Genomic DNA, 141,271 nt, shown 5'->3' with positions numbered 1-141,271 from the left:
CATGTGGTTTTTGAGACTTCTTGCAGTTTGCAGCTTGATTTGACTTTTGAGCCTGGGAACCTTTTTAGACGTTAAGGTGAGCTGGGAGTCTCAAATGGGGTTTTTCGGACTCCCCGCAGTCAGTAAGCACGTTTCCAGGCTCTAGGCCTGCCAATTCAGTGTTTGCAAGCGTTTTTGAAATACTTCCACATAGTGACTCTGGCCTACATTAACAAGTTTTTCACCTTTTCGCCGCACAGGAGTCTTCACTGAGAGATTTGACTGTCATGGCTCCGTGCAGTTTGCAGGCCTCGGGTGCAAAAATCAACACACTCACACAAGCTTGATGTGACTTTTGAGCCTGGGAACCTTGAGCCGTTAAGGTGAGCTGGGAGTCTCATGCGGTTTTTCAGACTCCCCGTGGTCAGTAAGCAAGTTTCCAGGCTCTAGGGCTGCCAATACAGCTTTTGCCAGCGTTTATGAAATCCTGCCACCAGCTGTGACTCTGGCCTCCATGAAAAAGCTTCATTTCACCTTTTCGACGCCCAGGAGTCTTCACTGTGAGATTTGGAATCTCATTTTTGGTTTTTTAGTTGCTGCAGTTTGCAGGCCCCGAGAGCAAAAATGGACCATGACCCCTCAAAAAGCTAGTTTTTTTTTTTTTTTTTTTTTTTACTTTTGAACCTGGGAGCCTTGCTGGACGTGACGGTTGGCTTAGGAGTCTCATGTGGTTTTTGAGACTTCTTGCAGTTTGCAGCTTGATTTGACTTTTGAGCCTGGGAACCTTTTTAGACGTTAAGGTGAGCTGGGAGTCTCAAATGGTTTTTCGGACTCCCCGCAGTCAGTAAGCACGTTTCCAGGCTCTAGGCCTGCCAATTCAGTGTTTGCAAGCGTTTTTGAAATACTTCCACATAGTGACTCTGGCCTACATTAACAAGTATTTCACCTTTTCGCCGCACAGGAGTCTTCACTGAGAGATTTGACTGTCATGGCTCCGTGCAGTTTGCAGGCCTCGGGTGCAAAAATCAACACACTCACACAAGCTTGATGTGACTTTTGAGCCTGGGAACCTTAAGCCGTTAAGGTGAGCTTGGGAGTCTCATGCGGTTTTTCAGACTCCCCGTGGTCAGTAAGCAAGTTTCCAGGCTCTAGGGCTGCCAATACAGCTTTTGCCAGCGTTTATGAAATCCTGCCACCAGCTGTGACTCTGGCCTCCATGAAAAACCTTCATTTCACCTTTTCGACGCCCAGGAGTCTTCACTGTGAGATTTGGAATCTCATTTTTGGTTTTTTAGTTGCTGCAGTTTGCAGGCCCCGAGAGCAAAAATGGACCATGACCCCTCAAAAAGCTAGTTTTTTTTTTTTGTTTTTTTTTTTTACTTTTGAACCTGGGAGCCTTGCTGGACGTGACGGTGGGCTTAGGAGTCTCATGTGGTTTTTGAGACTTCTTGCAGTTTGCAGCTTGATTTGACTTTTGAGCCTGGGAACCTTTTTAGACGTTAAGGTGAGCTGGGAGTCTCAAATGGGGTTTTTCGGACTCCCCGCAGTGTAAGCACGTTTCCAGGCTCTAGGCCTGCCAATTCAGTGTTTGCAAGCGTTTTTGAAATACTTCCACATAGTGACTCTGGCCTACATTAACAAGTATTTCACCTTTTCGCCGCACAGGAGTCTTCACTGAGAGATTTGACTGTCATGGCTCCGTGCAGTTTGCAGGCCTCGGGTGCAAAAATCAACACACTCACACAAGCTTGATGTGACTTTTGAGCCTGGGAACCTTTTGAGCCGTTAAGGTGAGCTTGGGAGTCTCATGCGGTTTTTCAGACTCCCCGTGGTCAGTAAGCAAGTTTCCAGGCTCTAGGGCTGCCAATACAGCTTTTGCCAGCGTTTATGAAATCCTGCCACCAGCTGTGACTCTGGCCTCCATGAAAAAGCTTCATTTCACCTTTTCGACGACCAGGAGTCTTCACTGTGAGATTTGGAATCTCATTTTTGGTTTTTTAGTTGCTGCAGTTTGCAGGCCCCGAGACCAAAAATGGACCATGACCCGTCAAAAAGCTAGTTTTTTTTTTTTTTTTTTTTTTTACTTTTGAACCTGGGAGCCTTGCTGGACGTGACGGTTGGCTTAGGAGTCTCATGTGGTTTTTGAGACTTCTTGCAGTTTGCAGCTTGATTTGACTTTTGAGCCTGGGAACCTTTTTAGACGTTAAGGTGAGCTGGGAGTCTCAAATGGTTTTTCGGACTCCCCGCAGTCAGTAAGCACGTTTCCAGGCTCTAGGCCTGCCAATTCAGTGTTTGCAAGCGTTTTTGAAATACTTCCACATAGTGACTCTGGCCTACATTAACAAGTATTTCACCTTTTCGCCGCACAGGAGTCTTCACTGAGAGATTTGACTGTCATGGCTCCGTGCAGTTTGCAGGCCTCGGGTGCAAAAATCAACACACTCACACAAGCTTGATGTGACTTTTGAGCCTGGGAACCTTAAGCCGTTAAGGTGAGCTTGGGAGTCTCATGCGGTTTTTCAGACTCCCCGTGGTCAGTAAGCAAGTTTCCAGGCTCTAGGGCTGCCAATACAGCTTTTGCCAGCGTTTATGAAATCCTGCCACCAGCTGTGACTCTGGCCTCCATGAAAAAGCTTCATTTCACCTTTTCGACGCCCAGGAGTCTTCACTGTGAGATTTGGAATCTCATTTTGGGTTTTTTAGTTGCTGCAGTTTGCAGGCCCCGAGAGCAAAAATGGACCATGACCCCTCAAAAAGCTCGGTTTTTTTTTTTTTTTTTTTTTTTTTTGACTTTTGAACCTGGGAGCCTTGCTGGACGTGACGGTGGGCTTAGGAGTCTCATGTGGTTTTTGAGACTTCTTGCAGTTTGCAGCTTGATTTGACTTTTGAGCCTGGGAACCTTTTTAGACGTTAAGGTGAGCTGGGAGTCTCAAATGGGGTTTTTCGGACTCCCCGCAGTCAGTAAGCACGTTTCCAGGCTCTAGGCCTGCCAATTCAGTGTTTGCAAGCGTTTTTGAAATACTTCCACATAGTGACTCTGGCCTACATTAACAAGTTTTTCACCTTTTCGCCGCACAGGAGTCTTCACTGAGAGATTTGACTGTCATGGCTCCGTGCAGTTTGCAGGCCTCGGGTGCAAAAATCAACACACTCACACAAGCTTGATGTGACTTTTGAGCCTGGGAACCTTGAGCCGTTAAGGTGAGCTTGGGAGTCTCATGCGGTTTTTCAGACTCCCCGTGGTCAGTAAGCAAGTTTCCAGGCTCTAGGGCTGCCAATACAGCTTTTGCCAGCGTTTATGAAATCCTGCCACCAGCTGTGACTCTGGCCTCCATGAAAAACCTTCATTTCACCTTTTCGACGCCCAGGAGTCTTCACTGTGAGATTTGGAATCTCATTTTTGGTTTTTTAGTTGCTGCAGTTTGCAGGCCCCGAGAGCAAAAATGGACCATGGCCCCTCAAAAAGCTAGTTTTTTTTTTTTTTTTTTTTTTTTTACTTTTGAACCTGGGAGCCTTGCTGGACGTGACGGTGGGCTTAGGAGTCTCATGTGGTTTTTGAGACTTCTTGCAGTTTGCAGCTTGATTTGACTTTTGAGCCTGGGAACCTTTTTAGACGTTAAGGTGAGCTGGGAGTCTCAAATGGGGTTTTTCGGACTCCCCGCAGTCAGTAAGCACGTTTCCAGGCTCTAGGCCTGCCAATTCAGTGTTTGCAAGCGTTTTTGAAATACTTCCACATAGTGACTCTGGCCTACATTAACAAGTATTTCACCTTTTCGCCGCACAGGAGTCTTCACTGAGAGATTTGACTGTCATGGCTCCGTGCAGTTTGCAGGCCTCGGGTGCAAAAATCAACACACTCACACAAGCTTGATGTGACTTTTGAGCCTGTGAACCTTTTGAGCCGTTAAGGTGAGCTTGGGAGTCTCATGCGGTTTTTCAGACTCCCCGTGGTCAGTAAGCAAGTTTCCAGGCTCTAGGGCTGCCAATACAGCTTTTGCCAGCGTTTATGAAATCCTGCCACCAGCTGTGACTCTGGCCTCCATGAAAAAGCTTCATTTCACCTTTTCGACGCCCAGGAGTCTTCACTGTGAGATTTGGAATCTCATTTTGGGTTTTTTAGTTGCTGCAGTTTGCAGGCCCCGAGAGCAAAAATGGACCATGACCCCTCAAAAAGCTCGGTTTTTTTTTTTTTTTTTTTTTTTTGACTTTTGAACCTGGGAGCCTTGCTGGACGTGACGGTGGGCTTAGGAGTCTCATGTGGTTTTTGAGACTTCTTGCAGTTTGCAGCTTGATTTGACTTTTGAGCCTGGGAACCTTTTTAGACGTTAAGGTGAGCTGGGAGTCTCAAATGGTTTTTCCGACTCCCCGCAGTCAGTAAGCACGTTTCCAGGCTCTAGGCCTGCCAATTCAGTGTTTGCAAGCGTTTTTGAAATACTTCCACATAGTGACTCTGGCCTACATAACAAGTATTTCACCTTTTCGCCGCACAGGAGTCTTTACTGAGAGATTTGACAGTCATGGCTCCGTGCAGTTTGCAGGCCTCGGGTGCAAAAATCAACACACTCACACAAGCTTGATGTGACTTTTGAGCCTGGGAACCTTTTGAGCCGTTAAGGTGAGCTTGGGAGTCTCTTGCGGTTTTTCAGACTCCCCGTGGTCAGTAAGCAAGTTTCCAGGCTCTAGGGCTGCCAATACAGCTTTTGCCAGCGTTTATGAAATCCTGCCACCAGCTGTGACTCTGGCCTCCATGAAAAAGCTTCATTTCACCTTTTCGACGCCCAGGAGTCTTCACTGTGAGATTTGGAATCTCATTTTTGGTTTTTTAGTTGCTGCAGTTTGCAGGCCCCGAGAGCAAAAATGGACCATGGCCCTCAAAAAGCTCGTTTTTTTTTTTTTTTTTTTTTTTTTACTTTTGAACCTGGGAGCCTTGCTGGACGTGACGGTGGGCTTAGGAGTCTCATGTGGTTTTTGAGACTTCTTGCAGTTTGCAGCTTGATTTGATTTTTGAGCCTGGGAACCTTTTAGACGTTAAGGTGAGCTGGGAGTCTCAAATGGGGTATTTCGGACTCCCCGCAGTCAGTAAGCACGTTTCCAGGCTCTAGGCCTGCCAATTCAGTGTTTGCAAGCGTTTTTGAAATACTTCCACATAGTGACTCTGGCGTACATTAACAAGTTTTTCACCTTTTCGCCGCACGGGAGTCTTCACTGAGAGATTTGACTGTCATGGCTCCGTGCAGTTTGCAGGCCTCGGGTGCAAAAATCAACACACTCACACAAGCTTGATGTGACTTTTGAGCCTGGGAACCTTGAGCCGTTAAGGTGAGCTTGGGAGTCTCATGCGGTTTTTCAGACTCCCCGTGGTCAGTAAGCAAGTTTCCAGGCTCTAGGGCTGCCAATACAGCTTTTGCCAGCGTTTATGAAATCCTGCCACCAGCTGTGACTCTGGCCTCCATGAAAAACCTTCATTTCACCTTTTCGACGCCCAGGAGTCTTCACTGTGAGATTTGGAATCTCATTTTTGGTTTTTTAGTTGCTGCAGTTTGCAGGCCCCGAGAGCAAAAATGGACCATGACCCCTCAAAAAGCTAGTTTTTTTTTTTTGTTTTTTTTTTTTACTTTTGAACCTGGGAGCCTTGCTGGACGTGACGGTGGGCTTAGGAGTCTCATGTGGTTTTTGAGACTTCTTGCAGTTTGCAGCTTGATTTGACTTTTGAGCCTGGGAACCTTTTTAGACGTTAAGGTGAGCTGGGAGTCTCAAATGGGGTTTTTCGGACTCCCCGCAGTCGGTAAGCACGTTTCCAGGCTCTAGGCCTGCCAATTCAGTGTTTGCAAGCGTTTTTGAAATACTTCCACATAGTGACTCTGGCCTACATTAACAAGTATTTCACCTTTTCGCCGCACAGGAGTCTTCACTGAGAGATTTGACTGTCATGGTGTCGTACTTTAATATTCGGGACCACGTAGGGAACAGGGCCCTACCCCTGTCTATCTTGGTATTAGCAAACCGCAAATGGTAAATGCGGCATGTACGAGTGCTTTACTTATCGTTCTAGCTATGAATGCACTGTGTACACGTTATTCTGCTGCACTACGCGGGTTCCATTTTGGAAGCAGTGGCCATCTTGTCATTGCCCTCACATAGGCTATAATGGAGCAAATACGGGCCTCACAGTACATGGGCTTCTTCTCTGACTTCTCTGTGACCTGGGCAGCTGGCTCTGCTGCCCCGGGTCAAACTGGTCTCACGAGCTCCCTTTCCTCTCTCCACCTGTGATTAGCATCAGGGCTTGACCCGTCATAAAACCCTTTCATTCTACACAAGCCCCTGGCTAATCTCTTTCGCACCTGGCTGTTCCTGCTTTATGACTTGGTTCCCAAAACAGGAGATGCTCATGTTTATTGGGGGGATCTGTTTACATGTAATGTGGGATCTGAACCTTGTTGTGTAAATCATTGTGGGCTGGCCGAACTGGAATGTGGGATGGTCATCATGACTCTGCCTTTTCTTTGTAATGTACACTTGCATATTGCCGTATCATAAAACCTAGGAATGTATGCTTGAGGCAGGAAAAAGGGTATTTAAGATGAAGTCCGTTCCTATGATTGGCAGCAGTCTCCTGAGAACATACACGCTGTTGTACTTCTAGGATACCTGTCATTGGTCTGCAGCCAATAAACGATTCCTTGACTTCACCCAGAAGACTCTGTGTTTCTGTAGGTCCGGAACAGGGTGAACCCAGAAGTCATAGGGTGTGTGCCCCTGCACCGCTGGGTCTAGAATACCCAGTACTTCAGTTTGGCGCCCAACTCGGGACGATTTCAGCGGTACCAGTCCAAGCCAGAGGTTCGTGAGGAGCTTCGTGTGGAAATTCCGGAGGAAGGCCGCCACTTCATCGACCCCTGCATGTCGACGTGGTCCGAAAGTCTTTTCTGCGAGGTTCTCCGCGTCCCGACGGCTACGAAGGACTGCTGCCCTGATTAATCGACCTGTTTTGGACCCTTGACGAGTTTGAGAGAGCGAAACAATCGAGAGAGTCTTCTGGTGACGTCATCGATCAGCAATATTCAGTTAAGTATAAGTGGAGCGTCTCCCATTTGTTTTGGTATCCCTCGGGATCGTTTGATCTGATTTGGTAATTGGTGATTTGGTGTTTGCAAACCCCAAAGCCAGAGGACTCGTGTATTCACGAGAATATCGTAATCGATAATCCTTTGACGTTTGGATCTAGACTAGTGAGCGAAGATGCCTGGTTCTAGAATATTTGGTAGAATATTTTGTTTGGGTTGTGGAAGAGATTTCCAGCTGGAAGAATCATGCCCGGTTCCTCCGGTTGGAACTCCAACTTATGAGCTCTATGTAAAACATGGCGTAGGCCCCATTGCATATAACGAAGTATGGATCCACTACACCAGAAAAGACGGTGTTTTAAAATGGCCCCAAAATGGTAGTTTTGATACCGATATTTTAGATAATTTGGAAATTAAATTGTTTAAGAAGAAAGCCCGGCCGGCGATGTTTGACTCTTTCCGCTTATGGCGAAAGGAAGCCAAACAGAAGGAAATTAAGCTAGCGAAAAAGAATAAGAGGGAGAGAGGTATGTCAGTAATGCAAGCAGCTGTACAATTTAAAGACAATGAGGAGGAGCAGATGAGCGAGCAATTACACAGGCAGCGCAAGTTAGGGATTGACAAATGTTACCCAGCTTTGCCACATTCTAAGCAGGATGAGTCAGAAGAAAAGGAGAAAGATCCCCTGATGTCACATTTGTTGAGTTCGCCACCCCCGTATGCTCAAACTGCCACGGCGCCTCCCCAGCTTGTAAATATGCCACCTCCAGTGCATATACTGCAAGCCTTGCCGCAACCGCCAGTTGCTTTGCAACCAGTTCCTATTCCTGTAGCGCAGTCCTCTCAAGCGCCTCCGGTAGTGCTTCCAACTGCCCCCGCACTTCCTGCGACTTTGTTTAATCCAGCAGCTGCCTCCCCTAACACTCTTCCTTGCACCACTCCAGTACCCGTTTCTACATCCTCTTTTCTTCCCTCTGTTTTTCCCCCTGTTTCCGCTTCAACTTCCCCTTCAGCGCGACAGCGTTTAGCTAATGTGGTTACTACATTAATGTCGCCTCTCTTTGAGTCGTCTGGTGCGACTCCTGGTTTACGGCGTAAGCAATTGCGTAGTCAATTGCCTAACCCTGATGAGAAAAAGGTAATAGACAGCATGGCGCGTAGATGGATTGTTTTCCCTTCATTATATGATGTGGAATCAGTTGTCAGCGTTTTCCATCAATGGGATGCCCCAAAACAGAGATATGTGTTTGAGAAAATGTGCGAAATTCTCTGTGAAGAATTGGAGGATAGTGGTAAAAATCCGAGCCCGCAGGAACTGTGTAGAGTGAGGTTTGATTTTGGAACTGGTATAATCGTGGACCGCGAAGTAGATAAAGCAGTTGCAGTTGTATTGTCACTTAGGAATGACGATTGCCAACAGTCATTGTTTGAACAAGAGGTCCTTGTGGGGAAAAAGGCAAAAGCGCGACAATACCCTATGAGAGAAGTTCCCCCGGTATGGAAGGAAGCAGTCGCAGCTGCCGGTGGTAACCCCGCTGTGCCAGCGCATTTCCAACGTGTTTGGGTACATGTTCCATGGAAGCGCTCTGAGGTGTTAGCGCTTAAGCAGACATTACCCGATCCCCGTAAAAACCCAGCAGGTTATTATAAAGAGTTGTCACAAACAGCAGGATCATGCGTTATGAATTTGGCAGACATAGACATGTTGTTTGGTAATGTTGTTCCACAGCCTCTATGGGGATCAATACGTAATGCAGATCACGATGCAGAACTAGGGGATACATGGGCTAACATTATTGCTGCTGATACTAGACAAACTGGTGGCGCGAAACCTGAGCCTTTAGTAGCTGAACTGCCTGGTAGAATCATCACATATATGAAGACACTAATGCCTGCGATGCGCGTAAATTGGGACAAGTTATCTGCATGCAAGCAGAAGAAAGATGAGACAGTGTCAGACTTCTTTACTAGGTTTGAAGAAACGTTTATTGACCACAGTGGGCAGGATATGAGTACTGAGGGTGGCCAACGGTTATTTGTGGATAAGTTTGTGCAGAATTTACTTCCTGACCTGTGTAAGAAGTTGAAAGATTCAGAAAGTTCTTGGGCTGTTTCTTCTTCAGCGCAAATACTGGCTACTGCACAGTATTATGAAAATAGAGATAAAGACGAGAAAGATAGAACGGAGAAGAAAACAAAGGAATTAAAAACAAAGGTCCTTTTACAGCAGGCCTATCCACCACGTGGAGGTCAGAATAATTATAGGCAACCCCAAGGTGTTTATCACCAACCCCAACAATTTCAGAACAATCAGCAAATGAATGGGTATTATCAACCACGTGTCCCTGTGGGTCCCAACCAATGTTCATACTGCAAAGAGGAAGGTCATTATAAATATAGTTGCCCTAAATTAATGCAACGGAACGGTAATGTGTATGGCGCTAGAGGTAGGGGTGGTCAGCAAGCTCCTAGAGGCAGAGGGCGTGGAAGTGTTCCCCAGAACGCGCGTCCTCTTCCGCCCCAAAGCGCCATTAATAGCTTTGATCAGCAAGCTAATGCGACTAGTAATACGGCCCAGTATTATAATAATGATTATTATGCAGAGGACGGTGATGCAGAGAATAATGATTACTAGGACAGCCATAGACAGAGAGAGGGAGTTGTTTCAGTGCCAGTGGATCAGAGTGGACCGTATGTTGAGGTGACTACAGCAAATGTAACGGAGCCTTTTCTGCTAGACACTGGTGCTGCAAAGAGTTCAATCATGCATTCAAAACTCCCTGGCGCACCTTTGTCTGGCGATATAAATGTTTCAGTAGGTTTTTCTGGCGCCCCGGTTAGGAACCCGATTTCTAGTCCCATGTCACTTTCTGTTGGGCCTTGCGAGCTGAAAGCACCCCTGATTCTGACAACAGGTTGTGGTGAGAATTTGCTGGGATTAGATTTGTTGAAAAGATTGCACGCTACACTGTATTGTTCTCCTTCAGGAGTACAACTTACATTAGGCAAGCAAGTGATTTCCCCAATGTACTTGTCTAAAAATACAATGCCGCCTGAATTGTCATCCCTTCCGGATGCCCTTTGGGCTACTGGTCCCAATGATGTGGGCCTCTTGGAAATACCACCCTATGTGGTGACTTTAAAGGCTAATGTCAGACTGCCACGTATTCCCCAGTACAAGATCTCTAATGAAGGCCAGAAAGCATTGTTAGACATTGTCGGCGACTTGATTAATAAGGGTGTAATTGAAGAGACAAGAGGCAACGTTTGCAATAGTCCGATTTTACCTGTCTTAAAACGAACGGAACCTTCACAGCCACCTGTTTACAGATTTGTGATTGATCTTAGAGAGGTTAATAAGATTGTTGTGCCTCAGTTTCCGGTTGTCCCTGATATAACTGCCTTGTTAACGATGATTCCAGCCTCTGCTGCATGGTTTTCAGTGATTGATTTAAAAAATGCTTTCTTTAGTATCCCAATTGCAGAAGAGAGCAGAGACATTTTTGGTTTTAGTCTGGGAGGCCGAAGCTTCCGCTTCAAACGCGCTCCCCAAGGCTACTGCGAGAGTCCATCCATATACAGTCAAGCTTTGAAAGCGCAGCTTGATGCACTTGTTTTACCTAGTAGCGCTATCCTGATTCAGTACGTGGACGATCTACTAATCGCCGCGGATACTGAGAAGATCTGTAAAGAAGCCACATTGTCATTGTTGCGCCATTTATCCGCTTTTCATCACAAAGTGTCTCTCTCTAAGATGCAATATTGTCGACAAGAAGTGACCTATTTAGGTCATCTCTTATCGAAGGAGGGAAGGAGACTGACCCCAGAAAGAATTCAAGCCATTGCACAGTTGAGTGTGCCAAAAACACAGAGAGAAGTGCGTGCTTTCTTGGGCATTACTTCATACTGTAGGCATTGGATTCCTAGTTTTTCTTTATTGGCAAAACCCTTAGTAGCCTTAACATGCAAAGACACACCGAATCCTATCCCATGGTCTGAAGAGTGCCAGAAAAGTTTTGTGGAATTGCGCGATGCATTGTGTTCAGCTCCTGTGTTGGGCACTCCTGACTATAGCAAGCCTTTTACATTGTATGTTCACGAGAAAGATGGATGTGCGTTGTCAGTGTTAACACAGCCTTTTGGCGATAGACCGCGCCCATGCGCGTATTTTTCATCCACCTTGGACCCTGTAGCGAGGGCATTGCCAAGCTGTCTGAGAGCGACAGCTGCTGCAGCAATGTCTATCCGACAATCTGCTGGTCTGGTAATGGACAACACATTGATCGTTATGGTCCCACACGCTGTAGACACATTATTAAATAGGACCAAGACACAACACTTGACTAGTGCGCGATTATCAGGGTATGAACTCACACTGTTAGCGAATCACATACACATAAAAAGATGCAATACGCTGAATCCAGCCACATTATTGCCGATTCCAGCAGACTCAGATGAGATTGAGCAACATGACTGTCTGTTCAGGACAGAAGAAGAGACGAAAGGGAGAGTAGATCTCAAAGATACTCCCCTGACTGAGTGTGATGGTACTTTATGGGTAGATGGGTCATGTTTTAAACTCCCTAATGGTGACACGACTGCTGCATATGCTATCACGACTTTACACACGGTCGTGGAAACTGCACGAGTGCCACATAATTCGGCCCAAGCAGCAGAATTAATTGCCCTCACGAGAGCATGCGTGTTGTCTGAAGGAATGAGAGTTAATATATACACAGATAGCCAGTACGCCTTTGGCGTGGCTCATAATTTTGGGCGTTTGTGGAAAGAGCGTGGGTTCCTGACGTCGCATGGAGCTAAAATTCAGAATGGCAAGTTGGTGAATGATCTCCTTGAGTCACTGACCCTACCGTTGCAAGTTGCGATCATGAAATGCAGTGCGCATAGGAAAGTTACAGATGATGTTGGACGTGGGAATGCGTTTGCTGATGAGACCGCGAGAGAAACAGCACAGAATGTGAAGACTAGAATGTATGTTGCAGGCCCCGCAAGATGGGTTAATGATGTTGGAATGTGTGAGAACACAATAGAGAGTGTGAAGTCGCTTCAGGCTGAAGCCACAGAGGAAGAGTTAAGCAAGTGGAGAGAGAGTATGGGTAAGTTGGATGAGAATGGTTGTTGGATTGATCTGACAGAACATAAGCGATGGTTGTTGCCTGATGCATATGTGCTTCCAGTGGTTACTATGGCACATGGAATGGCACATATCAGTACGAAAGGTATCTGTAAGTTGTTGGCTCCAGCATGGCAGAATGCTGGGATTCCCAAGTGTGCAGAGAATGTGGTCAAGAATTGCATAGTATGCTTGAAGTACAACCCTGGTAGAGGAACCCCAACTCCGGCCGGTCATTTTGCACCCCCATCATGTCCATTCGAAGTTTTGCAGCTGGACTTTATTCACATGGAAAGATGCAACAACCTGAAATATGTACTGGTGGTTGTTTGTGCTTTCTCAAAATGGATAGAGGCTTATCCTCTGAAAGATAACACTGCCCTATCCACAGCCAAAGCCCTTGTGAAAGAGTTTTTCCCTAGGTTTGGAATGCCGAGAATGGTGTGGTGTGATAATGGTAGTGAGTTTGTGGGTAAAGTGATGAAGAATGTATGTGAAGGGCTAGGGATAAAGCAGAAGTTCCACGCTGCAAATCACCCCCAATCAGCTGGACTAGTTGAACGCTACAATGGAGCCTTAAAGCTCAAGCTGGCCAAAATCCAGGCGAGCACTGGTCTTAAATGGCCTGACGCTCTGCCTCTAGCACTCTTGTCCACCAGAATGACGATACACTCACGGGTGGGCCTTAGTCCCTATGAAGTAGTCTTTGGCCGCCCGGCCAACGTATGGGGTGTGCCAAGGCCTACGAAGTTCAGTGAGATTGAGCATCCAGTACTGCTCGATTACCTGTATGATTTGACTGTTAAACTGCGTGTTTTGCACCAACAGGTACATGATACTCTTCCCCAAGCTTCTGAACCTCCTGGACACCCTATCAACCCTGGTTCGTGGGTCCTGGTCCGAAATTTCCAGCGTAAGGGCAACGACGAACCTCGCTGGATCGGCCCCCATCTTGTTCTTCTTTCGACAAGATCAGCAGTGCGAGTGAAGGGGAAGAAGCACTGGATTCATGGTACTCACTGCAAGGTAGTTCCCTTGCCTCTGCCATATGACCAGTGGGTCAAGGAGGGTATCGCCGACACTGAGACAGACACTGTACCTCGTTTTGTACCATTCAGTGACGCACGCCTAAAAGACACAGCTTCAGTCCAAGAGAGTGACAATATTCTGCAGGAAGCTGTGCCGCCATCGAATCGACTGGACACCACTGAGCCTGAACTTTTGTTTCAAGACCAAACAGCACCTGGCCATCTCCGCTATAACTTGAGACCTAGGCCCATGGACAAATAAAGATTTCCTCATTATTTCCCTTTTGACATTTTTTGCTCTCCCATCTGAAGGACTTTCTTGATTTTTGTTTTTCGAACCACCATCCGGGTTCTGCCGCAGGGTCGCGGTGCCAAGACTTTGGGGTACAGGCCGAAGACGCTAGGTCAACGGTTCTGGTTGGTCTAGGGCGTTTCCCTGGACTGACAGGCGTACTCCTTAGCAGAAGAAACTCATCCACCGCGAGCGGCCCGAGTAGAGGATGGAGTTTTTTAAGATGGAGAGACCGGTTGAGGAAATGAACTCTCAAACCAGGATGTGTAGAATTGTGAAAAGTAAATGTTTTGTCTTTTTGTGCCTTTTTACACTGTGTAGTATTATGATGTTTATTGTAGGATTTGTGTTTTTCTCCACTCAAAAGCCCATTGCACCCACTGAACAGCCTATACCTCTTTCTACTGCCTCCTCTCACTCTTTTCACCCTTTGCCTGAACACGAACAGACCCGACGATCAGAGTTCGTGAATAACTCGTTTATCCAGCTCTTGCACCAGCACCAACTGGTAATGAATACGACCAATTGCTGGGTCTGTGGGTTAATGCCCCATACCACTAACAAAGGTATTCCCTACCTGGTGCTACCGTACAGTTATAATGGATCGTCATGGGCATTCCAGACCATGTTTCTCTACGCCCTAGAGACATACTCCCCTCGCCAACCGCGTTCCATCAGACCTGGTACAAATAATAAAGCCTTAGTGAAAGGAATTGCCGATATGAGTAGGGATATTGATGCATACTCATCCATTCCCAAAGAAGAGCTGAGACCTTATGTAGGATGGAACGCGACGGGGTATAGTATTAGTCTGGGTGAAAGACAGCGAAAAATCTCATCTCCAATCTGGGTCGTACCCCACATGGGTCGGTTCTGCTTACAGGGTAATGGTCAGAACCCTAGAGCTCAACTGGGAAGAAGTGACTGTACTGAAACGTACACGTTCCCGTCACAGTTTTCCCCTGCGTTTTTAACTGCCGAGGGTACATATTTCATCTGTAATGACCGAGCATATACATGGTTGCCCCCTGATTTCTCGGGCACATGTTATATTGCGAACTTGCTACCGCCTACATTTACTGCCGCCTCCGACTATCACAAGACCAGAGTTGTGAGAGGTGTGATTAGTAAGGAGGACACTGCCGGTCAGGAAGCGGGAGACTTCTTCTTGGGTTTCCTGCCGTTTTGGGGACCTATGGTCAATAGTAGGAACCTGAGACAGCTGACTCGTGTGGTTGAATCCACCGTTAATGTAACGGCTGGTGCCCTTGGTAATTTGACAGCTGAGCTCCAAGCGGATCGCCTTATGACTTTGCAGAACCGCATGGTTCTAGACGTTATTCTTGCAGACCGCGGTGGGGTATGCAGGGTTATCCAATCCAGTTGCTGCATTTTCATACCAGATAATGCTCCAACAGTGTATCAAGCCATCTCCAAACTCCATAAAATATCTGAATCCATTCACGTGGATAAGGGAGATTGGTCACTGATGGGGTGGTTCTGGGAACTGATATCTGCCTGGGGTTGGAAAGTTCTGATGGTCATTGGAATGATCTTAGCCATTCTTTTCCTGTTCTGTCTGTGTATACAGTGTGCTCCTGCGATATGTGGCCTCTGTGCTACCTTATGTGTAAGGAAACCTGTATCGAGGGACGAGCTAAGTAATAGGATGATGCTACAGCAACATCTCCATGACTTCGTGAACATTGACCTAGACTCGGATTAAGATGAGTATAGTGATTGCCTATGTAAGGGCAAAAGGAGGGTCTGTCGTACTTTAATATTCGGGACCACGTAGGGAACAGGGCCCTACCCCTGTCTATCTTGGTATTAGCAAACCGCAAATGGTAAATGCGGCATGTACGAGTGCTTTACTTATCGTTCTAGCTATGAATGCACTGTGTACACGTTATTCTGCTGCACTACGCGGGTTCCATTTTGGAAGCAGTGGCCATCTTGTCATTGCCCTCACATAGGCTATAATGGAGCAAATACGGGCCTCACAGTACATGGGCTTCTTCTCTGACTTCTCTGTGACCTGGGCAGCTGGCTCTTCTGCCCCGGGTCAAACTGGTCTCACGAGCTCCCTTTCCTCTCTCCACCTGTGATTAGCATCAGGGCTTGACCCGTCATAAAACCCTTTCATTCTACACAAGCCCCTGGCTAATCTCTTTCGCACCTGGCTGTTCCTGCTTTATGACTTGGTTCCCAAAACAGGAGATGCTCATGTTTATTGGGGGGATCTGTTTACATGTAATGTGGGATCTGAACCTTGTTGTGTAAATCATTGTGGGCTGGCCGAACTGGAATGTGGGATGGTCATCATGACTCTGCCTTTTCTTTGTAATGTACACTTGCATATTGCCGTATCATAAAACCTAGGAATGTATGCTTGAGGCAGGAAAAAGGGTATTTAAGATGAAGTCCGTTCCTATGATTGGCAGCAGTCTCCTGAGAACATACACGCTGTTGTACTTCTAGGATACCTGTCATTGGTCTGCAGCCAATAAACGATTCCTTGACTTCACCCAGAAGACTCTGTGTTTCTGTAGGTCCGGAACAGGGTGAACCCAGAAGTCATAGGGTGTGTGCCCCTGCACCGCTGGGTCTAGAATACCCAGTACTTCAATGGCTCCGTGCAGTTTGCAGGCCTCGGGTGCAAAAATCAACACACTCACACAAGCTTGATGTGACTTTTGAGCCTGGGAACCTTGAGCCGTTAAGGTGAGCTTGGGAGTCTCATGCGGTTTTTCAGACTCCCCGTGGTCAGTAAGCAAGTTTCCAGGCTCTAGGGCTGCCAATACAGCTTTTGCCAGCGTTTATGAAATCCTGCCACCAGCTGTGACTCTGGCCTCCATGAAAAAGCTTCATTTCACCTTTTCGACGCCCAGGAGTCTTCACTGTGAGATTTGGAATCTCATTTTTGGTTTTTTAGTTGCTGCAGTTTGCAGGCCCCGAGAGCAAAAATGGACCATGACCCCTCAAAAAGCTAGTTTTTTTTTTTTTTTTTTTTTTGACTTTTGAACCTGGGAGCCTTGCTGGACGTGACGGTGGGCTTAGGAGTCTCATGTGGTTTTTGAGACTTCTTGCAGTTTGCAGCTTGATTTGACTTTTGAGCCTGGGAACCTTTTTAGACGTTAAGGTGAGCTGGGAGTCTCAAATGGTTTTTCGGACTCCCCGCAGTCAGTAAGCACGTTTCCAGGCTCTAGGCCTGCCAATTCAGTGTTTGCAAGCGTTTTTGAAATACTTCCACATAGTGACTCTGGCCTACATTAACAAGTATTTCACCTTTTCGCCGCACAGGAGTCTTCACTGAGAGATTTGACTGTCATGGCTCCGTGCAGTTTGCAAGCCTCGGGTGCAAAAATCAACACACTCACACAAGCTTGATGTGACTTTTGAGCCTGGGAACCTTAAGCCGTTAAGGTGAGCTTGGGAGTCTCATGCGGTTTTTCAGACTCCCCGTGGTCAGTAAGCAAGTTTCCAGGCTCTAGGGCTGCCAATACAGCTTTTGCCAGCGTTTATGAAATCCTGCCACCAGCTGTGACTCTGGCCTCCATGAAAAAGCTTCATTTCACCTTTTCGACGCCCAGGAGTCTTCACTGTGAGATTTGGAATCTCATTTTTGGTTTTTTAGTTGCTGCAGTTTGCAGGCCCCGAGAGCAAAAATGGACCATGGCCCCTCAAAAAGCTCGTTTTTTTTTTTTTTTTTTTTTTTTTACTTTTGAACCTGGGAGCCTTGCTGGACGTGACGGTGGGCTTAGGAGTCTCATGTGGTTTTTGAGACTTCTTGCAGTTTGCACCTTGATTTGACTTTTGAGCCTGGGAACCTTTTTAGACGTTAAGGTGAGCTGGGAGTCTCAAATGGGGTTTTTCGGACTCCCCGCAGTCAGTAAGCACGTTTCCAGGCTCTAGGCCTGCCAATTCAGTGTTTGCAAGCGTTTTTGTAATACTTCCACATAGTGACTCTGGCCTACATTAACAAGTTTTTCATCTTTTCGCCGCACAGGAGTCTTCACTGAGAGATTTGACTGTCATGGCTCCGTGCAGTTTGCAGGCCTCGGGTGCAAAAATCAACACACTCACACAAGCTTGATGTGACTTTTGAGCCTGGGAACCTTGAGCCGTTAAGGTGAGCTTGGGAGTCTCATGCGGTTTTTCAGACTCCCCGTGGTCAGTAAGCAAGTTTCCAGGCTCTAGGGCTGCCAATACAGCTTTTGCCAGCGTTTATGAAATCCTGCCACCAGCTGTCACTCTGGCCTCCATGAAAAACCTTCATTTCACCTTTTCGACGCCCAGGAGTCTTCACTGTGAGATTTGGCATCTCATTTTTGGTTTTTTAGTTGCTGCAGTTTGCAGGCCCCGAGAGCAAAAATGGACCATGACCCCTCAAAAAGCTAGTTTTTTTTTTTTGTTTTTTTTTTTTACTTTTGAACCTGGGAGCCTTGCTGGACGTGACGGTGGGCTTAGGAGTCTCATGTGGTTTTTGAGACTTCTTGCAGTTTGCAGCTTGATTTGACTTTTGAGCCTGGGAACCTTTTTAGACGTTAAGGTGAGCTGGGAGTCTCAAATGGGGTTTTTCGGACTCCCCGCAGTCAGTAAGCACGTTTCCAGGCTCTAGGCCTGCCAATTCAGTGTTTGCAAGCGTTTTTGAAATACTTCCACATAGTGACTCTGGCCTACATTAACAAGTATTTCACCTTTTCGCCGCACAGGAGTCTTCACTGAGAGATTTGACTGTCATGGCTCCGTGCAGTTTGCAGGCCTCGGGTGCAAAAATCAACACACTCACACAAGCTTGATGTGACTTTTGAGCCTGGGAACCTTGAGCCGTTAAGGTGAGCTTGGGAGTCTCATGCGGTTTTTCAGACTCCCCGTGGTCAGTAAGCAAGTTTCCAGGCTCTAGGGCTGCCAATACAGCTTTTGCCAGCGTTTATGAAATCCTGCCACCAGCTGTGACTCTGGCCTCCATGAAAAAGCTTCATTTCACCTTTTCGACGCCCAGGAGTCTTCACTGTGAGATTTGGTATCTCATTTTTGGTTTTTTAGTTGCTGCAGTTTGCAGGCCCCGAGAGCAAAAATGGACCATGGCCCCTCAAAAAGCTCGTTTTTTTTTTTTTTTTTTTTTTTTTTTACTTTTGAACCTGGGAGCCTTGCTGGACGTGACGGTGGGCTTAGGAGTCTCATGTGGTTTTTGAGACTTCTTGCAGTTTGCAGCTTGATTTGACTTTTGAGCCTGGGAACCTTTTTAGACGTTAAGGTGAGCTGGGAGTCTCAAATGGGGTTTTTCGGACTCCCCGCAGTCAGTAAGCACGTTTCCAGGCTCTAGGCCTGCCAATTCAGTGTTTGCAAGCGTTTTTGAAATACTTCCACATAGTGACTCTGGCCTACATTAACAAGTTTTTCACCTTTTCGCCGCACAGGAGTCTTCACTGAGAGATTTGACTGTCATGGCTCCGTGCAGTTTGCAGGCCTCGGGTGCAAAAATCAACACACTCACACAAGCTTGATGTGACTTTTGAGCCTGGGAACCTTGAGCCGTTAAGGTGAGCTTGGGAGTCTCATGCGGTTTTTCAGACTCCCCGTGGTCAGTAAGCAAGTTTCCAGGCTCTAGGGCTGCCAATACAGCTTTTGCCAGCGTTTATGAAATCCTGCCACCAGCTGTGACTCTGGCCTCCATGAAAAACCTTCATTTCACCTTTTCGACGCCCAGGAGTCTTCACTGTGAGATTTGGAATCACATTTTGGGTTTTTTAGTTGCTGCAGTTTGCAGGCCCCGAGAGCAAAAATGGACCATGACCCCTCAAAAAGCTAGTTTTTTTTTTTTTTTTTTTTTTTGACTTTTGAACCTGGGAGCCTTGCTGGACGTGACGGTGGGCTTAGGAGTCTCATGTGGTTTTTGAGACTTCTTGCAGTTTGCAGCTTGATTTGACTTTTGAGCCTGGGAACCTTTTTAGACGTTAAGGTGAGCTGGGAGTCTCAAATGGTTTTTCGGACTCCCCGCAGTCAGTAAGCACGTTTCCAGGCTCTAGGACTGCCAATTCAGTGTTTGCAAGCGTTTTTGAAATACTTCCACATAGTGACTCTGGCCTACATTAACAAGTATTTCACCTTTTCGCCGCACAGGAGTCTTCACTGAGAGATTTGACTGTCATGGCTCCGTGCAGTTTGCAGGCCTCGGGTGCAAAAATCAACACACTCACACAAGCTTGATGTGACTTTTGAGCCTGGGAACCTTTTGAGCCGTTAAGGTGAGCTTGGGAGTCTCATGCGGTTTTTCAGACTCCCCGTGGTCAGTAAGCAAGTTTCCAGGCTCTAGGGCTGCCAATACAGCTTTTGCCAGCGTTTATGAAATCCTGCCACCAGCTGTGACTCTGGCCTCCATGAAAAAGCTTCATTTCACCTTTTCGACGCCCAGGAGTCTTCACTGTGAGATTTGGAATCTCATTTTGGGTTTTTTAGTTGCTGCAGTTTGCAGGCCCCGAGAGCAAAAATGGACCATGACCCCTCAAAAAGCTCGTTTTTTTTTTTTTTTTTTTTTTTTTGACTTTTGAACCTGGGAGCCTTGCTGGACGTGACGGTGGGCTTAGGAGTCTCATGTGGTTTTTGAGACTTCTTGCAGTTTGCAGCTTGATTTGACTTTTGAGCCTGGGAACCTTTTTAGACGTTAAGGTGAGCTGGGAGTCTCAAATGGGGTTTTTCGGACTCCCCGCAGTCAGTAAGCACGTTTCCAGGCTCTAGGCCTGCCAATTCAGTGTTTGCAAGCGTTTTTGAAATACTTCCACATAGTGACTCTGGCCTACATTAACAAGTATTTCACCTTTTCGCCGCACAGGAGTCTTCACTGAGAGATTTGACTGTCATGGCTCCGTGCAGTTTGCAGGCCTCGGGTGCAAAAATCAACACACTCACACAAGCTTGATGTGACTTTTGAGCCTGGGAACCTTGAGCCGTTAAGGTGAGCTTGGGAGTCTCATGCGGTTTTTCAGACTCCCCGTGGTCAGTAAGCAAGTTTCCAGGCTCTAGGGCTGCCAATACAGCTTTTGCCAGCGTTTATGAAATCCTGCCACCAGCTGTGACTCTGGCCTCCATGAAAAACCTTCATTTCACCTTTTCGACGCCCAGGAGTCTTCACTGTGAGATTTGGAATCTCATTTTTGGTTTTTTAGTTGCTGCAGTTTGCAGGCCCCGAGAGCAAAAATGGACCATGACCCCTCAAAAAGCTAGTTTTTTTTTTTTTTTTTTTTTTTTTACTTTTGAACCTGGGAGCCTTGCTGGACGTGACGGTGGGCTTAGGAGTCTCATGTGGTTTTTGAGACTTCTTGCAGTTTGCAGCTTGATTTGACTTTTGAGCCTGGGAACCTTTTTAGACGTTAAGGTGAGCTGGGAGTCTCAAATGGGGTTTTTCGGACTCCCCGCAGTCAGTAAGCACGTTTCCAGGCTCTAGGCCTGCCAATTCAGTGTTTGCAAGCGTTTTTGAAATACTTCCACATAGTGACTCTGGCCTACATTAACAAGTATTTCACCTTTTCGCCGCACAGGAGTCTTCACTGAGAGATTTGACTGTCATGGCTCCGTGCAGTTTGCAGGCCTCGGGTGCAAAAATCAACACACTCACACAAGCTTGATGTGACTTTTGAGCCTGGGAACCTTGAGCCGTTAAGGTGAGCTTGGGAGTCTCATGCGGTTTTTCAGACTCCCCGTGGTCAGTAAGCAAGTTTCCAGGCTCTAGGGCTGCCAATACAGCTTTTGCCAGCGTTTATGAAATCCTGCCACCAGCTGTGACTCTGGCCTCCATGAAAAAGCTTCATTTCACCTTTTCGACGCCCAGGAGTCTTCACTGTGAGATTTGGAATCTCATTTTTGTTGGTTTTTTAGTTGCTGCAGTTTGCAGGCCCCGAGAGCAAAAATGGACCATGGCCCCTCAAAAAGCTCGTTTTTTTTTTTTTTGTTTTTTTTTTTTTACTTTTGAACCTGGGAGCCTTGCTGGACGTGACGGTGGGCTTAGGAGTCTCATGTGGTTTTTGAGACTTCTTGCAGTTTGCAGCTTGATTTGACTTTTGAGCCTGGGAACCTTTTTAGACGTTAAGGTGAGCTGGGAGTCTCAAATGGGGTTTTTCGGACTCCCCGCAGTCAGTAAGCACGTTTCCAGGCTCTAGGCCTGCCAATTCAGTGTTTGCAAGCGTTTTTGAAATACTTCCACATAGTGACTCTGGCCTACGTTAACAAGTATTTCACCTTTTCGCCGCACAGGAGTCTTCACTGAGAGATTTGACTGTCATGGCTCCGTGCAGTTTGCAGGCCTCGGGTGCAAAAATCAACACACTCACACAAGCTTGATGTGACTTTTGAGCCTGGGAACCTTGAGCCGTTAAGGTGAGCTTGGGAGTCTCATGCGGTTTTTCAGACTCCCCGTGGTCAGTAAGCAAGTTTCCAGGCTCTAGGGCTGCCAATACAGCTTTTGCCAGCGTTTATGAAATCCTGCCACCAGCTGTGACTCTGGCCTCCATGAAAAAGCTTCATTTCACCTTTTCGACGCCCAGGAGTCTTCACTGTGAGATTTGGAATCTCATTTTTGGTTTTTTAGTTGCTGCAGTTTGCAGGCCCCGAGAGCAAAAATGGACCATGACCCCTCAAAAAGCTAGTTTTTTTTTTTTTTGTTTTTTTTTTGACTTTTGAACCTGGGAGCCTTGCTGGACGTGACGGTGGGCTTAGGAGTCTCATGTGGTTTTTGAGACTTCTTGCAGTTTGCAGCTTGATTTGACTTTTGAGCCTGGGAACCTTTTTAGACGTTAAGGTGAGCTGGGAGTCTCAAATGGTTTTTCGGACTCCCCGCAGTCAGTAAGCACGTTTCCAGGCTCTAGGCCTGCCAATTCAGTGTTTGCAAGCGTTTTTGAAATACTTCCACATAGTGACTCTGGCCTACATTAACAAGTATTTCACCTTTTCGCCGCACAGGAGTCTTCACTGAGAGATTTGACTGTCATGGCTCCGTGCAGTTTGCAGGCCTCGGGTGCAAAAATCAACACACTCACACAAGCTTGATGTGACTTTTGAGCCTAGGAACCTTGAGCCGTTAAGGTGAGCTTGGGAGTCTCATGCGGTTTTTCAGACTCCCCGTGGTCAGTAAGCAAGTTTCCAGGCTCTAGGGCTGCCAATACAGCTTTTGCCAGCGTTTATGAAATCCTGCCACCAGCTGTGACTCTGGCCTCCATGAAAAAGCTTCATTTCACCTTTTCGACGCCCAGGAGTCTTCACTGTGAGATTTGGAATCTCATTTTTGGTTTTTTAGTTGCTGCAGTTTGCAGGCCCCGAGAGCAAAAATGGACCATGACCCCTCAAAAAGCTCGTTTTTTTTTTTTTTTTTTTTTTTTTTGACTTTTGAACCTGGGAGCCTTGCTGGACGTGACGGTGGGCTTAGGAGTCTCATGTGGTTTTTGAGACTTCTTGCAGTTTGCAGCTTGATTTGACTTTTGAGCCTGGGAACCTTTTTAGACGTTAAGGTGAGCTGGGAGTCTCAAATGGGGTTTTTCGGACTCCCCGCAGTCAGTAAGCACGTTTCCAGGCTCTAGGCCTGCCAATTCAGTGTTTGCAAGCGTTTTTGAAATACTTCCACATAGTGACTCTGGCCTACATTAACAAGTATTTCACCTTTTCGCCGCACAGGAGTCTTCACTGAGAGATTTGACTGTCATGGCTCCGTGCAGTTTGCAGGCCTCGGGTGCAAAAATCAACACACTCACACAAGCTTGATGTGACTTTTGAGCCTGGGAACCTTGAGCCGTTAAGGTGAGCTTGGGAGTCTCATGCGGTTTTTCAGACTCCCCGTGGTCAGTAAGCAAGTTTCCAGGCTCTAGGGCTGCCAATACAGCTTTTGCCAGCGTTTATGAAATCCTGCCACCAGCTGTGACTCTGGCCTCCATGAAAAACCTTCATTTCACCTTTTCGACGCCCAGGAGTCTTCACTGTGAGATTTGGAATCTCATTTTTGGTTTTTTAGTTGCTGCAGTTTGCAGGCCCCGAGAGCAAAAATGGACCATGACCCCTCAAAAAGCTAGTTTTTTTTTTTTGTTTTTTTTTTTTACTTTTGAACCTGGGAGCCTTGCTGGACGTGACGGTGGGCTTAGGAGTCTCATGTGGTTTTTGAGACTTCTTGCAGTTTGCAGCTTGATTTGACTTTTGAGCCTGGGAACCTTTTTAGACGTTAAGGTGAGCTGGGAGTCTCAAATGGGGTTTTTCGGACTCCCCGCAGTCAGTAAGCACGTTTCCAGGCTCTAGGCCTGCCAATTCAGTGTTTGCAAGCGTTTTTGAAATACTTCCACATAGTGACTCTGGCCTATTAACAAGTATTTCACCTTTTCGCCGCACAGGAGTCTTCACTGAGAGATTTGACTGTCATGGCTCCGTGCAGTTTGCAGGCCTCGGGTGCAAAAATCAACACACTCACACAAGCTTGATGTGACTTTTGAGCCTGGGAACCTTGAGCCGTTAAGGTGAGCTTGGGAGTCTCATGCGGTTTTTCAGACTCCCCGTGGTCAGTAAGCAAGTTTCCAGGCTCTAGGGCTGCCAATACAGCTTTTGCCAGCGTTTATGAAATCCTGCCACCAGCTGTGACTCTGGCCTCCATGAAAAAGCTTCATTTCACCTTTTCGACGCCCAGGAGTCTTCACTGTGAGATTTGGAATCTCATTTTTGTTGGTTTTTTAGTTGCTGCAGTTGCAGGCCCCGAGAGCAAAAATGGACCATGGCCCCTCAAAAAGCTCGTTTTTTTTTTTTTTTTTTTTTTTTTTTTACTTTTGAACCTGGGAGCCTTGCTGGACGTGACGGTGGGCTTAGGAGTCTCATGTGGTTTTTGAGACTTCTTGCAGTTTGCAGCTTGATTTGACTTTTGAGCCTGGGAACCTTTTTAGACGTTAAGGTGAGCTGGGAGTCTCAAATGGGGTTTTTCGGACTCCCCGCAGTCAGTAAGCACGTTTCCAGGCTCTAGGCCTGCCAATTCAGTGTTTGCAAGCGTTTTTGAAATACTTCCACATAGTGACTCTGGCCTACATTAACAAGTATTTCACCTTTTCGCCGCACAGGAGTCTTCACTGAGAGATTTGACTGTCATGGCTCCGTGCAGTTTGCAGGCCTCGGGTGCAAAAATCAACACACTCACACAAGCTTGATGTGACTTTTGAGCCTGGGAACCTTGAGCCGTTAAGGTGAGCTTGGGAGTCTCATGCGGTTTTTCAGACTCCCCGTGGTCAGTAAGCAAGTTTCCAGGCTCTAGGGCTGCCAATACAGCTTTTGCCAGCGTTTATGAAATCCTGCCACCAGCTGTGACTCTGGCCTCCATGAAAAAGCTTCATTTCACCTTTTCGACGCCCAGGAGTCTTCACTGTGAGATTTGGAATCTCATTTTTGTTGGTTTTTTAGTTGCTGCAGTTTGCAGGCCCCGAGAGCAAAAATGGACCATGGCCCCTCAAAAAGCTCGTTTTTTTTTTTTTTTTTTTTTTTTTTACTTTTGAACCTGGGAGCCTTGCTGGACGTGACGGTGGGCTTAGGAGTCTCATGTGGTTTTTGAGACTTCTTGCAGTTTGCAGCTTGATTTGACTTTTGAGCCTGGGAACCTTTTTAGACGTTAAGGTGAGCTGGGAGTCTCAAATGGGGTTTTTCGGACTCCCCGCAGTCAGTAAGCACGTTTCCAGGCTCTAGGCCTGCCAATTCAGTGTTTGCAAGCGTTTTTGAAATACTTCCACATAGTGACTCTGGCCTACATTAACAAGTTTTTCACCTTTTCGCCGCACAGGAGTCTTCACTGAGAGATTTGACTGTCATGGCTCCGTGCAGTTTGCAGGCCTCGGGTGCAAAAATCAACACACTCACACAAGCTTGATGTGACTTTTGAGCCTGGGAACCTTGAGCCGTTAAGGTGAGCTGGGAGTCTCATGCGGTTTTTCAGACTCCCCGTGGTCAGTAAGCAAGTTTCCAGGCTCTAGGGCTGCCAATACAGCTTTTGCCAGCGTTTATGAAATCCTGCCACCAGCTGTGACTCTGGCCTCCATGAAAAAGCTTCATTTCACCTTTTCGACGCCCAGGAGTCTTCACTGTGAGATTTGGAATCTCATTTTTGGTTTTTTAGTTGCTGCAGTTTGCAGGCCCCGAGAGCAAAAATGGACCATGACCCCTCAAAAAGCTAGTTTTTTTTTTTTTTTTTTTTTTACTTTTGAACCTGGGAGCCTTGCTGGACGTGACGGTTGGCTTAGGAGTCTCATGTGGTTTTTGAGACTTCTTGCAGTTTGCAGCTTGATTTGACTTTTGAGCCTGGGAACCTTTTTAGACGTTAAGGTGAGCTGGGAGTCTCAAATGGTTTTTCGGACTCCCCGCAGTCAGTAAGCACGTTTCCAGGCTCTAGGCCTGCCAATTCAGTGTTTGCAAGCGTTTTTGAAATACTTCCACATAGTGACTCTGGCCTACATTAACAAGTATTTCACCTTTTCGCCGCACAGGAGTCTTCACTGAGAGATTTGACTGTCATGGCTCCGTGCAGTTTGCAGGCCTCGGGTGCAAAAATCAACACACTCACACAAGCTTGATGTGACTTTTGAGCCTGGGAACCTTAAGCCGTTAAGGTGAGCTTGGGAGTCTCATGCGGTTTTTCAGACTCCCCGTGGTCAGTAAGCAAGTTTCCAGGCTCTAGGGCTGCCAATACAGCTTTTGCCAGCGTTTATGAAATCCTGCCACCAGCTGTGACTCTGGCCTCCATGAAAAAGCTTCATTTCACCTTTTCGACGCCCAGGAGTCTTCACTGTGAGATTTGGAATCTCATTTTTGGTTTTTTAGTTGCTGCAGTTTGCAGGCCCCGAGAGCAAAAATGGACCATGGCCCCTCAAAAAGCTCGTTTTTTTTTTTTTTTTTTTTTTTTTACTTTTGAACCTGGGAGCCTTGCTGGACGTGACGGTGGGCTTAGGAGTCTCATGTGGTTTTTGAGACTTCTTGCAGTTTGCAGCTTGATTTGATTTTTGAGCCTGGGAACCTTTTAGACGTTAAGGTGAGCTGGGAGTCTCAAATGGGGTTTTTCGGACTCCCCGCAGTCAGTAAGCACGTTTCCAGGCTCTAGGCCTGCCAATTCAGTGTTTGCAAGCGTTTTTGAAATACTTCCACATAGTGACTCTGGCCTACATTAACAAGTATTTCACCTTTTCGCCGCACAGGAGTCTTCACTGAGAGATTTGACTGTCATGGCTCCGTGCAGTTTGCAGGCCTCGGGTGCAAAAATCAACACACTCACACAAGCTTGATGTGACTTTTGAGCCTGGGAACCTTTTGAGCCGTTAAGGTGAGCTGGGAGTCTCATGCGGTTTTTCAGACTCCCCGTGGTCAGTAAGCAAGTTTCCAGGCTCTAGGGCTGCCAATACAGCTTTTGCCAGCGTTTATGAAATCCTGCCACCAGCTGTGACTCTGGCCTCCATGAAAAAGCTTCATTTCACCTTTTCGACGCCCAGGAGTCTTCACTGTGAGATTTGGAATCTCATTTTTGGTTTTTTAGTTGCTGCAGTTTGCAGGCCCCGAGAGCAAAAATGGACCATGGCCCCTCAAAAAGCTCGTTTTTTTTTTTTTTTTTTTTTTTTTACTTTTGAACCTGGGAGCCTTGCTGGACGTGACGGTGGGCTTAGGAGTCTCATGTGGTTTTTGAGACTTCTTGCAGTTTGCAGCTTGATTTGACTTTTGAGCCTGGGAACCTTTTTAGACGTTAAGGTGAGCTGGGAGTCTCAAATGGGGTTTTTCTGACTCCCCGCAGTCAGTAAGCACGTTTCCAGGCTCTAGGCCTGCCAATTCAGTGTTTGCAAGCGTTTTTGAAATACTTCCACATAGTGACTCTGGCCTACATTAACAAGTATTTCACCTTTTCGCCGCACAGGAGTCTTCACTGAGAGATTTGACTGTCATGGCTCCGTGCAGTTTGCAGGCCTCGGGTGCAAAAATCAACACACTCACACAAGCTTGATGTGACTTTTGAGCCTGGGAACCTTGAGCCGTTAAGGTGAGCTGGGAGTCTCATGCGGTTTTTCAGACTCCCCGTGGTCAGTAAGCAAGTTTCCAGGCTCTAGGGCTGCCAATACAGCTTTTGCCATCGTTTATGAAATCCTGCCACCAGCTGTGACTCTGGCCTCCATGAAAAAGCTTCATTTCACCTTTTCGACGCCCAGGAGTCTTCACTGTGAGATTTGGAATCTCATTTTTGGTTTTTTAGTTGCTGCAGTTTGCAGGCCCCGAGAGCAAAAATGGACCATGACCCCTCAAAAAGCTAGTTTTTTTTTTTTTTTTTTTTTTTACTTTTGAACCTGGGAGCCTTGCTGGACGTGACGGTTGGCTTAGGAGTCTCATGTGGTTTTTGAGACTTCTTGCAGTTTGCAGCTTGATTTGACTTTTGAGCCTGGGAACCTTTTTAGACGTTAAGGTGAGCTGGGAGTCTCAAATGGTTTTTCGGACTCCCCGCAGTCAGTAAGCACGTTTCCAGGCTCTAGGCCTGCCAATTCAGTGTTTGCAAGCGTTTTTGAAATACTTCCACATAGTGACTCTGGCCTACATTAACAAGTATTTCACCTTTTCGACGCCCAGGAGTCTTCACTGTGAGATTTGGAATCTCATTTTTGTTTTTTTAGTTGCTGCAGTTTGCAGGCCCCGAGAGCAAAAATGGACCATGACCCCTCAAAAAGCTAGTTTTTTTTTTTTTTGTTTTTTTTTACTTTTGAACCTGGGAGCCTTGCTGGACGTGACGGTGGGCTTAGGAGTCTCATGTGGTTTTTGAGACTTCTTGCAGTTTGCAGCTTGATTTGACTTTTGAGCCTGGGAACCTTTTTAGACGTTAAGGTGAGCTGGGAGTCTCAAATGGTTTTTCGGACTCCCCGCAGTCAGTAAGCACGTTTCCAGGCTCTAGGCCTGCCAATTCAATGTTTGCAAGCGTTTTTGAAATACTTCCACATAGTGACTCTGGCCTACATTAACAAGTTTTTCACCTTTTCGCCGCACAGGAGTCTTCACTGAGAGATTTGACTGTCATGGCTCCGTGCAGTTTGCAGGCCTCGGGTGCAAAAATCAACACACTCACACAAGCTTGATGTGACTTTTGAGCCTGGGAACCTTGAGCCGTTAAGGTGAGCTTGGGAGTCTCATGCGGTTTTTCAGACTCCCCGTGGTCAGTAAGCAAGTTTCCAGGCTCTAGGGCTGCCAATACAGCTTTTGCCAGCGTTTATGAAATCCTGCCACCAGCTGTGACTCTGGCCTCCATGAAAAACCTTCATTTCACCTTTTCGACGCCCAGGAGTCTTCACTGTGAGATTTGGAATCTCATTTTTGGTTTTTTAGTTGCTGCAGTTTGCAGGCCCCGAGAGCAAAAATGGACCATGACCCCTCAAAAAGCTAGTTTTTTTTTTTTGTTTTTTTTTTTTACTTTTGAACCTGGGAGCCTTGCTGGACGTGACGGTGGGCTTAGGAGTCTCATGTGGTTTTTGAGACTTCTTGCAGTTTGCAGCTTGATTTGACTTTTGAGCCTGGGAACCTTTTTAGACGTTAAGGTGAGCTGGGAGTCTCAAATGGGGTTTTTCGGACTCCCCGCAGTGTAAGCACGTTTCCAGGCTCTAGGCCTGCCAATTCAGTGTTTGCAAGCGTTTTTGAAATACTTCCACATAGTGACTCTGGCCTACATTAACAAGTATTTCACCTTTTCGCCGCACAGGAGTCTTCACTGAGAGATTTGACTGTCATGGCTCCGTGCAGTTTGCAGGCCTCGGGTGCAAAAATCAACACACTCACACAAGCTTGATGTGACTTTTGAGCCTGGGAACCTTTTGAGCCGTTAAGGTGAGCTTGGGAGTCTCATGCGGTTTTTCAGACTCCCCGTGGTCAGTAAGCAAGTTTCCAGGCTCCAGGGCTGCCAATACAGCTTTTGCCAGCGTTTATGAAATCCTGCCACCAGCTGTGACTCTGGCCTCCATGAAAAAGCTTCATTTCACCTTTTCGACGCCCAGGAGTCTTCACTGTGAGATTTGGAATCTCATTTTTGGTTTTTTAGTTGCTGCAGTTTGCAGGCCCCGAGAGCAAAAATGGACCATGACCCCTCAAAAAGCTAGTTTTTTTTTTTTTTTTTTTTTTTACTTTTGAACCTGGGAGCCTTGCTGGACGTGACGGTTGGCTTAGGAGTCTCATGTGGTTTTTGAGACTTCTTGCAGTTTGCAGCTTGATTTGACTTTTGAGCCTGGGAACCTTTTTAGACGTTAAGGTGAGCTGGGAGTCTCAAATGGTTTTTCGGACTCCCCGCAGTCAGTAAGCACGTTTCCAGGCTCTAGGCCTGCCAATTCAGTGTTTGCAAGCGTTTTTGAAATACTTCCACATAGTGACTCTGGCCTACATTAACAAGTATTTCACCTTTTCGCCGCACAGGAGTCTTCACTGAGAGATTTGACTGTCATGGCTCCGTGCTGTTTGCAGGCCTCGGGTGCAAAAATCAACACACTCACACAAGCTTGATGTGACTTTTGAGCCTGGGAACCTTAAGCCGTTAAGGTGAGCTTGGGAGTCTCATGCGGTTTTTCAGACTCCCCGTGGTCAGTAAGCAAGTTTCCAGGCTCTAGGGCTGCCAATACAGCTTTTGCCAGCGTTTATGAAATCCTGCCACCAGCTGTGACTCTGGCCTCCATGAAAAAGCTTCATTTCACCTTTTCGACGCCCAGGAGTCTTCACTGTGAGATTTGGAATCTCATTTTTGTTTTTTTAGTTGCTGCAGTTTGCAGGCCCCGAGAGCAAAAATGGACCATGGCCCCTCAAAAAGCTCGTTTTTTTTTTTTTTTTTTTTTTTTTACTTTTGAACCTGGGAGCCTTGCTGGACGTGACGGTGGGCTTAGGAGTCTCATGTGGTTTTTGAGACTTCTTGCAGTTTGCAGCTTGATTTGACTTTTGAGCCTGGGAACCTTTTTAGACGTTAAGGTGAGCTGGGAGTCTCAAATGGTTTTTCCGACTCCCTGCAGTCAGTAAACACGTTTCCAGGCTCTAGGCCTGCCAATTCAGTGTTTGCAAGCGTTTTTGAAATACTTCCACATAGTGACTCTGGCCTACATTAACAAGTATTTCACCTTTTCGCCGCACAGGAGTCTTCACTGAGAGATTTGACAGTCATGGCTCCGTGCAGTTTGCAGGCCTCGGGTGCAAAAATCAACACACTCACACAAGCTTGATGTGACTTTTGAGCCTGGGAACCTTTTGAGCCGTTAAGGTGAGCTTGGGAGTCTCATGCGGTTTTTCAGACTCCCCGTGGTCAGTAAGCAAGTTTCCAGGCTCTAGGGCTGCCAATCAGCTTTTGCCAGCGTTTATGAAATCCTGCCACCAGCTGTGACTCTGGCCTCCATGAAAAAGCTTCATTTCACCTTTTCGACGCCCAGGAGTCTTCACTGTGAGATTTGGAATCTCATTTTGGGTTTTTTAGTTGCTGCAGTTTGCAGGCCCCGAGAGCAAAAATGGACCATGACCCCTCAAAAAGCTCGTTTTTTTTTTTTTTTTTTTTTTTGACTTTTGAACCTGGGAGCCTTGCTGGACGTGACGGTGGGCTTAGGAGTCTCATGTGGTTTTTGAGACTTCTTGCAGTTTGCAGCTTGATTTGACTTTTGAGCCTGGGAACCTTTTTAGACGTTAAGGTGAGCTGGGAGTCTCAAATGGTTTTTCCGACTCCCCGCAGTCAGTAAGCACGTTTCCAGGCTCTAGGCCTGCCAATTCAGTGTTTGCAAGCGTTTTTGAAATACTTCCACATAGTGACTCTGGCCTACATTAACAAGTATTTCACCTTTTCGCCGCACAGGAGTCTTCACTGAGAGATTTGACTGTCAAGGCTCCATGCAGTTTGCAGGCCTCGGGTGCAAAAATCAACACACTCACACAAGCTTGATGTGACTTTTGAGCCTGGGAACCTTTTGAGCCGTTAAGGTGAGCTTGGGAGTCTCATGCGGTTTTTCAGACCCCCCGTGGTCAGTAAGCAAGTTTCCAGGCTCTAGGGCTGCCAATACAGCTTTTGCCAGCGTTTATGAAATCCTGCCACCAGCTGTGACTCTGGCCTCCATGAAAATGCTTCATTTCACCGTTTCGACGCCCAGGAGTCTTCACGGTGAGATTTGGAATCACATTTTGGGTTTTTTAGTTGCTGCAGTTTGCAGGCCCCGAGAGCAAAAATGGACCATGACCCCTCAAAAAGCTCGTTTTTTTTTTTTTTTTTTTTTTTTTTTGACTTTTGAACCTGGGAGCCTTGCTGGACGTGACGGTGGGCTTAGGAGTCTCATGTGGTTTTTGAGACTACTTGCAGTTTGCAGCTTGATTTGACTTTTGAGCCTGGGAACCTTTTTAGACGTTGAGGTGAGCTGGGAGTCTCAAATGGTTTTTCCGACTCCCCGCAGTCAGTAAGCACGTTTCCAGGCTCTAGGCCTGCCAATTCAGTGTTTGCAAGCGTTTTTGAAATACTTCCACATAGTGTCTCTGGCCTACATTAACAAGTATTTCACCTTTTCGCCGCACAGGAGTCTTCACTGAGAGATTTGACTGTCAAGGCTCCGTGCAGTTTGCAGGCCTCGGGTGCAAAAATCAACACACTCACACAAGCTTGATGTGACTTTTGAGCCTGGGAACCTTTTGAGCCGTTAAGGTGAGCTTGGGAGTCTCATGCGGTTTTTCAGACTCCCCGTGGTCAGTAAGCAAGTTTCCAGGCTCTAGGGCTGCCAATACAGCTTTTGCCTGCGTTTATGAAATCCTGCCACCAGCTGTGACTCTGGCCTCCATGAAAAAGCTTCATTTCACCTTTTCGACGCCCAGGAGTCTTCACTGTGAGATTTGGAATCTCATTTTGGGTTTTTTAGTTGCTGCAGTTTGCAGGCCCCGAGAGCAAAAATGGACCATGACCCCTCAAAAAGCTCGTTTTTTTTTTTTGTTTTTTTTTTACTTTTGAACCTGGGAGCCTTGCTGGACGTGACGGTGGGCTTAGGAGTCTCATGTGGTTTTTGAGACTTCTTGCAGTTTGCAGCTTGATTTGACTTTTGAGCCTGGGAACCTTTTTAGACGTTAAGGTGAGCTGGGAGTCTCAAATGGTTTTTCCGACTCCCCGCAGTCAGTACGTTCCAGGCTCTAGGCCTGCCAATTCAGTGTTTGCAAGCGTTTTTGAAATACTTCCACATAGTGACTCTGGCCTACATTAACAAGTATTTCACATTTCGCCGCACAGGAGTCTTCACTGAGAGATTTGACTGTCATGGCTCCGTGCAGTTTGCAGGCCTTGGGTGCAAAAATCAACACACTCACACAAGCTTGATGTGACTTTTGAGCCTGGGAACCTTGAGCCGTTAAGGTGAGCTTGGGAGTCTCATGCGGTTTTTCAGACTCCCCGTGGTCAGTAAGCAAGTTTCCAGGCTCTAGGGCTGCCAATACAGCTTTTGCCAGCGTTTATGAAATCCTGCCACCAGCTGTGACTCTGGCCTCCATGAAAAAGCTTCATTTCACCTTTTCGACGCCCAGGAGTCTTCATTGTGAGATTTGGAATCTCATTTTTGGTTTTTTAGTTGCTGCAGTTTGCAGGCCCCGAGAGCAAAAATGGACCATGACCCCTCAAAAAGCTAGTTTTTTTTTTTTTTTTACTTTTGAACCTGGGAGCCTTGCTGGACGTTACGGTGGGCTTAGGAGTCTCATGTGGTTTTTGAGACTTCTTGCAGTTTGCAGCTTGATTTGACTTTTGAGCCTGGGAACCTTTTTAGACGTTAAGGTGAGCGGGGAGTCTCAAATGATTTTTCGGACTCCCCGCAGTCAGTAAGCACGTTTCCAGGCTCTAGGCCTGCCAATTCATTGTTTGCAAGCGTTTTTGAAATACTTCCACATAGTGACTCTGGCCTACATTAACAAGTATTTCACCTTTTCGCCGCACAGGAGTCTTCACTGAGAGATTTGACTGTCATGGCTCCGTGCAGTTTGCAGGCCTCGGGTGCAAAAATCAACACACTCACACAAGCTTGATGTGACTTTTGAGCCTGGGAACCTTTTGAGCCGTTAAGGTGAGCTTGGGAGTCTCATGCGGTTTTTCAGACTCCCCGTGGTCAGTAAGCAAGTTTCCAGGCTCTAGGGCTGCCAATACAGCTTTTGCCAGCGTTTATGAAATCCTGCCACCAGCTGTGACTCTGGCCTCCATGAAAATGCTTCATTTCACCTTTTCGACGCCCAGGAGTCTTCATTGTGAGATTTGGAATCTCATTTTTGGTTTTTTAGTTGCTGCAGTTTGCAGGCCCCGAGAGCAAAAATGGACCATGACCCCTCAAAAAGCTAGTTTTTTTTTTTTTTTTACTTTTGAACCTGGGAGCCTTGCTGGACGTGACGGTGGGCTTAGGAGTCTCATGTGGTTTTTGAGACTTCTTGCAGTTTGCAGCTTGATTTGACTTTTGAGCCTGGGAACCTTTTTAGACGTTAAGGTGAGCGGGGAGTCTCAAATGGTTTTTCGGACTCCCCGCAGTCAGTAAGCACGTTTCCAGGCTCTAGGCCTGCCAATTCAGTGTTTGCAAGCGTTTTTGAAATACTTCCACATAGTGACTCTGGCCTACATTAACAAGTATTTCACCTTTTCGCCGCACAGGAGTCTTCACTGAGAGATTTGACGTCATGGCTCCGTGCAGTTTGCAGGCCTCGGGTGCAAAAATCAACACACTCACACAAGCTTGATGTGACTTTTGAGCCTGGGAACCTTTTGAGCCGTTAAGGTGAGCTTGGGAGTCTCATGCGGTTTTTCAGACTCCCCGTGGTCAGTAAGCAAGTTTCCAGGCTCTAGGGCTGCCAATACAGCTTTTGCCAGCGTTTATGAAATCCTGCCACCAGCTGTGACTCTGGCCTCCATGAAAAAGCTTCATTTCACCTTTTCGACGCCCAGGAGTCTTCACTGTGAGATTTGGAATCTCATTTTGGGTTTTTTAGTTGTTGCAGTTTGCAGGCCCCGAGAGCAAAAATGGACCATGACCCCTCAAAAAGCTCGTTATTTTTTTTTTTTTTTTTTTTGACTTTTGAACCTGGGAGCCTTGCTGGACGTGACGGTGGGCTTAGGTGTCTCATGTGGTTTTTGAGACTTCTTGCAGTTTGCAGCTTGATTTGACTTTTGAGCCTGGGAACCTTTTTAGACGTTAAGGTGAGGTGGGAGTCTCAAATGGTTTTTCCGACTCCCTGCAGTCAGTAAACACGTTTCCAGGCTCTAGGCCTGCCAATTCAGTGTTTGCAAGCGTTTTTGAAATACTTCCACATAGTGACTCTGGCCTACATTAACAAGTATTTCACCTTTTCGCCGCACAGGAGTCTTCACTGAGAGATTTGACAGTCATGGCTCCGTGCAGTTTGCAGGCCTCGGGTGCAAAAATCAACACACTCACACAAGCTTGATGTGACTTTTGAGCCTGGGAACCTTTTGAGCCGTTAAGGTGAGCTTGGGAGTCTCATGCGGTTTTTCAGACTCCCCGTGGTCAGTAAGCAAGTTTCCAGGCTCTAGGGCTGCCAATCAGCTTTTGCCAGCGTTTATGAAATCCTGCCACCAGCTGTGACTCTGGCCTCCATGAAAAAGCTTCATTTCACCTTTTCGACGCCCAGGAGTCTTCACTGTGAGATTTGGAATCTCATTTTGGGTTTTTTAGTTGCTGCAGTTTGCAGGCCCCGAGAGCAAAAATGGACCATGACCCCTCAAAAAGCTCGTTTTTTTTTTTTTTTTTTTTTTTGACTTTTGAACCTGGGAGCCTTGCTGGACGTGACGGTGGGCTTAGGAGTCTCATGTGGTTTTTGAGACTTCTTGCAGTTTGCAGCTTGATTTGACTTTTGAGCCTGGGAACCTTTTTAGACGTTAAGGTGAGCTGGGAGTCTCAAATGGTTTTTCCGACTCCCCGCAGTCAGTAAGCACGTTTCCAGGCTCTAGGCCTGCCAATTCAGTGTTTGCAAGCGTTTTTGAAATACTTCCACATAGTGACTCTGGCCTACATTAACAAGTATTTCACCTTTTCGCCGCACAGGAGTCTTCACTGAGAGATTTGACTGTCAAGGCTCCGTGCAGTTTGCAGGCCTCGGGTGCAAAAATCAACACACTCACACAAGCTTGATGTGACTTTTGAGCCTGGGAACCTTTTGAGCCGTTAAGGTGAGCTTGGGAGTCTCATGCGGTTTTTCAGACTCCCCGTGGTCAGTAAGCAAGTTTCCAGGCTCTAGGGCTGCCAATACAGCTTTTGCCAGCGTTTATGAAATCCTGCCACCAGCTGTGACTCTGGCCTCCATGAAAATGCTTCATTTCACCGTTTCGACGCCCAGGAGTCTTCACTGTGAGATTTGGAATCACATTTTGGGTTTTTTAGTTGCTGCAGTTTGCAGGCCCCGAGAGCAAAAATGGACCATGACCCCTCAAAAAGCTCGTTTTTTTTTTTTTTTTTTTTTTTTTTGACTTTTGAACCTGGGAGCCTTGCTGGACGTGACGGTGGGCTTAGGAGTCTCATGTGGTTTTTGAGACTACTTGCAGTTTGCAGCTTGATTTGACTTTTGAGCCTGGGAACCTTTTTAGACGTTGGGGTGAGCTGGGAGTCTCAAATGGTTTTTCCGACTCCCCGCAGTCAGTAAGCACGTTTCCAGGCTCTAGGCCTGCCAATTCAGTGTTTGCAAGCGTTTTTGAAATACTTCCACATAGTGTCTCTGGCCTACATTAACAAGTATTTCACCTTTTCGCCGCACAGGAGTCTTCACTGAGAGATTTGACTGTCAAGGCTCCGTGCAGTTTGCAGGCCTCGGGTGCAAAAATCAACACACTCACACAAGCTTGATGTGACTTTTGAGCCTGGGAACCTTTTGAGCCGTTAAGGTGAGCTTGGGAGTCTCATGCGGTTTTTCAGACTCCCCGTGGTCAGTAAGCAAGTTTCCAGGCTCTAGGGCTGCCAATACAGCTTTTGCCAGCGTTTATAAAATCCTGCCACCAGCTGTGACTCTGGCCTCCATGAAAATGCTTCATTTCACCGTTTCGACGCCCAGGAGTCTTCACTGTGAGATTTGGAATCACATTTTGGGTTTTTTAGTTGCTGCAGTTTGCAGGCCCCGAGAGCAAAAATGGACCATGACCCCTCAAAAAGCTAGTTTTTTTTTTTGTTTTTTTTTTTACTTTTGAACCTGGGAGCCTTGCTGGACGTGACGGTGGGTTAGGAGTCTCATGTGGTTTTTGAGACTTCTTGCAGTTTGCAGCTTGATTTGACTTTGGAGCCTGGGAACCTTTTTAGACGTTAAGGTGAGCTGGGAGTCTCAAATGGTTTTTCCGACTCCCCGCAGTCAGTAAGCACGTTTCCAGGCTCTAGGCCTGCCAATTCAGTGTTTGCAAGCGTTTTTGAAATACTTCCACATAGTGACTCTGGCCTACATTAACAAGTATTTCACCTTTTCGCCGCACAGGAGTCTTCACTGAGAGATTTGACTGTCATGGCTCCGTGCAGTTTGCAGGCCTCGGGTGCAAAAATCAACACACTCACACAAGCTTGATGTGACTTTTGAGCCTGGGAACCTTTTGAGCTGTTAAGGTGAGCTTGGGAGTCTCATGCGGTTTTTCAGACTCCCCGTGGTCAGTAAGCAAGTTTCCAGGCTCTAGGGCTGCCAATACAGCTTTTGCCAGCGTTTATGAAATCCTGCCACCAGCTGTGACTCTGGCCTCCATGAAAAAGCTTCATTTCACCTTTTCGACGCCCAGGAGTCTTCATTGTGAGATTTGGAATCTCATTTTTGGTTTTTTAGTTGCTGCAGTTTGCAGGCCCCGAGAGCAAAAATGGACCATGACCCCTCAAAAAGCTAGTTTTTTTTTTTTTTTTACTTTTGAACCTGGGAGCCTTGCTGGACGTGACGGTGGGCTAGGAGTCTCATGTGGTTTTTGAGACTTCTTGCAGTTTGCAGCTTGATTTGACTTTTGAGCCTGGGAACCTTTTTAGACGTTAAGGTGAGCTGGGAGTCTCAAATGGTTTTTCCGACTCCCCGCGTCAGTAAGCACGTTTCCAGGCTCTAGGCCTGCCAATTCAGTGTTTGCAAGCGTTTTTGAAATACTTCCACATAGTGACTCTGGCCTACATTAACAAGTATTTCACCTTTTGCCGCACAGGAGTCTTCACTGAGAGATTTGACTGTCATGGCTCCGTGCAGTTTGCAGGCCTCGGGTGCAAAAATCAACACACTCACACAAGCTTGATGTGACTTTTGAGCCTGGGAACCTTTTGAGCCGTTAAGGTGAGCTTGGGAGTCTCATGCGGTTTTTCAGACTCCCCGTGGTCAGTAAGCAAGTTTCCAGGCTCTAGGGCTGCCAATACAGCTTTTGCCAGCGTTTATGAAATCCTGCCACCAGCTGTGACTCTGACCTCCATGAAAATGCTTCATTTCACCGTTTCGACGCCCAGGAGTCTTCACTGTGAGATTTGGAATCACATTTTGGGTTTTTTAGTTGCTGCAGTTTGCAGGCCCCGAGAGCAAAAATGGACCATGACCCCTCAAAAAGCTAGTTTTTTTTTTTTTTTTTTTTACTTTTGAACCTGGGAGCCTTGCTGGACGTGACGGTGGGTTAGGAGTCTCATGTGGTTTTTGAGACTTCTTGCAGTTTGCAGCTTGATTTGACTTTGGAGCCTGGGAACCTTTTTAGACGTTAAGGTGAGCTGGGAGTCTCAAATGGTTTTTCCGACTCCCCGCAGTCAGTAAGCACGTTTCCAGGCTCTAGGCCTGCCAATTCAGTGTTTGCAAGCGTTTTTGAAATACTTCCACATAGTGACTCTGGCCTACATTAACAAGTATTTCACATTTCGCCGCACAGGAGTCTTCACTGAGAGATTTGACTGTCATGGCTCCGTGCAGTTTGCAGGCCTCGGGTGCAAAAATCAACACACTCACACAAGCTTGATGTGACTTTTGAGCCTGGGAACCTTGAGCCGTTAAGGTGAGCTTGGGAGTCTCATGCGGTTTTTCAGACTCCCCGTGGTCAGTAAGCAAGTTTCCAGGCTCTAGGGCTGCCAATACAGCTTTTGCCAGCGTTTATGAAATCCTGCCACCAGCTGTGACTCTGGCCTCCATGAAAAAGCTTCATTTCACCTTTTCGACGCCCAGGAGTCTTCACTGTGAGATTTGGAATCTCATTTTTGGTTTTTTAGTTGTTGCAGTTTGCAGACCCCGAGAGCAAAAATGGACCATGACCCCTCAAAAAGCTAGTTTTTTTTTTTTTTTACTTTTGAACCTGGGAGCCTTGCTGGACGTGACGGTGGGCTTAGGAGTCTCATGTGGTTTTTGAGACTTCTTGCAGTTTGCAGCTTGATTTGACTTTTGAGCCTGGGAACCTTTAGACGTTAAGGTGAGCTGGGAGTCTCAAATGGGGTTTTTCGGACTCCCCGCAGTCAGTAAGCACGTTTCCAGGCTCTAGGCCTGCCAATTCAGTGTTTGCAAGCGTTTTTGAAATACTTCCACATAGTGACTCTGGCCTACATTAACAAGTATTTCACCTTTTCGCCGCACAGGAGTCTTCACTGAGAGATTTGACTGTCATGGCTCCGTGCAGTTTGCAGGCCTCGGGTGCAAAAATCAACACACTCACACAAGCTTGATGTGACTTTTGAGCCTGGGAACCTTGAGCCGTTAAGGTGAGCTTGGGAGTCTCATGCGGTTTTTCAGACTCCCCGTGGTCAGTAAGCAAGTTTCCAGGCTCTAGGGCTGCCAATACAGCTTTTGCCAGCGTTTATGAAATCCTGCCACCAGCTGTGACTCTGGCCTCCATGAAAAAGCTTCATTTCACCTTTTCGACGCCCAGGAGTCTTCACTGTGAGATTTGGAATCTCATTTTTGGTTTTTTAGTTGTTGCAGTTTGCAGGCCCCGAGAGCAAAAATGGACCATGACCCCTCAAAAAGCTAGTTTTTTTTTTTTTTTTACTTTTGAACCTGGGAGCCTTGCTGGACGTGACGGTGGGCTTAGGAGTCTCATGTGGTTTTTGAGACTTCTTGCAGTTTGCAGCTTGATTTGACTTTTGAGCCTGGGAACCTTTTTAGACGTTAAGGTGAGCTGGGAGTCTCAAATGGGGTTTTTCGGACTCCCCGCAGTCAGTAAGCACGTTTCCAGGCTCTAGGCCTGCCAATTCAGTGTTTGCAAGCGTTTTTGAAATACTTCCACATAGTGACTCTGGCCTACATTAACAAGTATTTCACCTTTTCGCCGCACAGGAGTCTTCACTGAGAGATTTGACTGTCATGGCTCCGTGCAGTTTGCAGGCCTCGGGTGCAAAAATCAACACACTCACACAAGCTTGATGTGACTTTTGAGCCTGGGAACCTTGAGCCGTTAAGGTGAGCTTGGGAGTCTCATGCGGTTTTTCAGACTCCCCGTGGTCAGTAAGCAAGTTTCCAGGCTCTAGGGCTGCCAATACAGCTTTTGCCAGCGTTTATGAAATCCTGCCACCAGCTGTGACTCTGGCCTCCATGAAAAAGCTTCATTTCACCTTTTCGACGCCCAGGAGTCTTCACTGTGAGATTTGGAATCTCATTTTTGGTTTTTTAGTTGTTGCAGTTTGCAGGCCCCGAGAGCAAAAATGGACCATGACCCCTCAAAAAGCTAGTTTTTTTTTTTTTTTACTTTTGAACCTGGGAGCCTTGCTGGACGTGACGGTGGGCTTAGGAGTCTCATGTGGTTTTTGAGACTTCTTGCAGTTTGCAGCTTGATTTGACTTTTGAGCCTGGGAACCTTTTTAGACGTTAAGGTGAGCTGGGAGTCTCAAATGGGGTTTTTCGGACTCCCCGCAGTCAGTAAGCACGTTTCCAGGCTCTAGGCCTGCCAATTCAGTGTTTGCAAGCGTTTTTGAAATACTTCCACATAGTGACTCTGGCCTACATTAACAAGTTTTTCACCTTTTCGCCGCACAGGAGTCTTCACTGAGAGATTTGACTGTCATGGCTCCGTGCAGTTTGCAGGCCTCGGGTGCAAAAATCAACACACTCACACAAGCTTGATGTGACTTTTGAGCCTGGGAACCTTGAGCCGTTAAGGTGAGCTGGGAGTCTCATGCGGTTTTTCAGACTCCCCGTGGTCAGTAAGCAAGTTTCCAGGCTCTAGGGCTGCCAATACAGCTTTTGCCAGCGTTTATGAAATCCTGCCACCAGCTGTGACTCTGGCCTCCATGAAAAAGCTTCATTTCACCTTTTCGACGCCCAGGAGTCTTCACTGTGAGATTTGGAATCTCATTTTTGGTTTTTTAGTTGCTGCAGTTTGCAGGCCCCGAGAGCAAAAATGGACCATGACCCCTCAAAAAGCTAGTTTTTTTTTTTTTTTTTTTTTTTTACTTTTGAACCTGGGAGCCTTGCTGGACGTGACGGTTGGCTTAGGAGTCTCATGTGGTTTTTGAGACTTCTTGCAGTTTGCAGCTTGATTTGACTTTTGAGCCTGGGAACCTTTTTAGACGTTAAGGTGAGCTGGGAGTCTCAAATGGTTTTTCGGACTCCCCGCAGTCAGTAAGCACGTTTCCAGGCTCTAGGCCTGCCAATTCAGTGTTTGCAAGCGTTTTTGAAATACTTCCACATAGTGACTCTGGCCTACATTAACAAGTATTTCACCTTTTCGCCGCACAGGAGTCTTCACTGAGAGATTTGACTGTCATGGCTCCGTGCAGTTTGCAGGCCTCGGGTGCAAAAATCAACACACTCACACAAGCTTGATGTGACTTTTGAGCCTGGGAACCTTGAGCCGTTAAGGTGAGCTTGGGAGTCTCATGCGGTTTTTCAGACTCTCCGTGGTCAGTAAGCAAGTTTCCAGGCTCTAGGGCTGCCAATACAGCTTTTGCCAGCGTTTATGAAATCCTGCCACCAGCTGTGACTCTGGCCTCCATGAAAAAGCTTCATTTCACCTTTTCGACGCCCAGGAGTCTTCACTGTGAGATTTGGAATCTCATTTTTGGTTTTTTAGTTGTTGCAGTTTGCAGGCCCCGAGAGCAAAAATGGACCATGACCCCTCAAAAAGCTAGTTTTTTTTTTTTTTACTTTTGAACCTGGGAGCCTTGCTGGACGTGACGGTGGGCTTAGGAGTCTCATGTGGTTTTTGAGACTTCTTGCAGTTTGCAGCTTGATTTGACTTTTGAGCCTGGGAACCTTTTTAGACGTTAAGGTGAGCTGGGAGTCTCAAATGGGGTTTTTCGGACTCCCCGCAGTCAGTAAGCACGTTTCCAGGCTCTAGGCCTGCCAATTCAGTGTTTGCAAGCGTTTTTGAAATACTTCCACATAGTGACTCTGGCCTACATTAACAAGTATTTCACCTTTTCGCCGCACAGGAGTCTTCACTGAGAGATTTGACTGTCATGGCTCCGTGCAGTTTGCAGGCCTCGGGTGCAAAAATCAACACACTCACACAAGCTTGATGTGACTTTTGAGCCTGGGAACCTTGAGCCGTTAAGGTGAGCTTGGGAGTCTCATGCGGTTTTTCAGACTCCCCGTGGTCAGTAAGCAAGTTTCCAGGCTCTAGGGCTGCCAATACAGCTTTTGCCAGCGTTTATGAAATCCTGCCACCAGCTGTGACTCTGGCCTCCATGAAAAAGCTTCATTTCACCGTTTCGACGCCCAGGAGTCTTCACTGTGAGATTTGGAATCACATTTTGGGTTTTTTAGTTGCTGCAGTTTGCAGGCCCCGAGAGCAAAAATGGACCATGACCCCTCAAAAAGCTCGTTTTTTTTTTTTTTTTTTTTTTTTGACTTTTGAACCTGGGAGCCTTGCTGGACGTGACGGTGGGCTTAGGAGTCTCATGTGGTTTTTGAGACTACTTGCAGTTTGCAGCTTGATTTGACTTTTGAGCCTGGGAACCTTTTTAGACGTTGGGGTGAGCTGGGAGTCTCAAATGGTTTTTCCGACTCCCCGCAGTCAGTAAGCACGTTTCCAGGCTCTAGGCCTGCCAATTCAGTGTTTGCAAGCGTTTTTGAAATACTTCCACATAGTGTCTCTGGCCTACATTAACAAGTATTTCACCTTTTCGCCGCACAGGAGTCTTCACTGAGAGATTTGACTGTCAAGGCTCCGTGCAGTTTGCAGGCCTCGGGTGCAAAAATCAACACACTCACACAAGCTTGATGTGACTTTTGAGCCTGGGAACCTTTTGAGCCGTTAAGGTGAGCTTGGGAGTCTCATGCGGTTTTTCAGACTCCCCGTGGTCAGTAAGCAAGTTTCCAGGCTCTAGGGCTGCCAATACAGCTTTTGCCAGCGTTTATAAAATCCTGCCACCAGCTGTGACTCTGGCCTCCATGAAAATGCTTCATTTCACCGTTTCGACGCCCAGGAGTCTTCACTGTGAGATTTGGAATCACATTTTGGGTTTTTTAGTTGCTGCAGTTTGCAGGCCCCGAGAGCAAAAATGGACCATGACCCCTCAAAAAGCTAGTTTTTTTTTTTGTTTTTTTTTTTACTTTTGAACCTGGGAGCCTTGCTGGACGTGACGGTGGGTTAGGAGTCTCATGTGGTTTTTGAGACTTCTTGCAGTTTGCAGCTTGATTTGACTTTGGAGCCTGGGAACCTTTTTAGACGTTAAGGTGAGCTGGGAGTCTCAAATGGTTTTTCCGACTCCCCGCAGTCAGTAAGCACGTTTCCAGGCTCTAGGCCTGCCAATTCAGTGTTTGCAAGCGTTTTTGAAATACTTCCACATAGTGACTCTGGCCTACATTAACAAGTATTTCACCTTTTCGCCGCACAGGAGTCTTCACTGAGAGATTTGACTGTCATGGCTCCGTGCAGTTTGCAGGCCTCGGGTGCAAAAATCAACACACTCACACAAGCTTGATGTGACTTTTGAGCCTGGGAACCTTTTGAGCTGTTAAGGTGAGCTTGGGAGTCTCATGCGGTTTTTCAGACTCCCCGTGGTCAGTAAGCAAGTTTCCAGGCTCTAGGGCTGCCAATACAGCTTTTGCCTGCGTTTATGAAATCCTGCCACCAGCTGTGACTCTGGCCTCCATGAAAAAGCTTCATTTCACCTTTTCGACGCCCAGGAGTCTTCACTGTGAGATTTGGAATCTCATTTTGGGTTTTTTAGTTGCTGCAGTTTGCAGGCCCCGAGAGCAAAAATGGACCATGACCCCTCAAAAAGCTCGTTTTTTTTTTTTGTTTTTTTTTTACTTTTGAACCTGGGAGCCTTGCTGGACGTGACGGTGGGCTTAGGAGTCTCATGTGGTTTTTGAGACTTCTTGCAGTTTGCAGCTTGATTTGACTTTTGAGCCTGGGAACCTTTTTAGACGTTAAGGTGAGCTGGGAGTCTCAAATGGTTTTTCCGACTCCCCGCAGTCAGTAAGCACGTTTCCAGGCTCTAGGCCTGCCAATTCAGTGTTTGCAAGCGTTTTTGAAATACTTCCACATAGTGACTCTGGCCTACATTAACAAGTATTTCACCTTTTCGCCGCACAGGAGTCTTCACTGAGAGATTTGACTGTCATGGCTCCGTGCAGTTTGCAGGCCTTGGGTGCAAAAATCAACACACTCACACAAGCTTGATGTGACTTTTGAGCCTGGGAACCTTGAGCCGTTAAGGTGAGCTTGGGAGTCTCATGCGGTTTTTCAGACTCCCCGTGGTCAGTAAGCAAGTTTCCAGGCTCTAGGGCTGCCAATACAGCTTTTGCCAGCGTTTATGAAATCCTGCCACCAGCTGTGACTCTGGCCTCCATGAAAAAGCTTCATTTCACCTTTTCGACGCCCAGGAGTCTTCATTGTGAGATTTGGAATCTCATTTTTGGTTTTTTAGTTGCTGCAGTTTGCAGGCCCCGAGAGCAAAAATGGACCATGACCCCTCAAAAAGCTAGTTTTTTTTTTTTTTTTACTTTTGAACCTGGGAGCCTTGCTGGACGTGACGGTGGGCTAGGAGTCTCATGTGGTTTTTGAGACTTCTTGCAGTTTGCAGCTTGATTTGACTTTTGAGCCTGGGAACCTTTTTAGACGTTAAGGTGAGCTGGGAGTCTCAAATGGTTTTTCCGACTCCCCGCGTCAGTAAGCACGTTTCCAGGCTCTAGGCCTGCCAATTCAGTGTTTGCAAGCGTTTTTGAAATACTTCCACATAGTGACTCTGGCCTACATTAACAAGTATTTCACCTTTTGCCGCACAGGAGTCTTCACTGAGAGATTTGACTGTCATGGCTCCGTGCAGTTTGCAGGCCTCGGGTGCAAAAATCAACACACTCACACAAGCTTGATGTGACTTTTGAGCCTGGGAACCTTTTGAGCCGTTAAGGTGAGCTTGGGAGTCTCATGCGGTTTTTCAGACTCCCCGTGGTCAGTAAGCAAGTTTCCAGGCTCTAGGGCTGCCAATACAGCTTTTGCCAGCGTTTATGAAATCCTGCCACCAGCTGTGACTCTGACCTCCATGAAAATGCTTCATTTCACCGTTTCGACGCCCAGGAGTCTTCACTGTGAGATTTGGAATCACATTTTGGGTTTTTTAGTTCCTGCAGTTTGCAGGCCCCGAGAGCAAAAATGGACCATGACCCCTCAAAAAGCTAGTTTTTTTTTTTTTTTTTTTGACTTTTGAACCTGGGAGCCTTGCTGGACGTGACGGTGGGTTAGGAGTCTCATGTGGTTTTTGAGACTTCTTGCAGTTTGCAGCTTGATTTGACTTTGGAGCCTGGGAACCTTTTTAGACGTTAAGGTGAGCTGGGAGTCTCAAATGGTTTTTCCGACTCCCCGCAGTCAGTAAGCACGTTTCCAGGCTCTAGGCCTGCCAATTCAGTGTTTGCAAGCGTTTTTGAAATACTTCCACATAGTGACTCTGGCCTACATTAACAAGTATTTCACATTTCGCCGCACAGGAGTCTTCACTGAGAGATTTGACTGTCATGGCTCCGTGCAGTTTGCAGGCCTCGGGTGCAAAAATCAACACACTCACACAAGCTTGATGTGACTTTTGAGCCTGGGAACCTTGAGCCGTTAAGGTGAGCTTGGGAGTCTCATGCGGTTTTTCAGACTCCCCGTGGTCAGTAAGCAAGTTTCCAGGCTCTAGGGCTGCCAATACAGCTTTTGCCAGCGTTTATGAAATCCTGCCACCAGCTGTGACTCTGGCCTCCATGAAAAAGCTTCATTTCACCTTTTCGACGCCCAGGAGTCTTCACTGTGAGATTTGGAATCTCATTTTTGGTTTTTTAGTTGTTGCAGTTTGCAGACCCCGAGAGCAAAAATGGACCATGACCCCTCAAAAAGCTAGTTTTTTTTTTTTTTTACTTTTGAACCTGGGAGCCTTGCTGGACGTGACGGTGGGCTTAGGAGTCTCATGTGGTTTTTGAGACTTCTTGCAGTTTGCAGCTTGATTTGACTTTTGAGCCTGGGAACCTTTAGACGTTAAGGTGAGCTGGGAGTCTCAAATGGGGTTTTTCGGACTCCCCGCAGTCAGTAAGCACGTTTCCAGGCTCTAGGCCTGCCAATTCAGTGTTTGCAAGCGTTTTTGAAATACTTCCACATAGTGACTCTGGCCTACATTAACAAGTATTTCACCTTTTCGCCGCACAGGAGTCTTCACTGAGAGATTTGACTGTCATGGCTCCGTGCAGTTTGCAGGCCTCGGGTGCAAAAATCAACACACTCACACAAGCTTGATGTGACTTTTGAGCCTGGGAACCTTGAGCCGTTAAGGTGAGCTTGGGAGTCTCATGCGGTTTTTCAGACTCCCCGTGGTCAGTAAGCAAGTTTCCAGGCTCTAGGGCTGCCAATACAGCTTTTGCCAGCGTTTATGAAATCCTGCCACCAGCTGTGACTCTGGCCTCCATGAAAAAGCTTCATTTCACCTTTTCGACGCCCAGGAGTCTTCACTGTGAGATTTGGAATCTCATTTTTGGTTTTTTAGTTGTTGCAGTTTGCAGGCCCCGAGAGCAAAAATGGACCATGACCCCTCAAAAAGCTAGTTTTTTTTTTTTTTTTACTTTTGAACCTGGGAGCCTTGCTGGACGTGACGGTGGGCTTAGGAGTCTCATGTGGTTTTTGAGACTTCTTGCAGTTTGCAGCTTGATTTGACTTTTGAGCCTGGGAACCTTTTTAGACGTTAAGGTGAGCTGGGAGTCTCAAATGGGGTTTTTCGGACTCCCCGCAGTCAGTAAGCACGTTTCCAGGCTCTAGGCCTGCCAATTCAGTGTTTGCAAGCGTTTTTGAAATACTTCCACATAGTGACTCTGGCCTACATTAACAAGTATTTCACCTTTTCGCCGCACAGGAGTCTTCACTGAGAGATTTGACTGTCATGGCTCCGTGCAGTTTGCAGGCCTCGGGTGCAAAAATCAACACACTCACACAAGCTTGATGTGACTTTTGAGCCTGGGAACCTTGAGCCGTTAAGGTGAGCTTGGGAGTCTCATGCGGTTTTTCAGACTCCCCGTGGTCAGTAAGCAAGTTTCCAGGCTCTAGGGCTGCCAATACAGCTTTTGCCAGCGTTTATGAAATCCTGCCACCAGCTGTGACTCTGGCCTCCATGAAAAAGCTTCATTTCACCTTTTCGACGCCCAGGAGTCTTCACTGTGAGATTTGGAATCTCATTTTTGGTTTTTTAGTTGTTGCAGTTTGCAGGCCCCGAGAGCAAAAATGGACCATGACCCCTCAAAAAGCTAGTTTTTTTTTTTTTTTTACTTTTGAACCTGGGAGCCTTGCTGGACGTGACGGTGGGCTTAGGAGTCTCATGTGGTTTTTGAGACTTCTTGCAGTTTGCAGCTTGATTTGACTTTTGAGCCTGGGAACCTTTTTAGACGTTAAGGTGAGCTGGGAGTCTCAAATGGGGTTTTTCGGACTCCCCGCAGTCAGTAAGCACGTTTCCAGGCTCTAGGCCTGCCAATTCAGTGTTTGCAAGCGTTTTTGAAATACTTCCACATAGTGACTCTGGCCTACATTAACAAGTATTTCACCTTTTCGCCGCACAGGAGTCTTCACTGAGAGATTTGACTGTCATGGCTCCGTGCAGTTTGCAGGCCTCGGGTGCAAAAATCAACACACTCACACAAGCTTGATGTGACTTTTGAGCCTGGGAACCTTGAGCCGTTAAGGTGAGCTTGGGAGTCTCATGCGGTTTTTCAGACTCCCCGTGGTCAGTAAGCAAGTTTCCAGGCTCTAGGGCTGCCAATACAGCTTTTGCCAGCGTTTATGAAATCCTGCCACCAGCTGTGACTCTGGCCTCCATGAAAAAGCTTCATTTCACCTTTTCGACGCCCAGGAGTCTTCACTGTGAGATTTGGAATCTCATTTTTGGTTTTTTAGTTGTTGCAGTTTGCAGGCCCCGAGAGCAAAAATGGACCATGACCCCTCAAAAAGCTAGTTTTTTTTTTTTTTTACTTTTGAACCTGGGAGCCTTGCTGGACGTGACGGTGGGCTTAGGAGTCTCATGTGGTTTTTGAGACTTCTTGCAGTTTGCAGCTTGATTTGACTTTTGAGCCTGGGAACCTTTTTAGACGTTAAGGTGAGCTGGGAGTCTCAAATGGGGTTTTTCGGACTCCCCGCAGTCAGTAAGCACGTTTCCAGGCTCTAGGCCTGCCAATTCAGTGTTTGCAAGCGTTTTTGAAATACTTCCACATAGTGACTCTGGCCTACATTAACAAGTTTTTCACCTTTTCGCCGCACAGGAGTCTTCACTGAGAGATTTGACTGTCATGGCTCCGTGCAGTTTGCAGGCCTCGGGTGCAAAAATCAACACACTCACACAAGCTTGATGTGACTTTTGAGCCTGGGAACCTTGAGCCGTTAAGGTGAGCTGGGAGTCTCATGCGGTTTTTCAGACTCCCCGTGGTCAGTAAGCAAGTTTCCAGGCTCTAGGGCTGCCAATACAGCTTTTGCCAGCGTTTATGAAATCCTGCCACCAGCTGTGACTCTGGCCTCCATGAAAAAGCTTCATTTCACCTTTTCGACGCCCAGGAGTCTTCACTGTGAGATTTGGAATCTCATTTTTGGTTTTTTAGTTGCTGCAGTTTGCAGGCCCCGAGAGCAAAAATGGACCATGACCCCTCAAAAAGCTAGTTTTTTTTTTTTTTTTTTTTTTTTACTTTTGAACCTGGGAGCCTTGCTGGACGTGACGGTTGGCTTAGGAGTCTCATGTGGTTTTTGAGACTTCTTGCAGTTTGCAGCTTGATTTGACTTTTGAGCCTGGGAACCTTTTTAGACGTTAAGGTGAGCTGGGAGTCTCAAATGGTTTTTCGGACTCCCCGCAGTCAGTAAGCACGTTTCCAGGCTCTAGGCCTGCCAATTCAGTGTTTGCAAGCGTTTTTGAAATACTTCCACATAGTGACTCTGGCCTACATTAACAAGTATTTCACCTTTTCGCCGCACAGGAGTCTTCACTGAGAGATTTGACTGTCATGGCTCCGTGCAGTTTGCAGGCCTCGGGTGCAAAAATCAACACACTCACACAAGCTTGATGTGACTTTTGAGCCTGGGAACCTTGAGCCGTTAAGGTGAGCTTGGGAGTCTCATGCGGTTTTTCAGACTCCCCGTGGTCAGTAAGCAAGTTTCCAGGCTCTAGGGCTGCCAATACAGCTTTTGCCAGCGTTTATGAAATCCTGCCACCAGCTGTGACTCTGGCCTCCATGAAAAAGCTTCATTTCACCTTTTCGACGCCCAGGAGTCTTCACTGTGAGATTTGGAATCTCATTTTTGGTTTTTTAGTTGTTGCAGTTTGCAGGCCCCGAGAGCAAAAATGGACCATGACCCCTCAAAAAGCTAGTTTTTTTTTTTTTTTACTTTTGAACCTGGGAGCCTTGCTGGACGTGACGGTGGGCTTAGGAGTCTCATGTGGTTTTTGAGACTTCTTGCAGTTTGCAGCTTGATTTGATTTTTGAGCCTGGGAACCTTTTTAGACGTTAAGGTGAGCTGGGAGTCTCAAATGGGGTTTTTCGGACTCCCCGCAGTCAGTAAGCACGTTTCCAGGCTCTAGGCCTGCCAATTCAGTGTTTGCAAGCGTTTTTGAAATACTTCCACATAGTGACTCTGGCCTACATTAACAAGTTTTTCACCTTTTCGCCGCACAGGAGTCTTCACTGAGAGATTTGACTGTCATGGCTCCGTGCAGTTTGCAGGCCTCGGGTGCAAAAATCAACACACTCACACAAGCTTGATGTGACTTTTGAGCCTGGGAACCTTGAGCCGTTAAGGTGAGCTTGGGAGTCTCATGCGGTTTTTCAGTCTCCCCGTGGTCAGTAAGCAAGTTTCCAGGCTCTAGGGCTGCCAATACAGCTTTTGCCAGCGTTTATGAAATCCTGCCACCAGCTGTGACTCTGGCCTCCATGAAAAAGCTTCATTTCACCTTTTCGACGCCCAGGAGTCTTCACTGTGAGATTTGGAATCTCATTTTTGGTTTTTTAGTTGCTGCAGTTTGCAGGCCCCGAGAGCAAAAATGGACCATGACCCCTCAAAAAGCTAGTTTTTTTTTTTTTTTACTTTTGAACCTGGGAGCCTTGCTGGACGTGACGGTTGGCTTAGGAGTCTCATGTGGTTTTTGAGACTTCTTGCAGTTTGCAGCTTGATTTGACTTTTGAGCCTGGGAACCTTTTTAGACGTTAAGGTGAGCTGGGAGTCTCAAATGGTTTTTCGGACTCCCCGCAGTCAGTAAGCACGTTTCCAGGCTCTAGGCCTGCCAATTCAGTGTTTGCAAGCGTTTTTGAAATACTTCCACATAGTGACTCTGGCCTACATTAACAAGTATTTCACCTTTTCGCCGCACAGGAGTCTTCACTGAGAGATTTGACTGTCATGGCTCCGTGCAGTTTGCAGGCCTCGGGTGCAAAAATCAACACACTCACACAAGCTTGATGTGACTTTTGAGCCTGGGAACCTTAAGCCGTTAAGGTGAGCTTGGGAGTCTCATGCGGTTTTTCAGACTCCCCGTGGTCAGTAAGCAAGTTTCCAGGCTCTAGGGCTGCCAATACAGCTTTTGCCAGCGTTTATGAAATCCTGCCACCAGCTGTGACTCTGGCCTCCATGAAAAAGCTTCATTTCACCTTTTCGACGCCCAGGAGTCTTCACTGTGAGATTTGGAATCTCATTTTTGGTTTTTTAGTTGCTGCAGTTTGCAGGCCCCGAGAGCAAAAATGGACCATGGCCCCTCAAAAAGCTCGTTTTTTTTTTTTTTTTTTTTTTTTTACTTTTGAACCTGGGAGCCTTGCTGGACGTGACGGTGGGCTTAGGAGTCTCATGTGGTTTTTGAGACTTCTTGCAGTTTGCAGCTTGATTTGATTTTTGAGCCTGGGAACCTTTTAGACGTTAAGGTGAGCTGGGAGTCTCAAATGGGGTTTTTCGGACTCCCCGCAGTCAGTAAGCACGTTTCCAGGCTCTAGGCCTGCCAATTCAGTGTTTGCAAGCGTTTTTGAAATACTTCCACATAGTGACTCTGGCCTACATTAACAAGTATTTCACCTTTTCGCCGCACAGGAGTCTTCACTGAGAGATTTGACTGTCATGGCTCCGTGCAGTTTGCAGGCCTCGGGTGCAAAAATCAACACACTCACACAAGCTTGATGTGACTTTTGAGCCTGGGAACCTTTTGAGCCGTTAAGGTGAGCTGGGAGTCTCATGCGGTTTTTCAGACTCCCCGTGGTCAGTAAGCAAGTTTCCAGGCTCTAGGGCTGCCAATACAGCTTTTGCCAGCGTTTATGAAATCCTGCCACCAGCTGTGACTCTGGCCTCCATGAAAAAGCTTCATTTCACCTTTTCGACGCCCAGGAGTCTTCACTGTGAGATTTGGAATCTCATTTTTGGTTTTTTAGTTGCTGCAGTTTGCAGGCCCCGAGAGCAAAAATGGACCATGGCCCCTCAAAAAGCTCGTTTTTTTTTTTTTTTTTTTTTTTTACTTTTGAACCTGGGAGCCTTGCTGGACGTGACGGTGGGCTTAGGAGTCTCATGTGGTTTTTGAGACTTCTTGCAGTTTGCAGCTTGATTTGACTTTTGAGCCTGGGAACCTTTTTAGACGTTAAGGTGAGCTGGGAGTCTCAAATGGGGTTTTTCGGACTCCCCGCAGTCAGTAAGCACGTTTCCAGGCTCTAGGCCTGCCAATTCAGTGTTTGCAAGCGTTTTTGAAATACTTCCACATAGTGACTCTGGCCTACATTAACAAGTTTTTCACCTTTTCGCCGCACAGGAGTCTTCACTGAGAGATTTGACTGTCATGGCTCCGTGCAGTTTGCAGGCCTCGGGTGCAAAAATCAACACACTCACACAAGCTTGATGTGACTTTTGAGCCTGGGAACCTTGAGCCGTTAAGGTGAGCTGGGAGTCTCATGCGGTTTTTCAGACTCCCCGTGGTCAGTAAGCAAGTTTCCAGGCTCTAGGGCTGCCAATACAGCTTTTGCCAGCGTTTATGAAATCCTGCCACCAGCTGTGACTCTGGCCTCCATGAAAAAGCTTCATTTCACCTTTTCGACGCCCAGGAGTCTTCACTGTGAGATTTGGAATCTCATTTTTGGTTTTTTAGTTGCTGCAGTTTGCAGGCCCCGAGAGCAAAAATGGACCATGACCCCTCAAAAAGCTAGTTTTTTTTTTTTTTTTTTTTTTTACTTTTGAACCTGGGAGCCTTGCTGGACGTGACGGTTGGCTTAGGAGTCTCATGTGGTTTTTGAGACTTCTTGCAGTTTGCAGCTTGATTTGACTTTTGAGCCTGGGAACCTTTTTAGACGTTAAGGTGAGCTGGGAGTCTCAAATGGTTTTTCGGACTCCCCGCAGTCAGTAAGCACGTTTCCAGGCTCTAGGCCTGCCAATTCAGTGTTTGCAAGCGTTTTTGAAATACTTCCACATAGTGACTCTGGCCTACATTAACAAGTATTTCACCTTTTCGCCGCACAGGAGTCTTCACTGAGAGATTTGACTGTCATGGCTCCGTGCAGTTTGCAGGCCTCGGGTGCAAAAATCAACACACTCACACAAGCTTGATGTGACTTTTGAGCCTGGGAACCTTAAGCCGTTAAGGTGAGCTTGGGAGTCTCATGCGGTTTTTCAGACTCCCCGGGTCAGTAAGCAAGTTTCCAGGCTCTAGGGCTGCCAATACAGCTTTTGCCAGCGTTTATGAAATCCTGCCACCAGCTGTGACTCTGGCCTCCATGAAAAAGCTTCATTTCACCTTTTCGACGCCCAGGAGTCTTCACTGTGAGATTTGGAATCTCATTTTTGGTTTTTTAGTTGCTGCAGTTTGCAGGCCCCGAGAGCAAAAATGGACCGTGGCCCCTCAAAAAGCTCGTTTTTTTTTTTTGTTTTTTTTTTTACTTTTGAACCTGGGAGCCTTGCTGGACGTGACGGTGGGCTTAGGAGTCTCATGTGGTTTTTGAGACTTCTTGCAGTTTGCAGCTTGATTTGATTTTTGAGCCTGGGAACCTTTTAGACGTTAAGGTGAGCTGGGAGTCTCAAATGGGGTTTTTCGGACTCCCCGCAGTCAGTAAGCACGTTTCCAGGCTCTAGGCCTGCCAATTCAGTGTTTGCAAGCGTTTTTGAAATACTTCCACATAGTGACTCTGGCGTACATTAACAAGTTTTTCACCTTTTCGCCGCACAGGAGTCTTCACTGAGAGATTTGACTGTCATGGCTCCGTGCAGTTTGCAGGCCTCGGGTGCAAAAATCAGCACACTCACACAAGCTTGATGTGACTTTTGAGCCTGGGAACCTTGAGCCGTTAAGGTGAGCTTGGGAGTCTCATGCGGTTTTTCAGACTCCCCGTGGTCAGTAAGCAAGTTTCCAGGCTCTAGGGCTGCCAATACAGCTTTTGCCAGCGTTTATGAAATCCTGCCACCAGCTGTGACTCTGGCCTCCATGAAAAACCTTCATTTCACCTTTTCGACGCCCAGGAGTCTTCACTGTGAGATTTGGAATCTCATTTTTGGTTTTTTAGTTGCTGCAGTTTGCAGGCCCCGAGAGCAAAAATGGACCATGACCCCTCAAAAAGCTAGTTTTTTTTTTTTGTTTTTTTTTTTTACTTTTGAACCTGGGAGCCTTGCTGGACGTGACGGTGGGCTTAGGAGTCTCATGTGGTTTTTGAGACTTCTTGCAGTTTGCAGCTTGATTTGACTTTTGAGCCTGGGAACCTTTTTAGACGTTAAGGTGAGCTGGGAGTCTCAAATGGGGTTTTTCGGACTCCCCGCAGTGTAAGCACGTTTCCAGGCTCTAGGCCTGCCAATTCAGTGTTTGCAAGCGTTTTTGAAATACTTCCACATAGTGACTCTGGCCTACATTAACAAGTATTTCACCTTTTCGCCGCACAGGAGTCTTCACTGAGAGATTTGACTGTCATGGCTCCGTGCAGTTTGCAGGCCTCGGGTGCAAAAATCAACACACTCACACAAGCTTGATGTGACTTTTGAGCCTGGGAACCTTTTGAGCCGTTAAGGTGAGCTTGGGAGTCTCATGCGGTTTTTCAGACTCCCCGTGGTCAGTAAGCAAGTTTCCAGGCTCTAGGGCTGCCAATACAGCTTTTGCCAGCGTTTATGAAATCCTGCCACCAGCTGTGACTCTGGCCTCCATGAAAAAGCTTCATTTCACCTTTTCGACGCCCAGGAGTCTTCACTGTGAGATTTGGAATCTCATTTTTGGTTTTTTAGTTGCTGCAGTTTGCAGGCCCCGAGACCAAAAATGGACCATGACCCGTCAAAAAGCTAGTTTTTTTTTTTTTTTTTTTTTTTACTTTTGAACCTGGGAGCCTTGCTAGACGTGACGGTTGGCTTAGGAGTCGCATGTGGTTTTTGAGACTTCTTGCAGTTTGCAGCTTGATTTGACTTTTGAGCCTGGGAACCTTTTTAGACGTTAAGGTGAGCTGGGAGTCTCAAATGGTTTTTCGGACTCCCCGCAGTCAGTAAGCACGTTTCCAGGCTCTAGGCCTGCCAATTCAGTGTTTGCAAGCGTTTTTGAAATACTTCCACATAGTGACTCTGGCCTACATTAACAAGTATTTCACCTTTTCGCCGCACAGGAGTCTTCACTGAGAGATTTGACTGTCATGGCTCCGTGCAGTTTGCAGGCCTCGGGTGCAAAAATCAACACACTCACACAAGCTTGATGTGACTTTTGAGCCTGGGAACCTTAAGCCGTTAAGGTGAGCTTGGGAGTCTCATGCGGTTTTTCAGACTCCCCGTGGTCAGTAAGCAAGTTTCCAGGCTCTAGGGCTGCCAATACAGCTTTTGCCAGCGTTTATGAAATCCTGCCACCAGCTGTGACTCTGGCCTCCATGAAAAAGCTTCATTTCACCTTTTCGACGCCCAGGAGTCTTCACTGTGAGATTTGGAATCTCATTTTGGGTTTTTTAGTTGCTGCAGTTTGCAGGCCCCGAGAGCAAAAATGGACCATGACCCCTCAAAAAGCTCGGTTTTTTTTTTTTTTTTTTTTTTTTTTGACTTTTGAACCTGGGAGCCTTGCTGGACGTGACGGTGGGCTTAGGAGTCTCATGTGGTTTTTGAGACTTCTTGCAGTTTGCAGCTTGATTTGACTTTTGAGCCTGGGAACCTTTTTAGACGTTAAGGTGAGCTGGGAGTCTCAAATGGGGTTTTTCGGACTCCCCGCAGTCAGTAAGCACGTTTCCAGGCTCTAGGCCTGCCAATTCAGTGTTTGCAAGCGTTTTTGAAATACTTCCACATAGTGACTCTGGCCTACATTAACAAGTTTTTCACCTTTTCGCCGCACAGGAGTCTTCACTGAGAGATTTGACTGTCATGGCTCCGTGCAGTTTGCAGGCCTCGGGTGCAAAAATCAACACACTCACACAAGCTTGATGTGACTTTTGAGCCTGGGAACCTTGAGCCGTTAAGGTGAGCTTGGGAGTCTCATGCGGTTTTTCAGACTCCCCGTGGTCAGTAAGCAAGTTTCCAGGCTCTAGGGCTGCCAATACAGCTTTTGCCAGCGTTTATGAAATCCTGCCACCAGCTGTGACTCTGGCCTCCATGAAAAACCTTCATTTCACCTTTTCGACGCCCAGGAGTCTTCACTGTGAGATTTGGAATCTCATTTTTGGTTTTTTAGTTGCTGCAGTTTGCAGGCCCCGAGAGCAAAAATGGACCATGGCCCCTCAAAAAGCTAGTTTTTTTTTTTTTTTTTTTTTTTTACTTTTGAACCTGGGAGCCTTGCTGGACGTGACGGTGGGCTTAGGAGTCTCATGTGGTTTTTGAGACTTCTTGCAGTTTGCAGCTTGATTTGACTTTTGAGCCTGGGAACCTTTTTAGACGTTAAGGTGAGCTGGGAGTCTCAAATGGGGTTTTTCGGACTCCCCGCAGTCAGTAAGCACGTTTCCAGGCTCTAGGCCTGCCAATTCAGTGTTTGCAAGCGTTTTTGAAATACTTCCACATAGTGACTCTGGCCTACATTAACAAGTATTTCACCTTTTCGCCGCACAGGAGTCTTCACTGAGAGATTTGACTGTCATGGCTCCGTGCAGTTTGCAGGCCTCGGGTGCAAAAATCAACACACTCACACAAGCTTGATGTGACTTTTGAGCCTGTGAACCTTTTGAGCCGTTAAGGTGAGCTTGGGAGTCTCATGCGGTTTTTCAGACTCCCCGTGGTCAGTAAGCAAGTTTCCAGGCTCTAGGGCTGCCAATACAGCTTTTGCCAGCGTTTATGAAATCCTGCCACCAGCTGTGACTCTGGCCTCCATGAAAAAGCTTCATTTCACCTTTTCGACGCCCAGGAGTCTTCACTGTGAGATTTGGAATCTCATTTTGGGTTTTTTAGTTGCTGCAGTTTGCAGGCCCCGAGAGCAAAAATGGACCATGACCCCTCAAAAAGCTCGGTTTTTTTTTTTTTTTTTTTTTTTTTGACTTTTGAACCTGGGAGCCTTGCTGGACGTGACGGTGGGCTTAGGAGTCTCATGTGGTTTTTGAGACTTCTTGCAGTTTGCAGCTTGATTTGACTTTTGAGCCTGGGAACCTTTTTAGACGTTAAGGTGAGCTGGGAGTCTCAAATGGTTTTTCCGACTCCCCGCAGTCAGTAAGCACGTTTCCAGGCTCTAGGCCTGCCAATTCAGTGTTTGCAAGCGTTTTTGAAATACTTCCACATAGTGACTCTGGCCTACATAACAAGTATTTCACCTTTTCGCCGCACAGGAGTCTTTACTGAGAGATTTGACAGTCATGGCTCCGTGCAGTTTGCAGGCCTCGGGTGCAAAAATCAACACACTCACACAAGCTTGATGTGACTTTTGAGCCTGGGAACCTTTTGAGCCGTTAAGGTGAGCTTGGGAGTCTCTTGCGGTTTTTCAGACTCCCCGTGGTCAGTAAGCAAGTTTCCAGGCTCTAGGGCTGCCAATACAGCTTTTGCCAGCGTTTATGAAATCCTGCCACCAGCTGTGACTCTGGCCTCCATGAAAAAGCTTCATTTCACCTTTTCGACGCCCAGGAGTCTTCACTGTGAGATTTGGAATCTCATTTTTGGTTTTTTAGTTGCTGCAGTTTGCAGGCCCCGAGAGCAAAAATGGACCATGGCCCTCAAAAAGCTCGTTTTTTTTTTTTTTTTTTTTTTTTTACTTTTGAACCTGGGAGCCTTGCTGGACGTGACGGTGGGCTTAGGAGTCTCATGTGGTTTTTGAGACTTCTTGCAGTTTGCAGCTTGATTTGATTTTTGAGCCTGGGAACCTTTTAGACGTTAAGGTGAGCTGGGAGTCTCAAATGGGGTATTTCGGACTCCCCGCAGTCAGTAAGCACGTTTCCAGGCTCTAGGCCTGCCAATTCAGTGTTTGCAAGCGTTTTTGAAATACTTCCACATAGTGACTCTGGCGTACATTAACAAGTTTTTCACCTTTTCGCCGCACGGGAGTCTTCACTGAGAGATTTGACTGTCATGGCTCCGTGCAGTTTGCAGGCCTCGGGTGCAAAAATCAACACACTCACACAAGCTTGATGTGACTTTTGAGCCTGGGAACCTTGAGCCGTTAAGGTGAGCTTGGGAGTCTCATGCGGTTTTTCAGACTCCCCGTGGTCAGTAAGCAAGTTTCCAGGCTCTAGGGCTGCCAATACAGCTTTTGCCAGCGTTTATGAAATCCTGCCACCAGCTGTGACTCTGGCCTCCATGAAAAACCTTCATTTCACCTTTTCGACGCCCAGGAGTCTTCACTGTGAGATTTGGAATCTCATTTTTGGTTTTTTAGTTGCTGCAGTTTGCAGGCCCCGAGAGCAAAAATGGACCATGACCCCTCAAAAAGCTAGTTTTTTTTTTTTGTTTTTTTTTTTTTACTTTTGAACCTGGGAGCCTTGCTGGACGTGACGGTGGGCTTAGGAGTCTCATGTGGTTTTTGAGACTTCTTGCAGTTTGCAGCTTGATTTGACTTTTGAGCCTGGGAACCTTTTTAGACGTTAAGGTGAGCTGGGAGTCTCAAATGGGGTTTTTCGGACTCCCCGCAGTCGGTAAGCACGTTTCCAGGCTCTAGGCCTGCCAATTCAGTGTTTGCAAGCGTTTTTGAAATACTTCCACATAGTGACTCTGGCCTACATTAACAAGTATTTCACCTTTTCGCCGCACAGGAGTCTTCACTGAGAGATTTGACTGTCATGGTGTCGTACTTTAATATTCGGGACCACGTAGGGAACAGGGCCCTACCCCTGTCTATCTTGGTATTAGCAAACCGCAAATGGTAAATGCGGCATGTACGAGTGCTTTACTTATCGTTCTAGCTATGAATGCACTGTGTACACGTTATTCTGCTGCACTACGCGGGTTCCATTTTGGAAGCAGTGGCCATCTTGTCATTGCCCTCACATAGGCTATAATGGAGCAAATACGGGCCTCACAGTACATGGGCTTCTTCTCTGACTTCTCTGTGACCTGGGCAGCTGGCTCTGCTGCCCCGGGTCAAACTGGTCTCACGAGCTCCCTTTCCTCTCTCCACCTGTGATTAGCATCAGGGCTTGACCCGTCATAAAACCCTTTCATTCTACACAAGCCCCTGGCTAATCTCTTTCGCACCTGGCTGTTCCTGCTTTATGACTTGGTTCCCAAAACAGGAGATGCTCATGTTTATTGGGGGGATCTGTTTACATGTAATGTGGGATCTGAACCTTGTTGTGTAAATCATTGTGGGCTGGCCGAACTGGAATGTGGGATGGTCATCATGACTCTGCCTTTTCTTTGTAATGTACACTTGCATATTGCCGTATCATAAAACCTAGGAATGTATGCTTGAGGCAGGAAAAAGGGTATTTAAGATGAAGTCCGTTCCTATGATTGGCAGCAGTCTCCTGAGAACATACACGCTGTTGTACTTCTAGGATACCTGTCATTGGTCTGCAGCCAATAAACGATTCCTTGACTTCACCCAGAAGACTCTGTGTTTCTGTAGGTCCGGAACAGGGTGAACCCAGAAGTCATAGGGTGTGTGCCCCTGCACCGCTGGGTCTAGAATACCCAGTACTTCAATGGCTCCGTGCAGTTTGCAGGCCTCGGGTGCAAAAATCAACACACTCACACAAGCTTGATGTGACTTTTGAGCCTGGGAACCTTGAGCCGTTAAGGTGAGCTTGGGAGTCTCATGCGGTTTTTCAGACTCCCCGTGGTCAGTAAGCAAGTTTCCAGGCTCTAGGGCTGCCAATACAGCTTTTGCCAGCGTTTATGAAATCCTGCCACCAGCTGTGACTCTGGCCTCCATGAAAAAGCTTCATTTCACCTTTTCGACGCCCAGGAGTCTTCACTGTGAGATTTGGAATCTCATTTTTGGTTTTTTAGTTGCTGCAGTTTGCAGGCCCCGAGAGCAAAAATGGACCATGACCCCTCAAAAAGCTAGTTTTTTTTTTTTTTTTTTTTTTTACTTTTGAACCTGGGAGCCTTGCTGGACGTGACGGTTGGCTTAGGAGTCTCATGTGGTTTTTGAGACTTCTTGCAGTTTGCAGCTTGATTTGACTTTTGAGCCTGGGAACCTTTTTAGACGTTAAGGTGAGCTGGGAGTCTCAAATGGGGTTTTTCGGACTCCCCGCAGTCAGTAAGCACGTTTCCAGGCTCTAGGCCTGCCAATTCAGTGTTTGCAAGCGTTTTTGAAATACTTCCACATAGTGACTCTGGCCTACATTAACAAGTATTTCACCTTTTCGCCGCACAGGAGTCTTCACTGAGAGATTTGACTGTCATGGCTCCGTGCAGTTTGCAGGCCTCGGGTGCAAAAATCAACACACTCACACAAGCTTGATGTGACTTTTGAGCCTGGGAACCTTGAGCCGTTAAGGTGAGCTTGGGAGTCTCATGCGGTTTTTCAGACTCCCCGTGGTCAGTAAGCAAGTTTCCAGGCTCTAGGGCTGCCAATACAGCTTTTGCCAGCGTTTATGAAATCCTGCCACCAGCTGTGACTCTGGCCTCCATGAAAAAGCTTCATTTCACCTTTTCGACGCCCAGGAGTCTTCACTGTGAGATTTGGAATCTCATTTTTGGTTTTTTAGTTGCTGCAGTTTGCAGGCCCCGAGAGCAAAAATGGACCATGACCCCTCAAAAAGCTCGTTTTTTTTTTTTTTGACTTTTGAACCTGGGAGCCTTGCTGGACGTGACGGTGGGCTAGGAGTCTCATGTGGTTTTTGAGACTTCTTGCAGTTTGCAGCTTGATTTGACTTTTGAGCCTGGGAACCTTTTTAGACGTTAAGGTGAGCTGGGAGTCTCAAATGGTTTTTCCGACTCCCCGCGTCAGTAAGCACGTTTCCAGGCTCTAGGCCTGCCAATTCAGTGTTTGCAAGCGTTTTTGAAATACTTCCACATAGTGACTCTGGCCTACATTAACAAGTATTTCACCTTTTGCCGCACAGGAGTCTTCACTGAGAGATTTGACTGTCATGGCTCCGTGCAGTTTGCAGGCCTCGGGTGCAAAAATCAACACACTCACACAAGCTTGATGTGACTTTTGAGCCTGGGAACCTTAAGCCGTTAAGGTGAGCTTGGGAGTCTCATGCGGTTTTTCAGACTCCCCGTGGTCAGTAAGCAAGTTTCCAGGCTCTAGGGCTGCCAATACAGCTTTTGCCAGCGTTTATGAAATCCTGCCACCAGCTGTGACTCTGGCCTCCATGAAAAAGCTTCATTTCACCTTTTCGACGCCCAGGAGTCTTCACTGTGAGATTTGGAATCTCATTTTTGGTTTTTTAGTTGCTGCAGTTTGCAGGCCCCGAGAGCAAAAATGGACCATGGCCCCTCAAAAAGCTCGTTTTTTTTTTTTTTTTTTTTTTTTTTTACTTTTGAACCTGGGAGCCTTGCTGGACGTGACGGTGGGCTTAGGAGTCTCATGTGGTTTTTGAGACTTCTTGCAGTTTGCAGCTTGATTTGACTTTTGAGCCTGGGAACCTTTTTAGACGTTAAGGTGAGCTGGGAGTCTCAAATGGGGTTTTTCGGACTCCCCGCAGTCAGTAAGCACGTTTCCAGGCTCTAGGCCTGCCAATTCAGTGTTTGCAAGCGTTTTTGAAATACTTCCACATAGTGACTCTGGCCTACATTAACAAGTTTTTCACCTTTTCGCCGCACAGGAGTCTTCACTGAGAGATTTGACTGTCATGGCTCCGTGCAGTTTGCAGGCCTCGGGTGCAAAAATCAACACACTCACACAAGCTTGATGTGACTTTTGAGCCTGGGAACCTTGAGCCGTTAAGGTGAGCTTGGGAGTCTCATGCGGTTTTTCAGACTCCCCGTGGTCAGTAAGCAAGTTTCCAGGCTCTAGGGCTGCCAATACAGCTTTTGCCAGCGTTTATGAAATCCTGCCACCAGCTGTGACTCTGGCCTCCATGAAAAACCTTCATTTCACCTTTTCGACGCCCAGGAGTCTTCACTGTGAGATTTAGAATCACATTTTGGGTTTTTTAGTTGCTGCAGTTTGCAGGCCCCGAGAGCAAAAATGGACCATGACCCCTCAAAAAGCTAGTTTTTTTTTTTTTTTTTTTTTTTGACTTTTGAACCTGGGAGCCTTGCTGGACGTGACGGTGGGCTTAGGAGTCTCATGTGGTTTTTGAGACTTCTTGCAGTTTGCAGCTTGATTTGACTTTTGAGCCTGGGAACCTTTTTAGACGTTAAGGTGAGCTGGGAGTCTCAAATGGTTTTTCGGACTCCCCGCAGTCAGTAAGCACGTTTCCAGGCTCTAGGACTGCCAATTCAGTGTTTGCAAGCGTTTTTGAAATACTTCCACATAGTGACTCTGGCCTACATTAACAAGTATTTCACCTTTTCGCCGCACAGGAGTCTTCACTGAGAGATTTGACTGTCATGGCTCCGTGCAGTTTGCAGGCCTCGGGTGCAAAAATCAACACACTCACACAAGCTTGATGTGACTTTTGAGCCTGGGAACCTTTTGAGCCATTAAGGTGAGCTTGGGAGTCTCATGCGGTTTTTCAGACTCCCCGTGGTCAGTAAGCAAGTTTCCAGGCTCTAGGGCTGCCAATACAGCTTTTGCCAGCGTTTATGAAATCCTGCCACCAGCTGTGACTCTGGCCTCCATGAAAAAGCTTCATTTCACCTTTTCGACGCCCAGGAGTCTTCACTGTGAGATTTGGAATCTCATTTTGGGTTTTTTAGTTGCTGCAGTTTGCAGGCCCCGAGAGCAAAAATGGACCATGACCCCTCAAAAAGCTCGTTTTTTTTTTTTTTTTTTTTTTTTTGACTTTTGAACCTGGGAGCCTTGCTGGACGTGACGGTGGGCTTAGGAGTCTCATGTGGTTTTTGAGACTTATTGCAGTTTGCAGCTTGATTTGACTTTTGAGCCTGGGAACCTTTTTAGACGTTAAGGTGAGCTGGGAGTCTCAAATGGGGTTTTTCGGACTCCCCGCAGTCAGTAAGCACGTTTCCAGGCTCTAGGCCTGCCAATTCAGTGTTTGCAAGCGTTTTTGAAATACTTCCACATAGTGACTCTGGCCTACATTAACAAGTATTTCACCTTTTCGCCGCACAGGAGTCTTCACTGAGAGATTTGACTGTCATGGCTCCGTGCAGTTTGCAGGCCTCGGGTGCAAAAATCAACACACTCACACAAGCTTGATGTGACTTTTGAGCCTGGGAACCTTGAGCCGTTAAGGTGAGCTTGGGAGTCTCATGCGGTTTTTCAGACTCCCCGTGGTCAGTAAGCAAGTTTCCAGGCTCTAGGGCTGCCAATACAGCTTTTGCCAGCGTTTATGAAATCCTGCCACCAGCTGTGACTCTGGCCTCCATGAAAAACCTTCATTTCACCTTTTCGACGCCCAGGAGTCTTCACTGTGAGATTTGGAATCTCATTTTTGGTTTTTTAGTTGCTGCAGTTTGCAGGCCCCGAGAGCAAAAATGGACCATGACCCCTCAAAAAGCTAGTTTTTTTTTTTTGTTTTTTTTTTTTACTTTTGAACCTGGGAGCCTTGCTGGACGTGACGGTGGGCTTAGGAGTCTCATGTGGTTTTTGAGACTTCTTGCAGTTTGCAGCTTGATTTGACTTTTGAGCCTGGGAACCTTTTTAGACGTTAAGGTGAGCTGGGAGTCTCAAATGGGGTTTTTCGGACTCCCCGCAGTCAGTAAGCACGTTTCCAGGCTCTAGGCCTGCCAATTCAGTGTTTGCAAGCGTTTTTGAAATACTTCCACATAGTGACTCTGGCCTACATTAACAAGTATTTCACCTTTTCGCCGCACAGGAGTCTTCACTGAGAGATTTGACTGTCATGGCTCCGTGCAGTTTGCAGGCCTCGGGTGCAAAAATCAACACACTCACACAAGCTTGATGTGACTTTTGAGCCTGGGAACCTTGAGCCGTTAAGGTGAGCTTGGGAGTCTCATGCGGTTTTTCAGACTCCCCGTGGTCAGTAAGCAAGTTTCCAGGCTCTAGGGCTGCCAATACAGCTTTTGCCAGCGTTTATGAAATCCTGCCACCAGCTGTGACTCTGGCCTCCATGAAAAAGCTTCATTTCACCTTTTCGACGCCCAGGAGTCTTCACTGTGAGATTTGGAATCTCATTTTTGTTGGTTTTTTAGTTGCTGCAGTTTGCAGGCCCCGAGAGCAAAAATGGACCATGGCCCCTCAAAAAGCTCGTTTTTTTTTTTTTTTTTTTTTTTTACTTTTGAACCTGGGAGCCTTGCTGGACGTGACGGTGGGCTTAGGAGTCTCATGTGGTTTTTGAGACTTCTTGCAGTTTGCAGCTTGATTTGACTTTTGAGCCTGGGAACCTTTTTAGACGTTAAGGTGAGCTGGGAGTCTCAAATGGGGTTTTTCGGACTCCCCGCAGTCAGTAAGCACGTTTCCAGGCTCTAGGCCTGCCAATTCAGTGTTTGCAAGCGTTTTTGAAATACTTCCACATAGTGACTCTGGCCTACATAACAAGTATTTCACCTTTTCGCCGCACAGGAGTCTTTACTGAGAGATTTGACTGTCATGGCTCCGTGCAGTTTGCAGGCCTCGGGTGCAAAAATCAACACACTCACACAAGCTTGATGTGACTTTTGAGCCTGGGAACCTTGAGCCGTTAAGGTGAGCTTGGGAGTCTCATGCGGTTTTTCAGACTCCCCGTGGTCAGTAAGCAAGTTTCCAGGCTCTAGGGCTGCCATACAGCTTTTGCCAGCGTTTATGAAATCCTGCCACCAGCTGTGACTCTGGCCTCCATGAAAAACCTTCATTTCACCTTTTCGACGCCCAGGAGTCTTCACTGTGAGATTTGGAATCTCATTTTTGGTTTTTTAGTTGCTGCAGTTTGCAGGCCCCGAGAGCAAAAATGGACCATGACCCCTCAAAAAGCTAATTTTTTTTTTTTGTTTTTTTTTTTTACTTTTGAACCTGGGAGCCTTGCTGGACGTGACGGTGGGCTTAGGAGTCTCATGTGGTTTTAGAGACTTCTTGCAGTTTGCAGCTTGATTTGACTTTTGAGCCTGGGAACCTTTTTAGACGTTAAGGTGAGCTGGGAGTCTCAAATGGGGTTTTTCGGACTCCCCGCAGTCAGTAAGCACGTTTCCAGGCTCTACGCCTGCCAATTCAGTGTTTGCAAGCGTTTTTGAAATACTTCCACATAGTGACTCTGGCCTACGTTAAAAGTATTTCACCTTTTCGCCGCACAGGAGTCTTTACTGAGAGATTTGACTGTCATGGCTCCGTGCAGTTTGCAGGCCTCGGGTGCAAAAATCAACACACTCACACAAGCTTGATGTGACTTTTGAGCCTGGGAACCTTGAGCCGTTAAGGTGAGCTTGGGAGTCTCATGCGGTTTTTCAGACTCCCCGTGGTCAGTAAGCAAGTTTCCAGGCTCTAGGGCTGCCAATACAGCTTTTGCCAGCGTTTATGAAATCCTGCCACCAGCTGTGACTCTGGCCTCCATGAAAAACCTTCATTTCACCTTTTCGACGCCCAGGAGTCTTCACTGTGAGATTTGGAATCTCATTTTTGGTTTTTTAGTTGCTGCAGTTTGCAGGCCCCGAGAGCAAAAATGGACCATGACCCCTCAAAAAGCTAATTTTTTTTTTTTGTTTTTTTTTTTTACTTTTGAACCTGGGAGCCTTGCTGGACGTGACGGTGGGCTTAGGAGTCTCATGTGGTTTTTGAGACTTCTTGCAGTTTGCAGCTTGATTTGACTTTTGAGCCTGGGAACCTTTTTAGACGTTAAGGTGAGCTGGGAGTCTCAAATGGGGTTTTTCGGACTCCCCGCAGTCAGTAAGCACGTTTCCAGGCTCTAGGCCTGCCAATTCAGTGTTTGCAAGCGTTTTTGAAATACTTCCACATAGTGACTCTGGCCTACGTTAACAAGTATTTCACCTTTTCGCCGCACAGGAGTCTTCACTGAGAGATTTGACTGTCATGGCTCCGTGCAGTTTGCAGGCCTCGGGTGCAAAAATCAACACACTCACACAAGCTTGATGTGACTTTTGAGCCTGGGAACCTTGAGCCGTTAAGGTGAGCTTGGGAGTCTCATGCGGTTTTTCAGACTCCCCGTGGTCAGTAAGCAAGTTTCCAGGCTCTAGGGCTGCCAATACAGCTTTTGCCAGCGTTTATGAAATCCTGCCACCAGCTGTGACTCTGGCCTCCATGAAAAAGCTTCATTTCACCTTTTCGACGCCCAGGAGTCTTCACTGTGAGATTTGGAATCTCATTTTTGGTTTTTTAGTTGCTGCAGTTTGCAGGCCCCGAGAGCAAAAATGGACCATGACCCCTCAAAAAGCTAGTTTTTTTTTTTTTTGTTTTTTTTTTGACTTTTGAACCTGGGAGCCTTGCTGGACGTGACGGTGGGCTTAGGAGTCTCATGTGGTTTTTGAGACTTCTTGCAGTTTGCAGCTTGATTTGACTTTTGAGCCTGGGAACCTTTTTAGACGTTAAGGTGAGCTGGGAGTCTCAAATGGTTTTTCGGACTCCCCGCAGTCAGTAAGCACGTTTCCAGGCTCTAGGCCTGCCAATTCAGTGTTTGCAAGCGTTTTTGAAATACTTCCACATAGTGACTCTGGCCTACATTAACAAGTATTTCACCTTTTCGCCGCACAGGAGTCTTCACTGAGAGATTTGACTGTCATGGCTCCGTGCAGTTTGCAGGCCTCGGGTGCAAAAATCAACACACTCACACAAGCTTGATGTGACTTTTGAGCCTAGGAACCTTGAGCCGTTAAGGTGAGCTTGGGAGTCTCATGCGGTTTTTCAGACTCCCCGTGGTCAGTAAGCAAGTTTCCAGGCTCTAGGGCTGCCAATACAGCTTTTGCCAGCGTTTATGAAATCCTGCCACCAGCTGTGACTCTGGCCTCCATGAAAAACCTTCATTTCACCTTTTCGACGCCCAGGAGTCTTCACTGTGAGATTTGGAATCTCATTTTTGGTTTTTTAGTTGCTGCAGTTTGCAGGCCCCGAGAGCAAAAATGGACCATGACCCCTCAAAAAGCTAGTTTTTTTTTTTTGTTTTTTTTTTTTACTTTTGAACCTGGGAGCCTTGCTGGACGTGACGGTGGGCTTAGGAGTCTCATGTGGTTTTTGAGACTTCTTGCAGTTTGCAGCTTGATTTGACTTTTGAGCCTGGGAACCTTTTTAGACGTTAAGGTGAGCTGGGAGTCTCAAATGGGGTTTTTCGGACTCCCCGCAGTCAGTAAGCACGTTTCCAGGCTCTAGGCCTGCCAATTCAGTGTTTGCAAGCGTTTTTGAAATACTTCCACATAGTGACTCTGGCCTACATTAACAAGTATTTCACCTTTTCGCCGCACAGGAGTCTTCACTGAGAGATTTGACTGTCATGGCTCCGTGCAGTTTGCAGGCCTCGGGTGCAAAAATCAACACACTCACACAAGCTTGATGTGACTTTTGAGCCTGGGAACCTTGAGCCGTTAAGGTGAGCTTGGGAGTCTCATGCGGTTTTTCAGACTCCCCGTGGTCAGTAAGCAAGTTTCCAGGCTCTAGGGCTGCCAATACAGCTTTTGCCAGCGTTTATGAAATCCTGCCACCAGCTGTGACTCTGGCCTCCATGAAAAAGCTTCATTTCACCTTTTCGACGCCCAGGAGTCTTCACTGTGAGATTTGGAATCTCATTTTTGTTGGTTTTTTAGTTGCTGCAGTTTGCAGGCCCCGAGAGCAAAAATGGACCATGGCCCCTCAAAAAGCTCGTTTTTTTTTTTTTTTTTTTTTTTTTACTTTTGAACCTGGGAGCCTTGCTGGACGTGACGGTGGGCTTAGGAGTCTCATGTGGTTTTTGAGACTTCTTGCAGTTTGCAGCTTGATTTGACTTTTGAGCCTGGGAACCTTTTTAGACGTTAAGGTGAGCTGGGAGTCTCAAATGGGGTTTTTCGGACTCCCCGCAGTCAGTAAGCACGTTTCCAGGCTCTAGGCCTGCCAATTCAGTGTTTGCAAGCGTTTTTGAAATACTTCCACATAGTGACTCTGGCCTACATTAACAAGTTTTTCACCTTTTCGCCGCACAGGAGTCTTCACTGAGAGATTTGACTGTCATGGCTCCGTGCAGTTTGCAGGCCTCGGGTGCAAAAATCAACACACTCACACAAGCTTGATGTGACTTTTGAGCCTGGGAACCTTGAGCCGTTAAGGTGAGCTGGGAGTCTCATGCGGTTTTTCAGACTCCCCGTGGTCAGTAAGCAAGTTTCCAGGCTCTAGGGCTGCCAATACAGCTTTTGCCAGCGTTTATGAAATCCTGCCACCAGCTGTGACTCTGGCCTCCATGAAAAAGCTTCATTTCACCTTTTCGACGCCCAGGAGTCTTCACTGTGAGATTTGGAATCTCAATTTTAAGGTTTTTTAGTTGCTGCAGTTTGCAGGCCCCGAGAGCAAAAATGGACCATGGCCCCTCAAAAAGCTCGTTTTTTTTTTTTTTTTTTTTTTTTTACTTTTGAACCTGGGAGCCTTGCTGGACGTGACGGTGGGCTTAGGAGTCTCATGTGGTTTTTGAGACTTCTTGCAGTTTGCAGCTTGATTTGACTTTTGAGCCTGGGAACCTTTTTAGACGTTAAGGTGAGCTGGGAGTCTCAAATGGGGTTTTTCGGACTCCCCGCAGTCAGTAAGCACGTTTCCAGGCTCTAGGCCTGCCAATTCAGTGTTTGCAAGCGTTTTTGAAATACTTCCACATAGTGACTCTGGCCTACATTAACAAGTATTTCACCTTTTCGCCGCACAGGAGTCTTCACTGAGAGATTTGACTGTCATGGCTCCGTGCAGTTTGCAGGCCTCGGGTGCAAAAATCAACACACTCACACAAGCTTGATGTGACTTTTGAGCCTGGGAACCTTGAGCCGTTAAGGTGAGCTGGGAGTCTCATGCGGTTTTTCAGACTCCCCGTGGTCAGTAAGCAAGTTTCCAGGCTCTAGGGCTGCCAATACAGCTTTTGCCAGCGTTTATGAAATCCTGCCACCAGCTGTGACTCTGGCCTCCATGAAAAAGCTTCATTTCACCTTTTCGACGCCCAGGAGTCTTCACTGTGAGATTTGGAATCTCATTTTTGGTTTTTTAGTTGCTGCAGTTTGCAGGCCCCGAGAGCAAAAATGGACCATGACCCCTCAAAAAGCTAGTTTTTTTTTTTTTTTTTTTTTTTACTTTTGAACCTGGGAGCCTTGCTGGACGTGACGGTTGGCTTAGGAGTCTCATGTGGTTTTTGAGACTTCTTGCAGTTTGCAGCTTGATTTGACTTTTGAGCCTGGGAACCTTTTTAGACGTTAAGGTGAGCTGGGAGTCTCAAATGGTTTTTCGGACTCCCCGCAGTCAGTAAGCACGTTTCCAGGCTCTAGGCCTGCCAATTCAGTGTTTGCAAGCGTTTTTGAAATACTTCCACATAGTGACTCTGGCCTACATTAACAAGTATTTCACCTTTTCGCCGCACAGGAGTCTTCACTGAGAGATTTGACTGTCATGGCTCCGTGCAGTTTGCAGGCCTCGGGTGCAAAAATCAACACACTCACACAAGCTTGATGTGACTTTTGAGCCTGGGAACCTTAAGCCGTTAAGGTGAGCTTGGGAGTCTCATGCGGTTTTTCAGACTCCCCGGGTCAGTAAGCAAGTTTCCAGGCTCTAGGGCTGCCAATACAGCTTTTGCCAGCGTTTATGAAATCCTGCCACCAGCTGTGACTCTGGCCTCCATGAAAAAGCTTCATTTCACCTTTTCGACGCCCAGGAGTCTTCACTGTGAGATTTGGAATCTCATTTTTGGTTTTTTAGTTGCTGCAGTTTGCAGGCCCCGAGAGCAAAAATGGACCGTGGCCCCTCAAAAAGCTCGTTTTTTTTTTTTTTTTTTTTTTTTTACTTTTGAACCTGGGAGCCTTGCTGGACGTGACGGTGGGCTTAGGAGTCTCATGTGGTTTTTGAGACTTCTTGCAGTTTGCAGCTTGATTTGATTTTTGAGCCTGGGAACCTTTTTAGACGTTAAGGTGAGCTGGGAGTCTCAAATGGTTTTTCGGACTCCCCGCAGTCAGTAAGCACGTTTCCAGGCTCTAGGCCTGCCAATTCAGTGTTTGCAAGCGTTTTTGAAATACTTCCACATAGTGACTCTGGCCTACATTAACAAGTATTTCACCTTTTCGACGCCCAGGAGTCTTCACTGTGAGATTTGGAATCTCATTTTTGTTTTTTTAGTTGCTGCAGTTTGCAGGCCCCGAGAGCAAAAATGGACCATGACCCCTCAAAAAGCTAGTTTTTTTTTTTTTTGTTTTTTTTTACTTTTGAACCTGGGAGCCTTGCTGGACGTGACGGTGGGCTTAGGAGTCTCATGTGGTTTTTGAGACTTCTTGCAGTTTGCAGCTTGATTTGACTTTTGAGCCTGGGAACCTTTTTAGACGTTAAGGTGAGCTGGGAGTCTCAAATGGTTTTTCGGACTCCCCGCAGTCAGTAAGCACGTTTCCAGGCTCTAGGCCTGCCAATTCAATGTTTGCAAGCGTTTTTGAAATACTTCCACATAGTGACTCTGGCCTACATTAACAAGTATTTCACCTTTTCGCCGCACAGGAGTCTTCACTGAGAGATTTGACTGTCATGGCTCCGTGCTGTTTGCAGGCCTCGGGTGCAAAAATCAACACACTCACACAAGCTTGATGTGACTTTTGAGCCTGGGAACCTTAAGCCGTTAAGGTGAGCTTGGGAGTCTCATGCGGTTTTTCAGACTCCCCGTGGTCAGTAAGCAAGTTTCCAGGCTCTAGGGCTGCCAATACAGCTTTTGCCAGCGTTTATGAAATCCTGCCACCAGCTGTGACTCTGGCCTCCATGAAAAAGCTTCATTTCACCTTTTCGACGCCCAGGAGTCTTCACTGTGAGATTTGGAATCTCATTTTTGTTTTTTTAGTTGCTGCAGTTTGCAGGCCCCGAGAGCAAAAATGGACCATGGCCCCTCAAAAAGCTCGTTTTTTTTTTTTTTTTTTTTTTTTTTACTTTTGAACCTGGGAGCCTTGCTGGACGTGACGGTGGGCTTAGGAGTCTCATGTGGTTTTTGAGACTTCTTGCAGTTTGCAGCTTGATTTGACTTTTGAGCCTGGGAACCTTTTTAGACGTTAAGGTGAGCTGGGAGTCTCAAATGGTTTTTCCGACTCCCTGCAGTCAGTAAACACGTTTCCAGGCTCTAGGCCTGCCAATTCAGTGTTTGCAAGCGTTTTTGAAATACTTCCACATAGTGACTCTGGCCTACATTAACAAGTATTTCACCTTTTCGCCGCACAGGAGTCTTCACTGAGAGATTTGACAGTCATGGCTCCGTGCAGTTTGCAGGCCTCGGGTGCAAAAATCAACACACTCACACAAGCTTGATGTGACTTTTGAGCCTGGGAACCTTTTGAGCCGTTAAGGTGAGCTTGGGAGTCTCATGCGGTTTTTCAGACTCCCCGTGGTCAGTAAGCAAGTTTCCAGGCTCTAGGGCTGCCAATCAGCTTTTGCCAGCGTTTATGAAATCCTGCCACCAGCTGTGACTCTGGCCTCCATGAAAAAGCTTCATTTCACCTTTTCGACGCCCAGGAGTCTTCACTGTGAGATTTGGAATCTCATTTTGGGTTTTTTAGTTGCTGCAGTTTGCAGGCCCCGAGAGCAAAAATGGACCATGACCCCTCAAAAAGCTCGTTTTTTTTTTTTTTTTTTTTTTTGACTTTTGAACCTGGGAGCCTTGCTGGACGTGACGGTGGGCTTAGGAGTCTCATGTGGTTTTTGAGACTTCTTGCAGTTTGCAGCTTGATTTGACTTTTGAGCCTGGGAACCTTTTTAGACGTTAAGGTGAGCTGGGAGTCTCAAATGGTTTTTCCGACTCCCCGCAGTCAGTAAGCACGTTTCCAGGCTCTAGGCCTGCCAATTCAGTGTTTGCAAGCGTTTTTGAAATACTTCCACATAGTGACTCTGGCCTACATTAACAAGTATTTCACCTTTTCGCCGCACAGGAGTCTTCACTGAGAGATTTGACTGTCAAGGCTCCATGCAGTTTGCAGGCCTCGGGTGCAAAAATCAACACACTCACACAAGCTTGATGTGACTTTTGAGCCTGGGAACCTTTTGAGCCGTTAAGGTGAGCTTGGGAGTCTCATGCGGTTTTTCAGACCCCCCGTGGTCAGTAAGCAAGTTTCCAGGCTCTAGGGCTGCCAATACAGCTTTTGCCAGCGTTTATGAAATCCTGCCACCAGCTGTGACTCTGGCCTCCATGAAAATGCTTCATTTCACCGTTTCGACGCCCAGGAGTCTTCACGGTGAGATTTGGAATCACATTTTGGGTTTTTTAGTTGCTGCAGTTTGCAGGCCCCGAGAGCAAAAATGGACCATGACCCCTCAAAAAGCTCGTTTTTTTTTGTTTTTTTTTTTTTTTTTGACTTTTGAACCTGGGAGCCTTGCTGGACGTGACGGTGGGCTTAGGAGTCTCATGTGGTTTTTGAGACTACTTGCAGTTTGCAGCTTGATTTGACTTTTGAGCCTGGGAACCTTTTTAGACGTTGAGGTGAGCTGGGAGTCTCAAATGGTTTTTCTGACTCCCCGCAGTCAGTAAGCACGTTTCCAGGCTCTAGGCCTGCCAATTCAGTGTTTGCAAGCGTTTTTGAAATACTTCCACATAGTGTCTCTGGCCTACATTAACAAGTATTTCACCTTTTCGCCGCACAGGAGTCTTCACTGAGAGATTTGACTGTCAAGGCTCCGTGCAGTTTGCAGGCCTCGGGTGCAAAAATCAACACACTCACACAAGCTTGATGTGACTTTTGAGCCTGGGAACCTTTTGAGCCGTTAAGGTGAGCTTGGGAGTCTCATGCGGTTTTTCAGACTCCCCGTGGTCAGTAAGCAAGTTTCCAGGCTCTAGGGCTGCCAATACAGCTTTTGCCTGCGTTTATGAAATCCTGCCACCAGCTGTGACTCTGGCCTCCATGAAAAAGCTTCATTTCACCTTTTCGACGCCCAGGAGTCTTCACTGTGAGATTTGGAATCTCATTTTGGGTTTTTTAGTTGCTGCAGTTTGCAGGCCCCGAGAGCAAAAATGGACCATGACCCCTCAAAAAGCTCGTTTTTTTTTTTTGTTTTTTTTTTACTTTTGAACCTGGGAGCCTTGCTGGACGTGACGGTGGGCTTAGGAGTCTCATGTGGTTTTTGAGACTTCTTGCAGTTTGCAGCTTGATTTGACTTTTGAGCCTGGGAACCTTTTTAGACGTTAAGGTGAGCTGGGAGTCTCAAATGGTTTTTCCGACTCCCCGCAGTCAGTACGTTCCAGGCTCTAGGCCTGCCAATTCAGTGTTTGCAAGCGTTTTTGAAATACTTCCACATAGTGACTCTGGCCTACATTAACAAGTATTTCACATTTCGCCGCACAGGAGTCTTCACTGAGAGATTTGACTGTCATGGCTCCGTGCAGTTTGCAGGCCTTGGGTGCAAAAATCAACACACTCACACAAGCTTGATGTGACTTTTGAGCCTGGGAACCTTGAGCCGTTAAGGTGAGCTTGGGAGTCTCATGCGGTTTTTCAGACTCCCCGTGGTCAGTAAGCAAGTTTCCAGGCTCTAGGGCTGCCAATACAGCTTTTGCCAGCGTTTATGAAATCCTGCCACCAGCTGTGACTCTGGCCTCCATGAAAAAGCTTCATTTCACCTTTTCGACGCCCAGGAGTCTTCATTGTGAGATTTGGAATCTCATTTTTGGTTTTTTAGTTGCTGCAGTTTGCAGGCCCCGAGAGCAAAAATGGACCATGACCCCTCAAAAAGCTAGTTTTTTTTTTTTTTTTACTTTTGAACCTGGGAGCCTTGCTGGACGTTACGGTGGGCTTAGGAGTCTCATGTGGTTTTTGAGACTTCTTGCAGTTTGCAGCTTGATTTGACTTTTGAGCCTGGGAACCTTTTTAGACGTTAAGGTGAGCGGGGAGTCTCAAATGGTTTTTCGGACTCCCCGCAGTCAGTAAGCACGTTTCCAGGCTCTAGGCCTGCCAATTCATTGTTTGCAAGCGTTTTTGAAATACTTCCACATAGTGACTCTGGCCTACATTAACAAGTATTTCACCTTTTCGCCGCACAGGAGTCTTCACTGAGAGATTTGACTGTCATGGCTCCGTGCAGTTTGCAGGCCTCGGGTGCAAAAATCAACACACTCACACAAGCTTGATGTGACTTTTGAGCCTGGGAACCTTTTGAGCCGTTAAGGTGAGCTTGGGAGTCTCATGCGGTTTTTCAGACTCCCCGTGGTCAGTAAGCAAGTTTCCAGGCTCTAGGGCTGCCAATACAGCTTTTGCCAGCGTTTATGAAATCCTGCCACCAGCTGTGACTCTGGCCTCCATGAAAATGCTTCATTTCACCTTTTCGACGCCCAGGAGTCTTCATTGTGAGATTTGGAATCTCATTTTTGGTTTTTTAGTTGCTGCAGTTTGCAGGCCCCGAGAGCAAAAATGGACCATGACCCCTCAAAAAGCTAGTTTTTTTTTTTTTTTTACTTTTGAACCTGGGAGCCTTGCTGGACGTGACGGTGGGCTTAGGAGTCTCATGTGGTTTTTGAGACTTCTTGCAGTTTGCAGCTTGATTTGACTTTTGAGCCTGGGAACCTTTTTAGACGTTAAGGTGAGCGGGGAGTCTCAAATGGTTTTTCGGACTCCCCGCAGTCAGTAAGCACGTTTCCAGGCTCTAGGCCTGCCAATTCAGTGTTTGCAAGCGTTTTTGAAATACTTCCACATAGTGACTCTGGCCTACATTAACAAGTATTTCACCTTTTCGCCGCACAGGAGTCTTCACTGAGAGATTTGACGTCATGGCTCCGTGCAGTTTGCAGGCCTCGGGTGCAAAAATCAACACACTCACACAAGCTTGATGTGACTTTTGAGCCTGGGAACCTTTTGAGCCGTTAAGGTGAGCTTGGGAGTCTCATGCGGTTTTTCAGACTCCCCGTGGTCAGTAAGCAAGTTTCCAGGCTCTAGGGCTGCCAATACAGCTTTTGCCAGCGTTTATGAAATCCTGCCACCAGCTGTGACTCTGGCCTCCATGAAAAAGCTTCATTTCACCTTTTCGACGCCCAGGAGTCTTCACTGTGAGATTTGGAATCTCATTTTGGGTTTTTTAGTTGTTGCAGTTTGCAGGCCCCGAGAGCAAAAATGGACCATGACCCCTCAAAAAGCTCGTTATTTTTTTTTTTTTTTTTTTTGACTTTTGAACCTGGGAGCCTTGCTGGACGTGACGGTGGGCTTAGGTGTCTCATGTGGTTTTTGAGACTTCTTGCAGTTTGCAGCTTGATTTGACTTTTGAGCCTGGGAACCTTTTTAGACGTTAAGGTGAGGTGGGAGTCTCAAATGGTTTTTCCGACTCCCTGCAGTCAGTAAACACGTTTCCATGCTCTAGGCCTGCCAATTCAGTGTTTGCAAGCGTTTTTGAAATACTTCCACATAGTGACTCTGGCCTACATTAACAAGTATTTCACCTTTTCGCCGCACAGGAGTCTTCACTGAGAGATTTGACAGTCATGGCTCCGTGCAGTTTGCAGGCCTCGGGTGCAAAAATCAACACACTCACACAAGCTTGATGTGACTTTTGAGCCTGGGAACCTTTTGAGCCGTTAAGGTGAGCTTGGGAGTCTCATGCGGTTTTTCAGACTCCCCGTGGTCAGTAAGCAAGTTTCCAGGCTCTAGGGCTGCCAATCAGCTTTTGCCAGCGTTTATGAAATCCTGCCACCAGCTGTGACTCTGGCCTCCATGAAAAAGCTTCATTTCACCTTTTCGACGCCCAGGAGTCTTCACTGTGAGATTTGGAATCTCATTTTGGGTTTTTTAGTTGCTGCAGTTTGCAGGCCCCGAGAGCAAAAATGGACCATGACCCCTCAAAAAGCTCGTTTTTTTTTTTTTTTTTTTTTTTGACTTTTGAACCTGGGAGCCTTGCTGGACGTGACGGTGGGCTTAGGAGTCTCATGTGGTTTTTGAGACTTCTTGCAGTTTGCAGCTTGATTTGACTTTTGAGCCTGGGAACCTTTTTAGACGTTAAGGTGAGCTGGGAGTCTCAAATGGTTTTTCCGACTCCCCGCAGTCAGTAAGCACGTTTCCAGGCTCTAGGCCTGCCAATTCAGTGTTTGCAAGCGTTTTTGAAATACTTCCACATAGTGACTCTGGCCTACATTAACAAGTATTTCACCTTTTCGCCGCACAGGAGTCTTCACTGAGAGATTTGACTGTCAAGGCTCCGTGCAGTTTGCAGGCCTCGGGTGCAAAAATCAACACACTCACACAAGCTTGATGTGACTTTTGAGCCTGGGAACCTTTTGAGCCGTTAAGGTGAGCTTGGGAGTCTCATGCGGTTTTTCAGACTCCCCGTGGTCAGTAAGCAAGTTTCCAGGCTCTAGGGCTGCCAATACAGCTTTTGCCAGCGTTTATGAAATCCTGCCACCAGCTGTGACTCTGGCCTCCATGAAAATGCTTCATTTCACCGTTTCGACGCCCAGGAGTCTTCACTGTGAGATTTGGAATCACATTTTGGGTTTTTTAGTTGCTGCAGTTTGCAGGCCCCGAGAGCAAAAATGGACCATGACCCCTCAAAAAGCTAGTTTTTTTTTTTGTTTTTTTTTTTACTTTTGAACCTGGGAGCCTTGCTGGACGTGACGGTGGGTTAGGAGTCTCATGTGGTTTTTGAGACTTCTTGCAGTTTGCAGCTTGATTTGACTTTGGAGCCTGGGAACCTTTTTAGACGTTAAGGTGAGCTGGGAGTCTCAAATGGTTTTTCCGACTCCCCGCAGTCAGTAAGCACGTTTCCAGGCTCTAGGCCTGCCAATTCAGTGTTTGCAAGCGTTTTTGAAATACTTCCACATAGTGACTCTGGCCTACATTAACAAGTATTTCACCTTTTCGCCGCACAGGAGTCTTCACTGAGAGATTTGACTGTCATGGCTCCGTGCAGTTTGCAGGCCTCGGGTGCAAAAATCAACACACTCACACAAGCTTGATGTGACTTTTGAGCCTGGGAACCTTTTGAGCTGTTAAGGTGAGCTTGGGAGTCTCATGCGGTTTTTCAGACTCCCCGTGGTCAGTAAGCAAGTTTCCAGGCTCTAGGGCTGCCAATACAGCTTTTGCCAGCGTTTATGAAATCCTGCCACCAGCTGTGACTCTGGCCTCCATGAAAAAGCTTCATTTCACCTTTTCGACGCCCAGGAGTCTTCACTGTGAGATTTGGAATCTCATTTTGGGTTTTTTAGTTGCTGCAGTTTGCAGGCCCCGAGAGCAAAAATGGACCATGACCCCTCAAAAAGCTCGTTTTTTTTTTTTGTTTTTTTTTTACTTTTGAACCTGGGAGCCTTGCTGGACGTGACGGTGGGCTTAGGAGTCTCATGTGGTTTTTGAGACTTCTTGCAGTTTGCAGCTTGATTTGACTTTTGAGCCTGGGAACCTTTTTAGACGTTAAGGTGAGCTGGGAGTCTCAAATGGTTTTTCCGACTCCCCGCAGTCAGTAAGCACGTTTCCAGGCTCTAGGCCTGCCAATTCAGTGTTTGCAAGCGTTTTTGAAATACTTCCACATAGTGACTCTGGCCTACATTAACAAGTATTTCACCTTTTCGCCGCACAGGAGTCTTCACTGAGAGATTTGACTGTCATGGCTCCGTGCAGTTTGCAGGCCTTGGGTGCAAAAATCAACACACTCACACAAGCTTGATGTGACTTTTGAGCCTGGGAACCTTGAGCCGTTAAGGTGAGCTTGGGAGTCTCATGCGGTTTTTCAGACTCCCCGTGGTCAGTAAGCAAGTTTCCAGGCTCTAGGGCTGCCAATACAGCTTTTGCCAGCGTTTATGAAATCCTGCCACCAGCTGTGACTCTGGCCTCCATGAAAAAGCTTCATTTCACCTTTTCGACGCCCAGGAGTCTTCATTGTGAGATTTGGAATCTCATTTTTGGTTTTTTAGTTGCTGCAGTTTGCAGGCCCCGAGAGCAAAAATGGACCATGACCCCTCAAAAAGCTAGTTTTTTTTTTTTTTTTACTTTTGAACCTGGGAGCCTTGCTGGACGTGACGGTGGGCTAGGAGTCTCATGTGGTTTTTGAGACTTCTTGCAGTTTGCAGCTTGATTTGACTTTTGAGCCTGGGAACCTTTTTAGACGTTAAGGTGAGCTGGGAGTCTCAAATGGTTTTTCCGACTCCCCGCGTCAGTAAGCACGTTTCCAGGCTCTAGGCCTGCCAATTCAGTGTTTGCAAGCGTTTTTGAAATACTTCCACATAGTGACTCTGGCCTACATTAACAAGTATTTCACCTTTTGCCGCACAGGAGTCTTCACTGAGAGATTTGACTGTCATGGCTCCGTGCAGTTTGCAGGCCTCGGGTGCAAAAATCAACACACTCACACAAGCTTGATGTGACTTTTGAGCCTGGGAACCTTGAGCCGTTAAGGTGAGCTTGGGAGTCTCATGCGGTTTTTCAGACTCTCCGTGGTCAGTAAGCAAGTTTCCAGGCTCTAGGGCTGCCAATACAGCTTTTGCCAGCGTTTATGAAATCCTGCCACCAGCTGTGACTCTGGCCTCCATGAAAAAGCTTCATTTCACCTTTTCGACGCCCAGGAGTCTTCACTGTGAGATTTGGAATCTCATTTTTGGTTTTTTAGTTGTTGCAGTTTGCAGGCCCCGAGAGCAAAAATGGACCATGACCCCTCAAAAAGCTAGTTTTTTTTTTTTTTACTTTTGAACCTGGGAGCCTTGCTGGACGTGACGGTGGGCTTAGGAGTCTCATGTGGTTTTTGAGACTTCTTGCAGTTTGCAGCTTGATTTGACTTTTGAGCCTGGGAACCTTTTTAGACGTTAAGGTGAGCTGGGAGTCTCAAATGGGGTTTTTCGGACTCCCCGCAGTCAGTAAGCACGTTTCCAGGCTCTAGGCCTGCCAATTCAGTGTTTGCAAGCGTTTTTGAAATACTTCCACATAGTGACTCTGGCCTACATTAACAAGTATTTCACCTTTTCGCCGCACAGGAGTCTTCACTGAGAGATTTGACTGTCATGGCTCCGTGCAGTTTGCAGGCCTCGGGTGCAAAAATCAACAAACTCACACAAGCTTGATGTGACTTTTGAGCCTGGGAACCTTGAGCCGTTAAGGTGAGCTTGGGAGTCTCATGCGGTTTTTCAGACTCCCCGTGGTCAGTAAGCAAGTTTCCAGGCTCTAGGGCTGCCAATACAGCTTTTGCCAGCGTTTATGAAATCCTGCCACCAGCTGTGACTCTGGCCTCCATGAAAAAGCTTCATTTCACCTTTTCGACGCCCAGGAGTCTTCACTGTGAGATTTGGAATCTCATTTTTGGTTTTTTAGTTGTTGCAGTTTGCAGGCCCCGAGAGCAAAAATGGACCATGACCCCTCAAAAAGCTAGTTTTTTTTTTTTTTTACTTTTGAACCTGGGAGCCTTGCTGGACGTGACGGTGGGCTTAGGAGTCTCATGTGGTTTTTGAGACTTCTTGCAGTTTGCAGCTTGATTTGACTTTTGAGCCTGGGAACCTTTTTAGACGTTAAGGTGAGCTGGGAGTCTCAAATGGGGTTTTTCGGACTCCCCGCAGTCAGTAAGCACGTTTCCAGGCTCTAGGCCTGCCAATTCAGTGTTTGCAAGCGTTTTTGAAATACTTCCACATAGTGACTCTGGCCTACATTAACAAGTATTTCACCTTTTCGCCGCACAGGAGTCTTCACTGAGAGATTTGACTGTCATGGCTCCGTGCAGTTTGCAGGCCTCGGGTGCAAAAATCAACACACTCACACAAGCTTGATGTGACTTTTGAGCCTGGGAACCTTGAGCCGTTAAGGTGAGCTTGGGAGTCTCATGCGGTTTTTCAGACTCCCCGTGGTCAGTAAGCAAGTTTCCAGGCTCTAGGGCTGCCAATACAGCTTTTGCCAGCGTTTATGAAATCCTGCCACCAGCTGTGACTCTGGCCTCCATGAAAAAGCTTCATTTCACCTTTTCGACGCCCAGGAGTCTTCACTGTGAGATTTGGAATCTCATTTTTGGTTTTTTAGTTGTTGCAGTTTGCAGGCCCCGAGAGCAAAAATGGACCATGACCCCTCAAAAAGCTAGTTTTTTTTTTTTTTTACTTTTGAACCTGGGAGCCTTGCTGGACGTGACGGTGGGCTTAGGAGTCTCATGTGGTTTTTGAGACTTCTTGCAGTTTGCAGCTTGATTTGACTTTTGAGCCTGGGAACCTTTTTAGACGTTAAGGTGAGCTGGGAGTCTCAAATGGGGTTTTTCGGACTCCCCGCAGTCAGTAAGCACGTTTCCAGGCTCTAGGCCTGCCAATTCAGTGTTTGCAAGCGTTTTTGAAATACTATCACATAGTGACTCTGGCCTACATTAACAAGTTTTTCACCTTTTCGCCGCACAGGAGTCTTCACTGAGAGATTTGACTGTCATGGCTCCGTGCAGTTTGCAGGCCTCGGGTGCAAAAATCAACACACTCACACAAGCTTGATGTGACTTTTGAGCCTGGGAACCTTGAGCCGTTAAGGTGAGCTGGGAGTCTCATGCGGTTTTTCAGACTCCCCGTGGTCAGTAAGCAAGTTTCCAGGCTCTAGGGCTGCCAATACAGCTTTTGCCAGCGTTTATGAAATCCTGCCACCAGCTGTGACTCTGGCCTCCATGAAAAAGCTTCATTTCACCTTTTCGACGCCCAGGAGTCTTCACTGTGAGATTTGGAATCTCATTTTTGGTTTTTTAGTTGCTGCAGTTTGCAGGCCCCGAGAGCAAAAATGGACCATGACCCCTCAAAAAGCTAGTTTTTTTTTTTTTTTTTTTTTTTTACTTTTGAACCTGGGAGCCTTGCTGGACGTGACGGTTGGCTTAGGAGTCTCATGTGGTTTTTGAGACTTCTTGCAGTTTGCAGCTTGATTTGACTTTTGATCCTGGGAACCTTTTTAGACGTTAAGGTGAGCTGGGAGTCTCAAATGGTTTTTCGGACTCCCCGCAGTCAGTAAGCACGTTTCCAGGCTCTAGGCCTGCCAATTCAGTGTTTGCAAGCGTTTTTGAAATACTTCCACATAGTGACTCTGGCCTACATTAACAAGTATTTCACCTTTTCGCCGCACAGGAGTCTTCACTGAGAGATTTGACTGTCATGGCTCCGTGCAGTTTGCAGGCCTCGGGTGCAAAAATCAACACACTCACACAAGCTTGATGTGACTTTTGAGCCTGGGAACCTTGAGCCGTTAAGGTGAGCTTGGGAGTCTCATGCGGTTTTTCAGACTCCCCGTGGTCAGTAAGCAAGTTTCCAGGCTCTAGGGCTGCCAATACAGCTTTTGCCAGCGTTTATGAAATCCTGCCACCAGCTGTGACTCTGGCCTCCATGAAAAAGCTTCATTTCACCTTTTCGACGCCCAGGAGTCTTCACTGTGAGATTTGGAATCTCATTTTTGGTTTTTTAGTTGTTGCAGTTTGCAGGCCCCGAGAGCAAAAATGGACCATGACCCCTCAAAAAGCTAGTTTTTTTTTTTTTTTACTTTTGAACCTGGGAGCCTTGCTGGACGTGACGGTGGGCTTAGGAGTCTCATGTGGTTTTTGAGACTTCTTGCAGTTTGCAGCTTGATTTGACTTTTGAGCCTGGGAACCTTTTTAGACGTTAAGGTGAGCTGGGAGTCTCAAATGGGGTTTTTCGGACTCCCCGCAGTCAGTAAGCACGTTTCCAGGCTCTAGGCCTGCCAATTCAGTGTTTGCAAGCGTTTTTGAAATACTTCCACATAGTGACTCTGGCCTACATTAACAAGTTTTTCACCTTTTCGCCGCACAGGAGTCTTCACTGAGAGATTTGACTGTCATGGCTCCGTGCAGTTTGCAGGCCTCGGGTGCAAAAATCAACACACTCACACAAGCTTGATGTGACTTTTGAGCCTGGGAACCTTGAGCCGTTAAGGTGAGCTGGGAGTCTCATGCGGTTTTTCAGACTCCCCGTGGTCAGTAAGCAAGTTTCCAGGCTCTAGGGCTGCCAATACAGCTTTTGCCAGCGTTTATGAAATCCTGCCACCAGCTGTGACTCTGGCCTCCATGAAAAAGCTTCATTTCACCTTTTCGACGCCCAGGAGTCTTCACTGTGAGATTTGGAATCTCATTTTTGGTTTTTTAGTTGCTGCAGTTTGCAGGCCCCGAGAGCAAAAATGGACCATGACCCCTCAAAAAGCTAGTTTTTTTTTTTTTTTTTTTTTTTTACTTTTCAACCTGGGAGCCTTGCTGGACGTGACGGTTGGCTTAGGAGTCTCATGTGGTTTTTGAGACTTCTTGCAGTTTGCAGCTTGATTTGACTTTTGAGCCTGGGAACCTTTTTAGACGTTAAGGTGAGCTGGGAGTCTCAAATGGTTTTTCGGACTCCCCGCAGTCAGTAAGCACGTTTCCAGGCTCTAGGCCTGCCAATTCAGTGTTTGCAAGCGTTTTTGAAATACTTCCACATAGTGACTCTGGCCTACATTAACAAGTATTTCACCTTTTCGCCGCACAGGAGTCTTCACTGAGAGATTTGACTGTCATGGCTCCGTGCAGTTTGCAGGCCTCGGGTGCAAAAATCAACACACTCACACAAGCTTGATGTGACTTTTGAGCCTGGGAACCTTGAGCCGTTAAGGTGAGCTTGGGAGTCTCATGCGGTTTTTCAGACTCCCCGTGGTCAGTAAGCAAGTTTCCAGGCTCTAGGGCTGCCAATACAGCTTTTGCCAGCGTTTATGAAATCCTGCCACCAGCTGTGACTCTGGCCTCCATGAAAAAGCTTCATTTCACCTTTTCGACGCCCAGGAGTCTTCACTGTGAGATTTGGAATCTCATTTTTGGTTTTTTAGTTGCTGCAGTTTGCAGGCCCCGAGAGCAAAAATGGACCATGACCCCTCAAAAAGCTCGTTTTTTTTTTTTTTGACTTTTGAACCTGGGAGCCTTGCTGGACGTGACGGTGGGTTAGGAGTCTCATGTGGTTTTTGAGACTTCTTGCAGTTTGCAGCTTGATTTGACTTTGGAGCCTGGGAACCTTTTTAGACGTTAAGGTGAGCTGGGAGTCTCAAATGGTTTTTCCGACTCCCCGCGTCAGTAAGCACGTTTCCAGGCGCCAATTCAGTGTTTGCAAGCGTTTTTGAAATACTTCCACATAGTGACTCTGGCCTACATTAACAAGTATTTCACCTTTTGCCGCACAGGAGTCTTCACTGAGAGATTTGACTGTCATGGCTCCGTGCAGTTTGCAGGCCTCGGGTGCAAAAATCAACACACTCACACAAGCTTGATGTGACTTTTGAGCCTGGGAACCTTTTGAGCCGTTAAGGTGAGCTTGGGAGTCTCATGCGGTTTTTCAGACTCCCCGTGGTCAGTAAGCAAGTTTCCAGGCTCTAGGGCTGCCAATACAGCTTTTGCCAGCGTTTATGAAATCCTGCCACCAGCTGTGACTCTGGCCTCCATGAAAATGCTTCATTTCACCGTTTCGACGCCCAGGAGTCTTCACTGTGAGATTTGGAATCACATTTTGGGTTTTTTAGTTGCTGCAGTTTGCAGGCCCCGAGAGCAAAAATGGACCATGACCCCTCAAAAAGCTAGTTTTTTTTTTTTTTTTTTGACTTTTGAACCTGGGAGCCTTGCTGGACGTTACGGTGGGTTAGGAGTCTCATGTGGTTTTTGAGACTTCTTGCAGTTTGCAGCTTGATTTGACTTTGGAGCCTGGGAACCTTTTTAGACGTTAAGGTGAGCTGGGAGTCTCAAATGGTTTTTCCGACTCCCCGCAGTCAGTAAGCACGTTTCCAGGCTCTAGGCCTGCCAATTCAGTCTTTGCAAGCGTTTTTGAAATACTTCCACATAGTGACTCTGGCCTACATTAACAAGTATTTCACATTTCGCCGCACAGGAGTCTTCACTGAGAGATTTGACTGTCATGGCTCCGTGCAGTTTGCAGGCCTCGGGTGCAAAAATCAACACACTCACACAAGCTTGATGTGACTTTTGAGCCTGGGAACCTTGAGCCGTTAAGGTGAGCTTGGGAGTCTCATGCGGTTTTTCAGACTCCCCGTGGTCAGTAAGCAAGTTTCCAGGCTCTAGGGCTGCCAATACAGCTTTTGCCAGCGTTTATGAAATCCTGCCACCAGCTGTGACTCTGGCCTCCATGAAAAAGCTTCATTTCACCTTTTCGACGCCCAGGAGTCTTCACTGTGAGATTTGGAATCTCATTTTTGTTGGTTTTTTAGTTGCTGCAGTTTGCAGGCCCCGAGAGCAAAAATGGACCATGGCCCCTCAAAAGCTCGTTTTTTTTTTTTTTTTATTTTTTTTTACTTTTGAACCTGGGAGCCGTGCTGGACGTGACGGTGGGCTTAGGAGTCTCATGTGGTTTTTGAGACTTCTTGCAGTTTGCAGCTTGATTTGACTTTTGAGCCTGGGAACCTTTTTAGACGTTAAGGTGAGCTGGGAGTCTCAAATGGGGTTTTTCGGACTCCCCGCAGTCAGTAAGCACGTTTCCAGGCTCTAGGCCTGCCAATTCAGTGTTTGCAAGCGTTTTTGAAATACTTCCACATAGTGACTCTGGCGTACATTAACAAGTTTTTCACCTTTTCGCCGCACAGGAGTCTTCACTGAGAGATTTGACTGTCATGGCTCCGTGCAGTTTGCAGGCCTCGGGTGCAAAAATCAACACACTCACACAAGCTTGATGTGACTTTTGAGCCTGGGAACCTTAAGCCGTTAAGGTGAGCTTGGGAGTCTCATGCGGTTTTTCAGACTCCCCGTGGTCAGTAAGCAAGTTTCCAGGCTCTAGGGCTGCCAATACAGCTTTTGCCAGCGTTTATGAAATCCTGCCACCAGCTGTGACTCTGGCCTCCATGAAAAAGCTTCATTTCACCTTTTCGACGCCCAGGAGTCTTCACTGTGAGATTTGGAATCTCATTTTTGGTTTTTTAGTTGCTGCAGTTTGCAGGCCCCGAGAGCAAAAATGGACCATGGCCCCTCAAAAAGCTCGTTTTTTTTTTTTTTTTTTTTTTTTTTTTTTTACTTTTGAACCTGGGAGCCTTGCTGGACGTGACGGTGGGCTTAGGAGTCTCATGTGGTTTTTGAGACTTCTTGCAGTTTGCAGCTTGATTTGACTTTTGAGCCTGGGAACCTTTTTAGACGTTAAGGTGAGCTGGGAGTCTCAAATGGGGTTTTTCGGACTCCCCGCAGTCAGTAAGCACGTTTCCAGGCTCTAGGCCTGCCAATTCAGTGTTTGCAAGCGTTTTTGAAATACTTCCACATAGTGACTCTGGCGTACATTAACAAGTTTTTCACCTTTTCGCCGCACAGGAGTCTTCACTGAGAGATTTGACTGTCATGGCTCCGTGCAGTTTGCAGGCCTCGGGTGCAAAAATCAACACACTCACACAAGCTTGATGTGACTTTTGAGCCTGGGAACCTTGAGCCGTTAAGGTGAGCTTGGGAGTCTCATGCGGTTTTTCAGACTCCCCGTGGTCAGTAAGCAAGTTTCCAGGCTCTAGGGCTGCCAATACAGCTTTTGCCAGCGTTTATGAAATCCTGCCACCAGCTGTGACTCTGGCCTCCATGAAAAACCTTCATTTCACCTTTTCCGACGCCCAGGAGTCTGTGAGATTTGGAATCTCATTTTTGGTTTTTTAGTTGCTGCAGTTTGCAGGCCCCGAGAGCAAAAATGGACCATGACCCCTCAAAAAGCTAGTTTTTTTTTTTTGTTTTTTTTTTTTACTTTTGAACCTGGGAGCCTTGCTGGACGTGACGGTGGGCTTAGGAGTCTCATGTGGTTTTTGAGACTTCTTGCAGTTTGCAGCTTGATTTGACTTTTGAGCCTGGGAACCTTTTTAGACGTTAAGGTGAGCTGGGAGTCTCAAATGGGGTTTTTCGGACTCCCCGCAGTCAGTAAGCACGTTTCCAGGCTCTAGGCCTGCCAATTCAGTGTTTGCAAGCGTTTTTGAAATACTTCCACATAGTGACTCTGGCCTACATTAACAAGTATTTCACCTTTTCGCCGCACAGGAGTCTTCACTGAGAGATTTGACTGTCATGGCTCCGTGCAGTTTGCAGGCCTCGGGTGCAAAAATCAACACACTCACACAAGCTTGATGTGACTTTTGAGCCTGGGAACCTTGAGCCGTTAAGGTGAGCTTGGGAGTCTCATGCGGTTTTTCAGACTCCCCGGGTCAGTAAGCAAGTTTCCAGGCTCTAGGGCTGCCAATACAGCTTTTGCCAGCGTTTATGAAATCCTGCCACCAGCTGTGACTCTGGCCTCCATGAAAAAGCTTCATTTCACCTTTTCGACGCCCAGGAGTCTTCACTGTGAGATTTGGAATCTCATTTTTGGTTTTTTAGTTGCTGCAGTTTGCAGGCCCCGAGAGCAAAAATGGACCATGACCCCTCAAAAAGCTAGTTTTTTTTTTTTGTTTTTTTTTTTTACTTTTGAACCTGGGAGCCTTGCTGGACGTGACGGTGGGCTTAGGAGTCTCATGTGGTTTTTGAGACTTCTTGCAGTTTGCAGCTTGATTTGACTTTTGAGCCTGGGAACCTTTTTAGACGTGAAGGTGAGCTGGGAGTCTCAAATGGTTTTTCCGACTCCCCGCAGTCAGTAAGCACGTTTCCAGGCTCTAGGCCTGCCAATTCAGTGTTTGCAAGCGTTTTTGAAATACTTCCACATAGTGACTCTGGCCTACATAACAAGTATTTCACCTTTTCGCCGCACAGGAGTCTTTACTGAGAGATTTGACAGTCATGGCTCCGTGCAGTTTGCAGGCCTCGGGTGCAAAAATCAACACACTCACACAAGCTTGATGTGACTTTTGAGCCTGGGAACCTTTTGAGCCGTTAAGGTGAGCTTGGGAGTCTCATGCGGTTTTTCAGACTCCCCGTGGTCAGTAAGCAAGTTTCCAGGCTCTAGGGCTGCCAATACAGCTTTTGCCAGCGTTTATGAAATCCTGCCACCAGCTGTGACTCTGGCCTCCATGAAAAAGCTTCATTTCACCTTTTCGACGCCCAGGAGTCTTCACTGTGAGATTTGGAATCTCATTTTTGTTGGTTTTTTAGTTGCTGCAGTTTGCAGGCCCCGAGAGCAAAAATGGACCATGGCCCCTCAAAAGCTCGTTTTTTTTTTTTTTTTATTTTTTTTTACTTTTGAACCTGGGAGCCGTGCTGGACGTGACGGTGGGCTTAGGAGTCTCATGTGGTTTTTGAGACTTCTTGCAGTTTGCAGCTTGATTTGACTTTTGAGCCTGGGAACCTTTTTAGACGTTAAGGTGAGCTGGGAGTCTCAAATGGGGTTTTTCGGACTCCCCGCAGTCAGTAAGCACGTTTCCAGGCTCTAGGCCTGCCAATTCAGTGTTTGCAAGCGTTTTTGAAATACTTCCACATAGTGACTCTGGCGTACATTAACAAGTTTTTCACCTTTTCGCCGCACAGGAGTCTTCACTGAGAGATTTGACTGTCATGGCTCCGTGCAGTTTGCAGGCCTCGGGTGCAAAAATCAACACACTCACACAAGCTTGATGTGACTTTTGAGCCTGGGAACCTTAAGCCGTTAAGGTGAGCTTGGGAGTCTCATGCGGTTTTTCAGACTCCCCGTGGTCAGTAAGCAAGTTTCCAGGCTCTAGGGCTGCCAATACAGCTTTTGCCAGCGTTTATGAAATCCTGCCACCAGCTGTGACTCTGGCCTCCATGAAAAAGCTTCATTTCACCTTTTCGACGCCCAGGAGTCTTCACTGTGAGATTTGGAATCTCATTTTTGGTTTTTTAGTTGCTGCAGTTTGCAGGCCCCGAGAGCAAAAATGGACCATGGCCCCTCAAAAAGCTCGTTTTTTTTTTTTTTTTTTTTTTTTTTTTTTTACTTTTGAACCTGGGAGCCTTGCTGGACGTGACGGTGGGCTTAGGAGTCTCATGTGGTTTTTGAGACTTCTTGCAGTTTGCAGCTTGATTTGACTTTTGAGCCTGGGAACCTTTTTAGACGTTAAGGTGAGCTGGGAGTCTCAAATGGGGTTTTTCGGACTCCCCGCAGTCAGTAAGCACGTTTCCAGGCTCTAGGCCTGCCAATTCAGTGTTTGCAAGCGTTTTTGAAATACTTCCACATAGTGACTCTGGCGTACATTAACAAGTTTTTCACCTTTTCGCCGCACAGGAGTCTTCACTGAGAGATTTGACTGTCATGGCTCCGTGCAGTTTGCAGGCCTCGGGTGCAAAAATCAACACACTCACACAAGCTTGATGTGACTTTTGAGCCTGGGAACCTTGAGCCGTTAAGGTGAGCTTGGGAGTCTCATGCGGTTTTTCAGACTCCCCGTGGTCAGTAAGCAAGTTTCCAGGCTCTAGGGCTGCCAATACAGCTTTTGCCAGCGTTTATGAAATCCTGCCACCAGCTGTGACTCTGGCCTCCATGAAAAACCTTCATTTCACCTTTTCCGACGCCCAGGAGTCTGTGAGATTTGGAATCTCATTTTTGGTTTTTTAGTTGCTGCAGTTTGCAGGCCCCGAGAGCAAAAATGGACCATGACCCCTCAAAAAGCTAGTTTTTTTTTTTTGTTTTTTTTTTTTACTTTTGAACCTGGGAGCCTTGCTGGACGTGACGGTGGGCTTAGGAGTCTCATGTGGTTTTTGAGACTTCTTGCAGTTTGCAGCTTGATTTGACTTTTGAGCCTGGGAACCTTTTTAGACGTTAAGGTGAGCTGGGAGTCTCAAATGGGGTTTTTCAGACTCCCCGCAGTCAGTAAGCACGTTTCCAGGCTCTAGGCCTGCCAATTCAGTGTTTGCAAGCGTTTTTGAAATACTTCCACATAGTGACTCTGGCCTACATTAACAAGTATTTCACCTTTTCGCCGCACAGGAGTCTTCACTGAGAGATTTGACTGTCATGGCTCCGTGCAGTTTGCAGGCCTCGGGTGCAAAAATCAACACACTCACACAAGCTTGATGTGACTTTTGAGCCTGGGAACCTTGAGCCGTTAAGGTGAGCTTGGGAGTCTCATGCGGTTTTTCAGACTCCCCGGGTCAGTAAGCAAGTTTCCAGGCTCTAGGGCTGCCAATACAGCTTTTGCCAGCGTTTATGAAATCCTGCCACCAGCTGTGACTCTGGCCTCCATGAAAAAGCTTCATTTCACCTTTTCGACGCCCAGGAGTCTTCACTGTGAGATTTGGAATCTCATTTTTGGTTTTTTAGTTGCTGCAGTTTGCAGGCCCCGAGAGCAAAAATGGACCATGACCCCTCAAAAAGCTAGTTTTTTTTTTTTGTTTTTTTTTTTTACTTTTGAACCTGGGAGCCTTGCTGGACGTGACGGTGGGCTTAGGAGTCTCATGTGGTTTTTGAGACTTCTTGCAGTTTGCAGCTTGATTTGACTTTTGAGCCTGGGAACCTTTTTAGACGTGAAGGTGAGCTGGGAGTCTCAAATGGTTTTTCCGACTCCCCGCAGTCAGTAAGCACGTTTCCAGGCTCTAGGCCTGCCAATTCAGTGTTTGCAAGCGTTTTTGAAATACTTCCACATAGTGACTCTGGCCTACATAACAAGTATTTCACCTTTTCGCCGCACAGGAGTCTTTACTGAGAGATTTGACAGTCATGGCTCCGTGCAGTTTGCAGGCCTCGGGTGCAAAAATCAACACACTCACACAAGCTTGATGTGACTTTTGAGCCTGGGAACCTTTTGAGCCGTTAAGGTGAGCTTGGGAGTCTCATGCGGTTTTTCAGACTCCCCGTGGTCAGTAAGCAAGTTTCCAGGCTCTAGGGCTGCCAATACAGCTTTTGCCAGCGTTTATGAAATCCTGCCACCAGCTGTGACTCTGGCCTCCATGAAAAAGCTTCATTTCACCTTTTCGACGCCCAGGAGTCTTCACTGTGAGATTTGGAATCTCATTCTTGGTTTTTTAGTTGCTGCAGTTTGCAGGCCCCGAGAGCAAAAATGGACCATGACCCCCTCAAAAAGCTAGTTTTTTTTTTTTTGTTTTTTTTTTACTTTTGAACCTGGGAGCCTTGCTGGACGTGACGGTGGGCTTAGGAGTCTCATGTGGTTTTTGAGACTTCTTGCAGTTTGCAGCTTGATTTGACTTTTGAGCCTGGGAACCTTTTTAGACGTTAAGGTGAGCTGGGAGTCTCAAATGGGGTTTTTCGGACTCCCCGCAGTCAGTAAGCACGTTTCCAGGCTCTAGGCCTGCCAATTCAGTGTTTGCAAGCGTTTTTGAAATATTTCCACATAGTGACTCTGGCCTACATTAACAAGTATTTCACCTTTTCGCCGCACAGGAGTCTTCACTGAGAGATTTGACTGTCATGGCTCCGTGCAGTTTGCAGGCCTCGGGTGCAAAAATCAACACACTCACACAAGCTTGATGTGACTTTTGAGCCTGGGAACATTGAGCCGTTAAGGTGAGCTTGGGAGTCTCATGCGGTTTTTCAGACTCCCCGTGGTCAGTAAGCAAGTTTCCAGGCTCTAGGGCTGCCAATACAGCTTTTGCCAGCGTTTATGAAATCCTGCCACCAGCTGTGACTCTGGCCTCCATGAAAAAGCTTCATTTCACCTTTTCGACGCCCAGGAGTCTTCACTGTGAGATTTGGAATCTCATTTTTGGTTTTTTAGTTGCTGCAGTTTGCAGGCCCCGAGAGCAAAAATGGACCATGACCCCTCAAAAAGCTAGTTTTTTTTTTTTTTTTTTTTTTTTGACTTTTGAACCTGGGAGCCTTGCTGGACGTGACGGTGGGCTTAGGAGTCTCATGTGGTTTTTGAGACTTCTTGCAGTTGCAGCTTGATTTGACTTTTGAGCCTGGGAACCTTTTTAGACGTTAAGGTGAGCTGGGAGTCTCAAATGGTTTTTCCGACTCCCCGCAGTCAGTAAGCACGTTTCCAGGCTCTAGGCCTGCCAATTCAATGTTTGCAAGCGTTTTTGAAATACTTCCACATAGTGACTCTGGCCTACGTTAACAAGTATTTCACCTTTTCGCCGCACAGGAGTCTTCACTGAGAGATTTGACTGTCATGGCTCCGTGCAGTTTGCAGTCCTCGGGTGCAAAAATCAACACACTCACACAAGCTTGATGTGACTTTTGAGCCTGGGAACCTTTTGAGCCGTTAAGGTGAGCTTGGGAGTCTCATGCGGTTTTTCAGACTCCCCGTGGTCAGTAAGCAAGTTTCCAGGCTCTAGGGCTGCCAATACAGCTTTTGCCAGCGTTTATGAAATCCTGCCACCAGCTGTGACTCTGGCCTCCATGAAAAAGCTTCATTTCACCTTTTCGACGCCCAGGAGTCTTCACTGTGAGATTTGGAATCTCATTTTTGGTTTTTTAGTTGCTGCAGTTTGCAGGCCCCGAGAGCAAAAATGGACCATGACCCCTCAAAAAGCTAGTTTTTTTTTTTTTTTACTTTTGAACCTGGGAGCCTTGCTGGACGTGACGGTGGGCTTAGGAGTCTCATGTGGTTTTTGAGACTTCTTGCAGTTTGCAGCTTGATTTGACTTTTGAGCCTGGGAACCTTTTTAGACGTTAAGGTGAGCTGGGAGTCTCAAATGGTTTTTCGGACTCCCCGCAGTCAGTAAGCACGTTTCCAGGCTCTAGGCCTGCCAATTCAGTGTTTGCAAGCGTTTTTCAAATACTTCCACATAGTGACTCTGGCCTACATCAACAAGTATTTCACGTTTTCGCCGCACAGGAGTCTTCACTGAGAGATTTGACTGTCATGGCTCCGTGCAGTTTGCAGGCCTCGGGTGCAAAAATCAACACACTCACACAAGCTTGATGTGACTTTTGAGCCTGGGAACCTTGAGCCGTTAAGGTGAGCTTGGGAGTCTCATGCGGTTTTTCAGACTCCCCGTGGTCAGTAAGCAAGTTTCCAGGCTCTAGGGCTGCCAATACAGCTTTTGCCTGCGTGTATGAAATCCTGCCACCAGCTGTGACTCTGGCCTCCATGAAAAAGCTTCATTTCACCTTTTCGACGCCCAGGAGTCTTCACTGTGAGATTTGGAATCTCATTTTGGGTTTTTTAGTTGCTGCAGTTTGCAGGCCCCGAGAGCAAAAATGGACCATGACCCCTCAAAAAGCTCGTTTTTTTTTTTTTTGTTTTTTTTTGACTTTTGAACCTGGGAGCCTTGCTGGACGTGACGGTGGGCTTAGGAGTCTCATGTGGTTTTTGAGACTTCTTGCAGTTTGCAGCTTGATTTGACTTTTGAGCCTGGGAACCTTTTTAGACGTTAAGGTGAGCTGGGAGTCTCAAATGGGGTTTTTCGGACTCCCCGCAGTCAGTAAGCACGTTTCCAGGCTCTAGGCCTGCCAATTCAGTGTTTGCAAGCGTTTTTGAAATACTTCCACATAGTGACTCTGGCCTACATTAACAAGTATTTCACCTTTTCGCCGCACAGGAGTCTTCACTGAGAGATTTGACTGTCATGGCTCCGTGCAGTTTGCAGGCCTCGGGTGCAAAAATCAACACACTCACACAAGCTTGATGTGACTTTTGAGCCTGGGAACCTTGAGCCGTTAAGGTGAGCTTGGGAGTCTCATGCGGTTTTTCAGACTCCCCGTGGTCAGTAAGCAAGTTTCCAGGCTCTAGGGCTGCCAATACAGCTTTTGCCAGCGTTTATGAAATCCTGCCACCAGCTGTGACTCTGGCCTCCATGAAAAAGCTTCATTTCACCTTTTCGACGCCCAGGAGTCTTCACTGTGAGATTTGGAATCTCATTTTTGGTTTTTTAGTTGTTGCAGTTTGCAGGCCCCGAGAGCAAAAATGGACCATGACCCCTCAAAAAGCTAGTTTTTTTTTTTTTTTACTTTTGAACCTGGGAGCCTTGCTGGACGTGACGGTGGGCTTAGGAGTCTCATGTGGTTTTTGAGACTTCTTGCAGTTTGCAGCTTGATTTGACTTTTGAGCCTGGGAACCTTTTTAGACGTTAAGGTGAGCTGGGAGTCTCAAATGGGGTTTTTCGGACTCCCCGCAGTCAGTAAGCACGTTTCCAGGCTCTAGGCCTGCCAATTCAGTGTTTGCAAGCGTTTTTGAAATACTTCCACATAGTGACTCTGGCCTACATTAACAAGTTTTTCACCTTTTCGCCGCACAGGAGTCTTCACTGAGAGATTTGACTGTCATGGCTCCGTGCAGTTTGCAGGCCTCGGGTGCAAAAATCAACACACTCACACAAGCTTGATGTGACTTTTGAGCCTGGGAACCTTGAGCCGTTAAGGTGAGCTGGGAGTCTCATGCGGTTTTTCAGACTCCCCGTGGTCAGTAAGCAAGTTTCCAGGCTCTAGGGCTGCCAATACAGCTTTTGCCAGCGTTTATGAAATCCTGCCACCAGCTGTGACTCTGGCCTCCATGAAAAAGCTTCATTTCACCTTTTCGACGCCCAGGAGTCTTCACTGTGAGATTTGGAATCTCATTTTTGGTTTTTTAGTTGCTGCAGTTTGCAGGCCCCGAGAGCAAAAATGGACCATGACCCCTCAAAAAGCTAGTTTTTTTTTTTTTTTTTTTTTTTTACTTTTCAACCTGGGAGCCTTGCTGGACGTGACGGTTGGCTTAGGAGTCTCATGTGGTTTTTGAGACTTCTTGCAGTTTGCAGCTTGATTTGACTTTTGAGCCTGGGAACCTTTTTAGACGTTAAGGTGAGCTGGGAGTCTCAAATGGTTTTTCGGACTCCCCGCAGTCAGTAAGCACGTTTCCAGGCTCTAGGCCTGCCAATTCAGTGTTTGCAAGCGTTTTTGAAATACTTCCACATAGTGACTCTGGCCTACATTAACAAGTATTTCACCTTTTCGCCGCACAGGAGTCTTCACTGAGAGATTTGACTGTCATGGCTCCGTGCAGTTTGCAGGCCTCGGGTGCAAAAATCAACACACTCACACAAGCTTGATGTGACTTTTGAGCCTGGGAACCTTGAGCCGTTAAGGTGAGCTTGGGAGTCTCATGCGGTTTTTCAGACTCCCCGTGGTCAGTAAGCAAGTTTCCAGGCTCTAGGGCTGCCAATACAGCTTTTGCCAGCGTTTATGAAATCCTGCCACCAGCTGTGACTCTGGCCTCCATGAAAAAGCTTCATTTCACCTTTTCGACGCCCAGGAGTCTTCACTGTGAGATTTGGAATCTCATTTTTGGTTTTTTAGTTGCTGCAGTTTGCAGGCCCCGAGAGCAAAAATGGACCATGACCCCTCAAAAAGCTCGTTTTTTTTTTTTTTGACTTTTGAACCTGGGAGCCTTGCTGGACGTGACGGTGGGTTAGGAGTCTCATGTGGTTTTTGAGACTTCTTGCAGTTTGCAGCTTGATTTGACTTTGGAGCCTGGGAACCTTTTTAGACGTTAAGGTGAGCTGGGAGTCTCAAATGGTTTTTCCGACTCCCCGCGTCAGTAAGCACGTTTCCAGGCGCCAATTCAGTGTTTGCAAGCGTTTTTGAAATACTTCCACATAGTGACTCTGGCCTACATTAACAAGTATTTCACCTTTTGCCGCACAGGAGTCTTCACTGAGAGATTTGACTGTCATGGCTCCGTGCAGTTTGCAGGCCTCGGGTGCAAAAATCAACACACTCACACAAGCTTGATGTGACTTTTGAGCCTGGGAACCTTTTGAGCCGTTAAGGTGAGCTTGGGAGTCTCATGCGGTTTTTCAGACTCCCCGTGGTCAGTAAGCAAGTTTCCAGGCTCTAGGGCTGCCAATACAGCTTTTGCCAGCGTTTATGAAATCCTGCCACCAGCTGTGACTCTGGCCTCCATGAAAATGCTTCATTTCACCGTTTCGACGCCCAGGAGTCTTCACTGTGAGATTTGGAATCACATTTTGGGTTTTTTAGTTGCTGCAGTTTGCAGGCCCCGAGAGCAAAAATGGACCATGACCCCTCAAAAAGCTAGTTTTTTTTTTTTTTTTTTGACTTTTGAACCTGGGAGCCTTGCTGGACGTTACGGTGGGTTAGGAGTCTCATGTGGTTTTTGAGACTTCTTGCAGTTTGCAGCTTGATTTGACTTTGGAGCCTGGGAACCTTTTTAGACGTTAAGGTGAGCTGGGAGTCTCAAATGGTTTTTCCGACTCCCCGCAGTCAGTAAGCACGTTTCCAGGCTCTAGGCCTGCCAATTCAGTCTTTGCAAGCGTTTTTGAAATACTTCCACATAGTGACTCTGGCCTACATTAACAAGTATTTCACATTTCGCCGCACAGGAGTCTTCACTGAGAGATTTGACTGTCATGGCTCCGTGCAGTTTGCAGGCCTCGGGTGCAAAAATCAACACACTCACACAAGCTTGATGTGACTTTTGAGCCTGGGAACCTTGAGCCGTTAAGGTGAGCTTGGGAGTCTCATGCGGTTTTTCAGACTCCCCGTGGTCAGTAAGCAAGTTTCCAGGCTCTAGGGCTGCCAATACAGCTTTTGCCAGCGTTTATGAAATCCTGCCACCAGCTGTGACTCTGGCCTCCATGAAAAAGCTTCATTTCACCTTTTCGACGCCCAGGAGTCTTCACTGTGAGATTTGGAATCTCATTTTTGTTGGTTTTTTAGTTGCTGCAGTTTGCAGGCCCCGAGAGCAAAAATGGACCATGGCCCCTCAAAAGCTCGTTTTTTTTTTTTTTTTATTTTTTTTTACTTTTGAACCTGGGAGCCGTGCTGGACGTGACGGTGGGCTTAGGAGTCTCATGTGGTTTTTGAGACTTCTTGCAGTTTGCAGCTTGATTTGACTTTTGAGCCTGGGAACCTTTTTAGACGTTAAGGTGAGCTGGGAGTCTCAAATGGGGTTTTTCGGACTCCCCGCAGTCAGTAAGCACGTTTCCAGGCTCTAGGCCTGCCAATTCAGTGTTTGCAAGCGTTTTTGAAATACTTCCACATAGTGACTCTGGCGTACATTAACAAGTTTTTCACCTTTTCGCCGCACAGGAGTCTTCACTGAGAGATTTGACTGTCATGGCTCCGTGCAGTTTGCAGGCCTCGGGTGCAAAAATCAACACACTCACACAAGCTTGATGTGACTTTTGAGCCTGGGAACCTTAAGCCGTTAAGGTGAGCTTGGGAGTCTCATGCGGTTTTTCAGACTCCCCGTGGTCAGTAAGCAAGTTTCCAGGCTCTAGGGCTGCCAATACAGCTTTTGCCAGCGTTTATGAAATCCTGCCACCAGCTGTGACTCTGGCCTCCATGAAAAAGCTTCATTTCACCTTTTCGACGCCCAGGAGTCTTCACTGTGAGATTTGGAATCTCATTTTTGGTTTTTTAGTTGCTGCAGTTTGCAGGCCCCGAGAGCAAAAATGGACCATGGCCCCTCAAAAAGCTCGTTTTTTTTTTTTTTTTTTTTTTTTTTTTTTTACTTTTGAACCTGGGAGCCTTGCTGGACGTGACGGTGGGCTTAGGAGTCTCATGTGGTTTTTGAGACTTCTTGCAGTTTGCAGCTTGATTTGACTTTTGAGCCTGGGAACCTTTTTAGACGTTAAGGTGAGCTGGGAGTCTCAAATGGGGTTTTTCGGACTCCCCGCAGTCAGTAAGCACGTTTCCAGGCTCTATGCCTGCCAATTCAGTGTTTGCAAGCGTTTTTGAAATACTTCCACATAGTGACTCTGGCGTACATTAACAAGTTTTTCACCTTTTCGCCGCACAGGAGTCTTCACTGAGAGATTTGACTGTCATGGCTCCGTGCAGTTTGCAGGCCTCGGGTGCAAAAATCAACACACTCACACAAGCTTGATGTGACTTTTGAGCCTGGGAACCTTGAGCCGTTAAGGTGAGCTTGGGAGTCTCATGCGGTTTTTCAGACTCCCCGTGGTCAGTAAGCAAGTTTCCAGGCTCTAGGGCTGCCAATACAGCTTTTGCCAGCGTTTATGAAATCCTGCCACCAGCTGTGACTCTGGCCTCCATGAAAAACCTTCATTTCACCTTTTCCGACGCCCAGGAGTCTGTGAGATTTGGAATCTCATTTTTGGTTTTTTAGTTGCTGCAGTTTGCAGGCCCCGAGAGCAAAAATGGACCATGACCCCTCAAAAAGCTAGTTTTTTTTTTTTGTTTTTTTTTTTTACTTTTGAACCTGGGAGCCTTGCTGGACGTGACGGTGGGCTTAGGAGTCTCATGTGGTTTTTGAGACTTCTTGCAGTTTGCAGCTTGATTTGACTTTTGAGCCTGGGAACCTTTTTAGACGTTAAGGTGAGCTGGGAGTCTCAAATGGGGTTTTTCGGACTCCCCGCAGTCAGTAAGCACGTTTCCAGGCTCTAGGCCTGCCAATTCAGTGTTTGCAAGCGTTTTTGAAATACTTCCACATAGTGACTCTGGCCTACATTAACAAGTATTTCACCTTTTCGCCGCACAGGAGTCTTCACTGAGAGATTTGACTGTCATGGCTCCGTGCAGTTTGCAGGCCTCGGGTGCAAAAATCAACACACTCACACAAGCTTGATGTGACTTTTGAGCCTGGGAACCTTGAGCCGTTAAGGTGAGCTTGGGAGTCTCATGCGGTTTTTCAGACTCCCCGGGTCAGTAAGCAAGTTTCCAGGCTCTAGGGCTGCCAATACAGCTTTTGCCAGCGTTTATGAAATCCTGCCACCAGCTGTGACTCTGGCCTCCATGAAAAAGCTTCATTTCACCTTTTCGACGCCCAGGAGTCTTCACTGTGAGATTTGGAATCTCATTTTTGGTTTTTTAGTTGCTGCAGTTTGCAGGCCCCGAGAGCAAAAATGGACCATGACCCCTCAAAAAGCTAGTTTTTTTTTTTTGTTTTTTTTTTTTACTTTTGAACCTGGGAGCCTTGCTGGACGTGACGGTGGGCTTAGGAGTCTCATATGGTTTTTGAGACCTCTTGCAGTTTGCAGCTTGATTTGACTTTTGAGCCTGGGAACCTTTTTAGACGTGAAGGTGAGCTGGGAGTCTCAAATGGTTTTTCCGACTCCCCGCAGTCAGTAAGCACGTTTCCAGGCTCTAGGCCTGCCAATTCAGTGTTTGCAAGCGTTTTTGAAATACTTCCACATAGTGACTCTGGCCTACATAACAAGTATTTCACCTTTTCGCCGCACAGGAGTCTTTACTGAGAGATTTGACAGTCATGGCTCCGTGCAGTTTGCAGGCCTCGGGTGCAAAAATCAACACACTCACACAAGCTTGATGTGACTTTTGAGCCTGGGAACCTTTTGAGCCGTTAAGGTGAGCTTGGGAGTCTCATGCGGTTTTTCAGACTCCCCGTGGTCAGTAAGCAAGTTTCCAGGCTCTAGGGCTGCCAATACAGCTTTTGCCAGCGTTTATGAAATCCTGCCACCAGCTGTGACTCTGGCCTCCATGAAAAAGCTTCATTTCACCTTTTCGACGCCCAGGAGTCTTCACTGTGAGATTTGGAATCTCATTTTTGTTGGTTTTTTAGTTGCTGCAGTTTGCAGGCCCCGAGAGCAAAAATGGACCATGGCCCCTCAAAAGCTCGTTTTTTTTTTTTTTTTATTTTTTTTTACTTTTGAACCTGGGAGCCGTGCTGGACGTGACGGTGGGCTTAGGAGTCTCATGTGGTTTTTGAGACTTCTTGCAGTTTGCAGCTTGATTTGACTTTTGAGCCTGGGAACCTTTTTAGACGTTAAGGTGAGCTGGGAGTCTCAAATGGGGTTTTTCGGACTCCCCGCAGTCAGTAAGCACGTTTCCAGGCTCTAGGCCTGCCAATTCAGTGTTTGCAAGCGTTTTTGAAATACTTCCACATAGTGACTCTGGCGTACATTAACAAGTTTTTCACCTTTTCGCCGCACAGGAGTCTTCACTGAGAGATTTGACTGTCATGGCTCCGTGCAGTTTGCAGGCCTCGGGTGCAAAAATCAACACACTCACACAAGCTTGATGTGACTTTTGAGCCTGGGAACCTTAAGCCGTTAAGGTGAGCTTGGGAGTCTCATGCGGTTTTTCAGACTCCCCGTGGTCAGTAAGCAAGTTTCCAGGCTCTAGGGCTGCCAATACAGCTTTTGCCAGCGTTTATGAAATCCTGCCACCAGCTGTGACTCTGGCCTCCATGAAAAAGCTTCATTTCACCTTTTCGACGCCCAGGAGTCTTCACTGTGAGATTTGGAATCTCATTTTTGGTTTTTTAGTTGCTGCAGTTTGCAGGCCCCGAGAGCAAAAATGGACCATGGCCCCTCAAAAAGCTCGTTTTTTTTTTTTTTTTTTTTTACTTTTGAACCTGGGAGCCTTGCTGGACGTGACGGTGGGCTTAGGAGTCTCATGTGGTTTTTGAGACTTCTTGCAGTTTGCAGCTTGATTTGACTTTTGAGCCTGGGAACCTTTTTAGACGTTAAGGTGAGCTGGGAGTCTCAAATGGGGTTTTTCGGACTCCCCGCAGTCAGTAAGCACGTTTCCAGGCTCTAGGCCTGCCAATTCAGTGTTTGCAAGCGTTTTTGAAATACTTCCACATAGTGACTCTGGCGTACATTAACAAGTTTTTCACCTTTTCGCCGCACAGGAGTCTTCACTGAGAGATTTGACTGTCATGGCTCCGTGCAGTTTGCAGGCCTCGGGTGCAAAAATCAACACACTCACACAAGCTTGATGTGACTTTTGAGCCTGGGAACCTTGAGCCGTTAAGGTGAGCTTGGGAGTCTCATGCGGTTTTTCAGACTCCCCGTGGTCAGTAAGCAAGTTTCCAGGCTCTAGGGCTGCCAATACAGCTTTTGCCAGCGTTTATGAAATCCTGCCACCAGCTGTGACTCTGGCCTCCATGAAAAACCTTCATTTCACCTTTTCCGACGCCCAGGAGTCTGTGAGATTTGGAATCTCATTTTTGGTTTTTTAGTTGCTGCAGTTTGCAGGCCCCGAGAGCAAAAATGGACCATGACCCCTCAAAAAGCTAGTTTTTTTTTTTTGTTTTTTTTTTTTACTTTTGAACCTGGGAGCCTTGCTGGACGTGACGGTGGGCTTAGGAGTCTCATGTGGTTTTTGAGACTTCTTGCAGTTTGCAGCTTGATTTGACTTTTGAGCCTGGGAACCTTTTTAGACGTTAAGGTGAGCTGGGAGTCTCAAATGGGGTTTTTCGGACTCCCCGCAGTCAGTAAGCACGTTTCCAGGCTCTAGGCCTGCCAATTCAGTGTTTGCAAGCGTTTTTGAAATACTTCCACATAGTGACTCTGGCCTACATTAACAAGTATTTCACCTTTTCGCCGCACAGGAGTCTTCACTGAGAGATTTGACTGTCATGGCTCCGTGCAGTTTGCAGGCCTCGGGTGCAAAAATCAACACACTCACACAAGCTTGATGTATCTTTTGAGCCTGGGAACCTTGAGCCGTTAAGGTGAGCTTGGGAGTCTCATGCGGTTTTTCAGACTCCCCGGGTCAGTAAGCAAGTTTCCAGGCTCTAGGGCTGCCAATACAGCTTTTGCCAGCGTTTATGAAATCCTGCCACCAGCTGTGACTCTGGCCTCCATGAAAAAGCTTCATTTCACCTTTTCGACGCCCAGGAGTCTTCACTGTGAGATTTGGAATCTCATTTTTGGTTTTTTAGTTGCTGCAGTTTGCAGGCCCCGAGAGCAAAAATGGACCATGACCCCTCAAAAAGCTAGTTTTTTTTTTTTGTTTTTTTTTTTTACTTTTGAACCTGGGAGCCTTGCTGGACGTGACGGTGGGCTTAGGAGTCTCATGTGGTTTTTGAGACTTCTTGCAGTTTGCAGCTTGATTTGACTTTTGAGCCTGGGAACCTTTTTAGACGTGAAGGTGAGCTGGGAGTCTCAAATGGTTTTTCCGACTCCCCGCAGTCAGTAAGCACGTTTCCAGGCTCTAGGCCTGCCAATTCAGTGTTTGCAAGCGTTTTTGAAATACTTCCACATAGTGACTCTGGCCTACATAACAAGTATTTCACCTTTTCGCCGCACAGGAGTCTTTACTGAGAGATTTGACAGTCATGGCTCCGTGCAGTTTGCAGGCCTCGGGTGCAAAAATCAACACACTCACACAAGCTTGATGTGACTTTTGAGCCTGGGAACCTTTTGAGCCGTTAAGGTGAGCTTGGGAGTCTCATGCGGTTTTTCAGACTCCCCGTGGTCAGTAAGCAAGTTTCCAGGCTCTAGGGCTGCCAATACAGCTTTTGCCAGCGTTTATGAAATCCTGCCACCAGCTGTGACTCTGGCCTCCATGAAAAAGCTTCATTTCACCTTTTCGACGCCCAGGAGTCTTCACTGTGAGATTTGGAATCTCATTCTTGGTTTTTTAGTTGCTGCAGTTTGCAGGCCCCGAGAGCAAAAATGGACCATGACCCCCTCAAAAAGCTAGTTTTTTTTTTTTTGTTTTTTTTTTACTTTTGAACCTGGGAGCCTTGCTGGACGTGACGGTGGGCTTAGGAGTCTCATGTGGTTTTTGAGACTTCTTGCAGTTTGCAGCTTGATTTGACTTTTGAGCCTGGGAACCTTTTTAGACGTTAAGGTGAGCTGGGAGTCTCAAATGGGGTTTTTCGGACTCCCCGCAGTCAGTAAGCACGTTTCCAGGCTCTAGGCCTGCCAATTCAGTGTTTGCAAGCGTTTTTGAAATATTTCCACATAGTGACTCTGGCCTACATTAACAAGTATTTCACCTTTTCGCCGCACAGGAGTCTTCACTGAGAGATTTGACTGTCATGGCTCCGTGCAGTTTGCAGGCCTCGGGTGCAAAAATCAACACACTCACACAAGCTTGATGTGACTTTTGAGCCTGGGAACATTGAGCCGTTAAGGTGAGCTTGGGAGTCTCATGCGGTTTTTCAGACTCCCCGTGGTCAGTAAGCAAGTTTCCAGGCTCTAGGGCTGCCAATACAGCTTTTGCCAGCGTTTATGAAATCCTGCCACCAGCTGTGACTCTGGCCTCCATGAAAAAGCTTCATTTCACCTTTTCGACGCCCAGGAGTCTTCACTGTGAGATTTGGAATCTCATTTTTGGTTTTTTAGTTGCTGCAGTTTGCAGGCCCCGAGAGCAAAAATGGACCATGACCCCTCAAAAAGCTAGTTTTTTTTTTTTTTTTTTTTTTTTTGACTTTTGAACCTGGGAGCCTTGCTGGACGTGACGGTGGGCTTAGGAGTCTCATGTGGTTTTTTGAGACTTCTTGCAGTTGCAGCTTGATTTGACTTTTGAGCCTGGGAACCTTTTTAGACGTTAAGGTGAGCTGGGAGTCTCAAATGGTTTTTCCGACTCCCCGCAGTCAGTAAGCACGTTTCCAGGCTCTAGGCCTGCCAATTCAATGTTTGCAAGCGTTTTTGAAATACTTCCACATAGTGACTCTGGCCTACGTTAACAAGTATTTCACCTTTTCGCCGCACAGGAGTCTTCACTGAGAGATTTGACTGTCATGGCTCCGTGCAGTTTGCAGTCCTCGGGTGCAAAAATCAACACACTCACACAAGCTTGATGTGACTTTTGAGCCTGGGAACCTTTTGAGCCGTTAAGGTGAGCTTGGGAGTCTCATGCGGTTTTTCAGACTCCCCGTGGTCAGTAAGCAAGTTTCCAGGCTCTAGGGCTGCCAATACAGCTTTTGCCAGCGTTTATGAAATCCTGCCACCAGCTGTGACTCTGGCCTCCATGAAAAAGCTTCATTTCACCTTTTCGACGCCCAGGAGTCTTCACTGTGAGATTTGGAATCTCATTTTTGGTTTTTTAGTTGCTGCAGTTTGCAGGCCCCGAGAGCAAAAATGGACCATGACCCCTCAAAAAGCTAGTTTTTTTTTTTTTTTACTTTTGAACCTGGGAGCCTTGCTGGACGTGACGGTGGGCTTAGGAGTCTCATGTGGTTTTTGAGACTTCTTGCAGTTTGCAGCTTGATTTGACTTTTGAGCCTGGGAACCTTTTTAGACGTTAAGGTGAGCTGGGAGTCTCAAATGGTTTTTCGGACTCCCCGCAGTCAGTAAGCACGTTTCCAGGCTCTAGGCCTGCCAATTCAGTGTTTGCAAGCGTTTTTCAAATACTTCCACATAGTGACTCTGGCCTACATTAACAAGTATTTCACGTTTTCGCCGCACAGGAGTCTTCACTGAGAGATTTGACTGTCATGGCTCCGTGCAGTTTGCAGGCCTCGGGTGCAAAAATCAACACACTCACACAAGCTTGATGTGACTTTTGAGCCTGGGAACCTTGAGCCGTTAAGGTGAGCTTGGGAGTCTCATGCGGTTTTTCAGACTCCCCGTGGTCAGTAAGCAAGTTTCCAGGCTCTAGGGCTGCCAATACAGCTTTTGCCAGCGTTTATGAAATCCTGCCACCAGCTGTGACTCTGGCCTCCATGAAAAAGCTTCATTTCACCTTTTCGACGCCCAGGAGTCTTCACTGTGAGATTTGGAATCTCATTTTTGGTTTTTTAGTTGTTGCAGTTTGCAGGCCCCGAGAGCAAAAATGGACCATGACCCCTCAAAAAGCTAGTTTTTTTTTTTTTTTACTTTTGAACCTGGGAGCCTTGCTGGACGTGACGGTGGGCTTAGGAGTCTCATGTGGTTTTTGAGACTTCTTGCAGTTTGCAGCTTGATTTGACTTTTGAGCCTGGGAACCTTTTTAGACGTTAAGGTGAGCTGGGAGTCTCAAATGGGGTTTTTCGGACTCCCCGCAGTCAGTAAGCACGTTTCCAGGCTCTAGGCCTGCCAATTCAGTGTTTGCAAGCGTTTTTGAAATACTATCACATAGTGACTCTGGCCTACATTAACAAGTTTTTCACCTTTTCGCCGCACAGGAGTCTTCACTGAGAGATTTGACTGTCATGGCTCCGTGCAGTTTGCAGGCCTCGGGTGCAAAAATCAACACACTCACACAAGCTTGATGTGACTTTTGAGCCTGGGAACCTTGAGCCGTTAAGGTGAGCTGGGAGTCTCATGCGGTTTTTCAGACTCCCCGTGGTCAGTAAGCAAGTTTCCAGGCTCTAGGGCTGCCAATACAGCTTTTGCCAGCGTTTATGAAATCCTGCCACCAGCTGTGACTCTGGCCTCCATGAAAAAGCTTCATTTCACCTTTTCGACGCCCAGGAGTCTTCACTGTGAGATTTGGAATCTCATTTTTGGTTTTTTAGTTGCTGCAGTTTGCAGGCCCCGAGAGCAAAAATGGACCATGACCCCTCAAAAAGCTAGTTTTTTTTTTTTTTTTTTTTTTTTACTTTTGAACCTGGGAGCCTTGCTGGACGTGACGGTTGGCTTAGGAGTCTCATGTGGTTTTTGAGACTTCTTGCAGTTTGCAGCTTGATTTGACTTTTGAGCCTGGGAACCTTTTTAGACGTTAAGGTGAGCTGGGAGTCTCAAATGGTTTTTCGGACTCCCCGCAGTCAGTAAGCACGTTTCCAGGCTCTAGGCCTGCCAATTCAGTGTTTGCAAGCGTTTTTGAAATACTTCCACATAGTGACTCTGGCCTACATTAACAAGTATTTCACCTTTTCGCCGCACAGGAGTCTTCACTGAGAGATTTGACTGTCATGGCTCCGTGCAGTTTGCAGGCCTCGGGTGCAAAAATCAACACACTCACACAAGCTTGATGTGACTTTTGAGCCTGGGAACCTTGAGCCGTTAAGGTGAGCTTGGGAGTCTCATGCGGTTTTTCAGACTCCCCGTGGTCAGTAAGCAAGTTTCCAGGCTCTAGGGCTGCCAATACAGCTTTTGCCAGCGTTTATGAAATCCTGCCACCAGCTGTGACTCTGGCCTCCATGAAAAAGCTTCATTTCACCTTTTCGACGCCCAGGAGTCTTCACTGTGAGATTTGGAATCTCATTTTTGGTTTTTTAGTTGTTGCAGTTTGCAGGCCCCGAGAGCAAAAATGGACCATGACCCCTCAAAAAGCTAGTTTTTTTTTTTTTTTACTTTTGAACCTGGGAGCCTTGCTGGACGTGACGGTGGGCTTAGGAGTCTCATGTGGTTTTTGAGACTTCTTGCAGTTTGCAGCTTGATTTGACTTTTGAGCCTGGGAACCTTTTTAGACGTTAAGGTGAGCTGGGAGTCTCAAATGGGGTTTTTCGGACTCCCCGCAGTCAGTAAGCACGTTTCCAGGCTCTAGGCCTGCCAATTCAGTGTTTGCAAGCGTTTTTGAAATACTTCCACATAGTGACTCTGGCCTACATTAACAAGTTTTTCACCTTTTCGCCGCACAGGAGTCTTCACTGAGAGATTTGACTGTCATGGCTCCGTGCAGTTTGCAGGCCTCGGGTGCAAAAATCAACACACTCACACAAGCTTGATGTGACTTTTGAGCCTGGGAACCTTGAGCCGTTAAGGTGAGCTGGGAGTCTCATGCGGTTTTTCAGACTCCCCGTGGTCAGTAAGCAAGTTTCCAGGCTCTAGGGCTGCCAATACAGCTTTTGCCAGCGTTTATGAAATCCTGCCACCAGCTGTGACTCTGGCCTCCATGAAAAAGCTTCATTTCACCTTTTCGACGCCCAGGAGTCTTCACTGTGAGATTTGGAATCTCATTTTTGGTTTTTTAGTTGCTGCAGTTTGCAGGCCCCGAGAGCAAAAATGGACCATGACCCCTCAAAAAGCTAGTTTTTTTTTTTTTTTTTTTTTTTTACTTTTCAACCTGGGAGCCTTGCTGGACGTGACGGTTGGCTTAGGAGTCTCATGTGGTTTTTGAGACTTCTTGCAGTTTGCAGCTTGATTTGACTTTTGAGCCTGGGAACCTTTTTAGACGTTAAGGTGAGCTGGGAGTCTCAAATGGTTTTTCGGACTCCCCGCAGTCAGTAAGCACGTTTCCAGGCTCTAGGCCTGCCAATTCAGTGTTTGCAAGCGTTTTTGAAATACTTCCACATAGTGACTCTGGCCTACATTAACAAGTATTTCACCTTTTCGCCGCACAGGAGTCTTCACTGAGAGATTTGACTGTCATGGCTCCGTGCAGTTTGCAGGCCTCGGGTGCAAAAATCAACACACTCACACAAGCTTGATGTGACTTTTGAGCCTGGGAACCTTGAGCCGTTAAGGTGAGCTTGGGAGTCTCATGCGGTTTTTCAGACTCCCCGTGGTCAGTAAGCAAGTTTCCAGGCTCTAGGGCTGCCAATACAGCTTTTGCCAGCGTTTATGAAATCCTGCCACCAGCTGTGACTCTGGCCTCCATGAAAAAGCTTCATTTCACCTTTTCGACGCCCAGGAGTCTTCACTGTGAGATTTGGAATCTCATTTTTGGTTTTTTAGTTGCTGCAGTTTGCAGGCCCCGAGAGCAAAAATGGACCATGACCCCTCAAAAAGCTCGTTTTTTTTTTTTTTTGACTTTTGAACCTGGGAGCCTTGCTGGACGTGACGGTGGGTTAGGAGTCTCATGTGGTTTTTGAGACTTCTTGCAGTTTGCAGCTTGATTTGACTTTGGAGCCTGGGAACCTTTTTAGACGTTAAGGTGAGCTGGGAGTCTCAAATGGTTTTTCCGACTCCCCGCGTCAGTAAGCACGTTTCCAGGCGCCAATTCAGTGTTTGCAAGCGTTTTTGAAATACTTCCACATAGTGACTCTGGCCTACATTAACAAGTATTTCACCTTTTGCCGCACAGGAGTCTTCACTGAGAGATTTGACTGTCATGGCTCCGTGCAGTTTGCAGGCCTCGGGTGCAAAAATCAACACACTCACACAAGCTTGATGTGACTTTTGAGCCTGGGAACCTTTTGAGCCGTTAAGGTGAGCTTGGGAGTCTCATGCGGTTTTTCAGACTCCCCGTGGTCAGTAAGCAAGTTTCCAGGCTCTAGGGCTGCCAATACAGCTTTTGCCAGCGTTTATGAAATCCTGCCACCAGCTGTGACTCTGGCCTCCATGAAAATGCTTCATTTCACCGTTTCGACGCCCAGGAGTCTTCACTGTGAGATTTGGAATCACATTTTGGGTTTTTTAGTTGCTGCAGTTTGCAGGCCCCGAGAGCAAAAATGGACCATGACCCCTCAAAAAGCTAGTTTTTTTTTTTTTTTTTTGACTTTTGAACCTGGGAGCCTTGCTGGACGTTACGGTGGGTTAGGAGTCTCATGTGGTTTTTGAGACTTCTTGCAGTTTGCAGCTTGATTTGACTTTGGAGCCTGGGAACCTTTTTAGACGTTAAGGTGAGCTGGGAGTCTCAAATGGTTTTTCCGACTCCCCGCAGTCAGTAAGCACGTTTCCAGGCTCTAGGCCTGCCAATTCAGTCTTTGCAAGCGTTTTTGAAATACTTCCACATAGTGACTCTGGCCTACATTAACAAGTATTTCACATTTCGCCGCACAGGAGTCTTCACTGAGAGATTTGACTGTCATGGCTCCGTGCAGTTTGCAGGCCTCGGGTGCAAAAATCAACACACTCACACAAGCTTGATGTGACTTTTGAGCCTGGGAACCTTGAGCCGTTAAGGTGAGCTTGGGAGTCTCATGCGGTTTTTCAGACTCCCCGTGGTCAGTAAGCAAGTTTCCAGGCTCTAGGGCTGCCAATACAGCTTTTGCCAGCGTTTATGAAATCCTGCCACCAGCTGTGACTCTGGCCTCCATGAAAAAGCTTCATTTCACCTTTTCGACGCCCAGGAGTCTTCACTGTGAGATTTGGAATCTCATTTTTGTTGGTTTTTTAGTTGCTGCAGTTTGCAGGCCCCGAGAGCAAAAATGGACCATGGCCCCTCAAAAGCTCGTTTTTTTTTTTTTTTTATTTTTTTTTACTTTTGAACCTGGGAGCCGTGCTGGACGTGACGGTGGGCTTAGGAGTCTCATGTGGTTTTTGAGACTTCTTGCAGTTTGCAGCTTGATTTGACTTTTGAGCCTGGGAACCTTTTTAGACGTTAAGGTGAGCTGGGAGTCTCAAATGGGGTTTTTCGGACTCCCCGCAGTCAGTAAGCACGTTTCCAGGCTCTAGGCCTGCCAATTCAGTGTTTGCAAGCGTTTTTGAAATACTTCCACATAGTGACTCTGGCCTACATTAACAAGTATTTCACCTTTTCGCCGCACAGGAGTCTTCACTGAGAGATTTGACTGTCATGGCTCCGTGCAGTTTGCAGGCCTCGGGTGCAAAAATCAACACACTCACACAAGCTTGATGTGACTTTTGAGCCTGGGAACCTTGAGCCGTTAAGGTGAGCTTGGGAGTCTCATGCGGTTTTTCAGACTCCCCGTGGTCAGTAAGCAAGTTTCCAGGCTCTAGGGCTGCCAATACAGCTTTTGCCAGCGTTTATGAAATCCTGCCACCAGCTGTGACTCTGGCCTCCATGAAAAAGCTTCATTTCACCTTTTCGACGCCCAGGAGTCTTCACTGTGAGATTTGGAATCTCATTTTTGGTTTTTTAGTTGTTGCAGTTTGCAGGCCCCGAGAGCAAAAATGGACCATGACCCCTCAAAAAGCTAGTTTTTTTTTTTTTTTACTTTTGAACCTGGGAGCCTTGCTGGACGTGACGGTGGGCTTAGGAGTCTCATGTGGTTTTTGAGACTTCTTGCAGTTTGCAGCTTGATTTGACTTTTGAGCCTGGGAACCTTTTTAGACGTTAAGGTGAGCTGGGAGTCTCAAATGGGGTTTTTCGGACTCCCCGCAGTCAGTAAGCACGTTTCCAGGCTCTAGGCCTGCCAATTCAGTGTTTGCAAGCGTTTTTGAAATACTTCCACATAGTGACTCTGGCCTACATTAACAAGTTTTTCACCTTTTCGCCGCACAGGAGTCTTCACTGAGAGATTTGACTGTCATGGCTCCGTGCAGTTTGCAGGCCTCGGGTGCAAAAATCAACACACTCACACAAGCTTGATGTGACTTTTGAGCCTGGGAACCTTGAGCCGTTAAGGTGAGCTGGGAGTCTCATGCGGTTTTTCAGACTCCCCGTGGTCAGTAAGCAAGTTTCCAGGCTCTAGGGCTGCCAATACAGCTTTTGCCAGCGTTTATGAAATCCTGCCACCAGCTGTGACTCTGGCCTCCATGAAAAAGCTTCATTTCACCTTTTCGACGCCCAGGAGTCTTCACTGTGAGATTTGGAATCTCATTTTTGGTTTTTTAGTTGCTGCAGTTTGCAGGCCCCGAGAGCAAAAATGGACCATGACCCCTCAAAAAGCTAGTTTTTTTTTTTTTTTTTTTTTTTTACTTTTCAACCTGGGAGCCTTGCTGGACGTGACGGTTGGCTTAGGAGTCTCATGTGGTTTTTGAGACTTCTTGCAGTTTGCAGCTTGATTTGACTTTTGAGCCTGGGAACCTTTTTAGACGTTAAGGTGAGCTGGGAGTCTCAAATGGTTTTTCGGACTCCCCGCAGTCAGTAAGCACGTTTCCAGGCTCTAGGCCTGCCAATTCAGTGTTTGCAAGCGTTTTTGAAATACTTCCACATAGTGACTCTGGCCTACATTAACAAGTATTTCACCTTTTCGCCGCACAGGAGTCTTCACTGAGAGATTTGACTGTCATGGCTCCGTGCAGTTTGCAGGCCTCGGGTGCAAAAATCAACACACTCACACAAGCTTGATGTGACTTTTGAGCCTGGGAACCTTGAGCCGTTAAGGTGAGCTTGGGAGTCTCATGCGGTTTTTCAGACTCCCCGTGGTCAGTAAGCAAGTTTCCAGGCTCTAGGGCTGCCAATACAGCTTTTGCCAGCGTTTATGAAATCCTGCCACCAGCTGTGACTCTGGCCTCCATGAAAAAGCTTCATTTCACCTTTTCGACGCCCAGGAGTCTTCACTGTGAGATTTGGAATCTCATTTTTGGTTTTTTAGTTGCTGCAGTTTGCAGGCCCCGAGAGCAAAAATGGACCATGACCCCTCAAAAAGCTCGTTTTTTTTTTTTTTGACTTTTGAACCTGGGAGCCTTGCTGGACGTGACGGTGGGTTAGGAGTCTCATGTGGTTTTTGAGACTTCTTGCAGTTTGCAGCTTGATTTGACTTTGGAGCCTGGGAACCTTTTTAGACGTTAAGGTGAGCTGGGAGTCTCAAATGGTTTTTCCGACTCCCCGCGTCAGTAAGCACGTTTCCAGGCGCCAATTCAGTGTTTGCAAGCGTTTTTGAAATACTTCCACATAGTGACTCTGGCCTACATTAACAAGTATTTCACCTTTTGCCGCACAGGAGTCTTCACTGAGAGATTTGACTGTCATGGCTCCGTGCAGTTTGCAGGCCTCGGGTGCAAAAATCAACACACTCACACAAGCTTGATGTGACTTTTGAGCCTGGGAACCTTTTGAGCCGTTAAGGTGAGCTTGGGAGTCTCATGCGGTTTTTCAGACTCCCCGTGGTCAGTAAGCAAGTTTCCAGGCTCTAGGGCTGCCAATACAGCTTTTGCCAGCGTTTATGAAATCCTGCCACCAGCTGTGACTCTGGCCTCCATGAAAATGCTTCATTTCACCGTTTCGACGCCCAGGAGTCTTCACTGTGAGATTTGGAATCACATTTTGGGTTTTTTAGTTGCTGCAGTTTGCAGGCCCCGAGAGCAAAAATGGACCATGACCCCTCAAAAAGCTAGTTTTTTTTTTTTTTTTTTGACTTTTGAACCTGGGAGCCTTGCTGGACGTTACGGTGGGTTAGGAGTCTCATGTGGTTTTTGAGACTTCTTGCAGTTTGCAGCTTGATTTGACTTTGGAGCCTGGGAACCTTTTTAGACGTTAAGGTGAGCTGGGAGTCTCAAATGGTTTTTCCGACTCCCCGCAGTCAGTAAGCACGTTTCCAGGCTCTAGGCCTGCCAATTCAGTCTTTGCAAGCGTTTTTGAAATACTTCCACATAGTGACTCTGGCCTACATTAACAAGTATTTCACATTTCGCCGCACAGGAGTCTTCACTGAGAGATTTGACTGTCATGGCTCCGTGCAGTTTGCAGGCCTCGGGTGCAAAAATCAACACACTCACACAAGCTTGATGTGACTTTTGAGCCTGGGAACCTTGAGCCGTTAAGGTGAGCTTGGGAGTCTCATGCGGTTTTTCAGACTCCCCGTGGTCAGTAAGCAAGTTTCCAGGCTCTAGGGCTGCCAATACAGCTTTTGCCAGCGTTTATGAAATCCTGCCACCAGCTGTGACTCTGGCCTCCATGAAAAAGCTTCATTTCACCTTTTCGACGCCCAGGAGTCTTCACTGTGAGATTTGGAATCTCATTTTTGTTGGTTTTTTAGTTGCTGCAGTTTGCAGGCCCCGAGAGCAAAAATGGACCATGGCCCCTCAAAAGCTCGTTTTTTTTTTTTTTTTTTTTTTTTTTACTTTTGAACCTGGGAGCCGTGCTGGACGTGACGGTGGGCTTAGGAGTCTCATGTGGTTTTTGAGACTTCTTGCAGTTTGCAGCTTGATTTGACTTTTGAGCCTGGGAACCTTTTTAGACGTTAAGGTGAGCTGGGAGTCTCAAATGGGGTTTTTCGGACTCCCCGCAGTCAGTAAGCACGTTTCCAGGCTCTAGGCCTGCCAATTCAGTGTTTGCAAGCGTTTTTGAAATACTTCCACATAGTGACTCTGGCGTACATTAACAAGTTTTTCACCTTTTCGCCGCACAGGAGTCTTCACTGAGAGATTTGACTGTCATGGCTCCGTGCAGTTTGCAGGCCTCGGGTGCAAAAATCAACACACTCACACAAGCTTGATGTGACTTTTGAGCCTGGGAACCTTAAGCCGTTAAGGTGAGCTTGGGAGTCTCATGCGGTTTTTCAGACTCCCCGTGGTCAGTAAGCAAGTTTCCAGGCTCTAGGGCTGCCAATACAGCTTTTGCCAGCGTTTATGAAATCCTGCCACCAGCTGTGACTCTGGCCTCCATGAAAAAGCTTCATTTCACCTTTTCGACGCCCAGGAGTCTTCACTGTGAGATTTGGAATCTCATTTTTGGTTTTTTAGTTGCTGCAGTTTGCAGGCCCCGAGAGCAAAAATGGACCATGGCCCCTCAAAAAGCTCGTTTTTTTTTTTTTTTTTTTTTTTTTTTTTTTACTTTTGAACCTGGGAGCCTTGCTGGACGTGACGGTGGGCTTAGGAGTCTCATGTGGTTTTTGAGACTTCTTGCAGTTTGCAGCTTGATTTGACTTTTGAGCCTGGGAACCTTTTTAGACGTTAAGGTGAGCTGGGAGTCTCAAATGGGGTTTTTCGGACTCCCCGCAGTCAGTAAGCACGTTTCCAGGCTCTAGGCCTGCCAATTCAGTGTTTGCAAGCGTTTTTGAAATACTTCCACATAGTGACTCTGGCGTACATTAACAAGTTTTTCACCTTTTCGCCGCACAGGAGTCTTCACTGAGAGATTTGACTGTCATGGCTCCGTGCAGTTTGCAGGCCTCGGGTGCAAAAATCAACACACTCACACAAGCTTGATGTGACTTTTGAGCCTGGGAACCTTGAGCCGTTAAGGTGAGCTTGGGAGTCTCATGCGGTTTTTCAGACTCCCCGTGGTCAGTAAGCAAGTTTCCAGGCTCTAGGGCTGCCAATACAGCTTTTGCCAGCGTTTATGAAATCCTGCCACCAGCTGTGACTCTGGCCTCCATGAAAAACCTTCATTTCACCTTTTCCGACGCCCAGGAGTCTGTGAGATTTGGAATCTCATTTTTGGTTTTTTAGTTGCTGCAGTTTGCAGGCCCCGAGAGCAAAAATGGACCATGACCCCTCAAAAAGCTAGTTTTTTTTTTTTGTTTTTTTTTTTTACTTTTGAACCTGGGAGCCTTGCTGGACGTGACGGTGGGCTTAGGAGTCTCATGTGGTTTTTGAGACTTCTTGCAGTTTGCAGCTTGATTTGACTTTTGAGCCTGGGAACCTTTTTAGACGTTAAGGTGAGCTGGGAGTCTCAAATGGGGTTTTTCGGACTCCCCGCAGTCAGTAAGCACGTTTCCAGGCTCTAGGCCTGCCAATTCAGTGTTTGCAAGCGTTTTTGAAATACTTCCACATAGTGACTCTGGCCTACATTAACAAGTATTTCACCTTTTCGCCGCACAGGAGTCTTCACTGAGAGATTTGACTGTCATGGCTCCGTGCAGTTTGCAGGCCTCGGGTGCAAAAATCAACACACTCACACAAGCTTGATGTGACTTTTGAGCCTGGGAACCTTGAGCCGTTAAGGTGAGCTTGGGAGTCTCATGCGGTTTTTCAGACTCCCCGGGTCAGTAAGCAAGTTTCCAGGCTCTAGGGCTGCCAATACAGCTTTTGCCAGCGTTTATGAAATCCTGCCACCAGCTGTGACTCTGGCCTCCATGAAAAAGCTTCATTTCACCTTTTCGACGCCCAGGAGTCTTCACTGTGAGATTTGGAATCTCATTTTTGGTTTTTTAGTTGCTGCAGTTTGCAGGCCCCGAGAGCAAAAATGGACCATGACCCCTCAAAAAGCTAGTTTTTTTTTTTTGTTTTTTTTTTTTACTTTTGAACCTGGGAGCCTTGCTGGACGTGACGGTGGGCTTAGGAGTCTCATGTGGTTTTTGAGACTTCTTGCAGTTTGCAGCTTGATTTGACTTTTGAGCCTGGGAACCTTTTTAGACGTGAAGGTGAGCTGGGAGTCTCAAATGGTTTTTCCGACTCCCCGCAGTCAGTAAGCACGTTTCCAGGCTCTAGGCCTGCCAATTCAGTGTTTGCAAGCGTTTTTGAAATACTTCCACATAGTGACTCTGGCCTACATAACAAGTATTTCACCTTTTCGCCGCACAGGAGTCTTTACTGAGAGATTTGACAGTCATGGCTCCGTGCAGTTTGCAGGCCTCGGGTGCAAAAATCAACACACTCACACAAGCTTGATGTGACTTTTGAGCCTGGGAACCTTTTGAGCCGTTAAGGTGAGCTTGGGAGTCTCATGCGGTTTTTCAGACTCCCCGTGGTCAGTAAGCAAGTTTCCAGGCTCTAGGGCTGCCAATACAGCTTTTGCCAGCGTTTATGAAATCCTGCCACCAGCTGTGACTCTGGCCTCCATGAAAAAGCTTCATTTCACCTTTTCGACGCCCAGGAGTCTTCACTGTGAGATTTGGAATCTCATTTTTGTTGGTTTTTTAGTTGCTGCAGTTTGCAGGCCCCGAGAGCAAAAATGGACCATGGCCCCTCAAAAGCTCGTTTTTTTTTTTTTTTTATTTTTTTTTACTTTTGAACCTGGGAGCCGTGCTGGACGTGACGGTGGGCTTAGGAGTCTCATGTGGTTTTTGAGACTTCTTGCAGTTTGCAGCTTGATTTGACTTTTGAGCCTGGGAACCTTTTTAGACGTTAAGGTGAGCTGGGAGTCTCAAATGGGGTTTTTCGGACTCCCCGCAGTCAGTAAGCACGTTTCCAGGCTCTAGGCCTGCCAATTCAGTGTTTGCAAGCGTTTTTGAAATACTTCCACATAGTGACTCTGGCGTACATAACAAGTTTTTCACCTTTTCGCCGCACAGGAGTCTTCACTGAGAGATTTGACTGTCATGGCTCCGTGCAGTTTGCAGGCCTCGGGTGCAAAAATCAACACACTCACACAAGCTTGATGTGACTTTTGAGCCTGGGAACCTTAAGCCGTTAAGGTGAGCTTGGGAGTCTCATGCGGTTTTTCAGACTCCCCGTGGTCAGTAAGCAAGTTTCCAGGCTCTAGGGCTGCCAATACAGCTTTTGCCAGCGTTTATGAAATCCTGCCACCAGCTGTGACTCTGGCCTCCATGAAAAAGCTTCATTTCACCTTTTCGACGCCCAGGAGTCTTCACTGTGAGATTTGGAATCTCATTTTTGGTTTTTTAGTTGCTGCAGTTTGCAGGCCCCGAGAGCAAAAATGGACCATGGCCCCTCAAAAAGCTCGTTTTTTTTTTTTTTTTTTTTTTTTTTTTTTTACTTTTGAACCTGGGAGCCTTGCTGGACGTGACGGTGGGCTTAGGAGTCTCATGTGGTTTTTGAGACTTCTTGCAGTTTGCAGCTTGATTTGACTTTTGAGCCTGGGAACCTTTTTAGACGTTAAGGTGAGCTGGGAGTCTCAAATGGGGTTTTTCGGACTCCCCGCAGTCAGTAAGCACGTTTCCAGGCTCTAGGCCTGCCAATTCAGTGTTTGCAAGCGTTTTTGAAATACTTCCACATAGTGACTCTGGCGTACATTAACAAGTTTTTCACCTTTTCGCCGCACAGGAGTCTTCACTGAGAGATTTGACTGTCATGGCTCCGTGCAGTTTGCAGGCCTCGGGTGCAAAAATCAACACACTCACACAAGCTTGATGTGACTTTTGAGCCTGGGAACCTTGAGCCGTTAAGGTGAGCTTGGGAGTCTCATGCGGTTTTTCAGACTCCCCGTGGTCAGTAAGCAAGTTTCCAGGCTCTAGGGCTGCCAATACAGCTTTTGCCAGCGTTTATGAAATCCTGCCACCAGCTGTGACTCTGGCCTCCATGAAAAACCTTCATTTCACCTTTTCCGACGCCCAGGAGTCTGTGAGATTTGGAATCTCATTTTTGGTTTTTTAGTTGCTGCAGTTTGCAGGCCCCGAGAGCAAAAATGGACCATGACCCCTCAAAAAGCTAGTTTTTTTTTTTTGTTTTTTTTTTTTACTTTTGAACCTGGGAGCCTTGCTGGACGTGACGGTGGGCTTAGGAGTCTCATGTGGTTTTTGAGACTTCTTGCAGTTTGCAGCTTGATTTGACTTTTGAGCCTGGGAACCTTTTTAGACGTTAAGGTGAGCTGGGAGTCTCAAATGGGGTTTTTCAGACTCCCCGCAGTCAGTAAGCACGTTTCCAGGCTCTAGGCCTGCCAATTCAGTGTTTGCAAGCGTTTTTGAAATACTTCCACATAGTGACTCTGGCCTACATTAACAAGTATTTCACCTTTTCGCCGCACAGGAGTCTTCACTGAGAGATTTGACTGTCATGGCTCCGTGCAGTTTGCAGGCCTCGGGTGCAAAAATCAACACACTCACACAAGCTTGATGTGACTTTTGAGCCTGGGAACCTTGAGCCGTTAAGGTGAGCTTGGGAGTCTCATGCGGTTTTTCAGACTCCCCGTGGTCAGTAAGCAAGTTTCCAGGCTCTAGGGCTGCCAATACAGCTTTTGCCAGCGTTTATGAAATCCTGCCACCAGCTGTGACTCTGGCCTCCATGAAAAAGCTTCATTTCACCTTTTCGACGCCCAGGAGTCTTCACTGTGAGATTTGGAATCTCATTTTTGGTTTTTTAGTTGCTGCAGTTTGCAGGCCCCGAGAGCAAAAATGGACCATGACCCCTCAAAAAGCTAGTTTTTTTTTTTTTTTTTTTTTTTTACTTTTCAACCTGGGAGCCTTGCTGGACGTGACGGTTGGCTTAGGAGTCTCATGTGGTTTTTGAGACTTCTTGCAGTTTGCAGCTTGATTTGACTTTTGAGCCTGGGAACCTTTTTAGACGTTAAGGTGAGCTGGGAGTCTCAAATGGTTTTTCGGACTCCCCGCAGTCAGTAAGCACGTTTCCAGGCTCTAGGCCTGCCAATTCAGTGTTTGCAAGCGTTTTTGAAATACTTCCACATAGTGACTCTGGCCTACATTAACAAGTATTTCACCTTTTCGCCGCACAGGAGTCTTCACTGAGAGATTTGACTGTCATGGCTCCGTGCAGTTTGCAGGCCTCGGGTGCAAAAATCAACACACTCACACAAGCTTGATGTGACTTTTGAGCCTGGGAACCTTGAGCCGTTAAGGTGAGCTTGGGAGTCTCATGCGGTTTTTCAGACTCCCCGTGGTCAGTAAGCAAGTTTCCAGGCTCTAGGGCTGCCAATACAGCTTTTGCCAGCGTTTATGAAATCCTGCCACCAGCTGTGACTCTGGCCTCCATGAAAAAGCTTCATTTCACCTTTTCGACGCCCAGGAGTCTTCACTGTGAGATTTGGAATCTCATTTTTGGTTTTTTAGTTGCTGCAGTTTGCAGGCCCCGAGAGCAAAAATGGACCATGACCCCTCAAAAAGCTCGTTTTTTTTTTTTTTTGACTTTTGAACCTGGGAGCCTTGCTGGACGTGACGGTGGGTTAGGAGTCTCATGTGGTTTTTGAGACTTCTTGCAGTTTGCAGCTTGATTTGACTTTGGAGCCTGGGAACCTTTTTAGACGTTAAGGTGAGCTGGGAGTCTCAAATGGTTTTTCCGACTCCCCGCGTCAGTAAGCACGTTTCCAGGCGCCAATTCAGTGTTTGCAAGCGTTTTTGAAATACTTCCACATAGTGACTCTGGCCTACATTAACAAGTATTTCACCTTTTGCCGCACAGGAGTCTTCACTGAGAGATTTGACTGTCATGGCTCCGTGCAGTTTGCAGGCCTCGGGTGCAAAAATCAACACACTCACACAAGCTTGATGTGACTTTTGAGCCTGGGAACCTTTTGAGCCGTTAAGGTGAGCTTGGGAGTCTCATGCGGTTTTTCAGACTCCCCGTGGTCAGTAAGCAAGTTTCCAGGCTCTAGGGCTGCCAATACAGCTTTTGCCAGCGTTTATGAAATCCTGCCACCAGCTGTGACTCTGGCCTCCATGAAAATGCTTCATTTCACCGTTTCGACGCCCAGGAGTCTTCACTGTGAGATTTGGAATCACATTTTGGGTTTTTTAGTTGCTGCAGTTTGCAGGCCCCGAGAGCAAAAATGGACCATGACCCCTCAAAAAGCTAGTTTTTTTTTTTTTTTTTTGACTTTTGAACCTGGGAGCCTTGCTGGACGTTACGGTGGGTTAGGAGTCTCATGTGGTTTTTGAGACTTCTTGCAGTTTGCAGCTTGATTTGACTTTGGAGCCTGGGAACCTTTTTAGACGTTAAGGTGAGCTGGGAGTCTCAAATGGTTTTTCCGACTCCCCGCAGTCAGTAAGCACGTTTCCAGGCTCTAGGCCTGCCAATTCAGTCTTTGCAAGCGTTTTTGAAATACTTCCACATAGTGACTCTGGCCTACATTAACAAGTATTTCACATTTCGCCGCACAGGAGTCTTCACTGAGAGATTTGACTGTCATGGCTCCGTGCAGTTTGCAGGCCTCGGGTGCAAAAATCAACACACTCACACAAGCTTGATGTGACTTTTGAGCCTGGGAACCTTGAGCCGTTAAGGTGAGCTTGGGAGTCTCATGCGGTTTTTCAGACTCCCCGTGGTCAGTAAGCAAGTTTCCAGGCTCTAGGGCTGCCAATACAGCTTTTGCCAGCGTTTATGAAATCCTGCCACCAGCTGTGACTCTGGCCTCCATGAAAAAGCTTCATTTCACCTTTTCGACGCCCAGGAGTCTTCACTGTGAGATTTGGAATCTCATTTTTGTTGGTTTTTTAGTTGCTGCAGTTTGCAGGCCCCGAGAGCAAAAATGGACCATGGCCCCTCAAAAGCTCGTTTTTTTTTTTTTTTTATTTTTTTTTACTTTTGAACCTGGGAGCCGTGCTGGACGTGACGGTGGGCTTAGGAGTCTCATGTGGTTTTTGAGACTTCTTGCAGTTTGCAGCTTGATTTGACTTTTGAGCCTGGGAACCTTTTTAGACGTTAAGGTGAGCTGGGAGTCTCAAATGGGGTTTTTCGGACTCCCCGCAGTCAGTAAGCACGTTTCCAGGCTCTAGGCCTGCCAATTCAGTGTTTGCAAGCGTTTTTGAAATACTTCCACATAGTGACTCTGGCCTACATTAACAAGTATTTCACCTTTTCGCCGCACAGGAGTCTTCACTGAGAGATTTGACTGTCATGGCTCCGTGCAGTTTGCAGGCCTCGGGTGCAAAAATCAACACACTCACACAAGCTTGATGTGACTTTTGAGCCTGGGAACCTTGAGCCGTTAAGGTGAGCTTGGGAGTCTCATGCGGTTTTTCAGACTCCCCGTGGTCAGTAAGCAAGTTTCCAGGCTCTAGGGCTGCCAATACAGCTTTTGCCAGCGTTTATGAAATCCTGCCACCAGCTGTGACTCTGGCCTCCATGAAAAAGCTTCATTTCACCTTTTCGACGCCCAGGAGTCTTCACTGTGAGATTTGGAATCTCATTTTTGGTTTTTTAGTTGTTGCAGTTTGCAGGCCCCGAGAGCAAAAATGGACCATGACCCCTCAAAAAGCTAGTTTTTTTTTTTTTTTACTTTTGAACCTGGGAGCCTTGCTGGACGTGACGGTGGGCTTAGGAGTCTCATGTGGTTTTTGAGACTTCTTGCAGTTTGCAGCTTGATTTGACTTTTGAGCCTGGGAACCTTTTTAGACGTTAAGGTGAGCTGGGAGTCTCAAATGGGGTTTTTCGGACTCCCCGCAGTCAGTAAGCACGTTTCCAGGCTCTAGGCCTGCCAATTCAGTGTTTGCAAGCGTTTTTGAAATACTTCCACATAGTGACTCTGGCCTACATTAACAAGTTTTTCACCTTTTCGCCGCACAGGAGTCTTCACTGAGAGATTTGACTGTCATGGCTCCGTGCAGTTTGCAGGCCTCGGGTGCAAAAATCAACACACTCACACAAGCTTGATGTGACTTTTGAGCCTGGGAACCTTGAGCCGTTAAGGTGAGCTGGGAGTCTCATGCGGTTTTTCAGACTCCCCGTGGTCAGTAAGCAAGTTTCCAGGCTCTAGGGCTGCCAATACAGCTTTTGCCAGCGTTTATGAAATCCTGCCACCAGCTGTGACTCTGGCCTCCATGAAAAAGCTTCATTTCACCTTTTCGACGCCCAGGAGTCTTCACTGTGAGATTTGGAATCTCATTTTTGGTTTTTTAGTTGCTGCAGTTTGCAGGCCCCGAGAGCAAAAATGGACCATGACCCCTCAAAAAGCTAGTTTTTTTTTTTTTTTTTTTTTTTTACTTTTCAACCTGGGAGCCTTGCTGGACGTGACGGTTGGCTTAGGAGTCTCATGTGGTTTTTGAGACTTCTTGCAGTTTGCAGCTTGATTTGACTTTTGAGCCTGGGAACCTTTTTAGACGTTAAGGTGAGCTGGGAGTCTCAAATGGTTTTTCGGACTCCCCGCAGTCAGTAAGCACGTTTCCAGGCTCTAGGCCTGCCAATTCAGTGTTTGCAAGCGTTTTTGAAATACTTCCACATAGTGACTCTGGCCTACATTAACAAGTATTTCACCTTTTCGCCGCACAGGAGTCTTCACTGAGAGATTTGACTGTCATGGCTCCGTGCAGTTTGCAGGCCTCGGGTGCAAAAATCAACACACTCACACAAGCTTGATGTGACTTTTGAGCCTGGGAACCTTGAGCCGTTAAGGTGAGCTTGGGAGTCTCATGCGGTTTTTCAGACTCCCCGTGGTCAGTAAGCAAGTTTCCAGGCTCTAGGGCTGCCAATACAGCTTTTGCCAGCGTTTATGAAATCCTGCCACCAGCTGTGACTCTGGCCTCCATGAAAAAGCTTCATTTCACCTTTTCGACGCCCAGGAGTCTTCACTGTGAGATTTGGAATCTCATTTTTGGTTTTTTAGTTGCTGCAGTTTGCAGGCCCCGAGAGCAAAAATGGACCATGACCCCTCAAAAAGCTCGTTTTTTTTTTTTTTGACTTTTGAACCTGGGAGCCTTGCTGGACGTGACGGTGGGTTAGGAGTCTCATGTGGTTTTTGAGACTTCTTGCAGTTTGCAGCTTGATTTGACTTTGGAGCCTGGGAACCTTTTTAGACGTTAAGGTGAGCTGGGAGTCTCAAATGGTTTTTCCGACTCCCCGCGTCAGTAAGCACGTTTCCAGGCGCCAATTCAGTGTTTGCAAGCGTTTTTGAAATACTTCCACATAGTGACTCTGGCCTACATTAACAAGTATTTCACCTTTTGCCGCACAGGAGTCTTCACTGAGAGATTTGACTGTCATGGCTCCGTGCAGTTTGCAGGCCTCGGGTGCAAAAATCAACACACTCACACAAGCTTGATGTGACTTTTGAGCCTGGGAACCTTTTGAGCCGTTAAGGTGAGCTTGGGAGTCTCATGCGGTTTTTCAGACTCCCCGTGGTCAGTAAGCAAGTTTCCAGGCTCTAGGGCTGCCAATACAGCTTTTGCCAGCGTTTATGAAATCCTGCCACCAGCTGTGACTCTGGCCTCCATGAAAATGCTTCATTTCACCGTTTCGACGCCCAGGAGTCTTCACTGTGAGATTTGGAATCACATTTTGGGTTTTTTAGTTGCTGCAGTTTGCAGGCCCCGAGAGCAAAAATGGACCATGACCCCTCAAAAAGCTAGTTTTTTTTTTTTTTTTTTGACTTTTGAACCTGGGAGCCTTGCTGGACGTTACGGTGGGTTAGGAGTCTCATGTGGTTTTTGAGACTTCTTGCAGTTTGCAGCTTGATTTGACTTTGGAGCCTGGGAACCTTTTTAGACGTTAAGGTGAGCTGGGAGTCTCAAATGGTTTTTCCGACTCCCCGCAGTCAGTAAGCACGTTTCCAGGCTCTAGGCCTGCCAATTCAGTCTTTGCAAGCGTTTTTGAAATACTTCCACATAGTGACTCTGGCCTACATTAACAAGTATTTCACATTTCGCCGCACAGGAGTCTTCACTGAGAGATTTGACTGTCATGGCTCCGTGCAGTTTGCAGGCCTCGGGTGCAAAAATCAACACACTCACACAAGCTTGATGTGACTTTTGAGCCTGGGAACCTTGAGCCGTTAAGGTGAGCTTGGGAGTCTCATGCGGTTTTTCAGACTCCCCGTGGTCAGTAAGCAAGTTTCCAGGCTCTAGGGCTGCCAATACAGCTTTTGCCAGCGTTTATGAAATCCTGCCACCAGCTGTGACTCTGGCCTCCATGAAAAAGCTTCATTTCACCTTTTCGACGCCCAGGAGTCTTCACTGTGAGATTTGGAATCTCATTTTTGTTGGTTTTTTAGTTGCTGCAGTTTGCAGGCCCCGAGAGCAAAAATGGACCATGGCCCCTCAAAAGCTCGTTTTTTTTTTTTTTTTATTTTTTTTTACTTTTGAACCTGGGAGCCGTGCTGGACGTGACGGTGGGCTTAGGAGTCTCATGTGGTTTTTGAGACTTCTTGCAGTTTGCAGCTTGATTTGACTTTTGAGCCTGGGAACCTTTTTAGACGTTAAGGTGAGCTGGGAGTCTCAAATGGGGTTTTTCGGACTCCCCGCAGTCAGTAAGCACGTTTCCAGGCTCTAGGCCTGCCAATTCAGTGTTTGCAAGCGTTTTTGAAATACTTCCACATAGTGACTCTGGCGTACATTAACAAGTTTTTCACCTTTTCGCCGCACAGGAGTCTTCACTGAGAGATTTGACTGTCATGGCTCCGTGCAGTTTGCAGGCCTCGGGTGCAAAAATCAACACACTCACACAAGCTTGATGTGACTTTTGAGCCTGGGAACCTTAAGCCGTTAAGGTGAGCTTGGGAGTCTCATGCGGTTTTTCAGACTCCCCGTGGTCAGTAAGCAAGTTTCCAGGCTCTAGGGCTGCCAATACAGCTTTTGCCAGCGTTTATGAAATCCTGCCACCAGCTGTGACTCTGGCCTCCATGAAAAAGCTTCATTTCACCTTTTCGACGCCCAGGAGTCTTCACTGTGAGATTTGGAATCTCATTTTTGGTTTTTTAGTTGCTGCAGTTTGCAGGCCCCGAGAGCAAAAATGGACCATGGCCCCTCAAAAAGCTCGTTTTTTTTTTTTTTTTTTTTTTTTTTTTTTTACTTTTGAACCTGGGAGCCTTGCTGGACGTGACGGTGGGCTTAGGAGTCTCATGTGGTTTTTGAGACTTCTTGCAGTTTGCAGCTTGATTTGACTTTTGAGCCTGGGAACCTTTTTAGACGTTAAGGTGAGCTGGGAGTCTCAAATGGGGTTTTTCGGACTCCCCGCAGTCAGTAAGCACGTTTCCAGGCTCTAGGCCTGCCAATTCAGTGTTTGCAAGCGTTTTTGAAATACTTCCACATAGTGACTCTGGCGTACATTAACAAGTTTTTCACCTTTTCGCCGCACAGGAGTCTTCACTGAGAGATTTGACTGTCATGGCTCCGTGCAGTTTGCAGGCCTCGGGTGCAAAAATCAACACACTCACACAAGCTTGATGTGACTTTTGAGCCTGGGAACCTTGAGCCGTTAAGGTGAGCTTGGGAGTCTCATGCGGTTTTTCAGACTCCCCGTGGTCAGTAAGCAAGTTTCCAGGCTCTAGGGCTGCCAATACAGCTTTTGCCAGCGTTTATGAAATCCTGCCACCAGCTGTGACTCTGGCCTCCATGAAAAACCTTCATTTCACCTTTTCCGACGCCCAGGAGTCTGTGAGATTTGGAATCTCATTTTTGGTTTTTTAGTTGCTGCAGTTTGCAGGCCCCGAGAGCAAAAATGGACCATGACCCCTCAAAAAGCTAGTTTTTTTTTTTTGTTTTTTTTTTTTACTTTTGAACCTGGGAGCCTTGCTGGACGTGACGGTGGGCTTAGGAGTCTCATGTGGTTTTTGAGACTTCTTGCAGTTTGCAGCTTGATTTGACTTTTGAGCCTGGGAACCTTTTTAGACGTTAAGGTGAGCTGGGAGTCTCAAATGGGGTTTTTCGGACTCCCCGCAGTCAGTAAGCACGTTTCCAGGCTCTAGGCCTGCCAATTCAGTGTTTGCAAGCGTTTTTGAAATACTTCCACATAGTGACTCTGGCCTACATTAACAAGTATTTCACCTTTTCGCCGCACAGGAGTCTTCACTGAGAGATTTGACTGTCATGGCTCCGTGCAGTTTGCAGGCCTCGGGTGCAAAAATCAACACACTCACACAAGCTTGATGTGACTTTTGAGCCTGGGAACCTTGAGCCGTTAAGGTGAGCTTGGGAGTCTCATGCGGTTTTTCAGACTCCCCGGGTCAGTAAGCAAGTTTCCAGGCTCTAGGGCTGCCAATACAGCTTTTGCCAGCGTTTATGAAATCCTGCCACCAGCTGTGACTCTGGCCTCCATGAAAAAGCTTCATTTCACCTTTTCGACGCCCAGGAGTCTTCACTGTGAGATTTGGAATCTCATTTTTGGTTTTTTAGTTGCTGCAGTTTGCAGGCCCCGAGAGCAAAAATGGACCATGACCCCTCAAAAAGCTAGTTTTTTTTTTTTGTTTTTTTTTTTTACTTTTGAACCTGGGAGCCTTGCTGGACGTGACGGTGGGCTTAGGAGTCTCATGTGGTTTTTGAGACTTCTTGCAGTTTGCAGCTTGATTTGACTTTTGAGCCTGGGAACCTTTTTAGACGTGAAGGTGAGCTGGGAGTCTCAAATGGTTTTTCCGACTCCCCGCAGTCAGTAAGCACGTTTCCAGGCTCTAGGCCTGCCAATTCAGTGTTTGCAAGCGTTTTTGAAATACTTCCACATAGTGACTCTGGCCTACATAACAAGTATTTCACCTTTTCGCCGCACAGGAGTCTTTACTGAGAGATTTGACAGTCATGGCTCCGTGCAGTTTGCAGGCCTCGGGTGCAAAAATCAACACACTCACACAAGCTTGATGTGACTTTTGAGCCTGGGAACCTTTTGAGCCGTTAAGGTGAGCTTGGGAGTCTCATGCGGTTTTTCAGACTCCCCGTGGTCAGTAAGCAAGTTTCCAGGCTCTAGGGCTGCCAATACAGCTTTTGCCAGCGTTTATGAAATCCTGCCACCAGCTGTGACTCTGGCCTCCATGAAAAAGCTTCATTTCACCTTTTCGACGCCCAGGAGTCTTCACTGTGAGATTTGGAATCTCATTTTTGTTGGTTTTTTAGTTGCTGCAGTTTGCAGGCCCCGAGAGCAAAAATGGACCATGGCCCCTCAAAAGCTCGTTTTTTTTTTTTTTTTATTTTTTTTTACTTTTGAACCTGGGAGCCGTGCTGGACGTGACGGTGGGCTTAGGAGTCTCATGTGGTTTTTGAGACTTCTTGCAGTTTGCAGCTTGATTTGACTTTTGAGCCTGGGAACCTTTTTAGACGTTAAGGTGAGCTGGGAGTCTCAAATGGGGTTTTTCGGACTCCCCGCAGTCAGTAAGCACGTTTCCAGGCTCTAGGCCTGCCAATTCAGTGTTTGCAAGCGTTTTTGAAATACTTCCACATAGTGACTCTGGCGTACATAACAAGTTTTTCACCTTTTCGCCGCACAGGAGTCTTCACTGAGAGATTTGACTGTCATGGCTCCGTGCAGTTTGCAGGCCTCGGGTGCAAAAATCAACACACTCACACAAGCTTGATGTGACTTTTGAGCCTGGGAACCTTAAGCCGTTAAGGTGAGCTTGGGAGTCTCATGCGGTTTTTCAGACTCCCCGTGGTCAGTAAGCAAGTTTCCAGGCTCTAGGGCTGCCAATACAGCTTTTGCCAGCGTTTATGAAATCCTGCCACCAGCTGTGACTCTGGCCTCCATGAAAAAGCTTCATTTCACCTTTTCGACGCCCAGGAGTCTTCACTGTGAGATTTGGAATCTCATTTTTGGTTTTTTAGTTGCTGCAGTTTGCAGGCCCCGAGAGCAAAAATGGACCATGGCCCCTCAAAAAGCTCGTTTTTTTTTTTTTTTTTTTTTTTTTTTTTTTACTTTTGAACCTGGGAGCCTTGCTGGACGTGACGGTGGGCTTAGGAGTCTCATGTGGTTTTTGAGACTTCTTGCAGTTTGCAGCTTGATTTGACTTTTGAGCCTGGGAACCTTTTTAGACGTTAAGGTGAGCTGGGAGTCTCAAATGGGGTTTTTCGGACTCCCCGCAGTCAGTAAGCACGTTTCCAGGCTCTAGGCCTGCCAATTCAGTGTTTGCAAGCGTTTTTGAAATACTTCCACATAGTGACTCTGGCGTACATTAACAAGTTTTTCACCTTTTCGCCGCACAGGAGTCTTCACTGAGAGATTTGACTGTCATGGCTCCGTGCAGTTTGCAGGCCTCGGGTGCAAAAATCAACACACTCACACAAGCTTGATGTGACTTTTGAGCCTGGGAACCTTGAGCCGTTAAGGTGAGCTTGGGAGTCTCATGCGGTTTTTCAGACTCCCCGTGGTCAGTAAGCAAGTTTCCAGGCTCTAGGGCTGCCAATACAGCTTTTGCCAGCGTTTATGAAATCCTGCCACCAGCTGTGACTCTGGCCTCCATGAAAAACCTTCATTTCACCTTTTCCGACGCCCAGGAGTCTGTGAGATTTGGAATCTCATTTTTGGTTTTTTAGTTGCTGCAGTTTGCAGGCCCCGAGAGCAAAAATGGACCATGACCCCTCAAAAAGCTAGTTTTTTTTTTTTGTTTTTTTTTTTTACTTTTGAACCTGGGAGCCTTGCTGGACGTGACGGTGGGCTTAGGAGTCTCATGTGGTTTTTGAGACTTCTTGCAGTTTGCAGCTTGATTTGACTTTTGAGCCTGGGAACCTTTTTAGACGTTAAGGTGAGCTGGGAGTCTCAAATGGGGTTTTTCAGACTCCCCGCAGTCAGTAAGCACGTTTCCAGGCTCTAGGCCTGCCAATTCAGTGTTTGCAAGCGTTTTTGAAATACTTCCACATAGTGACTCTGGCCTACATTAACAAGTATTTCACCTTTTCGCCGCACAGGAGTCTTCACTGAGAGATTTGACTGTCATGGCTCCGTGCAGTTTGCAGGCCTCGGGTGCAAAAATCAACACACTCACACAAGCTTGATGTGACTTTTGAGCCTGGGAACCTTGAGCCGTTAAGGTGAGCTTGGGAGTCTCATGCGGTTTTTCAGACTCCCCGGGTCAGTAAGCAAGTTTCCAGGCTCTAGGGCTGCCAATACAGCTTTTGCCAGCGTTTATGAAATCCTGCCACCAGCTGTGACTCTGGCCTCCATGAAAAAGCTTCATTTCACCTTTTCGACGCCCAGGAGTCTTCACTGTGAGATTTGGAATCTCATTTTTGGTTTTTTAGTTGCTGCAGTTTGCAGGCCCCGAGAGCAAAAATGGACCATGACCCCTCAAAAAGCTAGTTTTTTTTTTTTGTTTTTTTTTTTTACTTTTGAACCTGGGAGCCTTGCTGGACGTGACGGTGGGCTTAGGAGTCTCATGTGGTTTTTGAGACTTCTTGCAGTTTGCAGCTTGATTTGACTTTTGAGCCTGGGAACCTTTTTAGACGTGAAGGTGAGCTGGGAGTCTCAAATGGTTTTTCCGACTCCCCGCAGTCAGTAAGCACGTTTCCAGGCTCTAGGCCTGCCAATTCAGTGTTTGCAAGCGTTTTTGAAATACTTCCACATAGTGACTCTGGCCTACATAACAAGTATTTCACCTTTTCGCCGCACAGGAGTCTTTACTGAGAGATTTGACAGTCATGGCTCCGTGCAGTTTGCAGGCCTCGGGTGCAAAAATCAACACACTCACACAAGCTTGATGTGACTTTTGAGCCTGGGAACCTTTTGAGCCGTTAAGGTGAGCTTGGGAGTCTCATGCGGTTTTTCAGACTCCCCGTGGTCAGTAAGCAAGTTTCCAGGCTCTAGGGCTGCCAATACAGCTTTTGCCAGCGTTTATGAAATCCTGCCACCAGCTGTGACTCTGGCCTCCATGAAAAAGCTTCATTTCACCTTTTCGACGCCCAGGAGTCTTCACTGTGAGATTTGGAATCTCATTCTTGGTTTTTTAGTTGCTGCAGTTTGCAGGCCCCGAGAGCAAAAATGGACCATGACCCCCTCAAAAAGCTAGTTTTTTTTTTTTTGTTTTTTTTTTACTTTTGAACCTGGGAGCCTTGCTGGACGTGACGGTGGGCTTAGGAGTCTCATGTGGTTTTTGAGACTTCTTGCAGTTTGCAGCTTGATTTGACTTTTGAGCCTGGGAACCTTTTTAGACGTTAAGGTGAGCTGGGAGTCTCAAATGGGGTTTTTCGGACTCCCCGCAGTCAGTAAGCACGTTTCCAGGCTCTAGGCCTGCCAATTCAGTGTTTGCAAGCGTTTTTGAAATATTTCCACATAGTGACTCTGGCCTACATTAACAAGTATTTCACCTTTTCGCCGCACAGGAGTCTTCACTGAGAGATTTGACTGTCATGGCTCCGTGCAGTTTGCAGGCCTCGGGTGCAAAAATCAACACACTCACACAAGCTTGATGTGACTTTTGAGCCTGGGAACATTGAGCCGTTAAGGTGAGCTTGGGAGTCTCATGCGGTTTTTCAGACTCCCCGTGGTCAGTAAGCAAGTTTCCAGGCTCTAGGGCTGCCAATACAGCTTTTGCCAGCGTTTATGAAATCCTGCCACCAGCTGTGACTCTGGCCTCCATGAAAAAGCTTCATTTCACCTTTTCGACGCCCAGGAGTCTTCACTGTGAGATTTGGAATCTCATTTTTGGTTTTTTAGTTGCTGCAGTTTGCAGGCCCCGAGAGCAAAAATGGACCATGACCCCTCAAAAAGCTAGTTTTTTTTTTTTTTTTTTTTTTTTGACTTTTGAACCTGGGAGCCTTGCTGGACGTGACGGTGGGCTTAGGAGTCTCATGTGGTTTTTGAGACTTCTTGCAGTTGCAGCTTGATTTGACTTTTGAGCCTGGGAACCTTTTTAGACGTTAAGGTGAGCTGGGAGTCTCAAATGGTTTTTCCGACTCCCCGCAGTCAGTAAGCACGTTTCCAGGCTCAGGCCTGCCAATTCAATGTTTGCAAGCGTTTTTGAAATACTTCCACATAGTGACTCTGGCCTACGTTAACAAGTATTTCACCTTTTCGCCGCACAGGAGTCTTCACTGAGAGATTTGACTGTCATGGCTCCGTGCAGTTTGCAGTCCTCGGGTGCAAAAATCAACACACTCACACAAGCTTGATGTGACTTTTGAGCCTGGGAACCTTTTGAGCCGTTAAGGTGAGCTTGGGAGTCTCATGCGGTTTTTCAGACTCCCCGTGGTCAGTAAGCAAGTTTCCAGGCTCTAGGGCTGCCAATACAGCTTTTGCCAGCGTTTATGAAATCCTGCCACCAGCTGTGACTCTGGCCTCCATGAAAAAGCTTCATTTCACCTTTTCGACGCCCAGGAGTCTTCACTGTGAGATTTGGAATCTCATTTTTGGTTTTTTAGTTGCTGCAGTTTGCAGGCCCCGAGAGCAAAAATGGACCATGACCCCTCAAAAAGCTAGTTTTTTTTTTTTTTTACTTTTGAACCTGGGAGCCTTGCTGGACGTGACGGTGGGCTTAGGAGTCTCATGTGGTTTTTGAGACTTCTTGCAGTTTGCAGCTTGATTTGACTTTTGAGCCTGGGAACCTTTTTAGACGTTAAGGTGAGCTGGGAGTCTCAAATGGTTTTTCGGACTCCCCGCAGTCAGTAAGCACGTTTCCAGGCTCTAGGCCTGCCAATTCAGTGTTTGCAAGCGTTTTTCAAATACTTCCACATAGTGACTCTGGCCTACATCAACAAGTATTTCACGTTTTCGCCGCACAGGAGTCTTCACTGAGAGATTTGACTGTCATGGCTCCGTGCAGTTTGCAGGCCTCGGGTGCAAAAATCAACACACTCACACAAGCTTGATGTGACTTTTGAGCCTGGGAACCTTGAGCCGTTAAGGTGAGCTTGGGAGTCTCATGCGGTTTTTCAGACTCCCCGTGGTCAGTAAGCAAGTTTCCAGGCTCTAGGGCTGCCAATACAGCTTTTGCCTGCGTGTATGAAATCCTGCCACCAGCTGTGACTCTGGCCTCCATGAAAAAGCTTCATTTCACCTTTTCGACGCCCAGGAGTCTTCACTGTGAGATTTGGAATCTCATTTTGGGTTTTTTAGTTGCTGCAGTTTGCAGGCCCCGAGAGCAAAAATGGACCATGACCCCTCAAAAAGCTCGTTTTTTTTTTTTTTGTTTTTTTTTGACTTTTGAACCTGGGAGCCTTGCTGGACGTGACGGTGGGCTTAGGAGTCTCATGTGGTTTTTGAGACTTCTTGCAGTTTGCAGCTTGATTTGACTTTTGAGCCTGGGAACCTTTTTAGACGTTAAGGTGAGCTGGGAGTCTCAAATGGGGTTTTTCGGACTCCCCGCAGTCAGTAAGCACGTTTCCAGGCTCTAGGCCTGCCAATTCAGTGTTTGCAAGCGTTTTTGAAATACTTCCACATAGTGACTCTGGCCTACATTAACAAGTATTTCACCTTTTCGCCGCACAGGAGTCTTCACTGAGAGATTTGACTGTCATGGCTCCGTGCAGTTTGCAGGCCTCGGGTGCAAAAATCAACACACTCACACAAGCTTGATGTGACTTTTGAGCCTGGGAACCTTGAGCCGTTAAGGTGAGCTTGGGAGTCTCATGCGGTTTTTCAGACTCCCCGTGGTCAGTAAGCAAGTTTCCAGGCTCTAGGGCTGCCAATACAGCTTTTGCCAGCGTTTATGAAATCCTGCCACCAGCTGTGACTCTGGCCTCCATGAAAAAGCTTCATTTCACCTTTTCGACGCCCAGGAGTCTTCACTGTGAGATTTGGAATCTCATTTTTGGTTTTTTAGTTGTTGCAGTTTGCAGGCCCCGAGAGCAAAAATGGACCATGACCCCTCAAAAAGCTAGTTTTTTTTTTTTTTTACTTTTGAACCTGGGAGCCTTGCTGGACGTGACGGTGGGCTTAGGAGTCTCATGTGGTTTTTGAGACTTCTTGCAGTTTGCAGCTTGATTTGACTTTTGAGCCTGGGAACCTTTTTAGACGTTAAGGTGAGCTGGGAGTCTCAAATGGGGTTTTTCGGACTCCCCGCAGTCAGTAAGCACGTTTCCAGGCTCTAGGCCTGCCAATTCAGTGTTTGCAAGCGTTTTTGAAATACTTCCACATAGTGACTCTGGCCTACATTAACAAGTTTTTCACCTTTTCGCCGCACAGGAGTCTTCACTGAGAGATTTGACTGTCATGGCTCCGTGCAGTTTGCAGGCCTCGGGTGCAAAAATCAACACACTCACACAAGCTTGATGTGACTTTTGAGCCTGGGAACCTTGAGCCGTTAAGGTGAGCTGGGAGTCTCATGCGGTTTTTCAGACTCCCCGTGGTCAGTAAGCAAGTTTCCAGGCTCTAGGGCTGCCAATACAGCTTTTGCCAGCGTTTATGAAATCCTGCCACCAGCTGTGACTCTGGCCTCCATGAAAAAGCTTCATTTCACCTTTTCGACGCCCAGGAGTCTTCACTGTGAGATTTGGAATCTCATTTTTGGTTTTTTAGTTGCTGCAGTTTGCAGGCCCCGAGAGCAAAAATGGACCATGACCCCTCAAAAAGCTAGTTTTTTTTTTTTTTTTTTTTTTTTACTTTTCAACCTGGGAGCCTTGCTGGACGTGACGGTTGGCTTAGGAGTCTCATGTGGTTTTTGAGACTTCTTGCAGTTTGCAGCTTGATTTGACTTTTGAGCCTGGGAACCTTTTTAGACGTTAAGGTGAGCTGGGAGTCTCAAATGGTTTTTCGGACTCCCCGCAGTCAGTAAGCACGTTTCCAGGCTCTAGGCCTGCCAATTCAGTGTTTGCAAGCGTTTTTGAAATACTTCCACATAGTGACTCTGGCCTACATTAACAAGTATTTCACCTTTTCGCCGCACAGGAGTCTTCACTGAGAGATTTGACTGTCATGGCTCCGTGCAGTTTGCAGGCCTCGGGTGCAAAAATCAACACACTCACACAAGCTTGATGTGACTTTTGAGCCTGGGAACCTTGAGCCGTTAAGGTGAGCTTGGGAGTCTCATGCGGTTTTTCAGACTCCCCGTGGTCAGTAAGCAAGTTTCCAGGCTCTAGGGCTGCCAATACAGCTTTTGCCAGCGTTTATGAAATCCTGCCACCAGCTGTGACTCTGGCCTCCATGAAAAAGCTTCATTTCACCTTTTCGACGCCCAGGAGTCTTCACTGTGAGATTTGGAATCTCATTTTTGGTTTTTTAGTTGCTGCAGTTTGCAGGCCCCGAGAGCAAAAATGGACCATGACCCCTCAAAAAGCTCGTTTTTTTTTTTTTTGACTTTTGAACCTGGGAGCCTTGCTGGACGTGACGGTGGGTTAGGAGTCTCATGTGGTTTTTGAGACTTCTTGCAGTTTGCAGCTTGATTTGACTTTGGAGCCTGGGAACCTTTTTAGACGTTAAGGTGAGCTGGGAGTCTCAAATGGTTTTTCCGACTCCCCGCGTCAGTAAGCACGTTTCCAGGCGCCAATTCAGTGTTTGCAAGCGTTTTTGAAATACTTCCACATAGTGACTCTGGCCTACATTAACAAGTATTTCACCTTTTGCCGCACAGGAGTCTTCACTGAGAGATTTGACTGTCATGGCTCCGTGCAGTTTGCAGGCCTCGGGTGCAAAAATCAACACACTCACACAAGCTTGATGTGACTTTTGAGCCTGGGAACCTTTTGAGCCGTTAAGGTGAGCTTGGGAGTCTCATGCGGTTTTTCAGACTCCCCGTGGTCAGTAAGCAAGTTTCCAGGCTCTAGGGCTGCCAATACAGCTTTTGCCAGCGTTTATGAAATCCTGCCACCAGCTGTGACTCTGGCCTCCATGAAAATGCTTCATTTCACCGTTTCGACGCCCAGGAGTCTTCACTGTGAGATTTGGAATCACATTTTGGGTTTTTTAGTTGCTGCAGTTTGCAGGCCCCGAGAGCAAAAATGGACCATGACCCCTCAAAAAGCTAGTTTTTTTTTTTTTTTTTTGACTTTTGAACCTGGGAGCCTTGCTGGACGTTACGGTGGGTTAGGAGTCTCATGTGGTTTTTGAGACTTCTTGCAGTTTGCAGCTTGATTTGACTTTGGAGCCTGGGAACCTTTTTAGACGTTAAGGTGAGCTGGGAGTCTCAAATGGGGTTTTTCGGACTCCCCGCAGTCAGTAAGCACGTTTCCAGGCTCTAGGCCTGCCAATTCAGTGTTTGCAAGCGTTTTTGAAATACTTCCACATAGTGACTCTGGCGTACATTAACAAGTTTTTCACCTTTTCGCCGCACAGGAGTCTTCACTGAGAGATTTGACTGTCATGGCTCCGTGCAGTTTGCAGGCCTCGGGTGCAAAAATCAACACACTCACACAAGCTTGATGTGACTTTTGAGCCTGGGAACCTTAAGCCGTTAAGGTGAGCTTGGGAGTCTCATGCGGTTTTTCAGACTCCCCGTGGTCAGTAAGCAAGTTTCCAGGCTCTAGGGCTGCCAATACAGCTTTTGCCAGCGTTTATGAAATCCTGCCACCAGCTGTGACTCTGGCCTCCATGAAAAAGCTTCATTTCACCTTTTCGACGCCCAGGAGTCTTCACTGTGAGATTTGGAATCTCATTTTTGGTTTTTTAGTTGCTGCAGTTTGCAGGCCCCGAGAGCAAAAATGGACCATGGCCCCTCAAAAAGCTCGTTTTTTTTTTTTTTTTTTTTTTTTTTTTTTTACTTTTGAACCTGGGAGCCTTGCTGGACGTGACGGTGGGCTTAGGAGTCTCATGTGGTTTTTGAGACTTCTTGCAGTTTGCAGCTTGATTTGACTTTTGAGCCTGGGAACCTTTTTAGACGTTAAGGTGAGCTGGGAGTCTCAAATGGGGTTTTTCGGACTCCCCGCAGTCAGTAAGCACGTTTCCAGGCTCTAGGCCTGCCAATTCAGTGTTTGCAAGCGTTTTTGAAATACTTCCACATAGTGACTCTGGCGTACATTAACAAGTTTTTCACCTTTTCGCCGCACAGGAGTCTTCACTGAGAGATTTGACTGTCATGGCTCCGTGCAGTTTGCAGGCCTCGGGTGCAAAAATCAACACACTCACACAAGCTTGATGTGACTTTTGAGCCTGGGAACCTTGAGCCGTTAAGGTGAGCTTGGGAGTCTCATGCGGTTTTTCAGACTCCCCGTGGTCAGTAAGCAAGTTTCCAGGCTCTAGGGCTGCCAATACAGCTTTTGCCAGCGTTTATGAAATCCTGCCACCAGCTGTGACTCTGGCCTCCATGAAAAACCTTCATTTCACCTTTTCCGACGCCCAGGAGTCTGTGAGATTTGGAATCTCATTTTTGGTTTTTTAGTTGCTGCAGTTTGCAGGCCCCGAGAGCAAAAATGGACCATGACCCCTCAAAAAGCTAGTTTTTTTTTTTTGTTTTTTTTTTTTACTTTTGAACCTGGGAGCCTTGCTGGACGTGACGGTGGGCTTAGGAGTCTCATGTGGTTTTTGAGACTTCTTGCAGTTTGCAGCTTGATTTGACTTTTGAGCCTGGGAACCTTTTTAGACGTTAAGGTGAGCTGGGAGTCTCAAATGGGGTTTTTCGGACTCCCCGCAGTCAGTAAGCACGTTTCCAGGCTCTAGGCCTGCCAATTCAGTGTTTGCAAGCGTTTTTGAAATACTTCCACATAGTGACTCTGGCCTACATTAACAAGTATTTCACCTTTTCGCCGCACAGGAGTCTTCACTGAGAGATTTGACTGTCATGGCTCCGTGCAGTTTGCAGGCCTCGGGTGCAAAAATCAACACACTCACACAAGCTTGATGTGACTTTTGAGCCTGGGAACCTTGAGCCGTTAAGGTGAGCTTGGGAGTCTCATGCGGTTTTTCAGACTCCCCGGGTCAGTAAGCAAGTTTCCAGGCTCTAGGGCTGCCAATACAGCTTTTGCCAGCGTTTATGAAATCCTGCCACCAGCTGTGACTCTGGCCTCCATGAAAAAGCTTCATTTCACCTTTTCGACGCCCAGGAGTCTTCACTGTGAGATTTGGAATCTCATTTTTGGTTTTTTAGTTGCTGCAGTTTGCAGGCCCCGAGAGCAAAAATGGACCATGACCCCTCAAAAAGCTAGTTTTTTTTTTTTGTTTTTTTTTTTTACTTTTGAACCTGGGAGCCTTGCTGGACGTGACGGTGGGCTTAGGAGTCTCATATGGTTTTTGAGACCTCTTGCAGTTTGCAGCTTGATTTGACTTTTGAGCCTGGGAACCTTTTTAGACGTGAAGGTGAGCTGGGAGTCTCAAATGGTTTTTCCGACTCCCCGCAGTCAGTAAGCACGTTTCCAGGCTCTAGGCCTGCCAATTCAGTGTTTGCAAGCGTTTTTGAAATACTTCCACATAGTGACTCTGGCCTACATAACAAGTATTTCACCTTTTCGCCGCACAGGAGTCTTTACTGAGAGATTTGACAGTCATGGCTCCGTGCAGTTTGCAGGCCTCGGGTGCAAAAATCAACACACTCACACAAGCTTGATGTGACTTTTGAGCCTGGGAACCTTTTGAGCCGTTAAGGTGAGCTTGGGAGTCTCATGCGGTTTTTCAGACTCCCCGTGGTCAGTAAGCAAGTTTCCAGGCTCTAGGGCTGCCAATACAGCTTTTGCCAGCGTTTATGAAATCCTGCCACCAGCTGTGACTCTGGCCTCCATGAAAAAGCTTCATTTCACCTTTTCGACGCCCAGGAGTCTTCACTGTGAGATTTGGAATCTCATTTTTGTTGGTTTTTTAGTTGCTGCAGTTTGCAGGCCCCGAGAGCAAAAATGGACCATGGCCCCTCAAAAGCTCGTTTTTTTTTTTTTTTTATTTTTTTTTACTTTTGAACCTGGGAGCCGTGCTGGACGTGACGGTGGGCTTAGGAGTCTCATGTGGTTTTTGAGACTTCTTGCAGTTTGCAGCTTGATTTGACTTTTGAGCCTGGGAACCTTTTTAGACGTTAAGGTGAGCTGGGAGTCTCAAATGGGGTTTTTCGGACTCCCCGCAGTCAGTAAGCACGTTTCCAGGCTCTAGGCCTGCCAATTCAGTGTTTGCAAGCGTTTTTGAAATACTTCCACATAGTGACTCTGGCGTACATTAACAAGTTTTTCACCTTTTCGCCGCACAGGAGTCTTCACTGAGAGATTTGACTGTCATGGCTCCGTGCAGTTTGCAGGCCTCGGGTGCAAAAATCAACACACTCACACAAGCTTGATGTGACTTTTGAGCCTGGGAACCTTAAGCCGTTAAGGTGAGCTTGGGAGTCTCATGCGGTTTTTCAGACTCCCCGTGGTCAGTAAGCAAGTTTCCAGGCTCTAGGGCTGCCAATACAGCTTTTGCCAGCGTTTATGAAATCCTGCCACCAGCTGTGACTCTGGCCTCCATGAAAAAGCTTCATTTCACCTTTTCGACGCCCAGGAGTCTTCACTGTGAGATTTGGAATCTCATTTTTGGTTTTTTAGTTGCTGCAGTTTGCAGGCCCCGAGAGCAAAAATGGACCATGGCCCCTCAAAAAGCTCGTTTTTTTTTTTTTTTTTTTTTACTTTTGAACCTGGGAGCCTTGCTGGACGTGACGGTGGGCTTAGGAGTCTCATGTGGTTTTTGAGACTTCTTGCAGTTTGCAGCTTGATTTGACTTTTGAGCCTGGGAACCTTTTTAGACGTTAAGGTGAGCTGGGAGTCTCAAATGGGGTTTTTCGGACTCCCCGCAGTCAGTAAGCACGTTTCCAGGCTCTAGGCCTGCCAATTCAGTGTTTGCAAGCGTTTTTGAAATACTTCCACATAGTGACTCTGGCGTACATTAACAAGTTTTTCACCTTTTCGCCGCACAGGAGTCTTCACTGAGAGATTTGACTGTCATGGCTCCGTGCAGTTTGCAGGCCTCGGGTGCAAAAATCAACACACTCACACAAGCTTGATGTGACTTTTGAGCCTGGGAACCTTGAGCCGTTAAGGTGAGCTTGGGAGTCTCATGCGGTTTTTCAGACTCCCCGTGGTCAGTAAGCAAGTTTCCAGGCTCTAGGGCTGCCAATACAGCTTTTGCCAGCGTTTATGAAATCCTGCCACCAGCTGTGACTCTGGCCTCCATGAAAAACCTTCATTTCACCTTTTCCGACGCCCAGGAGTCTGTGAGATTTGGAATCTCATTTTTGGTTTTTTAGTTGCTGCAGTTTGCAGGCCCCGAGAGCAAAAATGGACCATGACCCCTCAAAAAGCTAGTTTTTTTTTTTTGTTTTTTTTTTTTACTTTTGAACCTGGGAGCCTTGCTGGACGTGACGGTGGGCTTAGGAGTCTCATGTGGTTTTTGAGACTTCTTGCAGTTTGCAGCTTGATTTGACTTTTGAGCCTGGGAACCTTTTTAGACGTTAAGGTGAGCTGGGAGTCTCAAATGGGGTTTTTCGGACTCCCCGCAGTCAGTAAGCACGTTTCCAGGCTCTAGGCCTGCCAATTCAGTGTTTGCAAGCGTTTTTGAAATACTTCCACATAGTGACTCTGGCCTACATTAACAAGTATTTCACCTTTTCGCCGCACAGGAGTCTTCACTGAGAGATTTGACTGTCATGGCTCCGTGCAGTTTGCAGGCCTCGGGTGCAAAAATCAACACACTCACACAAGCTTGATGTGACTTTTGAGCCTGGGAACCTTGAGCCGTTAAGGTGAGCTTGGGAGTCTCATGCGGTTTTTCAGACTCCCCGGGTCAGTAAGCAAGTTTCCAGGCTCTAGGGCTGCCAATACAGCTTTTGCCAGCGTTTATGAAATCCTGCCACCAGCTGTGACTCTGGCCTCCATGAAAAAGCTTCATTTCACCTTTTCGACGCCCAGGAGTCTTCACTGTGAGATTTGGAATCTCATTTTTGGTTTTTTAGTTGCTGCAGTTTGCAGGCCCCGAGAGCAAAAATGGACCATGACCCCTCAAAAAGCTAGTTTTTTTTTTTTGTTTTTTTTTTTTACTTTTGAACCTGGGAGCCTTGCTGGACGTGACGGTGGGCTTAGGAGTCTCATGTGGTTTTTGAGACTTCTTGCAGTTTGCAGCTTGATTTGACTTTTGAGCCTGGGAACCTTTTTAGACGTGAAGGTGAGCTGGGAGTCTCAAATGGTTTTTCCGACTCCCCGCAGTCAGTAAGCACGTTTCCAGGCTCTAGGCCTGCCAATTCAGTGTTTGCAAGCGTTTTTGAAATACTTCCACATAGTGACTCTGGCCTACATAACAAGTATTTCACCTTTTCGCCGCACAGGAGTCTTTACTGAGAGATTTGACAGTCATGGCTCCGTGCAGTTTGCAGGCCTCGGGTGCAAAAATCAACACACTCACACAAGCTTGATGTGACTTTTGAGCCTGGGAACCTTTTGAGCCGTTAAGGTGAGCTTGGGAGTCTCATGCGGTTTTTCAGACTCCCCGTGGTCAGTAAGCAAGTTTCCAGGCTCTAGGGCTGCCAATACAGCTTTTGCCAGCGTTTATGAAATCCTGCCACCAGCTGTGACTCTGGCCTCCATGAAAAAGCTTCATTTCACCTTTTCGACGCCCAGGAGTCTTCACTGTGAGATTTGGAATCTCATTCTTGGTTTTTTAGTTGCTGCAGTTTGCAGGCCCCGAGAGCAAAAATGGACCATGACCCCCTCAAAAAGCTAGTTTTTTTTTTTTTGTTTTTTTTTTACTTTTGAACCTGGGAGCCTTGCTGGACGTGACGGTGGGCTTAGGAGTCTCATGTGGTTTTTGAGACTTCTTGCAGTTTGCAGCTTGATTTGACTTTTGAGCCTGGGAACCTTTTTAGACGTTAAGGTGAGCTGGGAGTCTCAAATGGGGTTTTTCGGACTCCCCGCAGTCAGTAAGCACGTTTCCAGGCTCTAGGCCTGCCAATTCAGTGTTTGCAAGCGTTTTTGAAATATTTCCACATAGTGACTCTGGCCTACATTAACAAGTATTTCACCTTTTCGCCGCACAGGAGTCTTCACTGAGAGATTTGACTGTCATGGCTCCGTGCAGTTTGCAGGCCTCGGGTGCAAAAATCAACACACTCACACAAGCTTGATGTGACTTTTGAGCCTGGGAACATTGAGCCGTTAAGGTGAGCTTGGGAGTCTCATGCGGTTTTTCAGACTCCCCGTGGTCAGTAAGCAAGTTTCCAGGCTCTAGGGCTGCCAATACAGCTTTTGCCAGCGTTTATGAAATCCTGCCACCAGCTGTGACTCTGGCCTCCATGAAAAAGCTTCATTTCACCTTTTCGACGCCCAGGAGTCTTCACTGTGAGATTTGGAATCTCATTTTTGGTTTTTTAGTTGCTGCAGTTTGCAGGCCCCGAGAGCAAAAATGGACCATGACCCCTCAAAAAGCTAGTTTTTTTTTTTTTTTTTTTTTTTTGACTTTTGAACCTGGGAGCCTTGCTGGACGTGACGGTGGGCTTAGGAGTCTCATGTGGTTTTTGAGACTTCTTGCAGTTGCAGCTTGATTTGACTTTTGAGCCTGGGAACCTTTTTAGACGTTAAGGTGAGCTGGGAGTCTCAAATGGTTTTTCCGACTCCCCGCAGTCAGTAAGCACGTTTCCAGGCTCTAGGCCTGCCAATTCAATGTTTGCAAGCGTTTTTGAAATACTTCCACATAGTGACTCTGGCCTACGTTAACAAGTATTTCACCTTTTCGCCGCACAGGAGTCTTCACTGAGAGATTTGACTGTCATGGCTCCGTGCAGTTTGCAGTCCTCGGGTGCAAAAATCAACACACTCACACAAGCTTGATGTGACTTTTGAGCCTGGGAACCTTTTGAGCCGTTAAGGTGAGCTTGGGAGTCTCATGCGGTTTTTCAGACTCCCCGTGGTCAGTAAGCAAGTTTCCAGGCTCTAGGGCTGCCAATACAGCTTTTGCCAGCGTTTATGAAATCCTGCCACCAGCTGTGACTCTGGCCTCCATGAAAAAGCTTCATTTCACCTTTTCGACGCCCAGGAGTCTTCACTGTGAGATTTGGAATCTCATTTTTGGTTTTTTAGTTGCTGCAGTTTGCAGGCCCCGAGAGCAAAAATGGACCATGACCCCTCAAAAAGCTAGTTTTTTTTTTTTTTTACTTTTGAACCTGGGAGCCTTGCTGGACGTGACGGTGGGCTTAGGAGTCTCATGTGGTTTTTGAGACTTCTTGCAGTTTGCAGCTTGATTTGACTTTTGAGCCTGGGAACCTTTTTAGACGTTAAGGTGAGCTGGGAGTCTCAAATGGTTTTTCGGACTCCCCGCAGTCAGTAAGCACGTTTCCAGGCTCTAGGCCTGCCAATTCAGTGTTTGCAAGCGTTTTTCAAATACTTCCACATAGTGACTCTGGCCTACATTAACAAGTATTTCACGTTTTCGCCGCACAGGAGTCTTCACTGAGAGATTTGACTGTCATGGCTCCGTGCAGTTTGCAGGCCTCGGGTGCAAAAATCAACACACTCACACAAGCTTGATGTGACTTTTGAGCCTGGGAACCTTGAGCCGTTAAGGTGAGCTTGGGAGTCTCATGCGGTTTTTCAGACTCCCCGTGGTCAGTAAGCAAGTTTCCAGGCTCTAGGGCTGCCAATACAGCTTTTGCCTGCGTGTATGAAATCCTGCCACCAGCTGTGACTCTGGCCTCCATGAAAAAGCTTCATTTCACCTTTTCGACGCCCAGGAGTCTTCACTGTGAGATTTGGAATCTCATTTTGGGTTTTTTAGTTGCTGCAGTTTGCAGGCCCCGAGAGCAAAAATGGACCATGACCCCTCAAAAAGCTAGTTTTTTTTTTTTTTGTTTTTTTTTGACTTTTGAACCTGGGAGCCTTGCTGGACGTGACGGTGGGCTTAGGAGTCTCATATGGTTTTTGAGACCTCTTGCAGTTTGCAGCTTGATTTGACTTTTGAGCCTGGGAACCTTTTTAGACGTTAAGGTGAGCTGGGAGTCTCAAATGGTTTTTCGGACTCCCCGCAGTCAGTAAGCACGTTTCCAGGCTCTAGGCCTGCCAATTCAGTGTTTGCAAGCGTTTTTGAAATACTTCCACATAGTGACTCTGGCCTACATTAACAAGTATTTCACCTTTTCGCCGCACAGGAGTCTTCACTGAGAGATTTGACTGTCATGGCTCCGTGCAGTTTGCAGGCCTCGGGTGCAAAAATCAACACACTCACACAAGCTTGATGTGACTTTTGAGCCTGGGAACCTTGAGCCGTTAAGGTGAGCTTGGGAGTCTCATGCGGTTTTTCAGACTCCCCGTGGTCAGTAAGCAAGTTTCCAGGCTCTAGGGCTGCCAATACAGCTTTTGCCTGCGTTTATGAAATCCTGCCACCAGCTGTGACTCTGGCCTCCATGAAAAAGCTTCATTTCACCTTTTCGACGCCCAGGAGTCTTCACTGTGAGATTTGGAATCTCATTTTTGGTTTTGTAGTTGCTGCAGTTTGCAGGCCCCGAGAGCAAAAATAGACCATGACCCCTCAAAAAGCTCGTTTTTTTTTTTTTTGTTCTTTTTTTGACTTTTGAACCTGGGAGCCTTGCTGGACGTGACGGTGGGCTTAGGAGTCTCATGTGGTTTTTGAGACTTCTTGCAGTTTGCAGCTTGATTTGACTTTTGAGCCTGGGAACCTTTTTAGACGTTAAGGTGAGCTGGGAGTCTCAAATGGTTTTTCCGACTCCCCGCAGTCAGTAAGCACGTTTCCAGGCTCTAGGCCTGCCAATTCAATGTTTGCAAGCGTTTTTGAAATACTTCCACATAGTGACTTGGCCTACGTTAACAAGTATTTCACCTTTTCGCCGCACAGGAGTCTTCACTGAGAGATTTGACTGTCATGGCTCCGTGCAGTTTGCAGTCCTCGGGTGCAAAAATCAACACACTCACACAAGCTTGATGTGACTTTTGAGCCTGGGAACCTTTTGAGCCGTTAAGGTGAGCTTGGGAGTCTCATGCGGTTTTTCAGACTCCCCGTGGTCAGTAAGCAAGTTTCCAGGCTCTAGGGCTGCCAATACAGCTTTTGCCTGCGTTTATGAAATCCTGCCACCAGCTGTGACTCTGGCCTCCATGAAAAAGCTTCATTTCACCTTTTCGACGCCCAGGAGTCTTCACTGTGAGATTTGGAATCTCATTTTTGGTTTTTTAGTTGCTGCAGTTTGCAGGCCCCGAGAGCAAAAATGGACCATGACCCCTCAAAAAGCTAGTTTTTTTTTTTTTTGTTTTTTTTGACTTTTGAACCTGGGAGCCTTGCTGGACGTGACGGTGGGCTTAGGAGTCTCATATGGTTTTTGAGACCTCTTGCAGTTTGCAGCTTGATTTGACTTTTGAGCCTGGGAACCTTTTTAGACGTTAAGGTGAGCTGGGAGTCTCAAATGGTTTTTCGGACTCCCCGCAGTCAGTAAGCACGTTTCCAGGCTCTAAGCCTGCCAATTCAGTGTTTGCAAGCGTTTTTGAAATACTTCCACATAGTGACTCTGGCCTACATTAACAAGTATTTCACCTTTTCGCCGCACAGGAGTCTTCACTGAGAGATTTGACTGTCATGGCTCCGTGCAGTTTGCAGGCCTCGGGTGCAAAAATCAACACACTCACACAAGCTTGATGTGACTTTTGAGCCTGGGAACCTTGAGCCGTTAAGGTGAGCTTGGGAGTCTCATGCGGTTTTTCAGACTCCCCGTGGTCAGTAAGCAAGTTTCCAGGCTCTAGGGCTGCCAATACAGCTTTTGCCAGCGTTTATGAAATCCTGCCACCAGCTGTGACTCTGGCCTCCATGAAAAAGCTTCATTTCACCTTTTCGACGCCCAGGAGTCTTCACTGTGAGATTTGGAATCTCATTTTTGGTTTTTTAGTTGCTGCAGTTTGCAGGCCCCGAGAGCAAAAATGGACCATGACCCCTCAAAAAGCTAGTTTTTTTTTTTTTTTTTTTTTTTGACCTTTGAACCTGGGAGCCTTGCTGGACGTGACGGTGGGCTTAGGAGTCTCATGTGGTTTTTGAGACTTCTTGCAGTTTGCAGCTTGATTTGACTTTTGAGCCTGGGAACCTTTTTAGACATTAAGGTGAGCTGGGAGTCTCAAATGGTTTTTCGGACTCCCCGCAGTCAGTAAGCACGTTTCCAGGCT

This window comes from Triturus cristatus, chromosome 4_1 (genome assembly GCF_964204655.1).
Source record: "Triturus cristatus chromosome 4_1, aTriCri1.1, whole genome shotgun sequence".
Lineage (NCBI taxonomy): Eukaryota > Metazoa > Chordata > Amphibia > Caudata > Salamandridae > Triturus > Triturus cristatus.
The sequence above is the reverse complement of the archived record's forward strand: the minus strand, read 5'-3'. Positions refer to the sequence as shown.